This window comes from Telmatherina bonti (assembly GCF_933228915.1).
Source record: "Telmatherina bonti genome assembly, chromosome: 8".
NCBI lineage: Eukaryota > Metazoa > Chordata > Actinopteri > Atheriniformes > Telmatherinidae > Telmatherina > Telmatherina bonti.
Genome location: NC_136626.1, coordinates 13,440,458 through 13,584,636, shown reverse-complemented (window position 1 = coordinate 13,584,636; position 144,179 = coordinate 13,440,458). Strand labels below are relative to the sequence as shown.

The window sequence follows — 144,179 nt, the reverse complement described above, 5'->3', positions numbered from 1 at the left end:
TAATGTAGTTTTTTCTTTCCTCTCCTGCAGAGATGCAGCTGTGACAGAAACTCTGGTGAGTATTTGACATATTCACACTCAGACTGCTGCAGCTCAGGAACCACAGACTCAATTATCAGCCCCGTCCATGTCCTGAATCTCCAGATAGCCCTGCAGACACTGGGAATATGAAGGCTCCTGCTCTATGAAAACAGTGTGTTTCTGTGTGTTGGGGGGAAGCGAGGGATCATGAGTGTGTGATAATGACGTTACAGAGGGTGTGGGGTTTCCCAGGTTTATTCCTGTGCTTCTGAGAAGAGCTGATCCTTCTGGCACAGGGGACACGCACAGCTACACATGAGGCAGAGAGGATGTGTTTGTGTATGTAATTTTGTAAGTGACAGATGTGTGTTTGTGTGTGAAAGGGCTTTTGATGCTTCCAGAAAACCATCTAACACATTGACGAGGAAGCAAAGAGTAAACAGACGGTCACACAGACGCTCCTGTTTCTATTTTTATACAGCAACGGCTTTAAGTTTCTCATTTCAAAGCAGCTTTTATTTCCTTCACTTTCAGTGTCTAAATGATCAATCAGTCCAGAAACAAAAAATGACATAAGTTGCATCTGGACTGGCTGCAAAGCAATTAGCTGAGTCATAGTTCGTGCCATTATTGCTGCTTCTTTGTGTTTACAGATGCCTGGTTTGTGTTCATGAGATTTGCTTCCAGTCAGACTTGGAACAGATCTGAAACACTTCTCTCTCTCTTTTTTTTTTTTTTTACTGGTACTTAACATCCCAGTCAAAATAGTGTCTGCAGTCCTGGTAGTCTGCAAGGGTCAGTGTGAAGACAGGATTGTTGTTGTTGATTTGAACCACAAGTATACACTGTCAGTGTGTCTCAGTTACCTAAATATAGCTTGTGATAGTTTCAAAGGACAAAAACATCACTTTGTTGCTACCAGTAAATGCACAATCATGGAAAACTGCTTTGGTGGTTTATGTGGCGTCTCTGTAAAGACAAGTTTATTTGTACAGCACATTTTATGTACAGGACAGTTCAAAGTGTTTTACATACAATCTCAAAAGCATTACAGTGGTACAAAGAAGGCATAAAACGCAGCAATAAAGAGCAAAAATAAAGTTAGATATGTCTCCTCTGGACTTTATTTCACACTTGTGTTGTCATTTAGGAAGATTTCAGAATGAGACTCCTTCAACAACATGTGCTTGTTTAAAGTGGAATTGTTTGTATGGTACAGAGGCAGTTTTAGTCATTAATGCTTGTGTGAGTCAAGTTTATTCATAAAGCACATTTCATATGTGAGAGAATCACACTACAGCAAGGTGAAGAAGCATTAAAAATACAATAAAATGAAATAAAAGTAATTTCAGACCAAAAAAAATCTAAAATAGATAGGATAAAATGCAAGAAATGAGTGTAAGGAATTAAGTTGTATTTGAACTGCTTAGGAGCTGATCTGATTTCTAATGCCGTAGTAATTTGTGATTCAAATGTCCACATTTTGCATCAAAATGAATTTTCCTTCACGTTAAGCGAGTCTCCAATTATAGAAACACCTGTTTCCTACCAACTATCAGTAAAACTCTGAGGAAATATTTATTAATAATCCCTTTCACTGTCTGTGAACTCAGGCCCACATATAGTGTCAAGCGAGTTGGGAATTGTTGCTTTTTTCCAATCCCATACCCGACCAAAATACATGGAAATAAATGTAGTTTCTTCTCCACAGGCTCTCAGCACGTTCAGTTTTCAGGGGAAATTTGTTTTTCAGCAGATTTTCTGAAAAATCACATCAAGTTCTTTCATCCAAACCCTCTTCATGATGGATAGGAAAGGCTTTCCCACTGTTGTTTTTTTCCTCATGCTAACATTTAGAGAATTAAGATTCCTGGAATATTTAAATAACATTCAGAGTCAATCAGTGGCAGAAAACAGTACTTTTAATTTTATGGTCATTGTTTCTCAGTAACTAATTACTTTTTCTCAGAGGAAATGTGAGGAAATATTCTCTTCAGTAACACTTTAGATCCCTGTCAGCTTGATTTTTTTTCTGGTTTGTCTCATTTTGCATTATCTAATATTACAGAATAGGATGTAAGGAGCCGTGCATTTCACAGTTTTAATGTACAACATCGAGTCTAGAACACCACAACACACAACGTGTAATGTACTTGTTTAGTCAGCTTATACCATGGTCCCACACAGTAAAGATTTTATAACAAATATTTATTTATTTATACGTGTATTTATTTATTTTATGTTTTGTTTTTTACAGAACTTGCTAAATATGCTGAACTTTAGAAACTATTTTATGTTGGACTCAATGTACTTTTTATGCTAAACAACCGATGTCACGCTACAACACGTTTCTCCCTTCACCTGCCAAAAGCCTGCTGATGTGAATCCATTGGTTAACGCGTTGCTACGGTTACAACCACAATGGAGTGATATAACAGTGATTTAACTCGCCGAACTACGTGTGCATGTATGTTATAATAATGCACGCCAGTTGGCACTAGAATTATCACTGACCATGATATAATATAAAACAATAGTAGTGATAAATAATAACATATTATCTTTAGCTGAAATCATGGTTTTATTAAACTGTTTAGTCAGATGTTATTAAAACAATGTTTACAGTGAAACTGTCACAGAAGTTGGTCTCTGAGTCTCGGTCATGATGATCAGTGTGTGCTAAGATAATAGCAGATAAGAAAGCTAGCAGCGAGTGCTGAGTCATGCTGTATGACAGAACACCTGTGTGTGTCACTGCATTTGTCTGTGTGTGTGTGTGTGTGTGACGGACACAGCTGCTGTCTGAGTCCCTCTTGTTCTCTTCCCTTTCACACAGAACTCGCCGCTGGAAGTGGACGACGAGGGATTTGTCATCCGAGCTGACAGTACTCAGAATGATATCCTTTTCTCTGTTCTTCCAGCATGTTCAGTTTGGACACTAGAAAAGTATTGAGCTGCAGCAGTTGCTGATGGAGAGTTTCAGTTTGTCCCGACGTCTTAAAGATGTTGCCCTGTGGGATGTTTTCAGGATCAAGGCAGAGACCTGCCGTCAGTCCCAAACCTGAATGAAGAGCACGTCATTGTGCTTTAAAGATGGAGGGCAAAGATGCTTTTATAGAGCGGCTGTCCTCCAAGTCGTTCCACTCTTCAGGCTTTTGCTTTGGTTAGTCAGCCATCTCTAGTAACCGACATCCACACGGAGGTAAATAAACCATCTGAAGAATGAAAAGGAGCCTGGAGGTCAGAAATCTCTGATAGTATTTATTATAGTTGCCCTCAAATGCAGCACATCTTTTCTCCTTTAATCCTTCAAAACTTTAGATGTTCATAAAAGTGAGTCTGTTGTGTGACAGACTGTGTAAAATATTAAACTTCATGAGTGTGATGAATAGACTCCTCTAAAGAGGCCTAAAGCAGAGGAAGATGTGATGAATGGAGTGTCATTCAGACCATCCTGGCTGAGAGGTGTAATCACTTCATTTCCTGCAGTCTGGAGGTCAGTAATTGCAGAGCCATGCTGTAAAAAGCTGGTGCAAGTTGTTAAATAAATTTCCTTCATTAATTGGAGTCGAGGTAAAACCAGACTGAACTAAACTGCCTGCAGTTCACCGGCTAAGTTGATGCTTGAATATGCTGTCCCGACTGCAGCTCTGATTCATTTGTCAGCGTTGGCGCGCTCCCCTGAGAGATGCAGGACTCTTCCTGGCTTTGTTGTCCTCTCAATGAGCTTCCAGCCTTTTCAGGCAGAGCACATTCATCAAATACCCTCAAAATGCGCACAGCATAGACATACTGCTGAGTCAGTCCACAGAGAAAAAAAAAAGAAGCTGCAATGACTTTTCTTTTTGTAGGTGAACGTGCAGCCGGAAGTAACGGCTCCACAGCAGGAAACTGTGCTTGCTTCTTTCTGCACACAAAGTCTGCGCTTCTGCCTCGTTGCTGTTTCTCTGTTCACTCTGAGTTGTTGTTTACACAGGATTTTCTGTTGTGTTTTGTTTTCTTAAATATATATTTATGGAAAATCTCAAGTAAAATTCACCTGATTTTTTTTTATTTTTATGAACAAAAAGCATCTTTTTACTTTTTCCTTCGTCAAAAAGCATTTACCAAACATCACTTCTCAGCTCCATTTGCAGTTTGTCTTCCTTGACTCTCCTTCCTCGTACGTTGCTCTGAGAAGGAAAACAACTTTTACTCCAGCGATTCAGACTTTGATGACGAGGAGCCCAAAAAGTTCCACATCCAGATCCGACCGGTCGCCAGCAGCAATCGCAGCAGTTCGGTCGCCACAGAGAAGGAGCTGAAGGCCACGGTGGGGGCGCTCACTCTGCCGCCCAACAGAGCTCGGCAGCAGGTTGTTCCACGTTCTTTTGCATCTGCTGTTAGTGTTTACACATTATACAGAGCAGCTTTATAAAATGCCATAAAGGCATACAAGCCCTACTATTCTGATCCTTGTCATTATCAGAGTGGAGCTTATGCTTGTTTGGTTTGTCTTTTCTGTGATTATTTATCGTGCTGGACTGAAACAATATAGAATTAATCCTAGATTATGTCTCATTGTCTTGATTTTTAGGTATCAGCAAAGCGGCATCTTTCCAGTAAGTTCAGTTCAGCCTTTATTAACACACAACAAATGTCCTTTCCGTCACACACACAACACAAATTATACACAACGGATCTCTGACTTCACTCCTCTGAGTGGATGAGAAAATCTTCTCTTGTCGCTGAAGGAAACTCCAGTACTGCAGGACGTCTGTCAGAAGACAGTGAGGCTGCCTCTCACAGAGGTGAGTTAGTCATCTCTACCAGACCTGTGATAATAATTACTTCCTGTACAGTATCCGTAACTCCAGTTGGAAGGTGTGTTCTGCAGCATTTACTGGTATTTATCAGCTCTAGCTCTGATCAGTAAACACAATATCAATTGTGCATTCTTTTTTCTGATGGGACAGCCGGCGACATGAGGACTGTTTACTTTCACATCAGTGGCGGCAACAGCAACATTTTCATCCTCATTTCCTCATAGCTTTCATTTTTTTCCGCTACTTTTCATGGTTTACTGGTGCTGACTGGTCATTTCCAGATGCATAACTTCAGTCATTGGACTATCTGTATAAAAAGGAGCATCTTTTGTCTGGCTTGAAACAAAAAAAGCTGTTGGACGAAGATGTTGAAAAACTAACTAAATGAGCAAAAACTGTAAATCACACTTAATAGTATAACGATTAACTACAATGATCAAAGTTGTTTCTGACTTTCATCTGAAATAGCTTGTCGTGTAATAAAAACCATTTCTCAGTGATGCCTCCAGTCGTCTCAGTCCCCATGTTTTCCTCTACATGTCATATTTCCTCAGCGGCACCTTGCAGGAGCCGTCTGCTCGTGGGGTTGCTGTTTCATCACCAACATATATGTTGGTTGTCAGCAGCTTGGGCTGCTGGAGTGGGAAGTTACAACCTGCTGCCGTCTGGCAGCAGGGAGTCGTTTCCTCTTCAACCCAGACGCAGCAGGATTAATGTGCAGCTTCTGATTAAAGCGGCTAGTCTGCACTGAGAGGAGCGCTTGGCGGAGCTCAGTGAGATCTGACTGATTGCTGGTATTTATCACAGAGAAGGTATTGGCTGATGGGTTTTCCCTCATGTCATTTTACCTCACCCCGTCCTGCCTCCTTTCAGCTCTCTGATGAAGAACACCGTGCTGCTGATTAGTCCTGATTAGAGAATATCCTCTGCAGTGAGTCACTGCATCTCACTGGGAGTGTGTGTTGTCTCTTTGCAGATGGAGAGCAGGAGGGCCTACACAGGTCCACATCCAGCCCTGATCACAGCAGGTGAGATGAATATGCTCCTTCGCACTTTTTGAATCTGTCTCTGAGGCGGACAGAAGCCAACGTGGCGACGAGACTGTGTCATCAGACATCTTCAGCAGTTTTAAGTGCTGCAGTCTGCCAGCTGCTGCCATGCTTGATTTATTTAAAATGACCCTGTTATTTTGTCCCTTTGTGTGTCAAACAACCACCAGCTTTGTTATTTTGATTTGAGCTGATGTCAAGGAACAAGTTAGATTAGCAGCAGTGACACTTCAGCTATGTGGATGAAAATACCGTACGTGGAATCTAATCGGAGCAAAAGTCCATGAATCATTTCTTCCTAGTTATTGCATATTTGTCTAATATTCAAATACAAATTCAGGGCTTCACCAGCATTCTTCTGCACAATGTAGAAAAGTTTAGACTTATAAACATCACGTTTAGTCACTTCTGACCACCTGAATTAGAAATGCATAATGGTAGATCAGTCCCTGCAGAAACTCATGATCATAATGCATAATTTTTTTCCAGCTTTCCCGCACACAGTTTTAGTGCTTTCTTACTTTTACAGAGATGCTCCACAGGAATGAGAAGAAAAGCACAGTTTGCCGCGGTCTCTCCTTTCATATTCTGCACACTCAGTCTTCCTTTATTTGTGGCAGTCCCTCAGTTTCTTCATCTCTCAGTAACACCAGTTCTGGCTTTTCTTCCTTTTCTTCATTACTCTGCTTCTTTTGACTTTTTTGTTTCTTTGTCAGGTTGAGTTCGACTGCATCGGGTTCAGACAGTCTGTTTGGACCACCGCTGGAGTCGGCCTTCAAGTCCAAAAGTTTTGACAGCCGTGAACAGCTCAGAGAGCAGAACAAATTTGGTGCTTCTGAATGTAAGGAAGCTTTTTTTTTCTCTTCTCATCTTGTCATTAATATACGACATTAATATAATCAAAGCATACAAGGAATTAATGAGAGCTCAGTTACATTAGGTATCCCTGGAAGCCAACACAATGGTTCAACCAGGTGGCAACCTCCAGCGGCTACAAGTAAAGCCTATGCGGAAATACATAAAACTGCAGTTCCCCATTCATCCACTAGGGGCTCCAAAAACAGAGCAAATCCCCATAGACTCCCATGTTAAAAAGACCAACTTCACAGCAGAAATAAACATGTTTACAGCCTGCAACAAAAATCCATTTTCGGTTTAATAGGTTGTGTTTACCTTCATGACAAGTGTGGGGGGAGTGAAATTTTTACAACTCACCCGTTTAAAAGTATTTTAATAATAATTTAATAAATTCAGCATACCTTGGGGCGTGTCCTTTTGATTGACAGGTATCCGATCTCCCGCTTAAAGTAAGAAAAACGCAGAACAACCGCGGTTTTTAGCCGGTTAACAACGCGACTTACCTCCTTTAGCTGGTTAGCTCCTGTTATCTCTGGGTTAGCTCGGTTAGCGTTTAGCTACAGGCAGCTTGGAGTTTGCTCGATGTCAATCATCCACCAGGAACCCCTCTCTCAGCTCCACCTCTTTGCCCATATTTTTATTTTCCGGGCGAGACGACACGCATGCCTCTGCCAAGATGGCGATGGTTGGAGCCGCCCACCGAGCTTCAATTTAGCTCTTCAGAAACCTACGGGTGACGTCACGGAGGCTACGTCCATCTCTTTATATACAGTCTATGGTTATATCACGCAGAGACGCGGTTCCTCTTCTAAGTGGAATGTAGCCTTCATTAACACGCCTATAGAATCCATGAAAAATGTTATTTAATCACTTCCAACAGCTGCTTTTTGCAAGATTTCATTAAGAAAAACAACACAGTTACCCTCAGTTAAGGTTTGTGGTGAAAATGAAACATCAGTTCTACAGATAACTTATTAGGAACCCTTCAGTACTAATAAAAATATGGATCATGCATTTCTGGGGCTCAAAGAAGTGTCTGCTCCAAGCAGCCCTTCATCCACTAGAGGCTCCAAAACAAAGCAAATCCTCATAGAGTCTCGCGTTAAAAAGACCAACTTCACAGCAGAAATAAACATGTTTACAGTCTGGCACAAAAAAAGCATTTTGTGTTTAATAGGTTGTGTTTACGTTCATGACAACTGTGTGGACAGTTTTTTTATTTTGCAACTTTCTGTTTAGACGTAATTTAATCTCAAAATTCTGCATAATTGGGGGCGTGTCCTTTTGATTGATGGGTACCTGATGTCCTTAACTTTAGCCCGCCTACCTCTGTTAGCTGGTTAGCTTCGAGTTATCTCTGTTAGCTATTAGCTGTAGGCAAGTGGAGTTTGATAGATGTCAGCCATCTACCCCCGCACTCATAACCCCCCCTCTCTGCTCTACTTCTTTGCCCATTTTTGTATTTACCGCATGCGCGATGCTGCCATGATGGCAACGGGAGGAACCCCCCCCCCCCATGATCTCCACTTCAGCTTTTCAGAAACCTACTGGTGACGTCACAGAAGCTCTGTCCATGTTTTTTACACTCTGCTCACACTGACCTGAAAACAAATACTTTTGGCACAGAAATCCCCAACCCATTACATCTACAAACAGAACGCCAACTAGCAAGTCGTTTTTAAATGGCCAAATATGGTGCATGTCCCCCGTCCAAACCATGGATGCCCTAAAATCCTGTGGTTGTCACAGTTTGGAGACGTACAATAAACACAAATGCAAAGAAGCCCCAAAGAAAATCTGCAAAGTTTCTTTAAGCTGCACACTGCTCTCAACTACAGCCTGACAGGCAAGACCCAGGGCTTACAAAGCAATCCTGAGCGCTCAGTAATAACAAGTAAAACAGATGAGCTATCAATATTTTCATATTGATACCAGCAGCTGGACATAAACATGTTCTGAGGTATAAAATGTTAGATTTAGTAAAACTAGGGAGAGTGGAAGAGATTAATCTGTGTGTTGACTAATGGAGAAATCTGAAAGTAATGAGGAAGTTAGTGTTAAGTCTTGACTTGAAAAACTGAATGGGATGCTCAAACCATTCAAGCTGAGGTCACATTAATGGAGGAGCCTTCGACCCTTTTCATCCCAAAGCTCATCAGATTTCTACAAACCACTTTATTCACTCCGAGCTCTGTGGTGGAGTTATTGTCTCTGCAAAAGGATCCACAAATTGAGCTTTTACATGTTGAAAGAGACGACCTGTATGATGTCATCACAGCCAGAGGCCGACGGGGCTTAGACTTGTTGATGAGGTGGGCTCTGGTTGTAAGTGGGATTTAATGAGACTCACTTTTTTCAAAGGCAACAACCCTCTCTCTTTTCTGTTTCTTTCTCACCTGGACTTTCCTGTCAGAAATGCTTTTACTTGTTTTTCCTCTTTGCTCTGAAAACTTTGCAGCTGTTTTTGATTCTTCTCATGATGACAACATAATCTGATTTTGTTTGATGTGTGTGTGTGTGTTGTGTGTCAGATGCTGCCTTCTCATCTGACTCCTCATCACCTGAGAACGTTGAAGACTCCGGCCTGGACTCACCTTCCCATCAGCCCTTTGGACCCTCTCCTGAGCCAGTGGGTTGGGCAGCTTGGCCTCCCGTGTCGCAGAGTAAAGAACATACACAAACGCTAGTTCGACCGGCGGACCCTTTCCTCTCTGTTTTCCATGACCCTCCACCTGGACGCAGCCCTAACCCGCAGGGGGACCCCACCAACATGTGGTCAGTCGCCTCATCACGTCCATCTCGTGTCCCCTCAGACATGGACACGTCATCAGTGCGGTTCCCTGCTTTCTCTCAGTCCCTCCAGCCACGCGAGATGGAGTCGTCAGTGTGGAACTGCAAACACATCCCACCTGAAGACCCCTTCCTCGCTGCCTTTGAGAGGACCGTTACCCAGGAGACGCTAAATCTGTCTGACGCCTGGGCACGCCCGCCGCCTCGCCCATCGCAGGAAGGCAGGGGAAAGGAAAAACGTGGCGACCCATTTTCTGTCTCTCTCATCGACAACAAAACCCTTCCGCCCCCTTCCTCTTCTTCGTCATCGTCCTCCTCCAGTCGGAAAGAAAGAGAACGAGAAAGGAAGCGAGACCGCAGCCTCCCGCCTCCTGTCTCTTCCGATGACCCTTTTGCCATCACGATGATCGGCAGTCCGACACACCAGTCGTCCCTGGCGGCGGCGGCGGCGGCGGGGGGGATGCCATCACACAGCGGCAGCAGCTCCGCCAACAGCAGCAGGCTGGGTCTCGACGCCACTTCCAGCTCTTTGCCTTCATCTCAGCCAAAGAAGGAGATGGCGCACTGGAACTCTGTCCACAATCCTTTTAGTGAAGGTGTCAGCTCCAGAATACAGGAGGTAGGGGGGAAAGGTGATGGAGGAGGTGGAGGGGAGAGGAGAAAACATCGATCGTCAGAGAGCGAGCCACGCAGGAACGCTCCTCCCCTTACGAGGCACTCAGGACCTCAGGAGGATCTGTGTTTCTCAACAGACAAAGATCAGGACTGTCTGGATCTGAACTCTCAGATAAGCTGCAGCATCGGCTCCAACAAGGGTACGAAATGAATTCCTCTCCTGTCTGTTTCAGCACATTTCTTCTCTTTCATGGCGGTGTGGCCGTTAAGCACTGAAAAGCAAAACACAAGGAGAGCACTTCTGCTCTAACTCCAGTTGCTGGACATGCTTCTCATGTCCAGTCCAGTCAGACAGCTTCTGGTTGTTAAGAAGCCTCTTGATCAGTTCTGCCTTTTATAAAGTAGAGAAAAGGTGAAAGAAGGCAGCTTGTAATATCGATGCACGCTCTACTTTTTCCTCTGATTTAGACCAAACTCAGACAGAGGAAAGGTGGATGGTCAATTCCTCACCTGTGATACTTTTCCATGACATGATAGGAAACCACACCACACGGTACGACTCAGTATGTCACTCCCTGTGGGTCACTGTGGGTGGGATCAGATGGTTTTATAAGCAGCAAGTGAGAAACTGCAGCAGCAGCACAATTGAAATCCACAACTTCACTGTGTGTCTTCATGGTTGATTTACCAGATGTTACAAATGAGGATTATAGAGGAGTAAAGAGTCGATGTCGCTCTGACTAAGTCTGCGATTGGCTTTTAGTTCAGAGGTGTGTGAACATCTGCGCTGGTCATCAGAGGAGAAACAAATGGCAGTAGAAATCCAAACTCGCAATCAGTCAAAAAGCTGTTTTCATTTGTTACGCTAACGGATCCATGAGCTCAGATATCCATCATTTATTTACCACGGGACTTCCAAAGAACTTCCAAAGAACTTCATGAAGCATGAAATTATGTCAGGTTGTGTAGCTATGGAGACATATTTACAACTCTGACCAATCAACTCCCTGCAGTGTTCCAACATTCACCTTATAGTATCAACCTGGTGCGCCTGGAACCACAGCTGAGGTAGTCCCAAACAAACAAACAAAAAAAAAGATTGGATCAATTTCATGTTGTGCAAAACATAATGGGAAAGTATTGGTTTCATTTGATTAAAAAAAAAAACAAGCATACTGAGTTGAACTTTATGCAGTACAGTACCATGTAAGAGAAAAGCATCATTAGCAGAAGAAACAGGCAGAGCAGCACAGTTTACCAAAACCTGCCTTCACAAGTTCATTTTCCCTGCTCACTACTTTCAACTCATGTCCAGTTTCCCAATGATCTTCATCAGGTAAAACAAATCTTCTCTCTGATGTGATGAAGACTGCGTAGACAAGTGATAGAAACTGAGATTTATTCAGTTCTTCCTCACTAGAGAGGAAAAGCTCTAAAAAACATTCACACACCAACAAAATGTTTAATCTTTTAGTCAAATAGATGCAGATGAACACACCACGTTTGCCGCCAACATGGCGGTGTTCTCGTTTTCAGCTTGTCACCGATAAACACAACCTCCGTCAGGTTGAGTGACTGTGTTTCTGCCTCTGTAAGGGTCCAAACATAACTTCAGACAAGACACAGCTGAGGTGGTTGCAGCTGCTCCTCAGAGAGCGACTCGGGCCAAGAGGTCTTCAGGTCGACTCAGCGGCTGTGATAGAGTGAGTATCCGTCATTCAGTTCTTGCAGAGTGATCGAGTCGGGACGTTAACCTTGACTGGAATGGCATCATCATCATCTGTGTTTCAGTCCCGGTCACTGTGTTCATCCCCGATGCTGGAGCCCTGCCCTTCCCTCACCTCCTCTTCCTCCTCCAGCCCCAGTGAGTGGGCGCCTCAGGCTAGAGACGGCGAGTGGGCTGTGCCAAACCGAGCATCCAGTCCCGCCAGAGTGGGACAAGCCTCGCCGCTGCCTTTCCAGCATCAGGACCTCCAACAGAGACAGTGTAAGCCACATAAACATGGTTGGATGTGACGTACAGGACTATAACCTGCACTGGAAGTGGACAGTAATACCTGGAACCTGATTGGACGAAAAAATATATTCATACGGTTTCATTTAAAAAAATAAAAAGAGGTCACTGATCATAAGTCATAAAGTAAAGACACTGTTTATTTATATCTTTATTTAACTCATAAGGAAACTCAAAAATGAAATGAAGCGTTGCTCCACAGCGATGAGGCTCATGTTCACGTTCCCGGTGTTTACATCCATGTACACACCTTACAGAACGTTTTGTTTCTGTCATTACATCAAAGCAGTGCACCTGTCCAGAGGTCCCAGCCCCATTTCCCTCAGCACACAGGATGCCTGGCCAGTAGCAGCAGCCATTACTGAATATATCAACGCTTACTTCAAAGGTGGACAACACAACCGGTCAGTGTGCTGCTGCCTGTTTTCCTAAACATTATTTATAACAACAGTAAGTTAATCAGCTTGTTTGTTTTTGCTTATTTTCTGTTTAGCTGTCTCGTGAAGATCACAGGCGACCTGACGATGTCCTTCCCAGCAGGAATAACCCGGATTTTCACAGGCAATCCCAACGTTCCCGTGCTCAGCTTCAGGCTGGTCAACATCTCAAGGATCGATCACTTCCTGCCCAATCAAAAGCTGCTTTACAGGTTTCAACCCTCTGTTGTTGTGTTACGAGCATTTTCTGTTCCTGTAAGGAGTCGTGTTCATGGTGCTGTGTCCGCATCCCGCAGTGATCCGTCTCAGAGCAACCCGGACACCAGAGATTTCTGGTTCAACATGCAGGCTCTGCAGCTCCACCTGCAGAGAGAGGCGGAGCTCAACCCTCAGGCTTCGTACTACAACGTAGGCCTGCTCAAGTATCAGGTCAGAAATGGAGGTTTTCATCCTGTAAAGCAAATATTCCATCCTTTTTGCCAAAAAAAAGAGCTTCTCATTGTGGAGGTTCCTGTTTACTCAGGTATCATCTCAAGACCCAGGTCGGGCTCCACTTCTGCTGTCAGCTGAGTGTCAGCGGAGTGGGACAGTTACACGAGTCTCCCTGGATTATCACTGCTGTCCGGCCACCGCACCGTCCACCCAGCTAACCGCTGTCCAGGTGCTGCTGCCTCTGGACCACACCGCCACAGACCTGCAGTGCCAGCCCCCCGCCTCCTGGTGAGCAGCAGTGATGTAACGGTGGAAGGATGAGTAGTTTGGGGAGAGGGAGGTCAGCAGGAGGCCACATCGACATAAATACCTGGACTGGTGCCCGACTCGGTACAGTGATGGCGCTGCCATATTGGTCCTGGCAAGTTATCAATGTTTAATTTTAATGGTCCAGTGGACAATCATAAGAATAATATCTAGTGTTAGATGGGAAAATCTACCACTTCTCCTGACAAAATGCCAGGTTTTACCTTTTCAGCACCAGTCTTAGCTGTCACTGTTTAACCCCACACATTTCCTTGCTGCCGTCTGGAGAGCATGAACAGCCGAGCATCCGTTGTGCTTGCAGTGAAAGGAAATAATCATGACTAGGCCTGGCGGTAACAAATTTTGCCATGCGATTAATTGTCTCAGAAATTATTGCGATAAACGATAATATTATGCTAAGCGGTTATTGTTGTCATTTTAAGACCATTTTCAACTAAGATAACAATAAAGCCATCATAATGCGAGTGAACCCTTTTAAAGATCAACATGCTTTAATTTCTAAAGAACATTTAACTGGATGTTCAGACTAGTTTATGCTCATCCAGTCCCCAGTCTGCTGAAACAATCAGGATTTCTCCTTTGACAACGTGGTTATCTGGAACATATGGTCCCTAAACACCATGTAACACAGTTACAGTCTGTGGTCCAGCTCATATAAGGGGACATGTTTGGGAAAATTGAATGTCCTTCAGTGTGTCATTTTTCAAGTTGTGGATTTGCTGTTTGTAACATGTATGTTCATCCAGGCAGTTCATGCTGGCTGTGAAAGGTTTGCAACGTTTTTCAAAATGTTGCCTTTTTTTTTTTTATAGCAATATTAAAGGGCAGCATGGCTTTAGCAACCATGCTGTCTGAGTGCACACCATGTTGCACCGTCCTGTTTGTGGTTATCTGTCGGTTAAACACCCCAGTGATCGTGGACTGTCGGGAAGACGAAGATAGCCTGTTTATTAAGATCTTTCTTTTCCCAGCTGGGAAAACTGTCGATGATGGTTGTGTTTTAAGTGCAGATTGAATCTTGTTGTTTTGCCATTTTTAGTTAATATTGTCTCAAAACAAATGTGTCACCCGCTTACTCTCACAAAAGAATGAAGAAAAACAAATTAAAATGATTTCATCTTTGCATTTATTTTGGCGTTTTTCAACTTATTTCTAATCTTGCGATCAATTAACTTATTGTGACAGGCCTAATCATGACATGTTCGAGTTTCTTTAATTTTTCTTCCCTCTTCTGTTTTGGGAGGGTTCAAGGCCCCCCACTTCCACACCCCACTCCTATTGAAATGTCTCTTTCAGAGGCCTGAGATTAAGGCAGGCCCGACTAAGCGTTTGTTTCCTTGTGCAGGAATGCCGAGGAGCGACGGCTGCTGTGGAAGCTTCCCAACCTTTCCCCGACTAACCACAGCAAAGGTAAAGACTCTGCTACCGCTCTGCAAACTTCTGTCCCATCTTCTCTTCACACTGCTGCTGATCTGGAAGAAAACCACGATGACCATCCGACTAAACGTCTTAACTAATTATATTCATTAAAACTAATTCCGGCTTTCAGCTTGATCCCGAGTTCATTGCTTCTCACAGCTTTTGTCTCAGAACAGATGTAGAAATGAGGAACAAATCTGTGCAGTCTTGAACTGAAGTCAAACTGAAGCCTGAATATGTATCATTAGGTTTTTTTTTGGCAGAAACATTAGCATTTCAGCATGGCAGCTGCTCTCCTCAGCCTGGTGAAGAAAATCAGGATAAAAGAAGAGAAGACTGAATATTCACATCTCGTGTCAAACTGAGTGCAGTTAAATGGTTAATGACCAACGTGGAACTGAAATAAGAGCCTCTAATTTAAGTCTAAAATTGAACATCTTTCTTGTGGTTCCACTCAGCAGGTGTGTCCACCTGCATTCCTGTCATTTTCTGCAGTTATTACCTCCACGTGGAGCTACAGTCTCTCACATAGAGGAAACTATTTGGAGACATCAGTGATGGATGGAACGATAAAAGCAGAAAACATTTATAGTCAGAAGCCCCTCCTGGTTCATGAATCAAGACCTTTCTCCCCCTTTAAATACTTTTTTCCTCAACAAGGCCTTTTTCTTTGTGAAGTGCAGCTTTATTTTAATACTGTCTGACAGTTTTACATCTATTTATAAGCTTTACTAGACATTCTGTGAACAAAACCAGATTTGTTGGACCAGAAGCACTACATGGTAGAGGATCCTGTTGGTTAGCATTCATATCATACACTCACTGTCATATTCAGAAAATGCAGGACCATGTAAATGTTTGGCATTTAAAGACAGAAGCCTGTCACTGACTTTAAGCGTTTCAGTGTCCTTTATCCAGAATGTATAAGGTTTAATTACAACTACCATTTATTATCAGTGCTCGACAGACTTTCTAACAGTAAGAACTAAAGAAAACTGCATCTTTTTATGTGCAGGTTTTATTTTTTTTTGTAGTAAATTGTCTGAATAGTTGCACAGTTTGTGCAGCTTCTAAGTAAATGAAACTCTTAAATCTTTAAAGTGCACTTGTGCCAAAAGAGCTTTTTGGAGCATCTGAAGCTTTGTTTTTATTTTTTTCTCCCTTTTACAAGAAGCTTCCGGATCCTTTTTTCTTATCTCATCTGATGGATTTATTTCATTACAGTCCTTGAAGACATGTTGGCTTCATGAGGCTGCTGTTTTACATTAAACAAGGGAAGGTAATAGTGATTATGGATCTGCTTTCTATCTAAGCTTTATTTCCCCTCATTGTTTGTCAGCCCTTACTGTGCAGCTGGGATTACTATGACAATACATTTATTCAAAACATAACAGAATCAGAATAAAAGCAACTTTTTCATTATTTGGAACTAAAAAACCTGTTTGGATGTGATGAAACATCCTCAATAATGAAATAAGAACAATAAAATTCAGTTGCCTTTATTCAAGCCGCAGTGATCAAATCGACCTGAATGAGAAACTACATCAACACACTCCTTTACAGTTCGTGTCTTTTTTACAAGCAGATATTGGAATCTCAGTCACTGCTGCAGAGCTGGCAGCTGTGGAAGTCTTGTTCAGGATTTACTGATTCTGATGTGATATCATCACTTTTCTGGTCTTTTTACTGCAGCCTGACAGTTTTAAAGTAATGGGAAAATGCAGACGTGGGGTGTGTGTTGACCCATCTGTGTCTAACAAATTCGCACCATCTGATCTCACTAATTATTTAGTCTGATTTGTTTACTGCCTAAATGTTGAAAAATGAAATGAAGCACCAGGGAAACTAAACTGTAAATCTCTGCTGTGCACTTTGATGCCTGTTTTAATGATAAAGTTCTCATGTATCTGGTAGATGAAGTCTTATTCCTCTTGATTCTCCGTGTCAAATTGACGTCCTTAAATCCATATTACAGCTATCTGTTAACATTGGGGTGTGTATATGTGTGTGCCAGGCTCGGGGACTCTTTGTGCCAGCTGGCAGTGCCTGGAGGCCCCCCGTGGTCCTCCTCCCAGTCTAGCTGTTCAGTTTGTGGGCTCTGGGACCTCGCTGTCAGGCATGGATGTGGAGCTGGTGGGCAGCCGCTACCGCATGTCACTGGTCAAGAAGAGATTTGCAACAGGTGACACTTTGAATATGTTGAATTGTGTGTCCAATATTAGCTGTGAAGGAAACATTCAGAGCCAGATTTGTACTAAATTTAAGGTTATTTTTTCATTTTAGCATTATGACTGATTTTATATAAATGACTATATATTTATAAAGCATCAGAAAATAAATTGGTTTAAAACTTTCTAATCAAAACTAAAACCTTAATTGTTCATTTTGTTACATGTTTTTCTTTCTAACAGTTTTCTTAAAGGAGTTTAGACCAGAAGATGTTTACCATTCATGTGCATAGTTTAGTTTATATTGTAAAGCTGCAGCCAATTAGCTTAGCACAATGTAAAAGTGTAAGTTTGTCGCATCAAAATCCACCAGCGAGAACCTGAAAGAAGTCCTAATTACCTCATTAGAGGCATGTTTCTAAGCCGGATGCAGGGGAATCTAGCTACCATGGTGAGAGTTGCTAGGGAATGACGCGTAAACAAACCATCTGGCACATGACCTGCTTCTTATGTTGTCGAAGCCATTTTTTCCACTTGATTTCCTGTTTAAACAAAGTGTGGATTGTTTATGGAATCTTAAAGGTGCAGAAACAGATCCGACATATTCCACATTGGAAAGTAGAGCTGCTTAAAAGTTGCACATTAGCTTAGAGTTGTATTGTTCATCAACATGTCCTGTTTGTGTTTGACAGGGAAGTACATGGCAGGCTGCTCTCTGTGAACGCTGCAACAGACAGTCGTATGCTCAAAAAGGCTCAACCCTGCAGCTTGAGAGAACTTTGCACTTTTCCAGCAACTGAGTGAAGAGGTCCGCTTTGGTAAGATGAGGCTGCTCAGCCATGGAGGACAACGTGCACTTACTTCTGACTGTCCTGCTACTTTAGGACCAAGCCTTTTTTCTCTTCTCTTCTAACTTGTGTATTATTCGTTTGGATTTTCCTGCCTTCTTCGGGACAGAAAAAAAAAACCTCTTTCTACTGAATCTTCTCTGTTCACATTGTGTTCTGTGTGCCTTTGTATCAAGAAAATGCAAACTCAACTAGATGTCTGAACATTTCTTAAATTATAGAGGAAATGAAAAAAAAAGTGTATACTATAGACAAAGCATATTAAAGTCCGAATGTGAGTTGCCATGGAAACTAGGATTTTTAAATGATGTAAATACTGTATCTGTATAGTATCCCGAAGGATCAAAAAGTCATTTGTGAGCAATGATCCTCTACCAAAACTATAGAAAAAGAAAATGGTTGTAAATCTGAATTTGTTCCTAATGGAGGTTTTGTGATGTTGATTTGATTAAAAAAAAAAAAAAAAAAAAAAATCAATAATAAAAATAAATGTGCTCAAATATTTGGTCTACACCAGTTTATTACACGTTGTGACCAAGTACAAAATACAGCTGAACTATGCAGTTTATTACAGCCCGTAATCTGTCCTTAGGCCAGTTAAAGTGTAGTCAAGAACAGGTTTAAAAATACACAAAAATAAGGGTTCAGTATACTTGTAAGAACCTAGTTCAATAAAAAATAATCCTCCGCCAAAAACTCTAAAACAGCCTTACAAAACATTACAAAGTACACATAGAAATCATTTTTGTCGAAAGCATTTTAAGGCAAATTACTGTGACAGGCACAAGTTACAAAAAGCCTTAAATAAGTCAAAGTCGAGAACTCTCATTGCTACAACAAAATCTTTTCAGGGGGAAACAACGAGGGAAGGATCAAAACAACCAAACAAATCTCAACACAAGCCGAAGTTCATTAAATCAGATTAGTTCATATAAATAAGATTTTTTTTTTTTTTTCTTGTGACAATTTCATATTTTTCCTGGGGGCAACAGCTCCTCAGTTTGTCTTTACATTTAACAGCTGAGATTGGAAACGAATTACACATGCCAGTTTAATCAATTACAGATCAAAACATTTTTTCAGATGTAATATGACTAGACAAGTACAGCATCAGAAAAGAGATTACAAGGCATAGGCCACAGAGCACGCACTTTCTACATCATATAAAGATATATATATTTATATATAATCTATTATGGACAAGTTTCCCAAATAAAACACTGCATTTTCCCTCTAATTCAAACAGAATATTAGACTTCAACTGAGTAACAGCATGAGGTCAAAGTTTCTGAAGTCTGGGACTTGTGTGCTAGTTCAGAAGCCTTTCTGTGTAATGGTTTTGGTTTACCACTCCAAAGCTCTAACAGGTATTATGTTTAACATCCTGTCTCTACTTCAGAGTTGGAACAAATCTAGCGTAATCGGTTAAATAAACAGCCACATATATGCTTCCAGCTTTTGGAGCTGTCACAGGTTTGAGACCAACATGTAGAACTATTTACATGAAAAGGAAATGGGAGTGAGATAGAAAACAGAACAGTGGCTACATTTATCTTCCTTTAAATACTTCCCTCATGTAATCTGAGCCAAACTGAGCATAGCATAGAAATCTATTGAGGTAAACAAACTAACGTCTAAAACACCCAAGATCCCCGCCTTCCTGGCTGCAGCCACATGAGGTCCTACTGCCTTACACGGAGCCTGCATTTGACTTGAGCTGGTGGGATAGACTGAAGGGAACATCCTTTGAGTCAGTAGGTAGCTTGTTCTTAATCTCTACCTTTTTTATGTGTGTTAGGTACGAGCTGCACCAGAGCAAACAAGAAGAGCACACCGATACCTAGTCAAAGTTAAAGGTGCTTTGAATGTTTGAGGTTTGGAAACGATACATTCATACTGCGGTAGAGGCACAGCTGAGGAACAGACATCTGCGGTGGTGGTTTCAAAGTTAGAGATCTAAGGCACTCAAATGACTCTATGGCACAGCTAACTCAAATTTTTTAGAAAAAAAAAAAATCACAAATACCACCACTCAAAGTTATACATCCAAGAAGAAAGTACTGCACGACATTATTCACAGTTGCAAAAAAAAACAAAAAACAAAAAACAACCACCAGACATGTTACACCTTTGTAAGATTTAAAAAAAAAAAAAAACCCAACAAAACAAGTCCTTAAACACTAGTCAGGAGAGGAGCGATGCTGCTACGCTTTATTTACATTGCACACTGTCTGCAGAGGAAAGGGACCGTTGTGCTCCAAAAGGCTCCAAGAGCCACTCCTCACAGAGATGCTGTGGCTTTCAGGGAGGATTCACATTTCCTGCAGCGGGAGGTTAATTTCAATCCTCTCTCGCTTCACAGCTGGTTCGGAGGGTCCTCTGGTTCCATCAGCATCACTCCCCAAGTTGCTCATCTCATCAGAGAAAGGCGTATCTGGTGGCACAGAGGGAGACATTAGCCTTAAGACCATGAAGTCAAACAGTGCTGAGGTTGCCAGATAGAAGAAGCAACGGGAAATGTTTACACGCAGAAAGAAAGATGGTTTAAAAAGAAAAGCATGCAATTACATATTCTGTCAGTAAATCTCATAAAAAGACAGATTTTACATGGGATTTATAGATGTTTGGTGCTTTATGAATGAAGACTATTAAAAAAAAAAAAAAAATACAAATTACTAAATTATAATTAGCAATAGAAGACATTAATTTAATTGAGTTGGGGGGAAAAAAACAACTGGGTCCTGAACAACTTAGAGCACTTTTCTGTTGAACAGTGGGACAAAATGCCTGTCAACAGGTGCAGAAGTCTGACTGAGAGGAACATAAACACCTGACTGGAGTAGAAACATCTAACAGTTGTTCACTAAAAATATTAGTTTATGAATGATGTAAAATATTATTTTGTCATATTTGTTTGCTTTTTAAAAAAAAAAATTCTATTGTACCAGAATTAGAAAAATAATATAATTCTTTTTTTGTTGTTGTTACTTTTGTCAATTTCAGTTTCAGGATGACTGTTTGCTGGGTTGTCAACATCAGCTTTGATTATCGATCCCTGTTAAAGAGGAATGAAGTTTACAGTTTTTTTTGTTTTTTTAATCTTCTACAGTTAATGTAAATTTAATTTTATTTCAACTATAAAAAGAAAACCTTGTCTTCTACAATTAGATTTTTAAAAATTTTTTGTTTTTAAATATGCCAAATTTCATTGGGAAATATTTCTGACAGCCTGAATGGTGGGAATTTCCTCAGCAAGATGTTTGTAGATTTAATTCAAATGAGTGAAATCTTCTTGTGTAAATCTGTGACTATCATCCATATAAAGAAGAAACTGGGTTTTGATGCAAATAAAAAAGCATTTAATGAGCATGCTTGTAGAACCCAAAACCACATGATGACATTGTTTGTGGACTTGCAGCAGAAGGAACTTACCCTTGTCCATCAGAGATGGCATCATCGAGCTCAGGTCGCTGAACTGGAATTGAAGTGTTGAGAGCATTTGTCAGAAATGTAAATATTACATGAAGCGTAAGTTCTCTGACAAAGACCCTGTGTCTCCTCATCAGAACAAAGACCTCTCATTTACCTCTCCCATAACAGCAATCGGAGTTTCCCCAGTGGCCTGTGCCACACGATGTTCCACCAGGTAAAACATGTACTCGTCGTACAGCAGGCGGATCAAATGGAAAGAGCCGAAGCTAGCAGCACTGCGCAGAGTCAGATCTCTGATCACCATTGAACTGCAGGTGGGAAGAGAACAATATTACATGTTTTTTTTTTTTTTTTAAAAAGACATTTCTTTCATTTTTTTTTTCTTTTTGTAAGGAAATTTTGACTGCTCCCCTCTCGTACCTGTAGAAAGACCACTTAAGCAGGAACTGGCGAGCAGCTTTGGGGAAGCTGGGGCTGCCCTGGTGAGGTTTCAGAACCTGAGAGACCACATTATCCAGCCAGGTAGCCCACTGGTCTAGAGAGCTCTGCTGCTGCAGGGTGACCTTAAAGTCTTGCTCAAGACGCTGAACCACACTCTCGTCACACTGACACACCCATGACGCCTGCTCCTGTTAGACATGATCCACAGCAGGCGGTGTGAGGTGCAAGCTGGCATTTAAAAAGAAGGCTTTTTTTTGTTGTTTAAATAACCTAGAGCTTGATGCTACCTGGACGTTGGCAAAGTCCACCCTGTTGAGGTCAGAGAGCATCTGGTTGATCTGGGAGGTGTTCTGAAGGACGGCGCGTGCCGCCTGGGCCAGGTGGTTCAGACTGGTGTAACGCCTCAAAGTCTGAGCAAACGCACTGACCACTGCCACCTGCACCACACACACAGCAAAGTTACTCATCAGTCCTGCAAGACTAGCATATGCCCATATGGAATAACAAATATTACATCCAGATACGTCTTTCATTTAAGTCAAAATTAACTGTAAAATTATCTCTAAATGCAAATAAACTTACACAAATCAAGGCTTCAGAGCCTTGTGACATTTAACAATCTACATCAAGCATGAATTTTTACTGTGTAATAATCAGCATCAGACAGATTTTTCCTGTTACCTTAGTGCGAAGGATCTCCTGAGGAAAGTTGTTCATGGCGTTAGTCAGCCAGCCCTCCAGACTCTTGGCAAAGTTTCGGATGGCCTGAGTGAGAGTGCCTGAAGAAACAGAACAGCTTGGATTTTTTGTGCGGAGCAGAGTATACTCTATTACTGAACATGGCATGCTGCAGGACATTCCAATGCAAAACCTGAGTGTAAATTCATCTTGTGCGTCAGTGGAAGTTAAGTTTTATTATCAGCTTTATTTTAAATTAAATGTTATAATATTGGAGCAAACGATCAATGGGAAAAATAATGGCTAGGAAATTATGTAATTCTATAATTTTTCTAAAGTTGTAAAAACAAAAAGATATTTACTGGGAACGGGACGCAACACATCAGGGATGAGGATCTCCACTAGGGCTTGGTAGAGGATGTGATCACAGCTCCTCATCCATATTCTGACTGGTTCATATTTACACAGAGCCACCAGTTTCTCTCTGGGAATGGCACCTTCCAGATCATCATCACTACTCAGAGAAAACACACAAATCAAAGCTTGAAATGCTGACATTTGACATTTTTATTCCCCAACACTTAGATATATATAAAACACAGAAGCCTCTTCCTGTCTGAGTGATCTGACCTGTTAGGGATGGTGGTATTTCCATCACTAGATGGCGTTGTTGAATACCAAAATGTCTGCCAGAGTTTCTCAATATAGTGGAACTGGAGATTCATCACCACATCCAAAGTAGCCTGCAGGAGGGAAGCAAAGTAGAGAGGATGAGGGGGAGGGAGTGGAGGAGGAGGAGGGGGGAAAAGGGAGAGGACAAAACATACAGAACTGAACCATGGCAACCAGACACACAAAGTTTCTACAGGCAGGCGGGCAGGCAGCCTCTCGCTCAGCCTCGGTCCTCCTGGTTAGAGAAGGAGCCAGCTCAAACAGCACTCTGCACATTAATCATCAGGAGGATCCTACAGGCCACGTTCATGCTTCAGCTCAGTCTTTACTTTAAATCTTGAGTGCATTTATAAAGCAGACCAGTAAATTTGTGCATGTGTTTGGCTAATTTGAGTGACTGGAACTAACCCACCAGGCTTCCTCTTTCCTGCTTACATGCATGATTCTCTTTAACAGCAGAGTGCATCTAAATAAACACAAAGGAAAGCAGAGGAAAGCTACTGAAACATCAATCTGGCCCTTAACCTCAACACTTTTAAATAAAAGTAAATTAAGGGCGGTTCATCAGACCAACCGACCCAGTCTGAAGAAAAAGAAAATCCCGTCCATTTCTGTCTCAACCAGGAGAGTAAATCTGTGGCGTATGAAGCGTACAGTTACTGTGCCCAGACAATCTCTCCGCTCTCGATCTGGCAGGACAAGCATTTGCTGCTGGATCCTGTTACACAGCAGTGTAAGATTCAATCACATGATATGTTTTTGCTTCCTCACTTGTTGCCTGACAACCATGTTTACGGTTGCCCACAGCAACAGGTCAAACACAGAACTACAAAACAAAAGGGAGAATTCCCCCTTCCCTTTAAACAAGATCTGTTTGCATCCACATTTTTTTCTTTTTTTTTTTGGTCACAAAAGGGAAAAAAAAAAAAAAAAAGATTTAAAAAAAAAAAAAAAGTGTGTAAGAGAAAAAACACATGTTCACATGCAGAGTCACAGACATACAGATGAGCAGCCTCCGCCAAAGCTTCCAAAACTAAACTTGTATTCACATAACTTGTGTGGTTTACAACATGATTTATTACTCCCAATGTTGTATTAAACATCTAATCATTTGCACTTAAACATTAAGCCCTGAGTATCTGTTGTGGCATCAGGTGTTACCATGGCATTACTTAACATTCTCCACGGTTCATACAAACCTATTAACACCCCGTTCAAAAAGAAACTCTTGTTAAATTTAGCATTTGAATTTAACTCTTATTTTAACAATCATTTGCGGAAAGAAAATGAACAAAAACAGAAGTGAAATGCATCAACACTATACACGTTGTGGCAGTGTGAGCTGTAAGAGTGACAGAATTGCGCTGGCAGACAAAGACAGGAGTCCGTGTGCCTGTCCACAGACACGGCAACACAAAGGCCCGAGGGGAGGCCACCACAAAGACACCGAGATGTCCACCCAGCACGCTGAAAGGTTAATTGGCATGTCTTGAAAGCTACACAGAGATGAAAAGACGGCTGGAACAAAGAGAGTGTGGAGAAGCCGGACAAGGGGAGGGCAGGGATAATATGATGAAGCCAGCGCTCTGCTGCTTTCATCGCAGCTTCTCCCCTGCATGTAAAGCCTCAAACTCTGATGTTGGGCTTTATTTCTACCACTTTTTTTTTTTTTTTTTTTTTTTTTTAAAAACAGTTTCTTCTTCAGCCGACTCGGATTTGCTGTCCAGTCATAAGGCTGTGATTTTAACTGAGATGCTGTTGGGTAATACACTCTTTCCTCATGCACCACTGAGTTCTGTGAAGAAACACTTGTTGATTGTTGTTTCGATTGCAAATGGGTCTTAAAAGGCAAAACTAGCCTTACCACATTATAAAATGAGCACTTCTGCGGGATCAGAACCATTGACATATTTAGGGATGTTTTGATAGACTGATTAACTTTTTTTTCCCTCTTTCTCTGTAACCTAACTGTCAGTTTCACAGTTTTTGTCTGCAACGTGTTTCTGTACATATTCAATAAGTCTAGTTCAAATTGTATTTACTATACTTAATTCAGGTAAACTCATTATGGAAGTATTATTATCTCATCTTGTAAGTTTTCTTTCACATGAAGCGCATACAATATTTACTAATAACCAGCAGGATTTCTGCATCGGCCACCTGCAGCTATTTATTTACTGCCTCCTTAACCTTTAAATATGTCAGAAACTGCATAAATCCTGTGAGCCAGTGGCAATGTGAGGAGCTCTGGTACAGCTCTGAGCATTAACTACAAAACTCAACATGTAGCTGATACAACCTCAGTGTCAAAATAGTGGGAAGGCTGTATGAAATGTAAACAAAATTAGAATGCATCATCTGCACATTAACACATGTAAGTGTTACTGTAGCAACAGCTGGAGGAAGATGCTGCAACTAATTAAGTTAGCTGGCAACAGGTTAGTAACATGATTGGGTTTTTAAAAAAAAAAAAAAGGGGGGGGGGGGGGAGAAGACACCTAAGAGAGGCTGACTCTAAAAAGTTAAAATTGTCCGGAAGTTCAAAAGGCTGTAAAAACTGTATTCTCAAATTGTGATGCAATTAAAACAATGTTTTTCTGCATAACGGGATTACCCTAATTGCTTCATAATCTATAGTACAAAAATATTTTTAAAGGATTTGTAGAATTTGGAGACATCCCAGTGCTGCAAACAGGACCACTTCAAAAACAAACATTGTTTTATGAACATAGGTCACTGTGCCACCATACATGCAGCTAAAAGCTCCATCTCCACTGCGTTGGATTGGGGTGTGTTGATGCCTTTGGAACTAAAATCTGTATCTACCTTTCATTAAACTTGAAGGGTTAAAATGGATTTTAAAGCAACATTCCATCTAAATGTCTTTTTCAGGGAAGTTATATTAGGGAACTTATATGCATATTTCAGCAATACGACCATAACCTACAAACAGTCTCTATAGCAACATGGCTTCATAGTATCAAGGGGTCAAGCGGTACAGGTCCTTGACTGGTCTGCCTATTGTCCAGCTAGAGCTGTAAAAACAAAATAAAAATATCTGATGTATTATAAATAAGGATTAAACAACTCTGATCCGTGCATTAGACAGTTATAATGCACAATGCAGCGTCTAGAACACCACAACACGCAACAGAGTGAATTATAACCTTCTAATTTACAGATCAGAGTTGTTTAATCCGCTTATACCACGTTCCCACAAAGTAGACATTTTATAGCAAATGTTTTTTTTTTCCTTTTTACAAAACTTGCTAAATGTACAGTATATGAAATAAACTATTTCATGTTGGTCTCGGTGTACTTTTTATGCCAAACAACCGCTGTCAAGTTGAAGCACATTTCTCTCATTCACCTGTTAAGAAAGCTGATCTGAATCAGTTGATTAATGCGTTGCTACGGTGACGCCCTGTAACGGAGGGATATTACAGTATTTTAACTCTCTGAGCCACGCCTGCGTATATACTAAAATAATGCACGCTAGTTGTCATTAGAATTATCACTGACCATGGTATAACATGTAAAATACAACAAAGATGATAGGTATTAGTGGGCTGAAGAGGAGATGCTACGCCATGATAAACCGTCTTTTCCCAACTATTTTGAAACATACTGCAATTACATTTTTTTTTTTAAATGGCGTTTTTCATGAAATAATTAAATGTCTCACATGCAACATATGTGTTATTTGCTGTATTCTGAATAAAATATTGGTTTATGAAATTTTTGTCTGTTATATTTCAGACTGCCCCACCTTGTTCGGAGCTAGAGTTGTAAAAACAAGTTCTACTGAGATCACACTCACCTCACAGTGGTTTCTGTAGAGTGTTTGAAACTTCTTGATATCATTCACATTGATGCGTTCAGGCAGAGGCTGAGTGCCCAAGTCAGGAGAGGGAAATGGAGGCAAGGTGTGAGATGTATCTGTAGAATACAAAAAAAAAAAAAAGAGACAGCTGTAAACCCCACATCCTAGAAGAAGTTGGAAACAGTTGAAATAAATTATATGAAGTTCAGTGTGATGTTGGCATCATGACATCTGTCACATAAAGAACATCTAATTAAACCAGTCTGGTATTACTCACATATGTTTCAGAAAATAGGATTTAGGACAAGTACAAAAAAAAAAAAAAAGTAAATAAATAAATAAAAGCAACTTGGGTCTTTACCGATGTACTGTTGGTGGTGTTGGCTTTGAGCAGCCACCGACTGCTCTGGAGTGCTGTTGCAATGCTGAGAGCTTCCACACAGACTGTCAGACATGCTGTCCACCTTCTGCAGAGGCTTAAACCTGTGCAGACATGTGAGAGCAAGACATGCATGTTAGCTAGGTGTGTATGTTTCGAAGGATAACGAAAGCGAAACCCAAATGGAATCAAGGAACAGCAACAAATGTATGTTGTAACTTGAATAGCACTTTTTAACCTAACTTAGTTCTAAAAAACCACTTTAAAAGTTTTTCCTCTACAATCTCCCAGTAATCAGCATGGCAGGGGGGACATTCAAGGTTCAGGTTTGCTCAAGTACACTTCAGCGCATGAAGTGGGTTGAGGATCGAGCTATTGATCACATGGCTGAAAGACAGCCACTCTTCCACCTGAGCCACTTAAACGTTAGTGCTTCAGCAAAATTGATCTAAAGACCAAACTGTCAGTTTTACTTTAATACCTTATCATTTGCAGCTAGAATATAGTTCTTTTGCACCAAAATCTCATTTTATTTTCTGGTTTTGGTGTGTGTAAAGTTACGGTACTTTTGTGTATTTATGACCATGTCCATTTGTTTGAAATTAAATTATCCGTTACAAACTGAAGCAACTCATTTAAGTTGGTTATTGTCATTGTACTTTAGCTTCTCATGCAGTGTGTTTATTTGCCATGAAGTATTTTGACATCCGTGTTCCTACTTAAGCACCGGATCAGAATACTCCTTTCACTTCCTCTGATTATCATCAGTGAAGTGAGTTTTAAAAAGCAACAATTGTATACAACATTGTAATTGTATACAACAGTAATTCTACTGTTGTACACAGATTTTAACTCCTTATTTGCCCATATTGTTTATTAAAAAAGAAAGAAAAGTATAACATACACTGTAATACACTGCAGCTGTAATAAGAACAATGTCTCAGACATGAGCATAATTTAAAGAGTAACCTTTCTATTTTAGAAAGCAATTAAACAAATAGAGCGATGGGTGTACAGAAGCCTGCCAAACAGTCTAAAGACAAATCCAAGACAGAACACAAAAATTGAATAACATGATGACTGAATATGGCATTAATGGCACACAGGGAGGAAGAGCTGACCTCTGTTTCTGGTGGACAGGCTGCTGCCTCATGGCCATGTACTGGGTGTCCTCCTGCAGCCGATTGAGCGGCGAGTCTGGCTTTACCCGGATGCCATAGTAATGATACTTAGAGTTGCCTCTGGTGGATGTAGCAAGAGAAAAGCCAGAAACCAGTGAGGAGAAGCCTTGCTGTCAGTGTAATCACTGTCATTATCCTCTTCCACCCGCATGTCTCCGATGTCTATGAGCATCATCATACTCGTCACATCTATAATGGTTGCGTGATTACTGTTATCAGCATCTGCAACAACCTCTTCCTACCTGGTGCCAAGGCGGCGGGTCCTCAGGCCCATGAAGACCGAGCGGATGAGTTTGCCGAAGGATGCTGCGTTGACTGGATCCAGTTTCTGTTCCTGACAGTGCCGCAGGTAATGGTTATAGAGGGAACACCGGGGCAGGCTCACGCCTTCTGCCGTCTCATAGTTGTCCAACAGCCACTGGAGCTAAAAATACACAGAATAGGACACAGTCGCACAATCAGCGTCCCCCAGGGGACAAACTCAGATGTGATAGTCACCTGGCCAGCAATGGAGAGGATTACTCATTCTTATTAGCACATCAAAAGACAGATAACACACACACACACACACACACACACACACACACACACACACACACACACACACACACACACACACACACACACACACACACACACACACACACACACACCAACCAACACATCACACAACCTCTTATTTTTAAACACTACAGAGACCACAGCACTTCTACTGTGGCTATGTTTAGCTCTTTATTTCTTCACTAAAGGATTAGAAACTACTGACAGTGAAAACTCAAACATCATCAGTGCTCATTATTCCATCAGACAAATTTCCAAAACAATGCCGTAGAGGCCAGCATCAAAGTACAGCCAGTAGCAGCACAAAGAATTTACAAGGCTCCAGCTCTAATCTGCACATTAGGTTTAAATAAAGTACTCCAAACACGATTTAGAATGTCGAGTTTGTGATACTAAAACTGTGGTCAAAAGTTTAGAGGAAATTCTCAATCACAAGTTTCCTTTAACCAAGTATGAATCTGCACAGAAATATTGCATGAATCTTCTTAAAATTTCAGAATGTCTGTTTGTTTTTACGTTTCTGAAAGCGAAAATGACAGAAGTTTGTAAGGGGGGGGGAGAAAAAAAAAAGAATCAGCTTTGGATCATGCATGGTATCAAAACATACACACAAGATCTGAAGAAAAGTGATTGCAAACCAGTTTATATCCAGGACGAATATTGACTAAGACAATTATGCATGTCAGTGGGACAGTGCAAAGTAAGTAAGCTAGCAGAAGACAGCGTGTTCAATTGAGCAGAGCACAAGTAGAACACACTCAGCCACAGCTTTCTTTTTTTCCTCTTTCCTCCCATTTCCTCTCCATAGAAAGTTTTGCGTTGACTTACATGGCTGTTGAGCAGGCTGCTTTTGTGACTTGCAATTCCTTCAGACTTTTGGAGGTTTTCAATCGCCATTTCAAGCTAAAGAAAGAAGAAGCATGCAAAATAGAAAAAAATAGAGTGGACACAGAAGGGGGAGGAAGCAGGAGAGTGAGAAGGATAGGAAAGGGAAGGGGACAGAAATAAGCAGGGGTATAATAAGGGGAGGAAAAAAAGATAAAGGAAATAAGACTGTTAGCAGGCAGCCAGATCTCTGCATTTCCATTAAAATCAGTCAGTGTTGCAGCCAAATCCATTATTGGCCGACAAAAGCATGCAAATCAAAGGACTCATAGGGTTAAGCTGCTCACTGAAGGCTTGAGGTCAGACACGCTAATGTATGCAAATAGGAACCACAAACAGGGGCACAGGTCAACTCAAATTTAGGACAGAGGGTCAAGAATGCCACTCATACCAGTGTTTCAAAAACTAAAATATCAATATACTTTAAATAAAAAAATTTTAAAAGTAAGTACAAAAAAAAAGTTAAAATGTTACTGTGACAAAGTGAGCAAAAAAGTAGAAAATATTTTGTTTAATTCCTTCACTGGACAAAAAAATAATCAATGATAGACTGTAAACTGAATAAATGACAAAAGCAAGCGCATTTGGTGGAGCTGCAGAAGAAAATCAAGTCAAAAAAGAAAAGTTATGTGGCACTTCAGCCAAACTGGAGACAGACTAAAAGGAAAAAGAAGCAGGCAGCGTTCCAAGCCTTAAGAAAGCTCCCGGGGCTCTTGGCCAAATGGTAATGAGCCCCAGGGGTTGCTTTGTTTCGTAGGGCGCTCAAGTGCCTGTGAAAACCTCTGAAACAAGGCAGTGTTGAATTATTTAAGTCAATGTCCTGGTTCTGCAGGCTCATGGCCTTGCACCACACTGTCCTGTGTGTGTGTGTGTGTGTGTGTGTGTGTGTGTGTGTGTGTGTGTGTGTGTGTGTGTGTGTGTGTGTGTGTGTGTGTGTGTGTGTGTGTGTGTGTGTGTGTGTGTGTGTGTACAGAGCTGTGATGTCCCAACACAGGTTGCACATTCCTGGATAAAGAGGTTGTCAGTACGAATTTATATATAATATATATATAAATCACAAATTATATATGAAAGCTGTTATAAATACAGTGCATACTTTTTGTACAAGTTAGAAAAAAAATCCCCAGATTCTATTTGATTTTTTTTTATTTTATGCTTGGCCTCTAACTCTGTCCAATTTTTAAAAAAAAAACAAAAAACATGCTGTGGAGAACCACAAGAAGAGTCGGACCGGTGTTGCTCACCATGGCTGAGGAGGAGCGTGATGAGTGTGATATGTGGTTGCGGCTTCCCTCCATATTTCCGCCATGTATCAGGTAGGTGCTGCCACTGGAGATGATGTGACTGCTGCCCACATCCATGGCAATGCCAACCATGCTGTGAGGGGGAACGCCACCACTGGCAGAGGAGACCACTGTGGTGACATGAGTCCCACCAGCCTGAGAGTCAAAGTAAGTTCCTCCACTGCTCTGCCCATACAGCTGAGTCTCAGGGTTATAAGAGTAAGCTGCTCGGCTGGGGGAGAGATCATTGCAATTAGCATGCAAGTACATTTACACCACTGATTCGCTGTGAGAAAAAAAGAAACCAAAAAAAAAAAAAAAACAACTGCTAAAATGATGAAAAATGTGGTCTGGAAAGTCTCATCTGTCATTTTGTTTCACACACAACACTCTGATACATAATTCAATATGACTGCAGCTGGAATGAGGCCAAACACGTGTAGTTCTGAGCTGTGATTGAAACGCAAAATATGATTTGCTCCTTAAATATTAAAAACAGTGGAACCTAAGTACTTTGTGATCAGAAACTACGTCAAAATTGTAATGAGAAATATTTAGCTCCATAAAGTGATTGCATTACTTACATTGTTCCATTGGTATAAACAGCTTCTCCACTTTCTCCCACATACTGAACTTGAGATGGGTAAACATGCTGCACCTGCTGCACCTGCCGAATGGCAACAGTATAAATAAAGGAGGGTTACACACTGATAATTCATCCAAACATTTAGGTCTTTAAATGCAATACACATGTTTTGAATGTGTTTACATACAATATAAAAAAAAACACAAGAATGGTGGTAACTGCAATAGTAACATTCAACTTGTCATTTATCATTAACTGTGTTTATTTTAAACCATCTGAGGTCAGTTGTATACACCAGAGTTCTTCATGTTTCAAGATGAAAAACGGAGTTTTTATTGAAAAATTAAATATATAAAAGGAGATATTGAATAAAGCTGAACAGGAAAACAAATACGGTAATCATAAATCAAACTAAACTGCCATACATGACCAAAGTTGGGAAAATTCTATTCAAATGTATGCTAGCTTGGTTAAGATGTACACATAGTTTACCAAAAACAAGGCTGACATACTAAAACATAAAAATGATGAAAAACAGATAAATTACTCTTGGGTTTTGGTTCAAGCCCCCAGGAACACCCCTTAACTTTGCAGTACGATTGCATGAAACACTGGGACCCAGAGATGAATACAAGCATGAAAAAAGTCAAGAAAAGTATCCTTTTCATCACACACTGAAGAAAAAACAAGGCTAAATTTAATATACTAGACATAAAAAACAGCAAAAAGTGCCTATTCTGTCATCAGTTCTTTGTAATTCAGCAGCCAACAAACTACCGTGGCAAGAAAACGGCCTTAAACAGCACTACAAATTCTCTGCTGATCTAGAAGCAGGGAGAGATTTAATCAGGTCCAAATAAAACCACATCAAAGTTTACAGTGTTCAATTTTAAAAGAAACAGAGCCAAGTGCAGAGTCTAGCTGCCTAGTTCAAGGGAGAGCGATTAACAACAAAGCCTGAGAATGAATATGGAGTTCAAGTAGCAGCCTAAACGTCCTTTATGCATCTAATCCTCCCACTGTTATTTCATATTTTACTGTCATCAGTGTCAGTAACATCTATTTATGCATGTGCTATTCAGATCTGTATCGTTGCCTATTCAGATCTGCATGTTGCTTATAGCACCCCTAAGTTATTGAATGCCTGTTAGCTATACATTTAGGCAGGGAACCAGGCAACAGGCCACAGAAAGAATATTTTTACACTCTTAAGGGGCACAGTGGGTAAGAAAAACATTTTGCATCTGGATGTACAATTTTTAGTGGAATGAATGAGGAGCAATGTTCAGGATCTTTGTCAAGTCTTTCAAACAAACAAGGTTTGGTGACTGTCCCACTTGTTTAGTGTGTAATGAGTTCATGAAAAGCCAAACAGCCAACTCTGCAGACTGACTGTAATTTAATCTTGAGGGAAATTGTCAGCAGAGTGTGAGAAGTCGATGAAAATTTTAAAATGTCATAAAAAAAAGTCACAGTAAAGTGGGTAGTAGTGTGCCTGTTTCATAATCTTGTTTAAATCTCTAAATGACATACATGTCTGTGGTTGCAATATGAATTCAAGTCAAACGGTGTACAGATATTTTCAGAGCACTGTCCCAGTATGCGCAGTGCTGTGTACCTGCTGAGGGACCTGTTGGACCCTGGGTACTGAAATCTGCTGTACTTGTCCTCCCTTCTGAGCTGAGCCTGTGGCTTGAACCAGCACCCTCTGTGTGGACAAGACATAACTCAATTACATAGGTATGCTTGTACAATCACACACAAACACACCAGTCTCAGCGTATGGCAGTCAGCACAACATGAGTAAACACACAGACAAAAGCCTTTATTAAGCAAATGTTAGCCATTCTCTGCTAAACTCTCACTTATTTAGAAAATGTCGAAGCAAACGAGATTCTAAGACAGAAAAACATATTTATAACAGCAGATGTTTCAGCTGTGCCAAGTTCTGTGTTATTAAAAAGGGGGAGACGGGGTACTTGGGGAAAGACACCATGGTGATTACATGAAGTGCAGGTCCTGCTACCCAATGAAACAAGGGGACTCACTGCTGTTAACATTTGTTTCCATGTGGCATACACCCTAACCTCTCAGCTAGCATGGAGCCACTTATGATAAACTGAGACAAGAGACATCTGTTGGTAGTGTTGGAGGGTGCAACTTCAGTTTCTTATGAATTATATTCATTTTGAAAAATATTTTGATTATGATACTGAGTGACTTGTGAGTAAAACATCTTGCAAAAACATCAGTCTTCTAACTGGAAATGATGAACAATAACTAATGTGACAAAAAAGTCCTCCTGATTTGGTCTCCAAAATAACTTTTATTTTATAATCATCATCATCATCTGAAAAGCCATGATGTGAAGGTGTTAAGTCATTATAAACTTGGTCTTGTCATTGCAATAGCAGCAGGGTGTTTTGCTACCTGCTGGGAAGCTGGGACGGGCTGTACCACAGGAGCCTGGGCTGATGATGATGTCCGCAGCGCGGTCACGCTGGTCGTGGTGTCTGAACCTCCCTCAGAGTTCTGCATGCTAGGAGGCATAAAGAAAGGGAACATACAGAAGGGGTTATATACCATGTTGAAAAATTGCAACTTCTTCATAGATTTAAAAAAAAAAAAAAAAAAAAATGAAGTTTTAAAAGAAAAGAATGGGACCATTAAGTCAATGAGCATGGCTATCCATGCTAACTAAATACCCTTACAGCCAACCCCCCTTTCTTGTGGTACCACCAGGACAATCATGGCGCCTCAGGGGCTTTCTGTCGTTGCCAAGTCAAGCTGAGTCACCTTCAGCTCTCAGAACCCCAGCAGCTGCCCACCTTTGGCCTTAGACAATGGTAAAAACCAACACACGAACTATAGTACGCAGACAAAGCCTTGCTAAACACATCAGGCCCATGTGAAAAAGTTATAGTCGAAAAGCTTGAAGTTCTGCTTGTGGAGCAAAGCCCACTGCCACCACTCTGCTTTCCACTGGGTTACAATGTGCACAGCATAGCAAAGTGGAGCTAAAAATGGAGTGACACAAAGGCTCTTTTTTTAAAAGGGGACAGAGAGGGAACGAGTGGGAGCAAGGCAGGGACAAGAAAAGAGTGGAACTGCAAGGGAGAGTGGGCAGGAAAAAAAAACAAAAAAACAAACAACTTCCCCACTCACCAAAAAGAGGAGAAATGTGGGGAGAAAAAAAAAGATGAAAATGACAGTGGGGTTTCAGACCCTGCCAGGGTCTTGATGATATCCAGAGTTTGTTTCAAATAAGAGCCAGTCTCTGAGGGCTCCAATAATCCAGCTGATATGAGGAAATTCCTCAATGCTTTGTAAACGTTTGTCAGTTGCTATGGTGAGGAATCCATGACAACCAACTCAAACCCCCCCACCCCTTCACTCCAGTCCTCCATGTTCCCTCCTCAACATCCCCCTTCACCACCTCCTAATCTTTTATAAAGCTCCTGCACAGGAACTCTTGAGTGCAACCACAAAAAGAAGAGGGGGAGGAGGACTGAAATGAGGGAGACGGAGATACGGCACAGTTGGGGGTGGGTTGAATTGATGAACAGTCTGTAGTTAAAGACAGAAATCATGCAGCCGCGGGAAAAGTCAGAAGGCAAACAAAACAGTTGTGGTCATAAGGAGCATAACATTGAAGGGCCACAAGACTCAACCTGCTCCAGACATGCAGTGATTAGTCATAACAGTATGTGCAACAATGGTATTTTAATTTTCCGGAAGAGATCTTACAAACACCACTTGGCTGCTCAAGTTTCCCAGAGTTACAAAAAGGCAAGAAATCACCCAAGAGTGAGCTAAGTTACACATTTTATAGGCTCTTTAATACAAGATTTCTTGTGTTTAAGAGACACAAGGCACGTTTTTATCAATGACCACATTAACTGCACTAAAATTAAACAAATCTAAATATGAGCAAGAGATTTAAAAAAAAAAAAAAAACTACAAACAAACAAACATAACATAACTTCTTTGAACAACAAAGATTTTGGAAGTACTTATGAATGGATGTGCGTGGGACCAGCATCCCACACAAAATCTCTACCAATAAGTTCAAGTAAGTTTAGAAAAAGGTGTAGGACAAACGGAAGAAATGTTTTTGTTGGGGGTTTTTTATGACCTTAAAGTGGAACTATTATGAGCATTTCAGGCTAATTTATTTTTATTTCTGAGCCCAGAAGGGCTGGGATTGATCGAGTTATTTCCACAAATCGCTTTATTTACTTCAGACTGACCCTCTCCGTAGGCTGTCAGATCAGCCTGTGGGCAAAACGAGTGGATTGAGACTCTTCCGCATTAAGCCCCGCCTCTGCACTACATCGGGAGCGTGCACCGCAACTGCTTTCGCCGTCATTCTAACATCTCATAAACACAAGGATTAGGCTAATATGAACTCAATAAAAAAAACAAAATACAATGTCAACACATAGCATACAGCCCTACATGTTGGAACCTGAATCAGACCCTGAAAACAAAGAGGAAAACAGCAACCCACAGCAACGAATGCAGCAGGATGTCTCTCTTTGGTAAACTCACCAGCCAGCGTTGGAAATAACTTTATCCGACGTTTTCCACCCGCCTGATGTATTTGTACATGCCCTTGTTAACCAGTAGAAGGTAACCAATCACCGAACCTTATCCCCCGGGATGTCACAAGGATTTCCAAGTAGAAAAAAACTCTCTAAAACAAGCATTTTTCGTCGCCATGGAAACCAAATGGAGAGAGTTCTGGAACTCAAACTCAAACATGCTGTTTAGGTGATAAAAAACAGTGCCGTTCACATGTCTGATGAGGATTCAACACTGTAACATTGTAGAAAGCTCAGAAAAGTCCAAATACCATAATAGCACCCCTTTATACATTTCAGAATTTCTTCACACTGGGTATAGTAGAATTGTGAAATATATCATTTTATCGTGGATTTAGTCTCCTAACCTTTACAAACATACGAACAGCACCAGAGCTTGGTCCAAATTGCCTGCATTAAATTTAGTTTATTTCCAGGGAGGGTTAGACTCCACCAAGGCTCCTCTTTATCACCAGTTCTGTTCAGAACTATTATGCAAAGAATTTCTCAGGTTGCTGAAGGGGTCCGGTTTGATAGGTTTTGATCATGGCCTCATCGGGCCATGATCTTCAACTTTGGCTGGAGCGCTTTGCAAGCAAGTGTGAAGCAGAAGCCAAGACCATAGTCCTCAGCCGAAAAAGGGTGGAGTTTCCAAGCCTTGCTCCAAGTGGATAAGTTTAAGCATCTCGTGGTCTTGTTCACAAGGAAGGATGGAGCAGGAGAGACATTTAGTGAACATACTGAGTTGCTTCCATAAACTACAGGTTTTGTCACGATCTGGTCTGGAAAAGGTTCTACTGGGGCCAAATCATTAGACTTGCTGTAAACATTGCAGTTTTACTGGTTCTGTATTAAAGCTACCGTTGCTTTAGTAAAGTGAGCTTGCTTCTTTTTTTTTTTTTTTTAAAATAAAAATGGACCTGTAAGTATTAGATCTGAATACATTATCATATTTTCTGTACTAATCTCACTTGGCCTGTGCCAAGCTTAACTACAAGCTGTTGGAGAACTATTTAATTTAAATCAGGTGTGTTGCATCTAAAACCTGCAGGACAGTTTGTGATCCTGGTCTACTCTGCTCCATTTCAAACACCTTTTCTACATTCAGAAAAAAAGCCATAAACTGTAGAGATTAAATAAATATGTTTGGAGCATATTAAGTTATCAGAATGAATCTCCATGTTCATCTACAGGTTTACAAAATTCGGCAAAGAATAGAAACTGGCCATTGGAGAGGGACAGAGTATTTGTTTGTTTAAGCAACAGGTGTCAAACTCCGGTCCCTGAAGGCCGACACCCTGCAGGGTTTTGTTGTTTTCCTTTTCCAACACACCTGACTGAAATTATTTGGTCATTGGAAAGAAGTTGACAAGAAGCTGTAGAATCCATTGATCTGAATCAGGCGAGGAGCAGGAAAACAACAAAAAGCTGCAGGACAGAACAGTGGCCCTCCAGGCCAGAGTTTGACACCCTTGCTTTAAGCTAATGATCAGTGCTGTTACAAAAAGCTGGTAAAGTGTGAAAATCTTTCTTAAATTCTGTAATGCGGCATCTTAAGCAGACCAGATGGCGGGCCATTGCATGAGACATTACTCATCACTACTTAAAGTAACTTGAGACTTGACTCTTCTTGTAAACTTCTCTGGTTTTGGTACACTCTAATTGATAATCTAAAGCGATACTTGCATTTTCCTGCTGCACAAGTTGTAATCATAAACACATTAAAGTTAATAAAAAAAACTAATATTTTTTCCTTTTATTTATTTTATTTTATTTTTTTTTTAGAGTGTAGATGCAAGAAAAAAAACAACAATCACGTTCTCAGCAAGAGGAACAAACTGGTAAATAATTCAACCACTTTTTCTGTCATCCTTTTCTAATGTTTTAAACATGGAAGCTTTCTATTTTTTCTAAAGTTTCCTCTAGTTTGTGTTGCTTTGATGGAGGAAGAGTCCAAGTTAGTGAAGGGAGGTTGTTGTATTTAGCCAAGTGTTGAGATGTCTCATCAAATTAGTACTGGTGGAAGAAAATGTCTATACCACCTCCCAAAATGGTTGAATAAGTGACATTAGGAGTGACTGTGGAACATCTCCTCCTCTACCCAGCAGACATGTTGTCAAGGTCCTGCTACAAGCTTTTAGGGCATCTGACATCAAACACCAAACACTGGGGCTGATGACTTTAGTACCAGTCCATCAAAAAAAGAAAAAGTACTTTGATCAGGACTCTGATCTGATACATGAGAACTGGGACATTTCTGTTCTGTATCAGAAGTTAATTATAGCTCAAGTCTTCAAACAAACCACATTAAACATTAAATGTGAGGACATTTAAAATCACTGTGAAACATGACAGGCAATAAGTTGCCTGATCCATAACATATCAACTGTACATACACACCCCTGCATGCTGCAAAAATGAACATATTAAGATCAAACTTAATTGTAGGGAGTTTTAGGGAGCAGTTACTTGTGGGAGATGCCAAGTTTAGGACTGCTACTGGGTGTTACAAGAAAATCAGTGTCTCTTTAAGACGGAACAACAGACTTGGGTGTGCCATCCATACAAGCCACAGACAAAGACACAGCTCTGCTTACATGACTAATCGGAAGGCCGATGTTGAAACTGCTGATATGTGTAAATCTTTAGAGTCCAATGTATTCATAAGTCTTTCCTGAGCATACCTCTATGAACATTTTCATTTTATTTGTAGGCACAGAGCACAATTAACACTTACATGAAAAGCCTCTCATATTCCATCAAAATGTTTCTTCACACTCCTGCCTTGTCTGTCAGATAAGTACTAAAAGTCTATTTTCAGAACATTTAAAAAGCTGATGCAAGACTTAGGCATGGAATTTGGCTATGAAGTGTCAGCTGAGTTATAAATACACTTGGTAACAATCCCCTCATTTTTCTGTATAACTGTCATTTTCACCAGAGGAAGTCTGAGAGCTTCTTTATACCATTAATGAATGGGTGGCATAACACGATAGTGGGGGAATGAAAAAACAGACCACTGACCTGCATGTTCTCGCCCATTAAGGGATTTGGTTAAATAGGTATGGCAAAGTGTGCCAAATCATTGAGTTGGTGGAGGGAGAAAGAAAGTGAATGAGGGCTTAGAGGAGTCTTTCTGCTTGGTGTTCAGGGAAGGTTAAAAGCCACACAAATTCCCCACCAGCGGCTCAGAAAGGCACAAAGGTAGAACACAGCAGGAGGTACAGCACACTGTTGCAAAACTGTTAGTCAGGACAGTGTGGTGTCAAGAGCCAATCTTTTCTACTTCCAACTCAGAGACAACTTCATACAGAACTCTATTTTCATGTAGAGTCTATAAGCCTGGGTTTATTCTAACTCTTTCACATTATACCAGCTCATTTTTTCAGAACAAACCTTATTTTCAAAAGCAGAGGAACAACAAAAATACACTTTTTAAAAAGCCTGAAAGCCCCACAAACTGTCACCAACATTACAATCTATGATGTTAAGAAAATGTGAGCGTCTGTCATAGATATATCTAACTTAAACCAGGCTCAATCAATGAAAAACACATACAGATGTTCAATTAAAAGCAGGAGCCCACAGTCTTGGCTCGTGTTTGTACTGGCCCACATTGTTTGCAGAGTAACAACGGTTGCTAGTGGCAACACCGTCCACTCCCGTTTCCAGGAGCCTGTTGCTATGCAACCAACTGAATACTTCCCAAACCAAACAATGCCATCCCCCACCTGATCCTTCCATCTCACGCTAAGTAGAAACTTACAACAATAAATACTATGTAAGCCATTAATTTCAGACACCGGTGGGACCAGGGCACAGAGTTTTTTCTGAGTCAAAGTATAAAAAAAATACAGATTTTACACTGGCTGTGACAAGATGTACTAAGACAGAAAAAGTGCTCTGTTCTTGTGACCACTTTGTGGTAAAGAAAAAAAAAAAAAAGAAGAATGTTTAAGTCATCAAGAAGATAACAGACTTAAAAAGTCGCTTTGTACTTGTGCCACCTGAAAATAAAACTAGATCAAGTGGAGTTTTTCCAAAGTTCCCCAGGAAGATGAGACATTAAACAATCTGAGCCAAGCAATGCTTTTTCCAACTCAGTGGAAGATACATGGAGTAAAACTGAGGAGCTACTTGTTGCTTTTAAAGGAAGATCTATGGAAAGTACAATAACATTTTTTAGTTCACTTCCATCCATCTACCAGCGAAAAGCAACAGGTTAAAAATGTGCTCCCTTTAGTCTGTTACATTATTATTTTAATATATTCAGTGTCATTCATGGGTTTAAAAGAAAAACTAACAACCAAAATTAAGCTTTGAATTCATTTAAAAAACCATGCAGGCACACACGTTCACACAAAGAGCAAATTAAGATATGATACGAGATTTCCACAACAGAGGCTGTTCTTCAAGCCTGTCTCATTAATTCATGGCTAATCCAATCAAAGCAGCTCTTGGGGTCTGCAGATGGCAGAGTTGGGGGGGTGGGGGGGGTTGGCAAAGCAGAGAAAGGACGCACCGACCACTGTCTCTGATCCAAGAATACTCCTCCCCTCCCCACCTCTGGTCATCAGCACAACCTGTCCACTCTGTCACCATGTGCACTGCAGGCCTGACAGCCACAGAGAGAAAGATCAAACTGTTGCCATGGAGATTGTGTGTTCGCCTAAGCTTTACACTTCCTCCCCCAACGCCCTACTTCATCTAACCCTTTCCAGATCTCCACTGCCACCCCCCCACAGTCATCCACCCCAGTCCTTATCCTTATCATTTAGCATCAAGATGAAGACTGAAGGGTTTATGCTTCACTTTTAAAGAAAACAAAGAGAGAAAAGAGGCAAGATGGACCCAAGTCAGAATGTAATCAGGGCTTACTCGTGCGTGGGCATCAAAACAATTTATCTCATGTGTTTTCACAGAGTAACACAGATGGCACAAATATAACTTAAGTTTCAGCTAACAATCAGGATTTTGGGGAAATATCCATTTTACACATAGAATTCAGCACACAGTACAGATGTGCATGAAATCAAAATTCCTACATTTTTATTTGATGACAGAAAATCTTTTTGTCAAAAGCAGCACTGGAGGAAGAAAAAAAACCCACATCCTGTATCCTACATTTTCAATGTATAAAATAATAGAAACAAGAAGGTGCCAAACACTCAACATCTTGCTCTCTTGAAAAAGTGTGTTCAACCTGTGAATGTGAGAGTTTTATTTCCCAGCAAAACACATAATCGTGGCCTCAGATGCTGGCAGTGTACTGTCATGATTCTGAGCGATTAAACTGAGATAAGAGCTGCAGTGGAGGACGCTGTCTTTTTGGCAAGTATTCACTGCACAGAGCTATGACTCAATAAACATACAGTATGTTTTCACAGGGACTACTTGACAGGGGCAATGATTCATCAGATAATGCTTTAAATCTGAGACAGATCCAAGTGTTTGTTGTTCATGCTCTGAATACTAGACCAGACTGACAACTTGCCATCAGACACAGTTCTAGGTCTTTGCTTATTGAACTTGCTCCCAGGGCAGGCACTTTCTGCAGGTTATAGTTGATTTCAGAAAACCTGTCACAGGTAAATACTGGCTCGCTGCCATTCACAGCAAACCTTTTTTTCTTTTTCAAATAATGTTGCTGACAAGAGGCATATACGGTTGTGACTGAATTTCTTCAGTATTACATGTTGTCAGACAAGACCGCTGCCTACAGATCCATCATTTTTGTTAAACTAGTTTGCTTTCAACGTTACAGAAATATCCCGACCAAATCTGACTCATAGACAATATTAATCCACAGGCTGTGCCACTAAGCCAGTTCAACACACTCAAGAGTAAGCAGTGTTGTGCCACTAGTTTTCAACTCATGTGGTAAATCCAGTTATTCAGACTCTTCACATAAACTTCTGTGTAAAACTGATGTGTTTTTGTGAGGTGTTTAATCACGAATATGCATTTTAAGCTTTCTTTTTCTAACATGAATACTAAGTTATCCTGAACTAAACCTAATTAAACATGAGGAATTTAAAGGAAAATCTAGATCCAGCATAGGTCGAGTCATGTCAGCTGGAATGGGTTTAGTTAGACATTAGACATTTCACTTTTTATTTAGCAGAGCTTCTTCGTTTCTGATGGAGATAGTTGGAGGTTTCACTTAAGTCGTCTGTGAAATTGCTGATGTTTTGGGGTCTACAACCAGTGCTGAGAGTCATGACTCACCTTTAGAATAACTATTAGTTTCACTTGAAGTCAAGTGTGAATAGATGTCATCAATCTTCTTGGGGCAGCTGTAAAGATGTTACTGAAGGGGAGGAAAATGTTATGTCTCAGCCTTCCTCTTCAGTCAAATGAAAGTTTCTCTACTTTGACAGAAGTGCCCATGAGAAATGGTTACAAACAGGACCTCAGTTGAGTTACAACCATCAACAATAATCGAAGACTCTGAAAAATCAGTGATTTCACAGACAAATAAATCTCCTACTATTACAATATTCGTCTGGATGAAGAGTGTAACATCTTCAACTGGAAGCAGACCTCCACCAAAACATTGTAATTGTTTTTTATTAGAAGCTCTAATTGCAAAATCATCCAAATCCCCCTCATAATGAGGAATCCAAAAAATTCCTGGATCCAGACAGTGATCTGCATCAGCCTCAAAATCTGATCCCTTGTTTCTTATTTAATTTCTGAGATTTGCTGAAAATTTCATAAAAGTTCATCCATAACTTCTTAAATGATGTTTGTAGCAGACATACAGACAGAGAAACCAACCCCAATGTAAACATAACCTTCACCTCGGCGGAGCTAACTAACTAACTCCAGTCCAGTTGACATGACTCAACCTATGCTGTATGCCATTACTTTGATGAATTGGACCTTCAACATAATCCAGATCCATTTCAATTTTATATGACAAATTCACTACAGATAGAATCTCAACATGTGTCAAATATAAGAAAACTAGATGAGTTAAGTTAGTTGGACTGAGTTTTTTTCTTATTTATTTTTTTAAAATGGACCTGAAAATCTTTTATTATCATATGAGTTGCATTAAAAACCCAAACCACAAGCAGGGGTGTAAAAGACTGCACAGGAATCACTGACAGAAATTATGCTTGTGCCAGAGTCAAGGTATAGATTTAAAATCATTTCCCATGCAGCTATCAGTTATTATAATTTTGGCTTCCAGCCAATAATAAAATGTAAATGTAAAAAACTGTTGTGCTGCATTCTGTTTTTACTCTATTTTAGTCTCATACTAATCTAGCGCACAGACTTCCTTCATATTAGCACACCTTGAAACCTCTCAACTCAACCCACCCCTTGCGAGGCTACAACATACTTAGTTTTGCTTGAACCATGACTGAAAGGTCAAATAAATTATTCAGCTTTTTATAAACTCTGCTGACACACGATTTCTACCCTGAAAAGAACTACAATTCAGTGTCTGATGTTTGAAGAAATCCCTGAACAAATGTGATCTCAGTAAAAGACAAAATAATCATCATTGTTATTTTTAAAGAACCAAGGAGTCAGGTTCAATGCAATGATATGGTTTTATGAAACTGACAAATTATAATTTACACAGCATTTACATCCATTTTGCTGATTTATTAAGTATAGTATCTGAAACATTAACCATCAAATTGCATAAGATCCATCAAGTGCATGGTAATTTACATCGAGGTGACAATTATACCGTGTAGATCGTAACACAAATGATGAAAGCATGAACATGACTGCCAGACAGGCTACTTTTAAATGTCACCACTATTTAGTCTCATGAAATTGAAACAGCTTATTTCTGTAAGGATATAATGAACATATGATTCCCAGACAGAAAAATGTAACATTAACATTTGTTCTGTTTAGAATCTACTAAATGAGGATAGAGGGTTCTTCAAGAACAAGGCCGTCATAAAGAAGTTAGCCATTTGTCAGATAAATAACTCTGATTGTCAGTTCCATTGTTTCTGTCCACTTTTATGCCACTATTATACTGTTGTGAACTGGAATTATTCACCAAACTCACATATTTGCCCTCAAAAAGCCCATTAAGGGAAAGTAATACCAAAACATGAGTAAAAAAGCTTGTTTGCCTTTTAGGCTTCTAAACAGAAACTGCACAAGACAGACATTAAAACTAAACTTTTCCTTTTTTATTGGGACAAAAATCCCCTCATCAAAAAGACTAAACTTGGTCTCTGCTATTACTTTGTGGTAGTTTTACACTAACAGACAAACAACCTCGTCTACCGTAAAAACTCCACAAAAGAAGGGAAAAGTGAGGGACCCAAATGAGGGTCTCCTACTATCCCTTCCTGAAAGGTGGAGGGTGAGGGGGTGGGCAGTCATTGTGATGCAAATATCACTGCCTTGTCTGCCGTTTGTGGTAGGCAATTTAATTACAAGTTGCGTAGCTATGATACAAACAGGTGGAATGTTAAGAATGCTGCTGATGACACATACACGCAGAGAAGACACAGACTAAAAAACATTTCATTTCCCAACGAGCTTCGACTTGTTTCCTCCACACAAGGGCCGATCAGTGACAGCATTTTTGTCAGCATGTGACAAGAGTTGTCTCTTCATATCCTCACAGCAGAATCTGCTGTGATATTTCACATTTTTACAGATGAACAACTACATGCGAGATTCATAAGAACACTTAAAATGGTTTTTACTTTCAACAAATAACTCATCACACAAAAAAAGATCATTGTGAAGATCATGAATCTGAAACCCTTCATGTGTACAAGTGGCACTATTAATTTCCACTTAACAAGCCCCACAAGGCATTCTCCTCTCAGCCTCTCTGTTTTGGTCTGTGGTTCCCTGACAAGCCTTTGACTGGAGTTATGGGGTAATCCATTAAAACTCTGTTAAAATCATACATGTGTGCATAAGGCATGCAGTTCACTTAAAAACAGCAAGAGGTGAATGCAGTCCTAACTGTATATCATCAAATGTAAACTACAGTAGCAAAATGGATGACAGTAATCTTGTACATGTCTATATCTGTAGTTGACTATTGGATTGAGAACTTCTCCCCCGGGCAGTAGTGGGCCTCAACAAGATAGCTAAATACAGCATGAGCAAGCACACACACTAATATAACACACTCGCATATGCACTCAGAAAATTCACACACACACAGAGCATGTGACTAAAAGCTGTGTCAGGTCACCCGCTGCCCAAGAGACCACCGCAGCTGTCCTATTGTATAACTATACACAGACGGGTCCATTAAACACACAAAATGGCAAAAGGGTAACAGCTGAAACTGCAATGTAAAAACAATAATATTACAAATAACTTTGGAAGTGACAGAGGAAGGTAGATGGATTGTGTAAAGATCACAATGGATCCATGCAGAAGCCCAAGGATCCTTGCAACGCAAATAAAGTCGTGAATGGTCACCTACAGGTACAGGTGACTTACAACAGAAAATTGAGACACTAAAGTAGAATAAAATAAAATTATTTTGCCCACCCTTTAAAACTACGACCTTTATGAATGATCTGTCTTGTATTTAGTATATTGCTTTCTACATGCCACTATGAACCAAGGAAGTGCACTTCTGGCACAAAGAGGGAGATGAAAAAACCCTGACTGAAAACACTGACTATTAAAAAGGATAACAATTCACCATGTGGCCCACTCTAACCCCTTTCTTTCCATGACTCGGGTTTATTTGTATATCAAGTTGCCATGTAAACATAACAGTGTCATGCTCAAATTGTGAGGTGGGGCTAGAGAGGGTTACACAGTTTCGGCACAGGCATTTCTTTATCTTATTTTTTTCCTCAATTCTTATTTTACATGCTTTCAAGACATGTCTGACTAATTAAAGTTTATTTCTCTTACAACTACATCAACACAAGCTCTAAAAATCCCAGTCAAAAGAAGTTATATAATGAAGAGGAAGTAGATTTCATGAATAAATAATTTTTAACATATGAATTTTTACTGTATTATGCAGCCTATATTCTAATTATGATGAGTATATTTCAGCTCAGAAAAGAAACATATATTAGGTTTCATTAATAATAGATCTTAAAACATGTATCTCCAACCCTTTGCTAGATAAATAGTGTAAATACATACTTAAAAGCATATTATTCAATCTATTGAGCTTAAGAGGCAAGGGCATTAATTAGAGACACTTTCATGCTGCAAGGATTCTTCCTGATGCTTCAATAGCGAACAATACAAATGACCGAGCACCTGACAGATGTCTCTGAGAAGATACTTCATTAGAATTAATGCTTCTCAAGAGACAAAGAGAAGCAGAATCCCAAAAGAAGAAAACAAGCATGCAAAGTGTGAAGAAACAAAAACAAACAAAAATGTCCAAGATATTAAATAATTAATGAAAAATCAACTTAAAATCATAGGGGGTCTACTTTATCTGTTGTTGCTCTTCAAAGTTGGAGCACAGGTTGATCAGCAACATTATTGAGACCTATCACTTGAACAATTAGGTACTGTCACTGAAAACAACTTGCACATGGGTGCAGAACTGGTTTTTGTGCCTGTTTAATATATGGGACATTAGCTGAACTGTAAAGATGAGCAACTATTCATGTGTGAAGCAATGACAGCAATAATAGGAACCAGGTCGAAAGGAGTCGTTCTGCTTATATAAAACACACAAGAATTTATGTAGCTTTAGTTTTAAAACATACAGTTTCGTGACTAAAAAGCAGACAGAGCAATAGAAAAAGACCATCATACAGTAGCACCACCTAGCTGTAGCATATCCTGTTATTGCTTCTGAAATATTTTTTTTTTAAAAACTTTATAACTTTGTTAAGCACCAATTTGAGCCACTCTGATATGTTGTGCAACACAATCTGACAGATCTTTTCAACTGGGTGTTTTACATTAGAAACCAGTAGAAGAACCAGGTTATGTGTCGGTGTAGCGGTGAGTGTCGTAACCACGCTGGTAGATGTTCACGTATCAATCAGTTTCATTTCTTTAAATCTTATTTACGACTAAACTGTGAGTGGGGAGAAAACGCCCCAGAAAAGCAGAGAAACCTGCCTCCTGCCATTAAAGCAATCACAGTGATGAGTTCACGGTTGCATTCAGCGGACATCGGTACATAGAAACCCAGAACCGACGGTGCTAAGGCTTCACTTCCACCTGTTTTAAAACGGCTTTGAAACACAACGCAACAAGTTTATCCGCTTTTTCAACCAGTAAGACAGAAGAAATGTCGCTGACAACGCGACTTACTACCAAACTCCCGTGCAAACTTGCCACTTTGGCCGCTGCCAATTTAGTTAGCATTAGCTATACTCGAGAGAAAGCTTGTTTGACCATTCATCCAGCTGGGACCGAGCTGGAAGTGCGTTCACGTCTCGGTATACGCCACACGACGTAGCAACAAGTGGAAAGTGATGCTGGATCTGTGTGGAGTTGCAGTAACAACAGGGCTCTGTGTGAGCAAAGTGTAGCTACAGTGAATCAGATCACAGGCGGACATTAAAAGGCTGTCGCCTCTTGATATGAAAAGAAAAGAAGGTGTTCGCTACTTGGGGCGGATGCCACAAAAAACGACAAAGTTATGTTCTCCACAACCAAGCCGCGTTCGATTTTAAACATTTTTTCTCCACGTTACGATTAAATTTGCTTCTAATTTCTACAAACATATAGTCACCTTTGCCGTGAGAAAACTTCTCCCTCGCTCTGCTCTTTTTCCCCTCTCCCACTCGCTCGGTGACTTCCAGATGCTGCTGCTGCTGTTGCTGAGTGTTGCGCCCGTTGGTAAGTAACTGTCTCCACGGCTACAGTCACTATAGCGCGACGGGGTCTCGAGGCAACTGTTGCTACCCTCGAAAGGCTACGTCAGCGCCCTCACTATCATAGGGAGGGGCCAAATGAGACAACGTTCCTCCCATTTAAATAGAACTGTAACTGTAAATTGAACCACTAGGAGGCGGTGTTAAGCTGGGAAGTGTCCACAATTTACATAAATCCTATTGACTCATATTCAAGTCTGTGATACATAGATTGAAAATGACTATATTTGTGATCAGTCAGCTTTGCAGCCATCCACTGGGATAGTAGCATCAGAACCAGAGACTTGAAGAGAATCAACAAACTGATCAAGAAAGCTGGTTCTGTGCTTGGATTAACTCTGGAGCCGCTGGAGCTGATTGTCCAAAGAAGAATGCTGCACAAGCTGATGAAGTTGATAGAGGATTCTTCACACCCTCTCCACAACACAGTGAAGAACCAACAAAGTGTGTTCAGTGAGAGGCTTCTTCAGGTCCGCTGTAAGACTGAAAGATACAGAAGATCATTCCTGCCAGCAGCCATCAGCCTCCAGAACAAGACCTCCTCAAGTTAATTATTAACTACTACAATATTGAATTTCCCTTTGGGGATTAATAAGGTATTTTTCATTTAATTTAATTTTCATTTAATTTAATCTATAAGAACTTTCCTTGCAATAGATATGCCATATTTATGTCTTGGTCTTATTAAGGAAAAACATTTCAGGTAAACTCATTTATCAGTTAAAACTCCCCCAATTTATACTCTCTATTTTTAGTTATTTCTTTAGGATAATTTTTTTATGTGTAATACAAACTAGAGGAATTAAGAATCTGAGTATTTATTAAATGAAAATTAATTAAAACTATCGCAGATAGAAATTGCAGTTATTTAAATACCAAGTATTTTTGCTAAATAGCCGTGGCAGTGGATATCCAACACAATACTAATTAATTTAGAATAAATGTTTACATCATAGATACTCATGCATCATAATGTATTTATAAGAAAAGAAAATGATACAACTATTGTAGCTTATTGTTTTGTATATATTTTAAAATAAAAAAAATAAGACTATATATTATATAAAATATAAAATATTACTGTAAATCTCTGTAAATGTAATATATTGTATGTAAAAAAAATCCTGTAGAATTTAGTTTTTTGTTGTTGTTTTTTTTTTTTTTTAAATCATAAATGAAGTGGTTAAGACTTGTGTTTTCACCCACTGGATTATTTAATTCTTATACTTGTTCATTATTTTGTAGTATGTTTGTAGACTTAAACTTGAAACAACATAAACACAGGCATGATTTTTTTTTTTTAACAGTGCGTCCTGTTTTTATGCAGTTCTTCTTTTCAGCACAAGATGGCAGCATGATTCTGTACATACAACACCAGCTTTTCAGATTAATTAATCCTATTAGGTAATCTTGATAAATAGAAAATAAATACTTTGCTGAGGGTATTGTCGATTCAACACAAAACACAGATGAGTCTCAGTTGTCACATTAAACATTAACGTTTGCAAAAACTAGTAAAAAGAAAGAAAAGATTTGATATAAATCTTTTATTTCAGTTATAAAGGTCATTAAAAAGAGGATTGAAACACACACTGTTTAGTTTTTTTATTGTTTATATTTGAAACAGTTTTTAGAAATTTTTGCCATATATATATAAAAAAATTCTAGACACACGGCCATGTTTTATCCTTACAAATAGTTTTAATAATGATAACAAATATCAAAAGTAACTTTACTACGAAGGCGGATTTACACAGTTTGACCTTCCTGACTGATAAATACAACAAAAGCTCATTTTCAGTCTTTTGAACAGAAAAATCCTTTACACCCTCAGCTCCTCCATCAAGCAAATTAAAGCAAATTACATCAATGCAATGTCAAATCTAACCTCTGCAGGTTTTAAATATTTTATCTTTTACAAATATATGGTATATCTAAGAGTAGTTTACACAACAGGGTTAGGACCATATGTAACTGTTGATGTGTTTCTCTCGCTGACAAACACCCGAAGCTGTTCTGGATGGTATTAACAGTCCTTTATTTCCAGCACGTAGGTAGCATCTGGACCTGCATTTATGACATGCAAGGACATGAGAGGCAACAGTGATGATCTTCATCTAATGTGGACACAGTAGTTTCTGTCTCGTGGTGAATCCTCCGTTGCAGTGAGGATTACCCACAATCCTTTGCCATACTTAACAGCAACGCAGGCACGTCCACAGACCAAGAGGTGGCGCCATTGCCCCATTTAGCAGGATTTTATCCTAAATCATTTTAACTCTGTTACATACACCCCTCTAAAATCCTGCTCCACTGGGGTAATTGAACAAGAACAATAGAACACCAAAAGACAAAATCAAGGAATGCATGGCGTAACCCGGATTAAGTCAGTTAAGAAACCTTCCTATTGGAATAAGACTAGAAAGAGCGTGGCCAATGCTCTCACTAACTCAGACTCAGAAGATGCCCTATACACCTCCCATTCATAAATCATGGACCCGCAGGCAAAGCCAGAATACGACTCTTAACAGTCGTGATTAAAAAAAATTTCAACACAGTTAATGTTTTAAGCAGAAAATATTTTCCCCACAAAAGAAAACAGGGAGTCAGCCACTGACTCAGGATCCAGTTTTTGATCATTCATTTCGCATATGAGTCTGACTGGGGGTTTCACAGGTCTCCCAAACCTTGTACACACAGGAGGAGGCTGTACACAAACAACATCAGTCTGAGCAAGTGTGTCCAAGCTAGTGCTAATGGCAAGGCTGGGTAAAGTGACATCAATAGCTTTGTCTGTGGAGGAGGGGCACTGAGCATCCTGTGACACACGGCAGTCAAGGGAGAGTTCGGGGGAAGGCAAGACTGGAAGACCAGGGGTACTCGGGCGTCCATCCTCCTCAGAGTCATAATGCACCACACTTCCTGGAGGAGGGAAATCCAGTGCTGCACTAGGAGAGTATTCAACTAGGCCGGCTTCAGAGTCCTTGTCAACTACCTCATCCAGTCGTGCCAGCCAGTCACCTGTCTTTGTCTCGCTGTCTTGGACATCGACAGAAATGTCTGGTTCACACTGTCCATCTCCATCAAGTGATGAACAACTTGACTCCAAGTCGCAGACTCCTGCTGCAGGGAGAAAACTCACAGGGAGAAGGAGGTTTCTGTGAATGACTTTTTCCTTCAATGTCACTGGATCTTTGATGCGATACACATTGATTCCATGCTTAATAGACACGACTTCATAAACCGTGGAGTCCCACCTGTCTGCAACCTTCCTCTTCCCTTTTTCCCCACGATTTGCGACTAGAACTCTGCTACCAACAACAAGTGGTGACCCCTTTGCTTTGCGGTTGTAGTTCTGCGCCTGACGTGCCTGTTCTGTCCGGCTGTTCTCACAGGCAATGCGAGAAGCCTCGGACAAGTCACGTCTCAGCTGCGACACAAAGTCATTGTGATTAACAACAGCATTGCTGCTGAGAACATGCTGGAAGACTACATCGACGGGCAGGCGTGGTATTCTGCCAAACATGAGGAAAAATGGGGCAAACCCTGTTGTCTCATGCTCTGTGCAGTTGTAACAAAATGTTAGCAGTTGGAGCATCTGAGGCCATTTGGCTTTGGAGCTGGGAGGCAGCGCTCTTATCATGTTCCCAAGAGTCCTATTAAATCGTTCGGCAATCCCATTCCCCATTGGGTGGTACGGAGTAGTGTGGGATTTTTGGACACCAGCCAGTTCCAGTAGCTCTCTAATGAGTTGACTCTCAAAGTTGGCTCCCTGGTCAGAATGGATACGTTTGGGAAATCCATACACACAAAAGAAGTCATTCCATAGGCGCCGAGCAACCTGCTTTGCTGACTGATTTTTGCAGGGGAAGGCATGTGCCATCTTGGTAAAGTGGTCTGTGACTACTAAAACATCAACACACCTCTTATCAGTCTGCTCTGCCGTCCAAAAGTCAATACAGACCAACTCCATTGGCTCAGAGGTGCAGATGCTTTCAAGAGGAGCCCGACCATTAGGCTCGGGAGTCTTTCCAACCACACAGCGAAGGCAGTTTTTAACATGGTTAGTGATGTCCCGTTCCATTCCAGTCCAAAAGAATCTCTGCCTGGCGAGAGACAGTGTACGAGCCTGCCCCTGATGACCAGCTGCATCATGAAGACCACAAAGGACCTTAGTCTTCAAGGAATCAGGAACAACAAACTGATGAAGTTTCATGTTCATGTTTTTGTCCTTCTTTGTCCTATATAACACACCATCGCTGAGTGTGAGCTTAGGCCAGTGTCTGAGCAACTTCATCACTGCACGAGGCTCACTAGCGCTCTCGCGTCTAGTAGGTTTTCTGTGACGCCGAATGTAGACCAGAGCTCTGTTCAAAACAGCATCCTGTTCTTGGAGGTTAGCAAGCTCACTGACTGATAAAGGGTCAGGGTGGTCCTCACCAGAGAACTGAGGAATGACTGGATCTATGCCACTCACCCGACCAACACCCCCAGAACTGTGTGCCTCCAACACGGCTGAGATGTCTTGTGAAGATAGAAATGGCTGCTCAGGGGTTAGGGGAGCAACAGCCAACTCCTCAGCATCATCAGTCACTAACTGACAGTTTGTGGTGCACTTAAATGTGTCATGCACAGTTTTGTCAATGACACCATTCACTTGGTGCAGTAATGACACATAAGGTTCAGACATGAGACGGCTACTTATGCATGACCGTACGAATGGTTCTCTGCTCAATGCATCAGCAACAACATTCTTCGTGCCAGGGACGTATTTCAGATCAAAACTATATGCCGCAAGTCTCGAAACCCATCGTTGTTCACATGCATCCAACCTGGGTTTGGTTAGGATGTATGTCAGTGGATTGTTGTCCGTCCAGACTGTAAAATGGTGTCCTTTTAGCCAGTGGTTAAACTTGTCACAGACCGCCCATTTAAGAGCAAGAAACTCCAAACGGTGTGCAGGATAATTCAGCTGGGAAAGAGACAATGTTTTGCTGGCATACGCCACTGGTCTCGCAATTTTTCCATCTGGAGGTAACTGGGAGAGAACAGCACCAAGACCATCAAAGGAAGCATCAACTGCTAGGATAAAAGGTGAATTAAAATCTGGGTGGGCCAATGTGACGCTGTTCACAAGTTCATCCTTTAGAATCCTGAACGCTTCCATACACTCACTCGTCCAGTCAGTGGAGGACAATTTCACATGACCTCTCCTGATCTTTGATCTGTGGCCTTTCCCTCTCTTCCGCAGTGTAGCAGGCTCAGCCACAAGATCAAACAGTGGCTTAGCTTTAACAGAACATCGCTCAATAAAATGATGGTAATACAGGACCATGCCTAAGAAAGACCTGATTTTCTTGGCAGATGGTGTTACTCCATCAGACTCCATCAAGTCGGTCTCTTGCACATTCCGTATAGCCGCCACTTTACTAGGGTCTGTCTGCACGCCATCCTCACAAATGATGTGCCCCAAGAACTTCACAGATCGGCGCAGAAAGTGGCATTTCTTAGGTGAGAGTTTAAGATTATTTGCAGCCAGGCGTGAAAAAACCATCTGAAGTCTCTCAAGGGCTACGTCCTCAGAAGGGGCAAAGACCATCAGGTCATCCAAATAACACAGCAGGCTTGTGTAGTTTTCATCACCAAAGATGGATGTCATCATCCGCATGAAAGTTGCAGGACTGTTTGTCAGACCTTGAGGCATCCTGTTGTATTCGTGGAGACCAAATGGGGAGGAGAATGCTGTGTATTTCCGATCATCTTCATGGAGTCGAACATTATAAAACCCAGATGTAAGATCCATGGTGGAGAAGAACACATTCCCGCCAAGCGCAGCAAGGGCATCAGTTTGGTGAGGCAAGGGATGTGCGTCTTTCACTGTCCTAGCATTCAACCATCTGAAGTCATTGCAGATCCGAAGGTCACCATTCGGCTTAACGACAAGGACAAGGGGAGAGGAATACTCACTTTGAGACTTGCGAATGATTCCCAATTCCTCCATTTCATTCAGGGCAGTTCTGAGCTTGTCATAGTGACATGGCGGGACTCGCCGGAATGGCAGTCTGAAGGGCCTGTCATCTATCAAGCGGATTCTGTGCACAAAATCTTTAGCCTCACCACAGTCCATTTTATGTCTGGAAAATATGGATTCATACTGTTCAATCAGATGCAGCAATCTTTCTTTGCATTCCAGTGACACTTCGCAAGCTGTGAGGTCCAATTCCTCCAGACCCATGCTGGTCAGGATGCTCGACATCTCCTCCTCCGTTCTCACAGTAGATGAAGAGGTCTGGACGTGCTGCATATTGGATTTCACATGAACATATTCAGGTAAGTCCTGGACAGAAAGGCAGGGGGACACATCAGCGATCTTTGCATTCTTCCTGATGGTAAGTGGCTTACTATTGGGATTCACTATCTTAACTGGAACACAGCCATCTCCCCATAATGAAGTAACAACTCTCCCAACCAGAATCTGTCCAGGTCTTGCTCTTGACTGTGTGGGTTCCACCACAACTGTACTTCCCACCGCAGTCATAACAGGGGCAGGCAATTTAGCCCATACTAAATGTTCAGTCAAGGGTTGCAGCGTGACACATCTCTTGAGCTTAGCTGTGCCAATTTTGGTAGTTTCTGCATTAACTCCTCTCTTATCTGAAGCACACAGCAGGGACATTACTGGAGACAGGTCGTCACTGTTAACATGGTTAAGTTCAGGCTTACTGGACTCCCCACTAAAAGAAGCCTTTGTCTGTGAAATTAACCAGTTTATGACATTGCTGCCCAGAATCATCTCATCAGTTTGGCCAGGTACCACTAAGACAGGAACAATAACCTTAAAGCCGTAAACCAACACAGTTAAGTCATACATGGCAGAAGGTGTAACAAGGTGGCCACCACAACCAACAATCACAAAACCCTCAGCTGATTTCTTTTCAATAGTGGGATTGCATAAAGACACCTGTGCATCAGCTGTTTCACTTATGGTACATGCCATTGAACCACTGTCCACAAGAGCCCTGAGAATGTGTCCACCTTCAATGGTCACGTCAGTGTAGAACAAGCTGTCAGTCTTAGGCAACTTTTGGAGTCTTTGAACAATCAATGTCCTGTCAGGTGGCACAATGTCCTTGCAATTGTGAAAGACCGCCTCTAAATCAACAGTATCCGTCAGATCAAGGGTGGGAGGTTCACTAGAATGATCTGCGTTGTCCTCCCCTACACGCAGATCAGTCAGTTTCCCTGCTGACTATTGGTGGGTAAGCGGCTACCCCCCGGGCAGTTTTGTCTCCTGTGGCCAGGAGAGTAACACAGGAAGCAAAGTTTGTTCTCCTTGCAGTGTGTGAGGGCCGAATGTGAGTCAGCCCCACACAGGGAGCATGGCATCACGTCCAGGCCTGCAGTTTTTGGTGGCCGATACTTGGTGGACTGCTTTCTGTTGGCTTGAGCAGGTCCCGTGTTCTGAAGTAGAACCTTCTCTAGCATCCCTATCAGCTTCTCTAATGTGGAGGAGTCCTGACCTACCGTCTGCCCCAGTTCACACTTATCAGGGACTAAAGGAAAGGAAGAGCCAACACTGGCCTTGTTCATGCTGACTCGACTCATCTCTGATTTTGAACCTTTTTCATATTGGTACTCATCCAAAACTTCCTGAACTTCTCGAGCTGACCATTTGTCAGCTGTTTTGGACCTAAATGTGAGGGCTAGATCTCTACTGGGACAGTGACGTATAAACATGCGTGTGATTTCAACACTTGGCTTGTCAAAACACTTCCCCTGTTCTTCAAGACACTGAGCAGCAACATCAGCAGCCCTGTTCAGTCTGAGCCAGTATTCATATGGATCTTCACGTTCTTTTGGCAAGGTGGAGTAGAAATCAGCTAAGGGGACTGAGGAACAATGGCTAGCACTAAAATGTTTACGTAAAAGTCCAAAGATTGATTGTGGACTTTGTTTAACATTAAGTCCACCATTCCGTATTCCAAATTTTACAACATCCTTTGCTCTCCCCCTCAGGTGTATGAGAATTTCCTCAGACTGGTGTTCCAGTTCAACTCCACTTTTCTTGATATAATCTGTCATCAATTCCTCCCATTCATCAAGAGACAGCGTGTCAGAATGTTCCCCTCTAAACACAGGTGGCTCTTTGACTTGCCTATGAGTGACCAGGTGCAGCTGGGAGAGATCCACTGCGTAGCTGGGTGAAGAGTCTGGTTTTCCTTTAGTCACATTAGGACTTGGGAATACATTAGTGTCAGGACGAGATGCATTTAGGTGGGACATAATACTATCAGCTAGTTGTTGCCCTATCTGCTGCACAATATTGCTCATCTGGTCAGCCAGTCTTACATCATGTGATGCATCTGGAATTTCAGTGTTTGTGTCACATGGGAGATCTAAGTCACCCACAGGGTCATGAGTTGGCCCTCCGATCCCTGAATCCAGGGGAGCTTGCATAGCTTCCCCACTGAGAGCCCTCCCACTCCCCACCTGATGGCCACTGAGGGAGAATGGGACAGGTGTGCTGTGTAAACCTCTACCCCGACCAAGGTACAGAGGAGTCATGTTGGAATCATCAAACCGTCTAAAGCTCATAATTCCCACAGTTACAACAGGTCTCAGGTCTCAAAGGTGGTCACCTGGCAGTATTGTTGAAAGTCCAAGCAAAACCAATAAGATCAGACAGTCCATGAAGAGGACGCAGATCCAGAACAATGCGGCGGCGAGATGACACCGACCCGATCCAGCGCTGTCATCAACGGGTCACGGCACCAATGTAACTGTTGATGTGTTTCTCTCGCTGACAAACACCCGAAGCTGTTCTGGATGGTATTAACAGTCCTTTATTTCCAGCACGTAGGTAGCATCTGGACCTGCATTTATGACATGCAAGGACATGAGAGGCAACAGTGATGATCTTCATCTAATGTGGACACAGTAGTTTCTGTCTCGTGGTGAATCCTCCGTTGCAGTGAGGATTACCCACAATCCTTTGCCATACTTAACAGCAACGCAGGCACGTCCACAGACCAAGAGGTGGCGCCATTGCCCCATTTAGCAGGATTTTATCCTAAATCATTTTAACTCTGTTACACATAGACTGTACATAAAAAGACAGGTTAGGAGGAAATTTTTGCCCCAGAAAAAAGTGTTTTTCAATAGTTATGGCATCATATGTATGACCTTGGTATAAGGGAACTGGAGCCATGTCTCTCTATCAGGGATGGTCTGTTTTCTGACCGTATATTTTATTCATTTTAGGATAATAAGCCATTCAATTCTTAAAATTTCACCGTGCCACTGTATTATTAGTGTCTCTCCTTTAAAAAAAAAAAAAAAAGACAGACTGATATATAGCTATACGGTAAAGCACTGCTTGCAGATCTGTTGATAATTTGGTGCAGATGCACAAGATTTTTTATTTTTTTTTAAAATTATAATTAAACACAAAGAGAAACTGAAATTCAGTGTGGGAAGCAAACCACAACGTTATTCACCTTTCTGTTTAACAGAGCAACTTCTCGGATTATTGGTCATACTGGTAAATGTACATGCTGTAAACTGAGAGCTCTAACAGGTGTTTGGGAGTAGCAGTTCAGTCCAATTCAGTGACAGTCAGCAACACTCACTTTATCCGGTCGCAGTCTACGACAGGCTCGTTCACGGAGCAGTGGTAAGTAATGCTAAAGCCTTTGTCTCCCCATATTGTCTCATTGAGTTTATGTATTACACTGTACAGTATGTGGTAGATTGTTCATAGAAAGCACTGTTGAATAATATGATTAAACGACAGTCGGTATGCTAGGCTCTGTCTGTATGTTGAATTATACACGGACTGTATGTTCAATATTGAGGGAGTTTCTACTATCGCCATGGTTACCTCAACCGATACTCTCCACCAATTAAATCCCGCCCCTCAATAGCTAGCAGCTAGCTGTCTGCTAGCATGCAGGCTAGCTCAACTGTTTTCTCCTAGACCTATACTCACCTTAAAGTCAAGTTTTGAAATGAATAAACGCGGTTTTAAACCTTTTTGTGGCTAATCTAATGTTATTTTGATTTAATTGGCAAAACTAAGTAATGCAGATGTTGGTTTTTATCGTTAAACTACATTTCCCGTCACCCTTTGCGTTGTAGTTCAGCAGACGCCTTCTGGGAACTGAAGTTTTTGCATGTAAATTTTATGCTCTTAATTTAGACTGAAATCATACAACGTGCATTAAAAAGATTATATTAAACAATGGACCTAATAAGTAATAATTAGGAAATATATTTAAATAGCTGAATTCATGGATACAATCTAAACATTTGTGTTCGGATCACAGCTCTACAGTCAGAGCATCTCACATTGTGAAAAAAAAAAGTGTTTTTAATTAGACATCAGTAATACACACCGTGTATCCAGCAGTAAATAAGAATTTAAAGTTTGGAAAACTCACATCAACGTAAGTATCCAGTTTTAATAATACGAGTCATTTTTTCATCCCGAAATAGGAAAACTAAAAGCGGGATGTAACAGCATTTTGACTGCAGTAGTCATGTTGCATTGTAGTTGATTCTGACAATAGCAGTCAGAAAGTGCCGGTATTAATAAAGCTGTTGATGTTTGTTTACTTTTGCAGCAAGTTTATTTTTACCAAAAGGTTTTGTGTATTTATACTTCTTCTTGGTTCACCGTTTATATACAGAAGAGATAAAAACAAAGCAAGACAGTCTGCAGGCCAAGGGTGTACCAAGGGTGTCCTTTTGAAGCAACCATTACATAAAAAGCCCTTTATAGTACACGTGAAATTGTTCAATCAGAGTAGATAATCAGAATAGATCATCAAAGCTGTAGAAAATTATCGACTGATTGCAGTGTTCAAAAGCTAAAATAAAATTATCCAGAATCCCAAGGAAAGATGCAGATTTGGTGAATAAATCAAACCACTGCTATGCTTTCCAGTCTTCATTCGGTTTTTAATTCCTTGTCTGATTATCACCGAGTCTGTTTGTGACAATATAGTTCTTTACTTATTAAAAAACACACCTTCAAGTGAGCATAGCTTAACCTCTCTCTCCTCGATTCTCTATCCTTGGGATGCATTTTAGGATTTGAAGTCTTTTTTTAAAAAATATTTTGGAACCAACTATTTCTAGGACACAGGAAGAAGAACGGACCAAGGAGACAAAAAGACTGAAGTTCGACAAAAGAGATGGTTATCAGTTGTGTCACTAAATCACTGAATCACATTTGTTCTTTCTTTGGCATGGCCTGCCCAGTTTTAAAGCAGCAAGAGCAGTATATACACATATACAGGCTAAACTGCTGCCTGTTAGAGTTTGTATTCATTACAATCATTTTATGATCAGGAGTCTTTTCTTCCTAAGCGTTGACATGAACACTGAAATTACATTATTAAATTTATCATTCGGCAGTAACAATTGCATAAAAAACCTACACAAAAGATGGGAATATAAATCTGAGCTACAGTTTTATATAAACTAGAAAAAAACACAATTTTGATAGAACTGATGAAAGTCAGTGTGAAAGTCAGGATGGGAGAGAAGATGCTAATGACCAACAATAACCTCAGCGTCGGTTGCATCAGCGGTAAATACATCTTGCTGCATATCGGTGCACTGCACACAGGTGCTCTGAATCAGCCGGCTTATGGGTGTCACGTGATGCTGTGGTGTGGTGGTTGTGTGTTTTCATCTCGCATGGTGATTGGTTCAGAATTGTCTGTCTACAGAGCAGTGATGTCACTAAATGTGCAGTGATGTGAGCATCTGCTCATAGGAGGCTATATTTAAAAATGATGTATATATGTAGGGGATGATCACTTGTTTGTTTTTTGTGTGGTGTTTACAGAATATAAATAATTTTGTATGTTTTGCTAATCGTGAAGTGGAGAAGAAAGTGTGTGGTTTGATATGGAGTTTATAAGGGGGGGGGGGGGGTCATCAATAGCCGTACAGGAATACTGTATTTGAAAGCAGTTAAACATGTTTTTACTGGCAAATTTTTTCTCAGATCTTTAGCACTTTTTTCTTTCTGTTGAAGTATTCTGTTTTGGTGCCACACCAGGCCATGACCCACTAAAACTAGAAGTTCAGGACTGGCTTGTCAGGTTGTGTAAATATGCTAACAACAATGATTTTCGATCACAGCGCTAAAATTAGCTCTGCAAGAATGAAACACACCTCCACAAGTCATACCAGCTCATTGGTAGCTACAACGCTCAACTTTGCATTCGAAATGTGCCTTTTTTATTTAAGATGCAAGCTAAATAAAAATTTCAAATGAGTACAGCAGAGCAAAAAAGACAATATTTGGCACTGATTCTGGACTACAGCTGAACATTGTGGAGTAAAATAGATAGAAAGCATGTGTAGCAGCAGAATAAAAATATAAAGTATCCTTATTCTTTCTTTTTCTAAGTAAATCAGCCACTTTCACAATACAATCACTGATATATTTTCTTTGGTAACTGAAGATCATCCTCAGAGATATTTAACTGGTTGTTTGGCAATAGTTTTTTCAGGTAGTAAAAAAAAAAAAAATCTAAAAAATACAGACAAAAATATATAAATTAATGGGATTGCAGTCCAGTAAATGTTAAGTAAGAATGAGAGAGAAACATTATTGTTTGATATTGTAGGTCACAGGATGTGCTTGCATTGAGCAGGAGGAAGAATTCAGTGTAAAATCATGAAGCTAAGCCAGCACAGCTGCATTAGCTCGACCATTTTCATACATACATGCCCGCTAGTAACCTCCAGCCAGCGCATCTGCAACGTGTATGTGTGTGAGGGAGTATTTCTAGGGGGATGGGCGTGAGTTTCATAGCATCATCTGTCAAGAGAAAATGTGTGTGTGTGTGTGTGTGTGTGTGTGTGTGTGTGTGTGTGTGTGTGTGTTTCCTCACAGCAGCTTCCCCCACCTCCTTCATTTTGGGTTTGCATGACCTTATGTGGAAAATGGGTCTTGTGGTGTGAGCCGTTTCAGCCAATCAGGGTGTGTGTAAGAAGAGGAAGGCGGGGGTGACTGGAGGAAGCCGGCAGGCCTGTCTGGGTGGGGTCTTCAGGGGGAGGAACCAACAGAGCCGGCTGGTGTTTGAAAATGAATGATATGCAGCTCTGGTTGTAGACACAGTGGTCGGTTGGAGTATATGTGTGTGTGTGTGTTTCCCGGAAAACTGAAGCCACAGCTTTTATTGGAAGAAAACCCCAAAAAGAAGACGATTCCAGTGAAAACCAGTGAAAAACGAACTGCTTTCTAACAATGCAATGTGAGTATTTCAGCCTGCTTTGAATTTTTAATCCATTGTGAAAGGAAGTGTGAGGAAGTCCTTCTGTCTTGAATTCCAGACATAATTTTTGGTATGAAACTACTTGGTAATGACAGACAAGAGATAAAGACAGCATTTTTTTCTTCTATATTCCTTGTATTATTGTCACATTTAATATGAATTAAGAAGAATAATGTCTACAGGTTTTCAGCCGTTCTCTTATTTGCCTTGGTATTGATAGTCTTATACTATTTTCAGTGATATAATGAAACTAGTTTTATGTTCAGCTATGAAAGAATAGTATTAAATCTGTAAATGAAAGGATTTTGTACTCTGTATGTGCCTTGGCTGCCTCTGGATAACACAAACAGACCTCATCCTTTGCTAAATGGGTGTAACCCAACCAGATGACTTTAAATTTGACAATGCAGTTTTACTACTACCCTTTCAAGCATTACCTAATTTAATTAAATCTTTCCTAGCTTGAACATATTTGCAAATAGGAATGAAATGATGATACAGTGCAGATGCTGAGGATTACGCCCAGGTGTAAACTGCTTTGCGGCGGGCTGATCTCAGACGCAGCATTAGCCTGACAATTCAGATGATGCTCTCTGTTGATTTGATACAAATTCATCCTACTTTCTTTTGAGCTACAGCAGGAGTTTCCAGTCAGACAAATGATTTAGAGGCTCAAATTGGACAAAGAAATACAAAGCACAAGATTTAGAGACTAGACTGAAGGGAGGGGTGGGGTTTTTGCATGCTATCTGACAAGGGATTAGCCTAACTGAAGTTTACAGGCATGATGCTGGTGTATGCAGGGGGAGTCCTCCTTGGGTTTAGGTAGACGTATTTTAGTTTGAGGACAGAGTTGTGATAGAGCCAAATATGTCTTCTGAACAAGTAAAACTATTTGTTAATCGGCGATGAAACACAAGAGATTTACGCGTTCTTATCTTCCCAACTGTTGCTGCTTTTCCCTTTTTGGGTGGAACAGCTGTTGCTTTGCTCAGCTCTGCTCCACAGCCATAATCCTCTCATGACTGCATGAATGCAGTACTTCTGTGGTGGTGGAAGTTTGTGGAGTGATGGTACATCCACTAGATAATACATTACTAGCCGGTCTATGACTAGCAAAAATGGCAGCACTGCTTCCTGCGCTGTTCATGACTTGCTTCAGCATTTTAAATGCTAATTAACAAAGGCACAATGTGATATTTTATTAATTAAGGATTTCAGAAAACAAGTCATCAGTTAATTTAATACCTTGTTTGGTTCATCCATCTAACAAACATAAAGTAGTTAAAGTCATTACAGCTGAATCTGTAAAGGGAAAAAATATTTTGTTTGTGTATTTGGGTGTTTAGAGAATTATTTGAAGTGGGAAAGCCCTAAATGTCCCACTGTTGATATAAGGAAACTACTGCTATAGAAGAAACCGAAAGTGATAATTCAACATTGCAGGCAGGGGATTATATCTGAAGGGAACTTTGGGGGGTAATGCTACAGCTATTTTCAGCACCAGACAGGAACTACAGGGATATCTGTTCAGAGACATGTTTAAGACATTTTAACATGTCCCCCCCCCCCCCCCCCCCCCCCATTCTCTTCCAAAGACCATAACAAAGTTGGGGACCACAGAAATAGGAGGAGGGGGATTTTTCCCTTTTTTAACGTCTGCCCCAGATCTTCCTCCACATGCCTGACCCCCCACCCTCATCCATGCACGGCTGTATCCCTGCAGAATCTCTGACTGTATTTGTAAGAAGAGCTAAAATATGTGTCTGGACCCTCCTCAGGGCGAGCAGGTCCCCACTCGATAAAGGTGGGCTTTCTCTCGCAGGAGCACATTGAGGTGAAGGCCTCTGGGCTCAGAATGTAGCGAATGTATTTAAAGCACGGGCTTGGATGATATCATGTATGAAATATTCCATTTAACCTGTTTTTGTAATTACACACGAGAGGACGGGTTTGTTTGGAAAAGGTGCGTCAAACACAGAAGGCTGCAGGAAAATATTTTTGTTCCTGCTCTCTGACCTCTCTTAAACCTGCTTCTTTCCACTTACCGAAGCTTAATTGTTCGTGACAGATGAGGCATGATACTGTGCTTCCACAACAGGCAGACTGGTATGCGCTGTCAGTCCCCTTAAATAAACAGGCCGAACCTGTGATCTGGTCGCAGCGCAGCAATGACCGTGGCTTGAATGACAAACAGGGGTGTGAGTTTGGGTGGGTGAGTTGTGGTGGTTTAATGTTCAGGTCTTCATTTCTGTGATGAAGCAATACAAACAAAAGTACTGACCTGCAACATTTCTAAAACACCACTGCACCATCTTACATCACTTTTAGATCAAGTCTGAACAGATTAAAATCCACCTACCTCTGTCCACTTTTCTACATGCCATCTTTCAGCTTTGTGTTGTAGGATTTAGTTAATGATCAAGTTTTCTTCTATCAGTGTGGCTTTTGCCTCATTTAGAAATGTCTCTTGTTGACTGAACACTTGTTGACTGAACACTATCACAAAAGACGGATCATTGTTTGTGGACAAACAGTGTTATCTCTATGACTGCCATGCACCTTATGCTCCTCTGACTTTGCGATACAAATTTGATGAACAGAACAGCACACGCTATATTTAACAGCTCATAAAGTCAGTCATAAACACCCTTCTTCTAATTCCTCCTTTTTCATTTGTTTCTGCACCACATAGTGCATCCTTTCATTATTCATTCAGAGTTCTGTCACCACATTATGATCCCTATCTTCCTCAGTCTGTACGTTAATGTTGGAGCCAAATGCATTATTTTACATTTTTATAATTTAGTTAAAAGATTTTATGATGACCTCTTTATGATCTCTATCTTCAGCTTTTTGTCAGTACGTTGAATTTTAAGAACTAATTTTATTTGTAAGTCAGAAAGCATGAAGATGTGTGAACATGACCCTGACCACAACTACTGGGGTATGCTATGTGGCCCTTTGCCGGCAACACTGACATGTTAGTTTTTTATGGTAACAAGCAGCTGCTGTGACACCAAAATGTTATTTTGACTGTGTAGTAGTTAGTTGACATGGCTTTTTCTTTTCCTTCTGTCTGCGTCTGATAATATCAATGCATATGCAGATGAGACCAGAAATATTTCTTTTCCTGTCCTTAAATGCAAATGCTTACCAAGCAAATTTCCAAGACGAAGAAAAACATAAAAATTTTAAAAATTAAAGAATTATAAATAGTCCAGGTGAGACTTAAGTGCATTTTTTTCAACCCATCATATCAGGTGCTCTAATACTTGTGATAAGAGTGCCTCTGATCTTTTAACAAGCCGTGGCGCTCCTCTCTTCCAGTGACAGCGTGTGAGCCCACCTCCATGTCTGAGGCCGTGGTAATGGAGCCTTCTCAGACAAGCGGCGTCCTGGACTTATCCTGCGGTGCAGGAGACAGCGCTGCTTCCTTTGATGATGGCGCGGTGGACCCGGCAAAGTACGCAAACACACATGCATGCTGCGCTGAAAACTGGCTGCTTTTCTCTTATTAAAACAAAACACATTCAACTTTTTCCGACTTCTTGTTTAAAAATCTTTTTAAAAGAGAAAAAGGGAAGATGTTGGAAACGACTTTCCTGGTGTTAGATGTGGTTTATGTCATTTTGTTGGCTCAGCAACAACTAAGTTGTGTGTTTGGTCCATGACATCAGAAAAGCCAAAGAGATTATCGGAGTCCAGGTTTCAGCAGTGGTTTCCATCATTTTTATAAGTCACCTTGATATTATTTTCAAACTGCTGAAGTATCCTGCAGTCGAGGTGAGTCATTTTTATGTGCTATCATGATGATGAAGGCTGCTACTTTTCCCCTCATGACTCATCACAGGGTCACATTTCTCCCCCCAGTTTTCCTGTTAAATCCAGACTTATCACTTTGGGAATTTACTCTCTTGTGTGTTGACATGCTTTTCCCCTTCCTGTTCTTTAGTGAGTCTTCCGAGGAAGAGTCCACTGTGGAAAGGGAGGAGGAGGTTGCAGTCACCAGCAGCACGACGACTCCGGAGCTCCAGGCTGAACAGAACTCAAACACACAACAAGGTGAGGGCTGAAGGAAAGGCACAGCATGTTTGTTCTGTCTTGGTTCCTTCTGGTACGTCAGCATTAGTGAGGGTGGAGTTGCTGCTTTTGAACAATACTTAATGTGCAAATGTACTATTATGCTGTAATGTTGCTTGTAATCACCGTGCTCGTTCTTCTTGTTGAAGTCAGCGTTTGTGACTGAACTTTTTTCCAGAGGAAGCAGAATCCACATTCTTTGGCAGAACTTTGCTTCCTCTTTCTTTTAAACTCAGCTTAAACACTTTCCTTGGAAGAAAAAAATCTTGGTACATGTTGAACCTGTAACTATAAATTACACACACACACACACACATATCTATATATATATATATATATATATATATATATATATATATATATATATACCAGATACATATTTAGCATTGGAATATTTCCCCATTAGCCAGCCTGCTGATAACCAGCTGGGCCTTCAGTCATAAATCTACTGTATGACTCCTCTTTATGTCCACATCCTGCTGGCTGTAGGGCCTATAACCCATCTGTTTTTCTTACTGTAAAATCCCCTCCTGAGAAAAAGTAGTTCCTCGCAGTGGTTTTGTGCTGATTGCTTCGGTTGTGCACGTAACCTGCTCATAAGAAGTTTGCAAAATTGCTGAATAAGTCAAAAAGTAGGTTTAGAAAACAGAAGTATGTTGCTGAGACAAGTGCAAACATTACAAATAATATCTTGTTTTTAGGTGTAAACAACAAAAATTGCACCAAAAATGTTGCTAATTATTCATTACTGCAAATGTAAAACACCAAACCAGGATGATGGTCTGTCAGCGCTGATGGAGGCTGAGAGTTTTGACATTTTTGTTCAAATTTGTTTCTACTTTGCATTAAGAATGTGCACAGTACTGTTTCCTGATGTTCCACAAGTGATATAAGTATAAAATGACAACTAATAAAACAGATCAATCTCAGTAGAAAACATCAAACGAACATTCATTATAAATTGATGCCTAATATAACAAAATGGAACAATTATTTTATTGTAATCCATTTATATAAGTCTAAAATAAAAGTGTGATTTTATGTTTATAATTATAACACTCCAGCTTTTCATTTATTTACATTAAAAAAATACCACGACAAATTGGTTAAGAAGCTATCAGCTAAAACACAATACAAGTTCACTGTTGCACAAGAGCTACAAGAGTCATGTGAGAAACTTTTGGTCTTTAAAGCCCACACAGTTCATGCGACGATGAATGAATGATCTTTAAAGTAATAACCTGCTATCGCAGCTGTTTTGCCAACTTATAGTAGTTTCATTCCTTTCACTCTCGGCGCCTGAAGCTTGTTTATAACTTTGTGTCACATGATAACTGGTATGTAGCTCGGCAATGCTGCAAATACAAGATGCTTTCTTTTTCTTTTTTCTTTTTTTTAAGCTCAAACTGAGATTAAAGGAACAGGATATCGTAGCAGTCATCAAGTTCATCTTCTTGGAAAAAGCAAAGGAGAAAATATTTGTTCCTGAGGCTCTTTTTTTTTTTTAAATCATTATTATTAAAAAGTTTCTTAATTGTTTCTTTGAATATCACTTTTCAGTGAATTCCCAGCGTCCAGACTCCCTGTCGGTGCCAGCGGCAACAGAGTCATGTCTGTGGACATCACAGCGGGATGGAGAGGTGAAACTCAGGATTGGCGACTCCGGTGTGGCGGCTGAGACGCCTTTGACTGTGAACGAGATGTTCGCCTCAGCCGTGAAGCGCTTTGGTGACTACACAGCTCTGAGCTGGAAAGAAGGAGAGCAGCTAAAAACCCTAAAATACAAAGACTACTACCAGGCCTGCCGCACCGCTGCCAAGAGCTTCTTAAAGGTAGTTTTCTTTAGGTTTTTTTTTCTTTGGTATGAATGAAAGGATTCAACCTGTTTATTGTTTATCTTTCTCTGTTCACCCTGTTTTATTCCATTCTTTGACTTTTTAACAATGAGCTGCTTCCTGGTGTTTTTATAGCGATATAAACTGAAAGTGTTTGGGTTTCAGACAGAATACCATCCCTGAATATGACACGTTTAGCTGTAGGACCATGTTGCACCATTTCCTGACATTATAGAGACAAAAAAAACTCATAAAAGAAATAATAATTTTAGATTAAATATTAATGAAAACAGGTGATTTTACATCTAAATGTGTGTGAAATGTAAAACAAGGACATACAAGTAGATTCTGCATACAAGAAATTAAAGTAAAAAGTTTTAGTTCTCCTAGAATTTAATGCATTCATACATTTTAAGGTTAATTACCTCGTTGTGTTGTAGCTTGTAACTTTGATCATAGCCGATCTGCTGATGCTGTTGAGCTTTGTAAACACTGTGGCTCCCGACACCTTTTGCAACACAAACTGGTTTTACTGCACCATCTCATTGCATTAACAATTCATACTGGTTTGGAAAGTGTGCTGTGCTTTTGTAAATCATACTCGATATAAAATGGAGTGGTTGACATTATACCGGCGTAATAAAACAGCCTTTTTTTATAAAACAAGCAGGCTTTTAGCTCATTTAGCCATAAGACTGACGAAGACCAGTTGATCTGAGAGGAATGAAAACGGTTCCCAGTCTGAAAGCAGTTTAGGTGTATTTTCCCAGATGTGGGACAGTTGGATAGAAACAGATGGAAAACACAGCAGCTTGACTTGGAAGTCGAGCAGCGTTTTTAATCTGTTTGTCTGCTAAACCTAAACATCAGTTTTCAGTAGTGTAATAAAATTTCTGCTCAATGAAGGTAAGTTTGCTTATAGTTTATGGGCTTTTGTGCATTTGATTTTATTCCAAGTCGGTGAAGACAACACTCAGCTTGGCAGAAAAGAGCTGAAACGAAAGGCAGACAGATGCAGCTCAGGACAAGCTTCAGCTGTTTGTACAGGACACTGCCTGTTATTGTTTGCTGTGACACTCAGCAGAGTTAGTCAGCATGGAGACTCGTTCCGACTCGTGCACCGACTTACGCAGATCACGTATCTCTCTGTGCATATACACACAAGCTAACCCCACTCTGACACCACCACTTGTGCAGAATCATGTACAGGAACTCAACATTTTTTAAGCCATTCTATTGTAAAGCTCAACAAAGGACACTGAAGGCTCGCTGATTTTAAACAAAGTGTGTGTTTGCATTACGCCAGACTCAAACCACATTTGACTATAATGTCTACTTCCATAGTAACTGCTGCCATGGTAATGCAACCGTGATCTTTATGTAGATCTGCACAACACAGAAAAACTGGAAATATTAATGTCACAACTCAACTTCACTCTGTCCATCAGTTGCATAAACGGCATTAGAAAAAGTTAATGAATGAAGAAACAACTGCATCATATCAGAATATTCTTTACCAAACTATAAACTGTGTCCACCAGAGTCTGCCTGCACTGTTGTTATTGATTGTTAGTAAGATTATCACTGGTTAAACGTGTGCATTTCTCTGCAGCTTGGTTTGCAGCGCTACCACGGCGTGGGCATCCTGGGCTTTAATTCTGCTGAGTGGTTCATCGCTGACATTGGAGCTATTTTGGCAGGGTGAGTTACTTTTTTTTTTTTTTTTTAAAATACCTGACCGTCAGTGACGCAGTCAAATTTTTTTTTTTTTTTTTTTTTTTAAATACCTGACCGTCAGTGACGCAGTCACTTTTTTTTTTTTTTTAAATACCTGACCGTCAATTTTTTCTGAGTGTTTTGTTCTCCAGAAAAAGATGTCTGGGTTCATCACAGGTTTGCGTCAGTGTGCATGTGCACATCACTGAGTGACATACACCGAGACCTGAAATATCAGGATGCCAGAAAGAAAGTTTTGGTGTCATGCAGTTTTGCACGTAGTTTCTTAGCTTGTGGAAGTCTTTATAGATCAAATGAGTTATTGCAGCAGTGTGCTACACACACACACACACACACACACACACACCGGAGTGCTAGGAACTGACTGAGTGCATTAACTCAAGAATAACTTGACTTTGTAGAAGCTTTAAGTGGGACATTTCAAGTTACATCATGCTTCTCTCTCAGAAATGTTTTAGTTTTAACAGCATTATTGGTTCAAAGGAAAAATGTTGGGAAAAAATTTAAAATGACACATCTTTAAGTTATTTGGTTGATTAACAACAGATTTCCACCTTCAACCCCCAACATGACTTCATGAGAACAACTTTGAGCTCTGTGGGTGTAAAAAAACTGAATTGGATTATTTGTTTATCAGGGCTGACAATATGCTTTGTCCCGATTTGATTACAATTTTTTTTAATTTTTTTTTTTTCTTTGGGTGCCGATTCGATTTAAATTACAATTCTCACAAATCTTCTATATTGCTGATTTTTGGAGATTTAAAAAAAAAAAAAAAAAAAAAGTATAAAACTGGGGGTTTTTGGGGATTTTTTTTTTTTTGTTTTGTTTTGTTTTGTTTTTTTTTTTGCTCTTTCATTTTTCTTGATTTCAATTAGGAAAAAGCATCACAGTAGCCAGACCATCATTCTAACAAAAAGTCCATTTTAAAATTGTGAATGAAAAAAATCCCGATTTTTGATTCAATTTTCCCACCCCTATTGTTTATACGTTGAGACGCTCCAACCTGCTCTCCCTTAAACAACTACAACAGTGAGGTGATGTTTGCATTAGAAATAAGTCTGATGGCATCACTGACTTCTGACCTGTTGGGTACAGTGATAATATCAAAGTTTTGTTAATTGTCACTGTTATTGATTAATTGTCTTTAAATCTTAGTAATTTCACCCGGCTGGTCACACTGAAGATCAGCACAGCATGGTGTTCATGTGTGCAGAGACATACGGCCGACTTCATGGAGCTTTAGGACATGTACTGATGCTGGATGTGGGTCCAGCAGAGTCCCACAATTTGTGTTTGCTAAATGCTGATGCATCACAAAAGGAATGTAAACCTGTCAAACCACAAATTGTTTTCAGTAAACTCTGAACTAGGCTCATGTTTTTACACACACATACTCTAGCAGAGCGATTATCATGAAATGTGGATATTTGATGAGATGGTCTCTATGTTCACATTCTCGCCACAGATGAGGTGATGAAGATTAGTTTTACCTGAACAAATCAGTCCCAGCTCTATGTTGGCTCACAGTGGTTTTATGGAGTTCTTGAATCCTGTTTCCTACCTGCTGGAGAAAACTTAAACCAGTTTCACAAGACTGGCTGATTGCTTTCATGTTATCTGATACCTGTGTGTAGAATTTTTTTTTTATTATTATAAATGATTAATTTGAAGTTTTCACACACCTGTTTCATTCATTTATTTGCACAAATTCTTAGATCTGAATTTACTATTGCTAATTTTTACTGTAGTGCTCATTAATGTGTATAAACTGCTAGAATACTGCATAATTAGTTAAAACATGCAGGCATGTGTAGCTACTTCTGCTCATTCTTCTGTCTTTCCTGTGTAATTTGTGGTGGATGTTATTGTTAGGGTTCACCTTTACACACAGAGCTTATAACAAAAATCGTTGTGTATCTGATAATCTTAATGAATTTAATTACTTTGGTTATTGTTAATTTGCATAACTTGATCTATTTTTTTTATTCTGTCACAGTAGCACAGCAGGAGACTTTTATCTCTGTGTTGCACTAAATTAAAGGAAGAGCGACAGAGAAACTGTCTCTGGATGCTGAATAAACAAAGTCCACGTGCTCCATCTCTTGCAGAGGGTTTGCTGTGGGGATCTACACCACCAACTCTCCTGAGGCGTGCCAGTATGTAGCAGAAAACAGCAAAGCTAATGTCATTGTTGTGGAGAACCACAAACAGCTGCAGAAAATCCTTCAGGTGAGACGACAGGGATTCATCACATTTTAACTGAAAAACTGAAAAGTCACTAAATATCTGAATAAGATGCTTCTTTCAAAGAAGAGACGGCAAATTAAAAAAAAAAAAAAAAAAAAAATTGCATCAAACAAAAAGACTTTTTCCATTTTATTTCCACTTTTTCTTGTCTGTTTCGGGATACAAATAATTAAAAGAACAATCCTTTGATTGATACAGTATTAGTCAAGGAAAAACTTCCTTCAGTTTTATACTAATACTTGTTTTTTTTTTTTTTTTATTCTTTTCTGGTTCCAGATTGAAGACAAGCTGCCTCACTTGAAAGCTATTATCCAGTATAAAGATGCATTGAAAGAGAAGAGACCAAATCTGTACACGGTGAGCTCATGCTTCATCTACAGGAAGCAAAGCAAGGTTCACAAAGCGCAACAACCTTAATCTGAGTGGTTTTGTTCTCGTTCTGCAGTGGGCAGAGTTTATGGAGCTCGGACGTGACGAGCCCGACGCGCCTCTTGATGCAATCATCTCCAGCCAGAAGCCCAATCAATGCTGCACACTCATCTACACCTCAGGAACCACCGGGCAGCCCAAAGGAGTCATGCTGAGCCATGATAATGTAGGTTATGAGATCCCCGTGAGCAGTCACATGTCTGCAGCCTGACGCTGACAGCAGAAAGTGTTTTCTAACAGGAGGAGCAGATACATGCCGTGTCCCTGTGTTTTTAGGGAGATTTCTTCCTAGAAATCAGAAGGAAATCCAAAACAACTAAAACAACTGTTGTGTGTCAGTTCTCTTTTATACATGGACAAATAAGTTGTTATAGTAAGTAAATAGTCGACTCCCTGCATTTACTCAGGCGCTTTATATGAAAAAATAGACAAAACAAACACAAAAAAAAACCCCACTGGTTTTGGACCTCGTCCTGTTGTCAGGGACAGTTTCCTGTTTACATTTTTGTCTGTTAAATCCGCGAGACCAGTGAAAGCAAAGTACAAGTCTAAAACATGAAAATGAGTTTGTAAAACAGCGGCGTCCAGCTTTGGTCCTCGGGGGCCTTAATCCTGCAGGTTTTTGATGTATCCCTGCTCCAACACACCTGAGTCATTGTGCAGAATATCATAGGACAAACTTTGGACACCACAGGTGTAAAAGAAATTTACAGACATTTGAACACTTGGGATTTTATTCCATGTTTTTATCTGTTTTTTGGAGTTTTCAAATACTGCTTCAGGCACTTCAGGTCTTAATGCTGGTGACACATTTGTAATATTTGCCTTAAACATCCTTACATTTACTTATATTTTCCTATTGTAAGGAATATTTCAATCAGTTCTCCTTAACGTGGCATCAAACTGCGAAGTTTATTCTCAGGAAAATACTGTTAAAGGAGTTGATAAATCATCTGCTTTAATCTGTCTCTGCACAGATAACTTGGACGGCTCTCTCCACCGGCAAACATGTGCACCTCACGGACGCCACTCAGGCGCAGGAGTTGGTGGTTAGCTACCTACCGCTGAGCCACATCGCAGCGCAGATGGTCGACATCTGGGTCACCATGAGGGTCGGAGGAGCGACTCACTTCGCTCAACCAGACGCCTTAAAGGTGAGACTCAACAGCTGCAGGTATATGATCTGAAGATGACACAGACGCATCAGCTCAACATAAAGATGACGTGATATGTAAAAGCATCAGTGTGTGGAGTAGTTTATCAGATTCTTGTCAGAGCAAAGTTTCACTAAAGATCCTTTCTGGGAAGTTGGGAATAAAACAGCGGATTATGGGGAATCTGCTCCATACTGGTGCCTTTCACCAAATTATCAGCTCAGTTTGATGAAGTGGTTTTACTCCCGGTTTCTTTATAAGAGAATGAAAATGAAAAGCTATGCATCTAAAAAGTCAGGTTAAATACTAAGCACATTCATGGTTGGGATGCCAGTAAAGATAGATTTCTGTGTTTAGTAAAACAGGAGGAACAAGTCCAATGGATTGAAAAATCTGCCTCTAAAACGTAAGAGCTTGAAACCTTCCTGCATAATGTACATCGTCCACACCTTGGCACTTTATCTTTGCTGTTAAATATGTTTGGTACACTACGCTGCTGCTTCTCAGGGATTCATTCTCTTTAAAGACGTCTTTTTATTTAAAAACCAGCCAGACACGTTTATTAGTACAATCAAAGTGCATAATTTAGTTGAGCACAGCAGATTAAAAGAAGTCTTCAGGAGCAGATGAAACGGATATCCAGAGGGAAACATGTGACTGTTACACAATAAGAAAAAAGGCCTCTTTGTCTCTGTTTGCAGAACACTCCTTGCAGTGGTAAAAGAAGCCCAAAATGTAACTCCATGTGAGAGTTTCTGTTAAAAACTAATAAATGCACCATTTTAATGTGTTTTGTCAGGGTTCGCTGGTGAACACTTTGAAGGAAGTGCGTCCCACAGCCTTCATGGGCGTCCCACGTGTCTGGGAGAAGATGCAAGAGAAGATGAAGTCTGTCGGAGCAAAGTCTTCAACCGTACGCAGGAAAGTGGCCGCTTGGGCCAAAGATGTGGGTCTACAGACTAACCTGACCAAGATGAACCAGTATGTACATCTTATCTAATTACAGCTACATTTAAGCAGTTTAACCTTTTCATGCATCGTGGTCACTATAGTAAAAAAAAAATCTGTGTACAAGCTTTTTTTTTCTTTGCATGTTTATAAATGAGGATGGTATATTTGTAAATGATCCACTTCAGTGGATGTTAGTCATCCAATACATCCCCACTCACTGAAGAATAAAGATATAACTGGACCTAAAAGTATACACTGTCATTACACAAGTTTGCCTTTGTGATAAATAGGAAACCGATAGCTATATTTTATCAACTATTTACATAGTGAAATTATTATATCATTTTATACATATTATATAGAATACATTAAAATAATCAAATATACTAAATTTAAAATATCACTAATAAACAAAAAAAAGTATTGCATATGTATTTTTTAAAAAAAAAAAAGTTCACTTTGTCTTTATTCATGCATTTAGATTTAGTCTCTTTTCTGGCATTTTACTTTTTTATCCTCTGTACTTCTATCGTATGTGAAACCACGGCTGTTTTTGTGATTCAGTTGGAATTGATTGCATTATTTCTGAGTCTCCAGACATACATTTAAATGAAACAAATTGTACTTTGCAACTCAATATTCGACCATCTGCTTGATTTGTTGTCTGACTGGAGCATTTTTTAAATTTTGTTTCCCCTCAGAAATGCAGCAGCTGGCCGCGCTCCGTTCAGCTATCACCTGGCCAAGAAGCTCGTGTTCAAAAAGGTGCGCAAGGCCCTGGGATTGGACCGCTGCAACAAGTGCTACACCGGTGCTGCCCCCATCACCAAAGACACCCTGGAGTTTTTCCTCAGTCTTGACATTCCTCTGTATGAACTCTACGGCATGAGCGAAAGCACTGGACCTCACACCATCTCACGGCCCGAGGCCTTCAAACTTACCAGGTGCGTTTATCTTCTGCTGATGCATTAAATATCAAACACATTGTGCTCATTTATATAAATGTTTTTCATAATTGTTGCTATGCAGTTGCGGTAAAGAGATCCCAGGGTGCAAAACGAAGCTGCACAACCCAGACGAGGAGGGAAACGGCGAGATCTGCTTCTGGGGTCGCCACGTCTTCATGGGTTACCTCAACATGCCCGACAAGACCGAGGAGGCTCTGGATGCAGAGGGTTGGCTGCATTCAGGTGACCTGGGAAAACACGATGACAACGGGTTCCTCTTCATCACTGGAAGAATTAAAGGTATCCCTCACTTCTAATCAGGAGAAATTGTGGCTGAAATATCAGTTGTTGTTTTTTTTTACTTGTATATTTTAGAACTTTTAACGACCCAGTAAGGGATTAGTGTTTATTATCGATCATCTAAGGGATCTTCTTGTTCCACATGATTGTCTACAGAGCTCATCATCACTGCCGGAGGTGAGAACATCCCTCCCGTTCCCACTGAGGATGCTGTGAAAGAGGCCTTACCACTGGTTAGCAACGCCATGCTGATCGGAGACAAGAAGAAGTTTCTCTCCATGCTGCTTACCATTAAGGTAAAACTAAAACCCCTCAGTGGATACAGTAAGAGGTAAACTTTATTGTGTAGATAACATGGAAAGTAACTGGCTGCTGCAGAGTGGTGCGTATCAGAGAGGCTTTCAACATTGTAAACCTCCTGGGTTTATTGTCTAATCTCAGATCGTGTCTCGTCATGGCCAATTTCAAAATGAGCCGCAGTAGAAGAAGCGCTGACCTTTCACAATGTTAAACGCTGCCATCTGCTGGACATTTATGGAAACAGCACAGCCAAGTTTGCAAGCCTTTTTGTGGGACGTGAACTTTTATGTTTGGGAATAAAGTAAATAAAGCATCCTGGTTTTTCTCCCTGCAGTGCCAAGTAAACCCAGAAACCGGCGACCCCGAGGACGAGCTGACACCAGAATCTATGGAGCTCTGCAGGAAGCTGGGCAGCAACGCCACCCGCGTCTCTGAGATCGCAGGCGATCGAGACCGTGCGATCCACACTGCCATCCAGGAGGGAATCAACCGGGTCAACGAGAAGGCGACTTCCAACGCGCAGCGCATTCAGAAGTGGATCGTCCTGGACCGGGACTTCTCCGTTGGAGGGGGAGAGCTGGGTGAGTCAGACATGAACGTGAGAGGAGCTTAATGTCTGCAAACAAAAATGGATTTTTTTTTCTGTGAGACTTTAATCACATTATTCATGTTTGAGGTGCAAGTAGTGCATAATGTTTTTCTCTCGTATATTAAATTTCAGGGATTATTACAGGTGTGTAGCGATAGTTCCCACCACAATAAATTTTCTATTAAAAAAAAAAAAAAAAAAAAAAAGCTTCCTTGTAGCATGACTTGTCCTTCTAGGCCCTCTGCTGTATCTATTAGCAGTGTCAGTCAGCTGAGACGGAGTTCACTGAACCTTAAAACCTGTATTAATCAAGATTTAGCTCTGATAAAACCGTAGGACTTTTTTAATTAATGGTGCAAACACTTTAAAAAGCAACAGCTTTGACAATCAGACAAAAACAGAGGCACTAAAATAACAAATGCTGTGGGGCTTTTTTGTAAACCTGCATTTATTTATGTTGATTATGTATCTTGTGTGTTGTTTACATCTAATTCTGGCATGTTAGAATAATTTTTTGTGTTTGTGTTAAGTTCTTTCAAGCGTTTCTGTAGCCATTTTAGTCACCAGCTGTCTTCCTGTGCGAGTAGCTTTCCAGTAATGTTGAGCCCCCGCCTGAAGCCTGTGGGTGGCAGTCACACATCACATGCCGTTTTCCCCCGCATGAAAAAACTAACAGCAGTGGTTTGTTTTGTTTTATAACCTCCTTTTTTGGTCCGACAGGTCCAACAATGAAGCTGAAGCGTCCAGTGGTGCTGAAAATGTACAAGGAGCAGATTGACAACTTTTACAGGGAGCAGCCAACTCCAACAACCCAGGACCCACCCAACACACTGCCTCCCAAATAGACCATGCTGCACCTGCAAGCTGATCCAGAAACACTCCACCTCATTAGTCCAAAGTCTCACTGATATTTTGCTCCTGTATAAATATTTTGGGGATTTTTAAAAAAAAAAATTTTTGCCTTAAGTTGTGCTAATTCTGTCTTGGTTGACTTTTGTGATTGTTGTACAGATGAGAAGTGAGAGGAAGCCATTGTAAAATAGCTTTAAGCTTTGGAAAACAGGTTGAGAACAGCTATTTATTTGTATCTCGAGAGGAGCAGCAAGATGAAGTATCAGCAGCAAGTTACATGTAGGAAATGTTTTACTGTAATACTTGAGCTAAAAAGATGGAATTCAAAACAAGAAAAACATTCACAAGCAAACAGGATGTCTTTAAAACTGTAATCAGCATTTATATTTATTTTTGTTTTTGCCAAAGTTTTTGCCAAAAAAAAAGGTAAAAGTGAAGAGGCATCTCTGCAAACACTGCAGATGAACCGTTTCCTGCCGTTTACATGCTTTGTGTTTGTCTTGTTTTTTATTGTGCAAAAGGTTCATCAGCTAAACTTCAAACTGTTTTAAAATCCGACACATGAAGCCATATCTGTTGCTATTTGTATCTTTGTTGTCATACGGTGTGCTGACTTAACGCTGTAATTTTGTGGAATATTGTAAATATGATTTGCCTTTATTGCAGTTCATCTGGCTTTACCTCTCTCTCCAGACAGACTGCCAGCAGTTCCAGCATGTCATGCATTCATTTTTTGCACTCAACATGTAGACATGATGAAATGTAAATAAGCTCGATGACATAAGTTTACTTCAGAATCTATCTGCTGCATACAGCATATTTTTATCAGTCTGTTGCCAAAATGTATACAAAATATTTGTTCATGTGGACGATGCTCTTTTCTGTCTAGAACATAAACCGCTAAAAGAAGTCACTGCATAGCTGATTTGTATGCAGTTATTGTATATAAGCATATTCCAGGTATATGCAGTGTGCGGTTTAAGGGTAGTTGGATGGTTATGGTTCTCTTTAAGTAGCTGAAGTTAAAAGTAAATAAGTAAAATTTATTTACTCGGTTAAAGAAAGGAAATGACGGTGATCCAGAGTGTGTGTGGGTGAGTTTTATCCAGGTTTTGCAGCTCATTTTGAACAAAAGAACTTATATATTTTCTAATATATAAGTTTTGTATTTAGGATATAAAACAGAACAAGCTGTGATTCATCAGAAGCTACATTCTTACAATAAAAGAAAGAACCGTGGTGTTGAAATGTGAACCACCGAGTCCCCATACAGGCGCTGGATTTACCTGAACCTGAAGAGCCGTTGACAATATCAGGGTTTTAAAACAGGGGTGAGCAACTCCGGTTCTCAGTGGCCGCAGTCGTGCAAGTGTTAGTTTCCCGGTTGAAACTCAAGTAGCAGAGTTTTCCAATTACCTATTGATTTGAGTCAAGTGTGTTGCAGCAGGGAAATTCAAAACATTTGCAGGACTGCGACCCTCGAGGACGGAGTTGCACGCCCCTTTTTTAAGATGAAGAAATTCTGCAGACAAAAAGTGAAGCAGGCTTTTTTGTGACAACAGAAATGTGAAGATTTGTGTGATCCGTTCTGAAATAAAAGGTTATTGCAATCATGTCTGGAGATCATCTAGTATGCAGCCACTTCAAGTCAGTGATACCTGTTCATATATTCACAATTATAAGAAACTGTCTAAGAAAGGCAACGTGTGATCATTCGCACCCAAACCATCACTGTGAGGTGGCAAACATCTCCAAGCAGCATTAATGCAAAATGTCTAAACTTTGTTTTGGGACTTTTGTGACAACAGAAATTACTGGAAAGAACAACTTTTTTAAAAATTTAATCACCTTGCACCTCAAATACAGACTTACCATGACTCCGTTTACCTGGAAATGTTTTAGTTAATATGTGAGAAGATCCTGAGATTTCCTTGTAGTCAATAATCCCTTAAACTCCAAGGTTTAGACCCATTTACACACTGGATTTAATGGGAAAGTGTATCCAAACTTTGACTGGTGCCATATTCTAGGTATATCCATTAGTAAGGCCCTTAACTCCCAAGCTGGCCTCACACAGCCACGACCCCCAAGATAACATACAGTGAAACGATCTGGAAGCCTCCAGTTAGAGAAAGGCTTTAATAAATGTACAGAGGAGAAAATGCAGTTGAAATGAATGAAGTGAAAAGATACCACACAGTAGGAAATATCAGAAAGCATATTCTGTTTTGAGAAACCAGACTCAGATGATGCATTTTGAGGTCAAATTCACTGGACCAATGTGCCTACGTGTGCTGCGCTTGCTGAAAATCTTTGCATGTTTTTTTCAAACCCGTAAAATGCATGTGCTTTTTAAAAGTTCCCTAAGATGACTAAAAGTTTCTGCAGTGCTCATTTCGTTAAAACAGTTCACAAGTCTGATGGCGGATCCTCTTTAAAAGCACACACTTTTTTTTTTTTAATGCCATCTGCTCAGCGAGCCCAAACATCAAACATGGAGATATCCATCGCTCCTCCTGCAGTGACATGTCACCATTTTCTACTAATAAAGCCTCTTAGGTTTGACTTAAAATGCAGAGTGACCGACAAGTTCATTGATCAGTGTTTGCCAATAAACATCCCTCCTCATAACAGCATTGTGGCCAACCTGCAGCTTGTCCTTTTAACCCCAAAGATTGCACTGACCACCACATGAACTTCCCATGAACTCTTCACCGGGTCACGCAGCGGTCAATGATCGGACACACGGGGACAACAGTACTTAATGACTTTATTAATAATATGATTTCCAAATAAAAAATAACATTAAAATAACATGTTTAATCCTTGTTAACAACTTGCATCATATGGCCACATGGTGGCATCGCAATGCCAAGTTTTTCTTTTTAAAAATACCAAATTGTTCTTCTGCTATCCAGTTCATTTGTTCTACCCGTTGTTGCTTTGACCACATACATGGAACACATTTCAGACTCAACCCTCCCCTCCCTCCCCCGTCAGCCCCAGTTTAAAAAAAAAAAAAAAAAACCCTAAACCTTTAGAAATACAGACAACCCTGTCCCCTTGTCACAGACACATTATGACACCATTGACACAGGAAACACCCCGTCTGCACATGCCCCCTCCCACCCACCTCCACTCATTTGCAAGGAACCATTTGCTCTTTTGCTTTGTCTGCTAAAGATCCACACAGTAGATAATCTACCTTTGTAGTATCATACACATATATATAATATAGTCTCTGCTGAAATGTTCCACTGTCACAACAGAGTTAGAAAGTGAAGGGACTGCTGCTGTTTTTCTGTCTGTTTTCAATTATATTACAAATTCAGGTTCATAGGATCACCTTTAAAGACCTTTTTTGTTTTGTTTTTTTTGGTCCAATGCATGACTCTAAACACTACAGTACCCATAATCCTCAGCTCAGTTGAGGAAGAAATAGTCTATACATGTAAGAAAGGCAGAAACATAAAATAAAATTAAAAAAAAAAAGAAGCAAATGTTAAAATAATCAAGGCACCATACATGCTAAATTCAATCGAAACTGATCCAAACTGCAGTCACGAGTTTTCACAAAACTTATTTTTACAGCTTGGATGATTCTTGTAGCAATGCATCTTGGGAGTCGTTAAGTTACAGAATATATATTTGTTTTTTTTAGATTTGTTCATATTTTGCACAGGAAACACGGAAGCGGTCAGTCATTTCCCCGTTCCTGGCAAAAAAACAAATGACACTTTTACCTCCAGAACAGCTTCCCTCACTTTGCAACTCTGTATCCTATGGTGCGTTTCTTCATGCTCAAGTTATCCCTAAATCAAGTGACAATGACACTTTCTGTGTGGGTACAGACTCTCCTATGAATGCGTACAAAAAAAATCAGAGCGAGCCGTTCATGACACAAGGAAGAAGAAAATAAAAAGAAACAAAAAACTGGTGTCCTCCCTTCTGGTCCAGTTAGTTGTACTCAAAGCAGAGGGGGGACAACGTTTAGCTCATCCAGCAAAGATTTTCAAACACCAGCTTCTTCGTGTTCAGCTGTCATCGGAGTTCAGATGCACAAAAACATACAGAGAACATTCCCCACAACAACATCAGATTCAACGGGCATGTTTGTGTGTGAAGGATGACAACACATGCCAAAGTAAAGACAATTAAATAACAAAACCAAAAAGGTTGGCAAATAAAAAAAACAAAAGAAAAAACTCAATTCATATTGTATTGCATGTAAATATTGTATAAAATCCTTAAAAATACAGTTTAGGTAACTACTTAAGTACTGAAGTCATCACAGCCAAAAGTGCAGAGGTCCATAAATAAAACATTGACTGTGGATAGACAGAGGGGCTTCGCCCCCTCGCCGCCACCACCAAAAAGGGACTGAATGAGTGCCTGGTCAAAGGTCAGAGTTCATGAACTAGGACTTAAAAGTTCCCACATCGGTGCACAGAGAGGAGGACAGAAAGGAAAAGTTGTTCTTCATCAACTGACGAACACACTCGCATACGTCACTCACACAGCTGCAAAATCACTTCTCAGAAACGCGGCCTGAAGTTCTGTTGACAGAGGCACACCTTGAGGAAAAGAAGGTGGTGTTGGGGGGAGAGGGGAGAGGGGAGGGCAGCAGGAAGGTTTCTGCAGGACACGTAAGGCGGCGTGGATCCAGGTTTTCTTCTCTTCTTTTTAATCTGAGTATCGTTTCCATGCTCAGACATTTACAGTAAAGAGGGTGTGTACACGGGGCTGGACCCCGGGAAAACAGGGCCGAGTGTTAAAGCTATCAGAGCGTCAGAATAAAAATCTGTCAGCAGGAAGATGGGGAGGAAAGCAAGTGGATTACATACTGAAGGACTGCCCCACAGCGGGCTGGTGTGTGTCTGCTTCGTATGTGTGTGTGTGTGTGTCTGAAACCAAGAAGGGCCACAGGAATGAACACGAGGGGCCTGAATCATAAAGCAAGTTGTTTCTGGAGGTTTTGCAGCTGCAGAAAAAGCTAAACTGGTCTCACAAAACTGGCTCTTGGTTGTGTTAATCCACTGCCAGCAGAGGCCAAACGGATCAACGGTAGTGTCACTGATAATATGGTCAAACCGACGGTTACATTTGTTCAGTGTGACAACGAAACACAAGCGACTTACAAAGATAAAAACATTTTTTAAAAAAGGAGGGGATATTTAGTAAATATAAAAAGCACATAAAAATACTTTATAACATTCAAATAATGTAATAATCAAACCTTGAAGTACCTTACAGCAGAAGAGTCGGTGTCATATTGTACAGAGAATACAGAGAAGTGTGTGCTATGTTCATCGATGTGGAACGCTAAAGAGAAAGTTTGTGTACAGTGTGGTTCAGCAAAAGTTATTGCTCATTTCCATGGTTTTAAAAAAAACAAAACTTCTACAATCCTGGCAGATAACCAGTATTTGTTTGGACATCTTTAACTGCATGATGTAAGGCTGCATGATGTAGGGAAAACACAGGAAGTCATTGTTAAATATTACGGTAACAGGACTAGGGATACATCTAAATGGGACGCAGCCCTCATCAACACACCGGTGCTTGTCCTGTTTAAAGTCAAAAGTATTTGCGATAAGTATATGTTGCGCGTGCTGATATTGCCATAATGACACATTTCTAAGATATTCCTCAGTCATTAATTTTCATCAAGTTGTTGAAATTAGTGCAACGTACGCTGCCTGTACTCATGGCGAGTCTGCGAACCCTAATCGTGCCTTTCCATCGTTTTTGATTCAGGGATAAGTGCCTGACATTTATTAACTGTCTCATTCATCCTAATAAGAAAACCGCGCTGAAAACAACTCCACATAATGTTTTCAGTGTTTAGATGTTATTTGTTATGTATGATTGTCACTTTTCAGACCGAGTTGTTGTCCTCCTCAGAACTGCAGTAATGGATCGTCCATGTGAAGACATTTTTGCAGGACTGATCAAACCACCATTAAAAAGGTTTATGTTGATCATGTTGGTAACCGTGGGCAACATGCTTTCCACTATATGTTAGAAATTGGTGGCAATTGTAGCTTTTAGGCCATGTGGATGGCTCGGCAATACAGAGGTGTAGGTATAAGGGATGAAATAGAGAATTCCCTAGTAGACACAGTCTAATTGAACCTGCAGGTATGTTCTCAGCGCCATTTATTTGTCTTAAAGAGATTAAATCAGAATGGAATGATGATGGACAAAGAAAGCCCTCATAAAATGTTGGTGCATATCCCAATGTCCACTTTTAAAGCTAAAAGACAGACCTAAGCCTCAGGTTGGTAGCTTGTTGCCTTATTTGTGACAAGACACTGAAGTGCAAACATGTTAAAAAACAAAAAAACAAAAACTGTTTTGAATCATTGTCCACCACAGAGGACACACAAGTTTATTTACCAGTTGCTTGAGGTTGTGATATAAATCAATATCATCCAGTATCAAAGTATAATTTACGTTTTTTTTCTAACAAAAACATACAATATTTAAAAAGAAAGAGTAACAATGGATAACTGGTTTTGCAACTAAATGATATATTAAGCGTGTAAAGAAAAGAAAATCAATAATGTGCAATGTTGTTTGATGCTTATTAAACCCACTAAGCCACGCAGCTGATGCTCACTGATCTGCTGGTTGTGTTAATGTGATCCAGTTTTGTTAAACCTCCAAAGCGAGTTATCCATAAACAGTGTGACTTCTCAATTCAGGCCCCTGTGAAACACAACTCCAGCCTCTTGGGTGAAAGAAATGTTTTAAAAAGTCTTTTTCTTTGCTTCTTTTTCTGCTTGCATGTCCATTATTGTTGTTGCTGCGTAAGTGCTTGGCATCTACGTATCAAACTCTCCACCATCAGTTCAAACGATTGAAGCTGCTTCGAGAGGGAGCCAGGACCCTTTTTCAACAACACTCTCACAAAACACACAAAGCAAAAACACAGCTGGCACAGCTCTCACTAGAGCTAATTAAACTGAGAAACTACCACAGTCATCTGGTGCTTCCTCTTTAAAAACTAAACCTAATCTCAGAGGGTAAGAAAACAAAGCATGACCACCATCAATGACCAATCACCATCTAGCCGCCTCCATGAACAGAGATATTGATAAAAGGACAACCGCCTTAAAAGACACTGGAAGGGATGGAAGCCATTAAGACAATACTGGATATTCAGGCATCCCAATTAACACTTGTTTCCCCAAGGGGGGTATTGTAGGGGGGGTTGGTCTTGAATCTGTGTGGGCATGACTAACAGACCGCGCACCCCCCCCCCTCACACTGCAAGTTGCAGAAAAAGGCACTAGAGTGGGGCTGTTGCTAGCCATAGAAAAGTAAGAGTGATATACATTCATAGCTTAACCGCAGTCTGGGAATAAATACACAAAATGCACTTGTAGAAAAATAAAAAGTAAAAAAGCGTGGCCCCCTATTTTACTCTCATTTTTGGATTCTGGGAAACAAGTATGGCTACTTTTTCACGGCTTTTTAAACCCACCCTCCCCTACCCACCACCTAGAAGGCAACTCGGAGTGATCCTCCATCGCTCTGGTTGCGAGCAGTCGAGCCCTTTCATGCACGCCATTATAGGGTATAAGGGAGGATGAAGGGGGGGGGGGGGGGGTAGTAAGGGGCCTTTTTGAGGGAGGGAGGGGGAGTTGTTGGTAGGAGGTCAAGGCTCAGCTTTCAGTGTGAGGAAGCGGAGGGGAAACTCAACAGAACAAGTCTTCAGATGTTCAGACATCAGAAAAACCTCAGCAGAGTCTCACGCAGACACACAGCAGACATCTCAGTGTTTTCATGTACAGTGAAGTGGAAGAAGCAGAGAGAAGAATGTATGTGTGTGTGTGTGCATCTGGGTAACACTTCACTTCAACCCCCCTTTTTACACGTACAAGCACTTTAAACAAAACTTTTTACAATTTAATGTACTTCCTGACAACTTCTCCACTAAAGACCTTTTATTTTAAACACATTTTTAGCCATTATGTGTTTAAACACCGACCCAGATGTTTGTGGTCACTTGAGGAGCTCAGTTAAGGTTGCTTTAAGGGTTAATTATAAGTGATTACACAGTGTGTATCAGTGTGTGTCTTTCACATGTGATTCTGTTCAACTAAACTTTTCTTCTTTTTCTGACCAGCATGTCTGCTTCCAGCTATACTGAAGTGTGTTCTAATAGAGGTAATGCTAAATGGTGTGTGTGTGTGTGTGTGGGGGGGGGGGGGGGGGGGGGGGGGGGGCTAGCAGAGTCAAGTGCAAACTAAATGCAAATTTGTTGGCATGTATGTGTGTGTTTGAGGAAGGAACTGAACCAGCTGTTCATGCTCAAGTTTAACAAACAAAGAGAATTGAGTAACCACAAAGACAACATCTCTTTAACCTCAGCAGACACACACACACACACACACACACACACACACACACACACACACACACACACACACACACACACACACACACACACACACACACACACACACACACAAACTCAAGAATATGTTGGGAGAGAAATGAGCTCCAGCTGACAACAGGGGGGAGGGAACTGGAGTGTTCTGCCAAGTAAGGAGTGTGGATGTGGAGGGGGAAGAAGAGGAGGAGGAGGAGGGGAAGTATTAGGTTTGCAAAGGCGGGAGCAACACGAGTGCAGGAGGGTGAATGAAAGGGGTGTGGGGTGAATTCCACAGCTCTGCACAGACTCAAGACAAGAGATGTGTAGTGAATTTCCGGGCTAAAGACGAAGTACAGATACTGTGGTGTTTCCCTCCCTCGCCGCCTCCTGTTTTCTCCCCAGTGTCATGCGATGGCGGTGATGTGTGCTTGCGTTTATTCGTGTGGTAGTTGGTCGAGGCTTCAGTCGGGCTTGTGAAAAAGGCTGCGGCAGATTTGGCTCCTCGTCTCCTCCTTAAAGAGCAGACGTTAATGGCGAGGCTACCTCCGCCGCTGACATCCACGCACCGGCCGCCGCTTCCTGTCACGTGGCTGTAGCTTCCAGGTAGCTCTGTAGTTTGCGGACAGTGGACTCGTCCAGTGAAAAGAGGTCAAAGTCAAAGGTGGTGTTTGTCACGTTGAAGTGGCCCGTCTCCTCGATCAGGTTGACAATCTGACAGAGAGGTGGGTCAGTTAGTATGACATTAGATACCAACTGTTCGTACATCTTCCCATTCAACGTTATATTGATGTTCAACATGAAGGGACGAGCACACACCTGCTGCAGGACGTTTCGCTCCCTTAATGCCATCAGTCTGCGGTGGAGGTCCACCAGTTCTTCTGTGTAGGCCTGCAGGAGTGATGATGGAGATGTAGGAGATCAGTAAATAAAGTTTATAAAAGCACATGGAAATGCAAAAATCAGTGAATGAGATGTTTGCTGCTGTGATTTAGTTTCCTTACTAGGTTATTTTATGTTGAGGCATTTTTGTGAATCTATAAATAAGCGTGTGGGTTCAGCCTGAGATCACTTCTTGGCTGCAGATCCTTCAAATTACTGGACTACTATCCCATTTTTGGGGGGCTGTGGTTGCCCCACAAATGAGCAGTTTATAGGAGATTTTTCTTGAGTTCTCGTATTTGGTTGATTTTTAATTTGTTATTTTCTTATTTGTCTCAAGAGAGAATTAAATAAGTTGCTGTGTAGCTGCATATGGCCATGAACTGCCAATCCAAATCTTGTCTCTTTCCTCACATCTTGGTGATCCGTGACCCCTCAGCAGGTTTGGCACGTTCACATTTCCCCAAACGAAGCGGACTTTACAACCAATCAGAGTAAGATTCGAATAAAAAAGGCTGATGTGAGTGTGCCCTTAGGCTACGTTCACACCACAGGCTGAAGTGACTTAAATCCGATGTTTTTGCCCCTATGCGGCCTGTAACCGATCTTTTCTTAACAGTCTGAACGACACAGATCTGATATTTTCAAATGCGACCCAGGCTGCTTGGATATGTGGTCCTAAATCCGACATGTATCTGGTCTTTTGCCATGCGACTTCAGTTGAACGGTCAGTTCGCATTAATGTGACCGACGCGTCATTGCCACACAACAAACGTCATTATTCTGCGTTTGTTGTTTATGAACTCTTTATCGGTAAATGCGCTCACATCACTCTCCCACCAATCCTGACTGCGACTCTGTACCCAAACGTTTCTCTCTACAGTTGTTGCTGCCACAGCTCCACAAAAGGCCTTCACCGAAAACTTTTACTTTCCTCTTCTGTAAACGTCTCCTTAAAACGGACCCATTTACAATGTTGTTGCTACAGTTGGACAAAACTTTTAACTTTTATTTAACTTTTACGGTTGAACAAAACGTTTAAAATAGCAAATGCTCTGCTGCCATTCATATCTACTTCTGCGAACACAAAGACGTCACACGCACGCTCACTGCACATCGCCGTGTCTTCTACGCATGCGGGACGCTTCTGGTGCGCATGAGGTTCATACAGGAGATCACATACAAGTCGCATTTGATCGGAAATGTGAACGAACTTTCAAAAAATTCGGATTTCACAAAAACATCAGATATGAGCTGCAAGCCCTGTAGTGTGAACGTAGCCTAAGTCACTGCAATAGGAGGGGTGAAAAAGAGATGTGATAGGAAGTTCAGAGACTTAGACAGGCAGAAAGACCTTTTGAATCTTTCAGCGCAATCAAATCAGTGAAGTGTAACACTGCTTACACTGCATGTTGTAAAAATCAACAATAAATTGAAGCTTGCGGCCAAAATTTTAGTTTTACTGATAAAAATGTCCAATTAACACCCTGCCACCCTGGAAAGAATGATTAATCAAAATGTAACAATGAGTACAGTTCCATGTTTTTCAATTTGGAATTAAGATATTCTGCAACGAGTTTACATGAAAATAATAATTCTGAATGAACGTTTACATGAAACACATCCTCACTTAAGTCCTCTTTAGAGCAGCGGGTTGGGAAGAGTTCTGATTGGACAGAGGGTGCACGTGACGTATACCGGAAATAAACTAAGTTTATTTTTATGCTTCTCGTTTTTTCAGTCCTAACTTGTAAAAACTACATAATAAGTACCAGTTTTGCCGCTATGTTTATTATAAATGCGAAGTACCAGCTCAACACGAGCATACTACTTCACTTTTTGCAGCAACTGAGAAGGAGAAGAAAGATACACAACCAGAGACAGGAGGCAAAACAACGTGCGTCATCGGGACAGGACAAGGTAACGAGCATGCTCAGAACGACCGGAATTAACTTAGAGCAGAATTAAGGTTTACATGACAGAGGGATTAAATAGATACGAATTAAAATGTGAATAAACCAGACACTTACATCAGACTTAAGTGTTTACATGGTCATTTCTCATCAGTTTAAAGCGGAATTAACTTTTATTCGGAATTAAACAGGAATTAAAACTCCAATGTAAACGCACGGATTGACAATCATGTCCACAATGGGTGTGTGTAAACGCCCAAACTAAAAGATTTTACACAACAAGTTAGTGAATTACTAAACTGATGAGATGTGTCAAGATGGGTTCGCATGGCTTCAGGAAATGACTGACTGATTAATGGCTTCACAGAGCCCTGAACTACACACACACTGCATCTTGTTGGAAAAGTGAAAGAACAGATTTTGTTTGCACAGATCGATCAATTCACTCGTTATTCTTGCATCCTGGATGCTGAATCCTGAGCGTAGCCTGTGTGTTTAAGTTTAAGCATAAAAAGTTTGATTTACCCTTCCTACCTTGTCGTATCCCTTCTTCATCACCTTCTCTGAACGAAACGAGGAATCTGGACTCTTTCTGACCACCTGCAGCACAGAGAGACAAGAGCGAAGGAAGAAAGGAAACATTAATACAGAAGTGAGGATGTGAGACCAGAATGACTCTCTGGGACACTTCTGATATTTACTAAAGCTAAAAATGTCAGCAGAGCCTGGTGCACTGCTGCAACTCTGCAGCTCCTTTGAGTCTGCTGAATGGCTTTATGAGCAGGAGCCAACATACTGAACTTGTGTGCTTATGATTACTCTCACATGGCTCCTTAAACATGCAGATGTTAAATCCCAAGTTGATTTGACTCACAAAACAAAGAAAACTGTGGTGGTAATCATTCTGAAGTCAATCTGAAATTAATTGTATTTTCTTCTCCCCTCCACAAATAACTCCTTTAGTGTTTAATAGTACAAAAATACACAAAGTACACTTAAAACGAGACATTAAAGACCTACAAGTTTGGACGGGACAAGTTGAACAGCATCAACTCATACAGGAGTTTTTTAATTATTTAACCTGGTTAAACACCAGGTTAAATGGAAGCTAAATGTAAAGTGGGGAATGTTTGACTCACTTTGTTGTTGGAGGAGCTGTGTTTCTGTGGAGGTGGGGCAGGGTCTCGACTGGGGCGGTGTGAGCCATCGCTGCTGTCACTCTCGCTGTCCAAGCTGAGTCTGTTAGGGGTACAGGGCAAGGTCAGGGGTCAATCACACACTGACGGACAGACAACTCGTGGTCTTAATGCTTAGTGTGGTTTTTGTATCTGTGTGACGGGTTTACCGTTGTTACTTTTAGCTGCTTGACTTGTTAGTAAAGAGACTAAAATGAGAATAAAATCTAAAACAAAATTTTAAAAAATGTATATATTAAATTTCTTTTGTGTTAAATCCGGAAAAGTGATGAGTTGAGTGTGAAATCCGGGATCTTGATATAAACTGGGAGACACACCGAGAGTCGCGGTTGGCTGGGTTAGTTTTGATGGGCGTCTCTTCTTCTGAGCTGCTGTCGTCATCGTCAGACTCTTCTGATTGGATCTCTTCCACCATGGATCTCAGGGGGCCTGAGAACGAAGCAGCGAGTCACACAACCTATATTTGCTCAACTAAAGCTCCAGCCAGTTAATCACAAGCGAACTCGAAACAAGAGTGAACAGTGTTACCATGCAGAAACCGTTTTTACCTTGCCCTTGTTTCTGTACAGGCTCAAAGTCTGAATCTGAACTGGAGTCAGAACTGGAGCTGGAATTGGAAGGACTCGAAGGAGCTGACTGCTGTAAGAAAAGAAGAAAATGTCGAGTCAAAGAGAGGGGATATTAACAGGGTGGCTGATATCTTCTCATGGTGTCCTGTTAGCCGTTTTGCTGGTGAGAAAATAGCACAATCTAATAATACTAGAGAATGAAATACTAAACTGCAGCAGTCAGTTTAATATCTTAAAGAGGAAACAAAAAACAAATCAGCTGATTGAACAATAAAGAAAATAATTATAATTGTTCTATTTGACAGATGCCGTCTTGAACAACCTTTCATTACAGCGGTATCTATTTCACAGCTATCCAGAGTAAACCCTGGCCGGGGTTGCTGGGGTTTCTGCACTGCAGCCTTATGGCTGCGGTGTGGGCCCTGGACATTTCCTGTGACCATGTCTCCGGTGGGCTCCTGATGTGGATCGACCCGCCAGGTATTATTTCCTCAAAGCAGTGTTAAGCCATATGCAGAGACAGAAACCTGAAGGCGGTATTATTTTCAAGGGAAGGGTGGGGTTGTGTGCCTGGGCTGGGGGTGTGGTTGTGTATGTGTGTGTGAAATAGTTTGGAATACAACTGTATTCTGTAACATAACTGTATACGGTAGTTAGGTGAACGTTTCCCTCCTACCTCCGACTTGGACGACGCTTCATCCTCTGAATTTGACTCCTCTGACTCTTGAAGTTTCTTGTGCTCCTTCAGCTCCGGTGTTTCAGTTTTGCTTTTGGGCCAGCGCCCTTTTTCCTTGGGGGGCTTCTTCTCAGCGTAGGACTGGCTGGCTGCCGAGGAGGAGGAGACACGAGGAGATGTTCCTGTGAAGGCCCCGCTGGTCGGCCCCTTTGGACCCTCAGAGTTTCCCTTCTTCAGCTTCTTAGCGCTGGGTTTGGGAGACTCCACCGTGGAGGGTCGTTTCCCTGGGGCTTTGGACTCTGCCGGCCCTCCCCCGCCTCCTCCCCCCCCCTCCCCCTCCACTTCCTGCCCCTCCACCTTTGGGGGACATGCCCTCCATCTTTGACTCCTTCAGAGTGAGCTTAGGCTCCTTGAAGGCCGCTTTGGGGAGGACCTTAACTTCATCTTTCACTTTGATCTCTGCCGGCTTTTTCGAAGACGACGACGAGGAAGGGTCACGGCCACTCTTGCTGCTTCCATCTCGGTCATCTCCTTTTGACGTGGCTTTGCTCTCAGAGTCTTTTCGTGGCCGTTCACGGTGCTCCTTGGTCAGCTTGTGTGGTTTGGGCCCTTTGCTGCTGCCACCACTTCCTTCTTTGCTGGGTTCCTGAAGAGAAGCACCATCATCATCACTACTACAAGTCATGTTAACAACGTGCAGGCTGAGCTGCTCAGACGCCTCACAGTGTTTAAATACATCATCACCTCCTTGGTTTCTAAAAAGGGCCCTGCCGGTATCATCTGTCATGCAATTGCACCATTTACCGCGGATGTAAAACTTGTTGTTCCTGTGGAGAAAATAAGCACCTCAGCATTAGTCTAAGTGTAAACAGAAAATCTGCAGTCCAGCAGCTTTGTGAGGCTGAACTGGTGCATGACGACTATGAGCTGAATTGTAACCTGTTGAGGATGCAATCCAAACAGTAGGCTTTCATTATAAATGAATGAATTACACAATTGATCGCCTTGCTAGACTCAATGTTCAGCTATTACACCCAAAACTATCAGACAAGACCTTTTTCACAGCAGACATTTTAAATTACCACAATTTTTGAAGCACTGATAGAATAAAGCCCTTTTCACACACAAGCTGTGTAAGATTAATGTTCACAAATCTTTTAAAGCAATGCAGAACACTGTTACATTTATAGTGATGTAACAGCTTCGTTACGACAAGCGCTCAACAGCGGGCGCAGAGAGCTAAGATGTGTGTAATATTTACTGGTCATGTGACAGTGGATCAAGGTGAAGCCCCAAAGTTCCCATTAGTAAAGTGCTTTCTTATCAACCCTTCCTATTGCCATAAAGAAATGTTATGTCTCAAAAACTGAGGCCGTCTGCGTCGATACCGTCAGCTGAAACCATCACAGTTTCACCTCCAGTTAGCTTGTGACACTTGGTGTTATAAAGGAAACCAACTTCTGACTTGTACACTCAGATAATGAGCAAATCAGTTATCAGCTTAAGGAAAATCTTTTCTTTCAATCACCTGAGGACATTGTCTTCACTGTCCTATCTGTTCTGTCTCCTGTGATGGGATCAGAGCGTGGCAAATGTGCAGCAGCACAAGTGCTGCTAGCAATGCCAAATGCAAACAATCATTTTACGTTGCATCAGTTCACAAGAAGAAAAAGGTACACTAGACTCTGCACAGATAGGGAATGCAAGGGCCAAACAAGGTGTCAGGCGAACAAGCTATGTACTTCTGAGGCTGTGAGCTATATTCGATTAGACATCTACTCCCCAGACGTCGATAAGCACATTTAATGAGCAGCAGTAGTTTTTATTATCATCTGGCAGAAGAGAACATTTCCACACCAAAAACCTCAGTTTGTCAGATTTACTAATAAACAATACATAAATTCCTCAATTACATATCAGGAAAAGGCTCATAATGGTGGAATAATGGGAATTCTGTGATTTTGAAAAAGCATTTATCACCGACTTTTTCTATGTGAGCAGATGGACACAGCTGGAGGGAGCAGAGCTCTCATTCTGCATCTAACTGAACTGAACAAACGCCCACCTATACCACAATAAAACATGGAAATAAGAAACATGCATTTCCATGTTGTCATAAAAAGGGTGATAGGTTTTTATTTGTCATAAATTTAACGCTTCAATTTTGGTAAACTGTAATAAGCCTGTTAGAAAACACTAAAAACAACTAAAAGGCTGTTCATCGAGAGATGTGAACAACAGTGAGAAGAACTCAGGCCAGTTTTGTCTCATTTGAGTTTTTAAGGTCTTATCTGATCTATGCTGTTTGAAGTAAGGCCACATTGGAAAATATAAAGGAGGCGGTTTCCTGTTTCCTTCTGTAATGCCCCCTCTCTGGCAGATAAGCAGCGTGAGTAATTCTGCATGCAGATGCACGGACACAGCTGCTAATGATTACAAGCTCAAGTCAGCTTCTTCTTCAAGCCGATTTAATGATTTTCTAGATGCCATCTGTTCATGCTGTTTTCGTCTTGACAAAAGAAAAAGAAAATGCTTGGAGTGATCAATAAAGTAGCAACACATTACGGATAAATACCTTAACAGACAACCTGAGCTGCATACCACACACCAAAATGGTCTGAAAAGAGTAATTATTTTGGTCTGACCTTTGATACATGAGATGTCTTGGTCTTCTTGGGGTCTGAAAAGGCAGAGAGTGGGATGGTGGGGAGCATTGGGTAATCCGGACTGGGCCTTGACATGGTCTCTCCTTCAGGGACCACCAATATCTGCAAATAAAGAGACAAAAATCAGTGTTTCTATGTCAGCTGTAGACCACTTCTACATTGTTTATACAACTAAAAAAATGAAGGCATCAAGTTGGAGCATCTTGTTTTGGATAGAAAGAGGAAAACTGGTGTAAAAGTTAAACAGATGTCGATTTATACTAAAATCTAAAAAGTAAAAACTGTCCACATATGAAATTAAGGGCTCAATTCTGTACATTAAAATTATATTTTCGCACATTTCTAAACAAAAACACCCCGCAGGACTGTAATTGAGTAGACGTAAATAACAATCAGAGGTGATAGATTTTTCAGTAACAGTCACGATTAACAAAGATTGGTAACCCGACATCATTTATCAATAACATGAAGGTTGCATCTGCTTTAAGGCTAACACGTTAGCTGTTATGTTGGTTTGTTATAATTAGGCACTAAACTTTGTGGTTGTCTTAGGAAGTTTTGAGTGTTGTTATGAGTCACGGCAACAGTTTTATGTTATCTTCACCATAAAAAGTTTCAAACAAATCTGACGTTGGGTTTTGCCCTCAAGTTGTTGTATTAGATGAATAAACAATGTTTGCTGTTCAGCCATGTTTTTTTTGCTTGTTTATTTCACCTGTTTGGTATCAGCTTTGCTTGCAAAATGGGTGAAGTTTTTTTTTTCCTATTTGTAAATTTGTAAAGACAAATGACATATTTATGAGTCTAATCAGAAAACAGAAAATATGGTCATGTTCAATTTTTAGTATTATATAAGCATACCTCATTAATTGCTATTTTTATTTTATGTGTGCTCATTAAATGGTTTGGCAAGTTAAATTTAAAAAAAAAAAAAAAAAAGGCTCCAACATAATCCCGGTCTCAAAAGAAAGCTCAGACAAGTGAGATTGCTAGAAGTGTCAGAATAACGTTAAAAGTTATTGTGTTAGACTAAATTCACCAGGAACACAGTAGAAAATGTAAATGGTCATCTTTCCCTAACACAGTGGTTCCCAAACTGGGGGGCCCAGAGTTATCACGGGGGGGGCGCGGCAAGGCTAAATAAAACTTGGGAGTTTTTATACTGGATGAATTTGTACAAGTACTCATAGGAAATGATGATAAATCAACAAGAGAGACTAAGTTGTAAAAAAAAAAAAAAAAAAAGAGAACAAACTATGATGGAACAGCTCTATCCCTGCTTGACCAGTAATAATAATCAGTGGTGAGTAATAATGAGAATGCAGTCTTTTGCGTGTACCAAAATATTATCATCTAATATAAAGAAATATGAAGCCAAACAAGTTACAACACCACTAGGGTACATTTCATCCTGAACACAAAGAAAAGCCTGCAGGTTACTTTAGAAATAAACTATCATATATAGAAAAGTTGTTTGACTAAAGCAGCATCGTCTCATAGTAAACTTCACTCACCTAAAGTAGTTTGCAGAGATTCCTGGTTTAAAATGTTTTATACTTACGCAGGAGAATGGATAATAGTACTGACACGGTTTTAATTATAGATACCTACAATACAGCCACTAAAACTAAAGAAGCATTTCTTAGTATGTTTCTGTGGTACATGTGACAGGTGGGGGGGCTCGACATTATTGTCACTGATAAAAAGGGGGCCCTGCAGAAAAGGTTTGGGAACCACTGCCCTGACAGATAACCACTCTACTTTCAGTAAAAAACAGATAATAGCAGCCTAGTTAATCTAAGTCATATATGTGCAAAAGTAGAAGTTACAAAAGTTAACAATAGCAGTTTTACAAATGCTTTAATAGAGGTTATACCGAGTACATTTATCAGCAACAACCCATCGGTCAATGACAATGACAATGACAATTGACAAGCTTTTTCATTGATCAGAGTCAGCAGAATCAGAGATTGCTCCCAAATTTACCTTAGAACCAAAATGATGACCCAGAAATAAGTAAAATCCAAGATAGCATATCATAGGAAGCATGAATGCTTCACTATAAAATCCCCTTAATCTTCATATAAACAACCAGAACCTTTATGGTTCATTATAAACAACGGCAGAGTTGTAGGTCAACATATTTGCAAGTTTTTTAAGCTGAAGAAAAACTTTTGACCACTGAACAGCCAAAGTAAGACATGCTTTTTAAGCTTTATTACTCTAGCTTGTGTTTTCATCAAGACTTATGCGACAAGCATCTTTGCCGTTTACAGTTTAGCTGAGTTTGTCCCTTTGATTTTGGTACAGGTTGGTATTTGGTGCTTCCTTGCGTGAGCAAACATCTGCTTTACCAAACACGTCTCATGCTGCCCCTGTAATTAAAAGATAACCTGAAAGAAAGAGTTTAATAAAGAAATGTCTCGTGAAATGCCCCAGGGGAAAGAAACAGCGATTACACCAGATGTATGCAAGCCCATCAATGTAACTGATAAAAGAGGGAAACACACTATTTATCCACAGTTGCTTGGGGTGTAGACACTCCTGGACCCTCATCTGAGCTCTTTACCAACTCCAACCAGCACAGTAGCTGCAGGAGGACTCCAGCCCAGTCGGCTCACACTGATCCAAGTGTTAAGTTTAATAATAAAATTACTTAAAAGGCAAAGGTGTCTCTACTATTGTTCCATGGATCCATAGATATATTAACGGTTTCTAACCTGCAAATGGGAAAACCTTGTAAAAGAAACATGAAGCACTGCTTAAGTATTTTAGCTGATAAAAGCCACATGATTAGTTAAAACCCGATTTAATTTTCAAAGTTTAGTGCACTCACAAGAAGCTAACACTCCACCCAAATTTATATCAAGCTAAAATGTTTTAAAGTTTCCAAAAAAAAAAAAGTTCATATTTCTACAAACAGTGGGATGTTGTTCTCATTTATGTAGGAGACAAAAACAAAACTAAAAACCTGCCTGCTTTGATTTAGCTTTTCTGTGCAGCACAAGCAAGTTTGACAAGGACAAAATTTCTGACTGACTGAAGACACCGACGGGTCAACTTTAATGTTTCCTTCCGGGAGGTTCTTCATAAAGCTTTGCAAAGTGTGTACCTCCCACTACTGCCATTAACTCAGAGAATTTTAGAGGAGTAATAAGCAGGACTGAGATGTTCAGGAAAAGTTAATCGTGTTTTGAAAGTCTCATGTGTGTTCTTGTTACTATTTTTACATCTGAATCACAGCTTTTTCTGACCGAGCTAAACGGATAACTGAGAATGTCTGTGCCCTTGGGTCGAAGCATGTATGTCAGATTAGACGCATCTATGCAACAATATTTTGCTCTGAGGACACGAGTGTTTGTAAAAGACCTGAATGATAAGCACTGTTGACCAAACCGTCTCTACCTTAATAAGATCATGTCTCACAAAGAGGGAATTACACATATGGAAATGTAGTCAGTTTAGGGTGCATTCACATCAGGATAGTCCGCTAGACTCGGTCCGATTGGGGACTCGGCTCATTTCTGGGGGGGGGGGGTTATCCATTCAGACCGAGACTGTGTTCATGCTGCAATTTGGTCAAATGTGCTAAACCTTTACAATAACATATCCCCGTTCCCACCAAAAGTGGCGCTGCACTTGTATTTAGCAAAAGAGAGGACAAGACCCTCATGAAGAAGAAAACTCTGTTAATAGAGCACGAAACTATAGCTGTTTTGGGTTTTTTATTTTGTCTCATGCAAGTATACTGCAGAAATACAGTGCAACAATGACCGCAGTATGAACAACAGACAAAGCAGAGGATTCTTAACATGATCGCTATGTATTTACCCACAATGCAATGCTGCCTAAAATGCAGAAAGTGACTTTTTTGTAGTCTGCTTCCTGTATTTGGTCCGTTTGAAACGCGCCGAGACCTGCGTTTGTAGGCAGACCGAGTCAGCTTCTGTGGTCTGAATCAGAATTTGTTTGGTTGTTGGATTCATTTAATGTAATCCAGGTGTGCTGGAGCAGGGATACGTGGAGCACTTGAGGACCAACTTGGGACAACCCTGGTGCATACAAATATCAAACTCTGAAGACTTGTTAGGAACAGAGTCTTTCGGAAAAATGCTTGTTACAGTGAGCTTTGAAACGTCTTTGCATCAGCAAATTCTGCTGTAATTCAGTGAAAACAACACGGACTTGATTTAAAACCTTCAAAAAAGGGAAGAGTTGCAAGCACACTTCTTTCCTGCTTTAATAATGTTTGACAGCATCCACTGAGACCCCAACCCCACGGAGAGAGACATAAAAATACCACTTATGGATTTTAAAACCCTGCTACTCCAAATGAACCTCTGTGTCCAGGTTATGATGGAGTCAGGTATAGCAATCTGAGTGCACTGAGCTCAAAGCAAGACAAGAAACCAGATAGCCAAACTGGTCGAGAGCACTGCATTAAAGGCACATTCATCTCACACGTCAGATTTAAAGTGTGTTTATTTTAAAACCACTACGAAGGGAACTCTCCATCTCCAGTCATTAAAGAACTGCAACAAATTCTCAATTTCATGATTTGATTCCCCTCCTTCCTGAATAACCTCCACCTATAATCCTTTGCTGCATCTGCAGAAAAGCAGCCCTGGTTGCACCCTTGATACTAAAGGTGTGTGGTCTGTTCCAGATAATTAGCACCAATGATTCCCAAAATCTTTAAGCTAAGACCCTCAGGATAACATACAACCAAGTTGGCAGCAAGGTTTTGTGACACTGAGTGGTTAATCGTGTTATATATAGCGCTGGGCGATATGACAATATATATCATTTGGATGACAGAAAATATCTATCGTTTCATACAAGGCTCTATCGTTTACACCACGATAAGGTGTTTTACCGCAGTATTTTACGTCAACATGCGCATTACGACATGCAAGCTGCAATATAAAAACAAACATGGAGGAAGACGGTAGCAGACGTGTTTCAGAACAGCGTAATTTACTAAAAGATGTCCAGCCAACCCAAACTGATTAGATTGTCTATAAAAGAGGGTAAATTTATGTCGCATGGATGCGGTTTGGATATAAAAAAGACCGACGGGGAACCGACAACAGACTAGCTCACAGTCCCAACAACAGACTCCGACACAACTACCGGTACATCATTTTAGCACCTGCACAAGAATTAGGATAAAGAATACAGAATAAAGAAAAGAGTCGATGAGCAAACGGTGCAAAAGCAGAGTCAAGTGGTGGCGAAAGTGCTCATAACAAACTCCAGACGGAAACGCTGCAACAGGTATTTACCTGAGAAATGCCATACGGCAATAGTTTCTCAACATGGAAGGAGATTACTGCTGCTGTTGCCTAACACATCTGACACATAACTGATGACTGACACAAAATTACAAACAATTTCATATCGTTATGTAAATCGTTCTGGGGATATAAAATGAGCTATATCGTGATATGAGATTTTGGTCATATTGCCCAGCTCTAGGTATAAATATCAAATGGGTTACCTTGTGGCCATCTTCCAAATTTAAGGCTTGAAAACAGTCAATCTTCATTAATAAGGAAGATCAAGTGGTTTTTGTTGGATTGTGTTACCAGCTGTGGCAAAGCAACCATATGCGAAAATCCGCTTCTTTCGCTGAGATGGAGCCAAATAGGCGTTTTTTGGAATAACGTTCATGCTAACTTTGTTTCTAGACACTTGATATAAACATTATAATGTAAAGCTTGAAAACAATCAGAAGCCTTATAAATAAGGAGGATAAAGTGGTTTTTGGTGGTTTCGGTTCACCTCTGCAACAAGGCACCTACATGGCCAACATCATCTTCTATGAGTAATAACATGTTTTGTGTGTCAGTGTGTTAAAAAAATTACCATATTAATTCCACAGATTAATCTTGTATTAATAATATGATTAATATAATTCATTTTGACAGCCTAAGTAAAAGTCCCAAATTTATTTGATAAAAGTAGCCAATTTCCCAACCTCCTGAAACACACTACGAGGGCCTGGACCTCCAGTCTCAGTAATGCCCGTCTAGACCATGTATCATTCTTTTTCTGCTATTTTTCTTTTTATATTTAACGTGCAGCCCTTTGGTCAGCTATTATATTGTTTTGTTTTTAAAGTGCTTTAAAAATAGAATGGTACTATATAGAGCCATACAATATCTCATTTGAGTATCATCATTGCAATGTATGTATGCAACAATCATAGACACGCCCTGCAATGTAGGAGGCAAATGGACTTGATGTTCTCATCACTTTCAAGGATACCTGACACACACATTTGCTTCCAAAGGCAACAAACAAACCTTCATGGCACATTATAGAATCAATCATGTAATCAGCACAATAAAAGCTAGCAAATAAAAAATTACTAGAATAACTCAAATACAGACAAAACCCACAATCTTAACGTTAATAAAAAAGGGTAAGATCAGTGCAGGTTAATTTTCAACAACATGGCAGGAGTGCTGCATAATTTAAAGCACTATCGGTTGAAAATTAATATATTTTTTCATATTGCAATATATATCGCAGGGTCAGAAAAAAATCTCAATGTCAGTTTTTTTCCAATATCCTACAACCTAGTAGTGTATTAAAGGAAGAGATGTTATCAATACTAACACAAAACGGATGGATCGGTAAAAAGTGTGCTTCTCTTATAACCAGGTACAGTTGATGTTTGGTATCAAACATCACGCAACTGCAACATAAAACAAAACAAAGACAACTACTTCTTACTTGCATAAATAAAACACTCACTCTAATTTAAATATTAGAGCCTGAATAAACATATGGATGAACACACTCATTTAAAATGATTTACGCTGTCATTGGGCAACATACCTACTATTAGACAACCACGGTGTAGCCATACAACTATAGCAGTGACTGTTTGCTACAGCCCAGGCAGTGTCAACTTAAGGACAAAGGAACTTGCACACACCCATTAAGGACATTGTTTAAAGAGTAAAATTGGAGCACAGATAACAGGACGGTAAGCCCCTCTCATTTCAGAGCTCTGTTTAAGAAATTATTTTAAAACCCAGTATGTGATTGTTTGCTCACACTGTTATGTTTGTTTCAGACTCAAATCAGCTGTTTAGTCCTAAACCTGGTAATGAGCCACTGTGTCAGGCATTCTCACCCCTCCAGCTTTGATCAGCTTTCTCCTGAATTCTTTGGTGGGGTTGTTGAAGGTGAGCTTCTCACAGCGCAGGTGGTTAACAGGTGGGTTGCCCTCCAAGTTAAGGAACAGGTCGTAGTTGAAGCAAACTCTTTTTGGCTCCTCCTAAAGTAAAGGGAGAGGATAAAGGTTTGTTTAACAGGTGTCTAACAGTTATGTGAGAAACAAACCGACTTGTGTTTGTCTTTTAGCTTTGTTGCTCAGCACACATGCAGCTCTCGATACCTAAACATTTCCCAAAAGATAAAAGCAGAATGAATGAACCATCAACCTGGAGGTCAATAAAACTGGCAGACATAGCTGTGGTCGGCACGCTGATAAGAAGAAACTTCCTGAAAGAAGCTGCAGAGTTGTAGAGAGGACAGACAAGTAGAGCTGAAGAAAATCTAACAAGCCCCTCTGGAAAGATTTTTGCTAGTAATAGACTAATAGTTACTAACATTTACATTTTGTTTTTCCTAATCTTTCTGACCAATCCACTAAGTATGGATTTGTTAAGTGTAAACAAAAGAAAGGTAATGCCTTTTTGTGAAGCAGTTCTTGTGTTTAATATAATACCGAACTGCAGGAGATGATGCCTCTTTAAGCTTTTGGCCTTATGTTGTTATGAGAGTGCCATGATTATTTATTTTATTGTTTGTTTGAGGCCAATTACGCTTGATATAAAAGATACAGCGCATTTTGGGGCGGCTGTAGCTCAGGAGGAAGAGCAGTTGTCCTTCAACTGAAAATATCGATTCCAGGCTTCCCCTGACTAAAATGCCGAAGTGTCCTAGGGCAAGACACTGAACCCCAAGCTGCCCCCCGATGTGCCTATCAGGGTATGAGTGTGTTGAATGAATGTGTGTGTGAATGGGTGAATGTGACAAGTAGTGAAAAGGGCTTTGGGTGGAAAAAGTGTTATAGAAGTACAAGTCCATTTAACATTTTTATGTTAATCTCATAAAACCATTTTGGTCTATTTTTGGGGTCTTTGCAGATTCAAAACCATGGACAATAAAAAGATGATACCACCGAAGACAACAGTGACAGTGCTGAGCAGTACAGCTGACCATCGAACTTTATCAAAGTGTTCTCACCTTGTTCTTGAAGTAAACTTCAATAGGCATGAGGAAGCCTGCGTAGCCCGATTCTTCTACTTTGTATGGAGGCTCCTTGCATACTGCAGACAAGACATTCACCCATCACTTGCAATGCTGAAATTGCTTTAATTGTATTTTATTAACGATCAACAGAGTCCTGCATTAAAGTATTTCTTTCATTAACAGGATATTAGCAAGAAAATGCCATGATTACCTTTGGAAAAAAAAAAGTGATGAAAAATATTTTTCATTTTATGGGTCACTCTACTTTGGTGTGACTGATTGGCATTGAATAAATCAATTAGTGGAATCAGATTTAAAGAACTTCACATAAAATACTAGAGCTTTGATGTCTGGTGGGGCAGCAGCAATCCCAAGAAGTGTTTAACATTTCTGTGTTAACTTTAAAGAAAGAAAAAGAGCAGAAAAGCTCTGATTTATTCTTTTTTCTTATGCACGATTTGTTTTTCTTTTGGCAGTGTGGTTAATCAACTCTTGCATGTTGCAGAAATGTGTAATATTGCTCTCAAACTGTTATTGCTCACTCCTACCTCTCTTGGGTTTGGGGAAGCTCTCATGCAGGCGGAAGACGACCCTCTCTACAAAGTGCTGGATGTCGCCGGTCTCTGGCCCTCGCACAAACACCATCCAGTCGTGGGTGAAGCCTTCTGATGTCACTTTTTTTCTCAGCTGAGCTCTGTGGCCCAACTCCAGCTTCACCTGAACTGTGCACTAAAAAGAATAAGATGAAATCCATTAAAGGTCCCATATTAGACTTTTTTTTTTTTTTTTTTTTAACAATTTCATATGGTGTGTCAGAGGTCCAACAACATTGTTTTTTAAGTGTTTTACCCCAAATTCAGCCTTCGTTCTTCATTTTAGCCATTCTAATAGCGGCTGTAGAGAGTGCTGCTGAGAACGGACTGTTTCTTTGCCTGAACCATTAAATGTTTATGAGCGACGCCTGTCCGCACCATAGACTGCATAAAAGATGGACGGAGCCTCCATGTCACCCGAAGGTTTCTAAAGAGCTAAATTGAAGCTTGGTGGGCGGTTCCTACCATCACCATCCCAGAAAATACAAAAATGGGCAAAGAGGTGGAGTTGAGACTAGCTGTGAGCGTGTTGTGGATGATTGATGTCTAGCGATCTCCGACCTGCCTGTAGCTAAGAGCTAACCAAGCGAACCCAGAGCTAACAGGTTGCTAATCAGATAAGATAAAGCTAAGTCACGGTGTTTACCGACTAAAACCCGCGGTTGTTCCAACATTCCTCCTTGAAGCAGGAGATCGAGTACCTGCCAATCAAAAGGACACGCCCCTAAATGTGCTGAATTTCAATATGAAATTACTTCTAAATGAAAGAGTTAGCAAAAGAATCCACTCCCCCCACAGTTGTCATGAAGGTAAACCTGACCTATTAAACATAAAATGTTTACCAGGCTGTAAACATGTTTATTTCTGCTGTGAAGTTGGCTTTTTTAAACATGGGACTCTTTCGAGATTTGCTCTGTTTTGGAGCCCCTGGTGGATGAGGAGGGGAACTGCTGTTTCTGTCACTTCCACTTAGGCTTCACTTTTAACCACCAGAGGTTGCCGCTTGGTCCACACCTACTCCATGGACCTCTCGGGGAGAGAATGCAGTTTTTGCTAGCAGTGTTCATGATTTTAGAGGACAGGCTTGCTAACAGGGCGAAGAGTCAATGGCAGTATCCAATACCGGGGCGAGTGATTATTTCCCTTTATGAGGTCACAGAGGTGAAGAGCTTACCCGTTTGTGCACACATTTGCTAAAAAAAAGTATAGCAAGCAAGAGAAGTGAAAGAATTTTCTTATTTTCAGGCCTTATTCACAGGCTATAGAAATGCATATGATTGTTCTTTAGAAAGTCTTTAGAAAGAGAATTTTGCATATTATGGGACCTTGAGCTTCATTTCTACTGCTGCGACGTAACCCGAAGTTCCGCTTAAGTTGGATTTTTATCCTTATATGCCCCCTATTGCCCCCTGGATCACTAAATAACTATCTAAATACATATATTATACATCATATAAGTAGAGAAACAGGAAAGCAATTAAAATTCACACTGAGACGTCGTCTTAGCCTCCGCGTTACGTGTCATAAGAGCTTATGTGGACCCTCATAACTTTGTAACTTGCTCTATTGTTTTATTTACATAACCCAAGGACCGCCTGTACTTGATTTGGTTTTCATTTGGCAAACATACCACAAAACAGTCAATAATTCAATGAAGGAAAGAGGATACATTTATTCTTGTATAGTAACTAATATCAATGCTTGTTCTCCTTTGTGGCTAGTCACAGATGTCAAAAGAGGATTTAAAACTGAATAAGATTTATCAACTCTACTTGAAAAATCACAACCTCAAAACATGCTGGTCATCTTCTCTACAAATACATGACATAATGTTACAGGTTTCTTTTTATTTGGCGGAGTGAACCTACAGGGATGGACTTTTTTTTTAAAAACTATTTATAATTTGCATTTTATTTATAAAATCGAGTAAGAGATTTATTAGTTTCATATTCTTAAAAACTTGTGAATTTGTTTTCTATTTGCATTATAAACTGAACTTAGTTTGGACAAGGCAAAACATTTGACATTTGGCCTCAACAGCTTTTGACTTTGTAATCATTTCATCAATCATTTCATGACTGACTACAAAAGTTTGATTTCAACTGATCGATAATGAAAATGAATCAAATCCTGAGTTGCGGCCTTCCTCCTTGTCTCTGGCAGTGATGAATTATAGTAGCAAAAACACTGTGCAAACTGAGGTACCTTATGAAATAAACATAAGCAAAGCCAGTGGTTAGATTAATCCAAGAGGCCATTATTCATCGTTTCTCCATTCCACCTTGAACAAAAACCTCTGAATCTTTACTTCAAGACTAAGAACATTAAATTTGCGAGGAGAGGAACTGGACAGACACAAAGCTGGACTGGTGTTGAGAAGCTCCCGCTAAAACTAGAGGGATTAGCCGCCCGAGCTGAGTTTTCTCAAAAGGTTTGTCCAGAAGAGGACCACATTACTGGGCTACTTCTGTCTGCCAGGAACAATGACGGCACCAGGCCACGCCAAAGACACTGTGTGGGATGGTGACTGGGTCATGGAAGTGAAGAGGCTATGGAGTACAGACAAGGAACGTTGGGTGGGGGCTAGTTGGGAGTGGGGGGGGGGGCAAAAAGGCACTTAATGCCCGGGGAAAGACTGAAGAATGTGGGGATTTAGCTCCGACACTGAGTAGCTCGTGAGCTGGGACGGAGCGGGGGGATTAAAAGGGGGGGAGAGAGGACTGAGATGAGCTGGTCTGGCACTCTCCAGCTCTCTCTCACACACACGCACACGCGCACACACACACACACACACACACACACACACACACACACACACACACACACACACACACACACACACACACACACACACACACACACACACACACACACACACACACCTCCCCGTCTGGCTCTCTGCCTGGCCATTCTGTGACAGTAATGCCCTTAAACTCCAGACTCCACCACACCCACAGCAGCCAGGGAGTCGCTCTGATCATCAGCACCTCCTCCCACGAGGAGTCCACATCAGATAAGCAAAACATAAAAACCAGGATGGCAATGAGCCACTGAATAAGGCTGTGATTTTACACCAGACATAAAAATCCATAAACTCAAAACCTGGAGGTAGAAAAGCTATTAGATATTCAACGCTCTGTAATACAATTTCTCTTTTTTCCTAGCTAACATTTTAAAGACTAACCAATTAATTTTCTAAATGACACACAAATGAATTAATTAAGCAGAAAAAGATAATTAGCTGAATCCCTTTACGAGATATCTGACAACAATAAAAAAAAGAAAAATAAGCTCATAAATCAGAGCTGAAAATGAATGAGAAACTATTTCCATAAATGAATGACCTTTAGAGTAATTTTCAAGCAAAGCATCACAGATATTTTTTCCCAGCTTAGAAACTGTAAGAACGTCAGGCTTTTATCTTCAAGTAAGTTACAATAAACAGAGAATAAGCAGAGAAACATTTCTTAAAACATCAACTTGTGCTGGAGATTGTTAAAATAAGCTCTTTTTTTTTTTTACTATTACCAAACAATTAAACAACTTAACTATTAATATAAAACTATTAAGACAATTTTGTCATAAATGAAAACTGAAATTGATCATTTGATCATCAAAATTTCAGAAATAAAATAATAATCTTTGAATATTTTATTTGAAAAGCAAATATTAAACATTTCTGGAGGGAACTTATGATGGAACCAACAAAAAATGATTATTTTTCCTTTTCTCCTGATCTGGGTTCAGTTACTAAAAATTTAGAAATTTACTCAATGTTACCATATCATTAAAAATTAAATTGGCTTTTAAGAGTTCTTTACATCCAACATTTCATGGCCTTATTTCACACTTTTCCAAACCAGCTGTCCAAAACCAAAGGATAATAAATTAAAATATTAACAAGGAAAAGAAATACAATATGTATAGGAAGCATTTATGGGAACAAGTACTAAATCTTACTTGTCTTTATTCAATAGACAACAAAAAATAATGTGTGGAGAAATTTTTATTTATCAAACTTCTATCAAAGCCATGCCAAGGATCCAAACACATATAACACAAAGATGCTAATATTGTTATAATATGTGCATGACCAAGCTCTTTTCCCTCTCACACAATGCTCCAATTGAAGGGAAATACAAAATTTGGCAGACACGCTGGCTCCCATGAAAACAATGAACTCCCAGATGCCATGTAAATAACACCACTTAATCTCTTCCAGCTAATAAACAATTGAAATTAAGGCCAAAAAATATTCCTGCAAGGACGCAAGCAGTCGCCAATTTTGTGTTTAGGTGAAGATAAATTTTCAACTGTGGCCAGCGTTTTCAGGCAACAACAGGACACAAACAGAGGTAAACCAGATATTTGTTTTGGAAAATAGGTAATTGCTGAGTTACTAACAAGTTACAAATAGACTTTATACAGCGTCCAAACAAAGCAAGTGAATATTGAAAAAAAGGTGTGTGAATGAGAGAATGGGGATTATGAAAAGCTATGTGACCACTCATCCTTTCATCCCGACTCCTGTAATCATTCACTGAGATCTAACAAAAGAAAACATAAGAGCTCTTACTTGCACACAGACAGGGCTTTCACATAAGCTGGGCACCAGCAAGGTGCCGCTTCCCAATCATAATTTTGAACACATTCCCAAAACCGGAAAAAGTTAGTTCCCAACAGGCCCAAAAAACTATGGATCCACTTTTAGGAGTTACGATACCGATATCGGAAATTTGAATATCTGCATATACCTATATTTGCCGATACCAAAGTTGTTTATGTGACATTATTGTGACTATGGTTATTATTGCTGTTATAACTGTGTAAGATTTCATTAGGTTGTAATAAATTACCCATCCTTTCTGAAGTTACCTCACCAATACAGATATATTAACATTACAGATCTAACAATTTCAACAAGTTTTATTTTGATTTGGCACGTTTTACCAAAATACAACTATAAATGTGTGGTTTTGAAACAAAGATCTAGCTTTTAGTGTAACAAAAAAATGTCACATTTTAATATTCAAGGCATTTATTTCTTTTAAAACATGTCTGAAGTATGTCATCAAACACATCTGCGCTGGCGTGACTACTGTGGTATCGGTACACTTTTATTAATATCAAGTACGAGTACGCATGCTTGGTATTGAGCGATACCAATACTGGTATTTGTGCCAGTATCGGTATACTATATACCAATACATACCATGATGTCATTGTCATTGGTAAAGGCTGGATTCACCTGAACACCAGATCGCTACACCTTAATGATGGATGAAGAAAGAAGGAGAAAAAAACAAAAAGCAGAAGGCAGACCACTGCTGTCTGTCAGTGTTCACCAAAGTGCCACATTACACGATGTGTTAATAAAATTTGCAAAAAAGAAAAAAAAAAAAAAAAGAGAGAGAAAAACTCAGACAAAAAAATAGATAAATATTACCCAAAGTAATCAATCGGATTCAGAAAGTAAAGAAGGAATACCGCAACAGAAAAATACTTTGACAGAGGTAGAGGTGGACATACCAACTTTTCAGCTGCTGGACAACTACTGCAGCAGCTACAACCGAAAAAACCAACCGAGTGCCGCCATCTATGCCTGGCCTTACACAGATGAAAACAGAAGGATGATCATTGAAAATAAAGTTTAGAATGACTAATTTAGATCAAACACTCAATTTACCTGAATTTCACTGCATTTTTATGTTGGTTAGCACCCGATTTAAATTTCAGTAAAAGATTTATATAAGATAATGCTCCTAACTTCTAATGAAATACCTTCAATTGAATACGTTGTTTATTTTGGGAAAGTGTAGATTATAATGAAAAGTGATGACTTAACCATCACCTTTAAAGAAAAATCTCCAAGACTTTGATCTTCATGTCGTAAAGTTCTCCCTCTTTGGTCCCGGTTAAACTGGCGTGAACACAAACCAGTTTGCCGGAAAGCACAAAAGGTTCTGAGGACCAAGAACTGAACTGGATTCAGAGTGGGTACCAGAAGCAGAACCATCCGTGTAAATGCACCTAAAGTCATGACTCTTCTGTAGAGTCCATGTCCAGGCCAGCCGTACTTACTCATCAAGCTGGCATCCAACAATATTATGATCTGACAGACCAGCTCACACGTAAAATAGAACAATTCCAAAACTCTTTCATTACAAAGTTATTAGATTTCCTGAGTTTATTCTTATCAAGGACAGACACAATTGAAAATACTCTGAATCAAAGATGATCAACTGGATCTAGGGCTGTGCAATTAATCAGATTTTGATCGTGATCACAATTTTAGTGGCCATAATTAAATAAACCTGATTGTCAACGATATTTACATTCAGAACACGAGCTCTGCTTCATGCGTCTCTGATCACTAAGGTTCTTCACCAGTACTCTGCCAACCACAAGAGGGCGAACACGCGGTTAAGGCTTCATTAAGCTGCCTAAATACCTAGCGCACACCAGCAGCCAGTTAAGTATCATTGGATTGGTTGGACATTTAAGGTGGGCGTGGTTAACACGGAAAAGCATGAAGCAGTAAGACGCCACTTCTGCATTTTTCCTGTTGCAGGTAAAAAGGGTTGTTTTTATTAAACAGCTGATTGAGGTGGTAAAAAATATGAACATTTTTACGAAATGTAGCATTAAAATACACAACGTGCACAACTTGCCCTGGCGTGGACGAAGTTGCTCTTTAAATATGAAATAAGCAGCTTTATTGCACAAAAAGCAGACATCGCCGCCCGCATTGATCCCTCCCGGCTTCAGACGAAGCTTCTCGTGGAAGATGTAACGAGCTTTAGCATGACGAGAGCAAGTCATGTCGAGAATGGAAAATACAGCTGCATCAAAAACACTGAATAAGAAATATGCGATCCCTTTGTGTAATTATTTTTACAAAGAAGTTTTGCCTGAAAAATGTCAAGGGAAAAGAGAGGGAGCGCTATATGTATGTATATATATATATATATATATATATATATATACATACATACACACACACACACACACACACACACACACACACACACACACATATATATATACAAGTGGCGCATTAAAAATGCATGTTTTTACAGATACAATGAATGAATTACAATATTGATCAAAATAATCGTGATTATTGTTTTGGTCATTATAGTGCAGCCCTAATACGATGCCAAACTGCAGCCCTGCGATGCAACTTTAGCTAGAAAAAAAGACGTTGCCTTATTTGACCCAAGATTTCTGTTGTCCTTGTACAGCAATTGGTTTGGATTTGTCACATTTGTGCGATTAACAATATTATGTTACAGAATTAACTAATTTCATTCTGCTAGTTACTGGATAATGGATATTATGGGGTATGGCTTTGCAATTTCTTGATGTTAATGTCAACAGATTCTCACAGTAGTACAGAGATTAAGTACCTTGAGATAAAGCTGTTTTAATCAAATCATAGAGCAAGAAAGGACTGAATTGTTGAAAACAAAATGATTATTGTGATGAAAATAGAACCTTTTCTATTAGGTTCATCCTGCTGTTTTATATAAGTAAATGTTTAAAAAAAAAAAAAAAAAAAAAATATATATATATATATATATATATTTATATAATGACAATTAATTGAAAGTAATATTACATTGATTAAACTGTTGTTATAATTCTAAAATGTAACATGATATATTTTCTTATAATTATTAAATAAATCCAGCCAGATTACAAATAAAGCTCATATGCATCCCAACAGTCCACTTGGTATTTGACTTGTAGCAGAAGACTTCCTCTGCCTGCACTTTCACAGATGTTAGAACTTCAAAGGGCCAATACTGAATGAAACTAGCTCCAAGGAGGTGCCTGGGCCACTTTCCATGGGTGTGTGTGGCCTAACCATGTGAAATACAGCCTTGAATAACCTCAGGCATTTAGGAAGTCCAAAGCTGAGACTCTCTTACAGTGAGCTCATATGCAGTTCTGCTAAGTAAATTGTGTATCTTTGTATGATGACATAAATCTTAAGAATGCAAATGAATACATACAATGATATCAAAAAATAGTTTACAAACGAGCTCTTACTAAAATGTGTTTTATTCTGGGTCCTTGTACTTTATAAAGTCCAACCAGTCCAAGGGAGGTCATTAAAACTGGATCCACACTGATTTTGACAGCTTTTCCTTCATGCATTTTATAGTCTACAACCATGAATGGGGTTAACATTAACCATTAACCAACTGTGGGTAAATGATGCAAAGATACTTCCCAGTCTCTTTGAATATTCCTGGTTTTATTAGCCCTCTAAGTTCAGGTTTCAGGCCGCTGGCAGAGGAGACAACACCCCGCCTCACCAGCCCAACCTGGAGAGGACAAATCTTTTCCCCGGCGCCTTGTAGCGGCCGACACGGTCCTGATACACAGATTAGCTTAGCTTAGCTGCTCAAAACACTGATTCAGATTAATCTTCGGGTTGTTTAACAGTGTGAATGTGTATTTTTAAAGGCAGCAGAGCAGAATAAACCCCAGGTGTGGATCTCTTTGTGTGGCTACAGCTATGCAGCGGTGCTGAATGGTGTGGTAGGCTAGCGGTAAATACCGATGTATGAGTGCCCAGCTAGCATAGCTCCAGAGCCAAACAACTAGTTCAATAGCAGCAGGAGCTTTTTTTTTTTCTCCATGCTAGCAGAAAGGAGGATTTATTGCTGCCTTGCCAATGCTCTGCCATTCTCACCTTACAAAGTTCAGGTTCACCGAGAAGACACAAAACCCACCGTACCTGGTTCTCCATGTTTCTCTGGCCTCAGTGATTGTTTTATTTATTTACAGCGGCGTTTGCGGAGCGTCTCCCCTGCCTCTGCTCCTCATTGTGTGTCAATCCAGCCCAGAAGCGGAAGGCAGACGGCTCCCCTCCCCTTCCAGACGGCTGCTGGCAGGCAACCAAAACAGAAAGCTCTTTCGACCAATCAAAGAGCTGAAAATTCAAGTTTTTCTTGAAAGCAGCCAATCACAGTAGAGGAAGGGCGGGCATTAACGGAGCTGCAAATGCAATTGAAGCTTTTGCCGCTGGTTTTCTCGAGTGACAGTGAACAAGTCCCAATGGCCGCAGCTCAGTTTCAATTATAAAATGCACAAGATTTTAATAGATTTATCTGAGTTTGGATGCAGATTTTTTGCTTTTTGGATGATAAACACTATCCAATCAAAAGCAGACTTAAAGTAATTTCTTAAATGCACGACAAAACATATTTTCTTTTAGTTTGTTCAAATTTATTAACACCTTTTTTCAAAATGAGACTACATCGGTATGAGGCTTTCTGTATATTACGATTCAATACATAAACAAACCTTAAGGAACAATAGTTAACTCACTGGAAGGTTCTGATGTAACAAAATAAATTAATTACAAAAACATGCAATATGCAAATTATGTTATTTACTATTATTCAACAGCAGTGAATATTTGTCAGATAATGATCATTGTTACAAAAAAAACAAAACAAACAACAACCCCCCCCCCACACACACACACACACACATACACAAGAAAACAATGTATAAAAAAGATATTAAAAATATCTTTATTTGCACCAAGTACATCAGTGCTGCTCAATGTGATCATTGCTCACGTACAAATACATCAACTGTAGCTACATAAGCAGTAGTTTTAAAAAATGATCATAAATTTATTTGTAATGATCTGTTTATAAGGTTCATTGCTAACTAAACCTTTAAAAAACTTTCAAATGAATTCTTTCCAGACAATGTTGACACAACTAAAAGATGTATCGTCCAAGATGATTATTTTCTAAAAAGCTATTCCATTTCCCCTGATGCAAATAAGCTATAGGTTTGATGGGATAGAGATTTAAAAAACTTGATTGTATCTTGATAAGTGCCGCATTATTTCTAATTCCTGAATTTATTGCACTGATCTTGATCAAACTTACAATTTTCTCACTAAATTGAGAGCTGTTTTTTTTTTAAAATATGAACTGTCTATCTCCTGATGCCCACGTTTTGATGTGAGATTAGAAAATCACTTGTCTTACTTGCTTCATACATTTCTCATCATGATGGTTAAACTGATCCAATCTCTCTCAGTCAAACTCAGAGAAAAAGAGTCCTCTTTTGTCATTTATAAATGCCCAAGCTGTTATGAGACATTAAGCTGAATTAAGACAGAATTTTATAAGTTATAGAAGCTCCTCAAATACAGTACAACTCTTTATCTTGTCTTCATCAAATCTTTATTTAATAATATGACAATGATTCCAGTTTCATTCCAAAGAATAATAATCACAGAAAAGACTAAAGTGAAAAGTCTTCAATGAAATTTAAACACATATCTTGATAAGATGTACAAAACCAAGCCTAGTTTATTAATAATTATATGCAAAGGAGTGGTCACAAACATTTTTAATGAGCAACAATACACTTTATCCATCTCCAAACCCTCAACTCAAAGCACCATCAACACACCAACATGACAAGGAGACCTCCGCCCCCCATCAACTCACATTAATGTTTTAGCGTGATACTGCCGCTAGGTGGCAGAAAAACGCTAAAACACGGAGACGTGAGTCTGTGTGAGCTGTTCATCATCCACTAGAGGTCACTATTTAACACTTAAGTGCACTATGTATTTGTGTGTGAAGGATCTTTTGTTTCATCTATTATGTGCTTCAGGAAACATCATGTGAATGGCGGTACAATGTCCCTGAATATTCTCAAAACATCATCAGATCTAACAAAAAAAAAAAAAAAAAAAAGGTTTAAAACAGGGGGACTGGGGTAATTAGGGTCAGCTGGTCTAACAGACTCTGTAGTTAACACTGTTGGACACAGGCCAGGGGAATACCAGGTATGTTACTTAAACATCTTTTCTTTTAGATGATTCATCATTATGACATAAAGCATATTTTAAATGCGGTATATTTATCTCACTCTCAGTAAGGTAACTCAAACAGTTATGGATGGATCTTTTTCAATTTTCAGGAAATCTCAGAAATGAAATTGTGATGACATTTTGGGGTTGATGTGGACCACCCCCTGATTTTTTTTTAAAGGATTCTTTTGTATGGGGAGTTTACAATAATAACTCATAAAGAAATGTAATTGCTTAGCAGAGGTCTGCACTCTCTTGGTGCTTTTAGTTTATATTTGTTATCAACAAGTACATTTTCGGTTAAAGCTACATGTTTCATATAGGATTTAGAAGTATTAGTGTATAATATAAATACACCAAAGAGTACACTGAAAGGTGGAATCCTTTATTTATACACAGTAAAATAACATCATTTCACAGGTTTCATAGTAGTTAGATTTACATAAATCATGGAAAAAAGACGGAGTCTGCTGTCATTTCATGTTTTAATTTGAAAGTGAAATAAGTGTAAAGTGTTTCTCATGGGTGAAAAAGCAAAAAGTGAAAAAGTATGAATGACAATCTTTTCTATGAAAAAAGAAAAACAGCTGGAATTTATCAAAGTTTGAGTTTCACAAACTATGTGACTTCTGTTACCAGAAAACAGGAGATGCAGAGGAAGTGCAACATGTTTAGAAGGTTTATAAAACAATCATGGAGTTTCCACAATTCAAAATGAAATAATTTTAAGTCACCTTGTCAGCATCCCTGTCAATGGTTGACTGACAGAAAAATGTATAACTGGTCCGTGAGATCACAAAGGAATCCAGTTTTACTTCTTTGTAAGCAAACACCTCTCATGTTGACTAATATTCATTTTCACAAGCCCATTGTCAGCAGAACACTGGACTACTGTTACGTGCATGAAAAGAGAAGGTTTCTGCTCTCCAAAGCAGCACTGCTGCCTGTTTAAGGTTTGCTGACAATCACATAGATGAGCCAGAAGTTCTGCTGAAAAACTCTCTGAGACCAAACTAAAGGGTTTAAACTTAAAAAGAAAAGTGCTGCGTTTAAAAATAGGAAAACTCTTAACACCTGTCAAAATGTCAGAAAATGTCAGGACCTTTGTTAGTTATTAACAAAGACAATAACCCATAAGCAAATGATTTGATCTACCAATAAATGGGTAAGGATGAATAAAAGCTTTGATGTGACCATTTCTAAGTCCTTTATCCAACAGAAATGTTGTGGAAGGACCTGAAATAAGAAATTCATAATAGAAAATCTAACATCCTGGCATCAAAGGTAAAGTAGAGTAAGATGGTCGTCCCCCATGCAGCTGCAGTTATCACTGGTAAACTTTATCTTATAAATTAACCTATCATAATCTTCTTGTTCTGTACCAAGATATAGATCAATTTGGTATTGTTTAAGGTCACATTTATGCAGAAATATAGAAAATTCTAAAGGAGTCACAAAGTGTAAAACATATTAAATAAAAATTGCCCCCCATGAAGCATTCAAGTGCAGAATATAAAGATCATCACACACATAATATATATAATTAAATAGAATACAAAAAATGGGTATGAACTCTGATCTCACCATTTTTTCATATTTCTAGTTCATATATTATTTTTTTCTACATGTTGTGTTCAAGTATAAAATTTTAGGGGTTTCCCTCTATAGATCTTAAGTTCTATTGGCATAAAATACTTAAAGTAGTAGTAAAAATATATCTTTTTGTACCTTTACACGTGGAAGGCACATGGGACAGAAATCACTGGCTTCAGCTGCAAATGCAGCTTGAAGAGCTTTTTGATGTTTGGATTGCTTCACAGAGGCTACCCTCACAGTCATAGGATAAAAAAACTGCCTCTTTTCCTCCTTTACACAAATACTTTGGTATGTTTTGAGTAAAAAAAAAAACCAAAAAAACAAGTGCATTTCTGTGATAGTTTAAATTCTGAAGTTATTGTTTCATCCCTGCAAAAAAAAAAAGTCATGTTTCTTTCAGCCTTCCTAAATAAGACCCGTCGTTACAATTTTTGCAGTTCAGTCTGTAAAGATTCAAAGTTTAGGTTCAGCACCGTTTCCGTGTCTTCGTGGTGCCTTTCAGGACAATGTGTGGAAATCCAACTGCCCATTTATCACAGGGCCAGAATTGTAGTCCAGGTAGGGAGTATGGAATTTCGTAGCTGGCGTCCAGGTAGGCTACCAGCGTGCTTGCGTATGCTACAGCCATCACAATCAGAATGTGCCTGGAAGTCAAGCAAAACAGAGTTCAAAACACACAAACAAGACCAGTGGAAGACACAGGGAACCATGACTTACCAGATACCATGCAGGTAGCAGAAGTTTAGCCGCTGCCAAAGACTACAGCCAAAACGGTCACTAATCCAGCAAGAGATGGCGAGCACCCACAGAGCAACCGAGAGCTTGGCGAGACGCAGGACCTTCTGGTCAGTGCAGCTGACACAAAGAAAAGATTGGCAATGAAGTAGAAATCAAAGCTATGTGAAGAGCAGATAAAAGATCCCAGATGCAAAACGTCTTTCTTACCATCTCATCTCAACAGCCACGGTGTAAAGCAGGTGGAGGCCGAAGCAGTTTAAGGCGTAAGCGTTGGCTGTTGGTTTGACGAACGATGACACCGTGGTAATGACGGTAATTATTAAGACTAGCCTTGAAAAGGTGGACCTGTTGTTGGCAAAGCAAAAAAAAACAAAACAGTGTAAAGCAGGACAACTCACATGTTATTTATCAGAGGAAATAAATAAAGACATAAAAAACAAGTGTATTTTCAGAGGACAAATGATAGTTACAGATATAAAGCAACTAAATGATTCCAAATCATTTCCATGTTTACTGGAATTCTGTGACTTTCCAATGTAAAATATTAACACTTTAAAACAGAAGCTCTGGGGTCACCTGACCTGACGAGTCCATGGGCCTGCACCTGGTCAGACCGTTCCCTGAACCACACATGTTCAGGAGCACCAACACACTCGCTTCAAAAACTGGAAAATCACTATAGGATTGTTCTCAGGTGCTCATGAAATTTTAATTTCTTTCTTCCATCTTGTTATTAAATATTAACACAGTTTGGGTGGGGCTCTAATTTTAATTCCCCCCCCCCGTAACAATAAGGTGAAGGTCTCAGCTTCATATGGCGTCTTTAGGACAGTGATGCCTGTTGCAGAGCTTAGACGGGCTCCTTAGCTGGTACAGTTACCGCTTCACAATTGCTGGTTTTCAAGTTTTGCATCCAGTGAATCCAGACAGGAATTAAAGACTGAAATAACTGGTGTAACTGGAGGTACAGTGTATCTGTAGCTGGATTAACTGGTACAAAGTAGGCTTACCTGTCTTTTATAAAAGAAGGGAAGAGTTTGCGAGGGAACCAAATAGAATATCCCACAGCCAACACCCACAAGATGGACAGCTCATCCAGCATCTGACCAACAAAGCTAAGAGTCATGTGGAAGTACGCAGAGAAAAGACCTGCAGGAAAAAAGGAAATTATGTAATATTGTCATTCAAGGGCTCTCTGAGGTCTGAGTTGTTCATCTGTTGGTCCAAAAAAGCGAGAATTCAGGTTTCCCTGAATGAACTGTAAAAAAACAAAAATAATCAATTTCGAGAGGCTTTATCCAGTGAAGATTTGCTGCTTATGCCTTTGAATTGATCAATGAGGTGAGTAGCTGCTACTAAACCATACAGAAAAAAATCTGTTTACTTTTCCCACATCAGTTTCCCATAATCTTGGATAGATCATCATTCTTTAAAGCAAGACTTTATACACGTGTGACCTTATAAGCACACTTTCATTCATTATGCAAATTCCTACAGAGTCCTTCAGCAGATTCATTCATTCATTCATTCATTATCTAAACTGTTAAGTCTGATTGAGGGTTGTGGGGGAGCTGGAGCCTATCCCAGCAGTCAGTTGCCAGTCCATTGCAGACCCCCTTCTGCAGATATACTTTACAGATTATATTTTTATTTTTCATGATGTGTGCTGCTGTCTTCTCAGCCAGGAAACTCTTGCAAAAGATCTCAAGGGGCTTTAATTCAGCTTAAATAAAGGTTTAATAAATTAAAATAATAATAACATGGATAGAAACTGCACATCCCTTTTTTTTTTTTATTTTGCCAGACTGGAGCATCACGGGGCAGCTGCATTTTGCCTTAATGGCACCACATCACACAGTAAGAAATGGATACCAACACACTGGCCATTCTGAACACCGTGGTTGATTCAGCAAAGAAACCCAGTGAGACATTAGCAGAGGACATGAGTGAAAAAAGAATAAAGTGACTGAGCAAGAGCGGAGTTATCATTGGAGTGACTTTTACTGGTCGGAGAGACCTCAGAGAAGAGATAAGATACAAGACAGGTGCTGAATCAGTCTTCATTATGATGCGTCTTAGTGCAAGAATATGCCAAAGTTCAATGTTGGCAATTTAAATCAATGCTTTTGAATGTCTATATAGTGTATACTGTCAAAAATGTACAGCATATTTCAAACATTTACATTAAACAGATGATTTTTCTGCCTGGATTAATAATGAATAACCTAAAATAATAATAATAATAATAACTTTGTATGGCTCAGACCCTAATAATAATAATAATAGGAATCTAAAATTAATATTCTTAAGCTCCAAAGATGTATGTATGTGAATTTGTGATGTAGTAAGATACCAACAAGTTGAACAAAAATATTAACTTGCCTACAAAAATCATCATGATCCAGACCAAGTGGACCGACAAGCTCCTCTCTTTGGCGTAAGGGTGCAGGAGGTAGAGCATGGTGGGAGATACTATGAAGAAAAAAAAGCTGCTCACCTGCAGAACAAACATCAATCTTTCAATAAATCAATCAACCCCAAAAAAGAAAACTGTAAAGCATAGTTACAGAATATGGAAGGTACAGTGCGAGTTTTAATATCTCTGTAATAAAAAAGGTAATTCATGAAAATAAGTAGATAATAAATAAAAACTTACAGTGTTAAAGTACTCCACCACATGTTCAGAGTGTTTGTAATTGTCCTCACACCAGTCGAGTTCTGAGCTTTCATAGGCAAAGACCTCTGCCATCTTCTCACTGGAACAGACACCTGAGAGACAACAAGTAGGGAAACAATAACGTCAGGAAGTGCAAACCTGCAGGTTCATGCAGTCAAATTAAGATGTTTGCATTATTTACCCTCATGCAACATATTTGTTTGTTGGTGAAAATATGTCCACTCCCTCTGTGTGTTGTATTTTGTGACAACAGTCACACAGACTTCCAGGTCATTCCCTTTTTTAGATTGCCTTAAAGAACAAACTGTTGTACTCTAGTTTTACTTTATTATAAAGTTTAGAGACAGATTAAAAAAAAAAAAAAACACATTAAAAATCTAAACAATAATATCCACCCAGAATAAAATGAACCCAGATACTTTTTTAGACCCTGAAATCTGCATGGATAACTTCATAATTCAAGCACTTTGTGCTTCAAGTTTTGCAAGCCACAACCAATTTTTTTTCTACACTTTCGGTGAAAGAAAATCACATTATTTGGTCTATATGAGTGTGAAGAAACTGCTGATGAGTGTCAGTTTCATGTTACCAGGTTCTCCCTCCTGGGTTTTACTGTGGCATTGGGAGCATCCAGGTGGATCCAGTTAAAGCTGCTGCAGTTCCAGTTTGGCTATACTGTATACATAATAAAACAGTTTAGACTATTTTGGAGTTTATCTTTAATTTTATCAGTGTTTTATCAACAACCAGGATGCTAGTCCTTTCTTTTAAGTCGCATTTCCAGATGGAAGTCTTCTCTGACCGTCCTGGTCAGAGAAGACTTTTCCACGAACCACTTGTTTTATTTCTTATACATATTTGTTTCACTGTCACACACCAGCAATTGGATATCAACACGCTGGCTGTTTTGAATGTGCGCAGTGGTTGACTCGTCAAAGAAATACAAGATGATAAGATAAAAGCAGGAAAAAAGAAGGAAAATCAACATGATCAGACTGAATTTTATTGGCTGGAAAGAGCTCAGAGTAGAGGTTAGATGCAAGATGGAGGCTTTTGGTTAGCTGTCATTAGGAGATGCCTCACTGAGAATTCTGCCAAAGCTCTGTAGTGTGGCTTTATGAGGCTTCAAAATGTTTTTAAGAAATGTTTTTCAGATTTCACATCTTCTCCAAGACATTTTCTCTTACCCTGGGATCATTCTGGAAGAAGGCTACATGACACAATGGCTAAATGGAAAGCTGCTGTCATCTTACCGCCTAACTTTGTACTTCTTGTGTGTACTAGAAAGAGGCTAATTATTACCAGACACCAGCATGGGAATAAAACAATCGAGAAAGAAGGTTTTGCTATATGGTCTTTGCTTGAATGGAATAACAAACGCCGGGCTTTTCCTCATTTCCAAGCTGCCAGCAGTTCATATCATCCTTTGTCACACCATGATGGCACATTTTAATGTGTTTATAGTTAAAGCATCCAAAGACTGCCTGCTGGGTTTCTCCCCCTCTAACCTTCCAGATTCCTTATGAGGAGTCTGAGTTTGCTGTAAAACATTTGCCGGAGTTCTGCAAAAAGCCCTGAAGCGTTATCATCCTGAAGAGAAAATTTAGGAACCTGTCAGCAACATCACAAAGTCCTTCCTCATCAACATCTCCTAACATTGAACTCCTTTAGACATTCTGCGTCATTGCTTAAGGTGGGAGTTTTTTTTAATTTACGTTTTGCTCCATTTATGTATGACAAAGACAAAACTCAGATACAGTATATAAAATGTAAACATAAGCACTACATAGGTGTTTTAATAATTAAAAATGTGCTGTAATAGATGGCCATTAATAGTACAACCTGCTTTGAATTAGTTTATAACCTGTATTTATCGCTCCAGTGTTCCACAGTTCAATTGGCAGATTGTCTTTGGGCCATTGTGTTAAGCTTTACAGCTTTTTTTGTGTCCTTTGCCTGAACCCTGGCAACATTGTCATTCACCTGGAGTTTGTGAATTCTCCCTTTCTGTCTGCTTCTTGTCTGTCAAGTCCGCCTGCTGACTGATTACCTGTAACTGAACAATGCCTGGTTAAATAAACCCTGCCTCTTGAACCTTCTACTTTGAGTTTCGTCTAATCACTGTTCCCGAGTCTTTCCCCGGTCTTAACCCATCACACTTCTGAGGAACCTGGATCCCCACCTAGAGATTAAATAAACAGACTGACAATAATAATTACTGGTAGTTAAGGCTAGTACCAATCAAAGTCACCATTAGCTAAATATATCAATCTAGAATAATGTTAGTAAAGTGAAAAAGTACTTAAACAGGTACATGTATAAGCAACATATAAATAAAGTTCATAAAACTGAATTTACTTTTAGTGTCAAGTCAGAGTGTATTTATTGTAGCCTATTATAAAAAGGGTTTTTATTTTATTGACTAAGGCACCTTATGAATCAGTCACTGCAAACACAACCGGAGGAATATTCTAGTGATTCCTTGTTTTACGTCTCCTCTAAGTGGAAAAAATACATTAAAAAACTGTTACCATCTTGTTAAATAAATCGTCTTGTTAAATAAACCCTACATATTCATCACATTAGAAACGTGTGCCTCTTACCTCCCATGCTTCGGTCATCTGAGCCCTGCTCCTCTCCAGGTGGTGCGGCAGGTGGATTTCTGTGGGGGGAGGATCGAAACGCTCGCGGTGCTGTGGCACGAGAGCGTGACGTAACTGACAATCACGCTGTTCCACATCTCTGGAGCAACATGTCATAAAAGGGAAAATGTCTGGAACAGTCAAGTTTTCTCCCCACCTCTGCTAAATTCCTCACCGCACCCTCTGCACACAGCTCGGAACTGTTGCAGGATCACAAATAATATGTGCATCACGTCTGTCTGTATATGTACGTGCTTCATGTGTACATATTTATATAAGTATGTATGGATGTATATACACCTATGTACATGTAAATGTGATTGTACTTAACTATATGTATAAGAAATTTTGTTTATTTGTGGAAATGATCAAAAACAGTTCAAATGTGGGAAATGATCCATTTATAAAATGAACAACTTAAGACATATGGCGTGCTACCCTATGACAATGATTTTTTTTTTCTCTTTTCATTGAGCATCGTTAGGAAAATCAATAACCATTTATTGGTCCGTTATGTTTCTTTAAAAAAAAAAAAAAAATAAATAAAAAAAAAAAAAGGGGGGGGGGGGGGGGGGGGGATATTACAAGAAATGGTATTTTTTTCTGCTACTTTTCGAGCATGGTGCTCTGTTTGTTTCGTACTGTACAGTCTTGTCATTACCTTTTGTATGACCATGGGAGAAATATATATATATATATATATATATATATATATATATATATATATATATATATATATATATATATATACATATATATATATATATATATATATATATATACATATATATACATATATATATATATATATATATATATATATACATATATATATATATATATACACATATATATATATATACATATATATATATATATATATACATATATATATATATATATATATATATATATATATATATAGTTTATAACAAAACTGGCTGCATCTGGATTTGTGTCAGCCACGTCATTCAGACAGAAAATAAAAATAGTGGTAGTGTAGGAGCCTACAATGCAAAACGGTTAAGAGAAACAGGTATAATCGGTTAACTGCTGTTTAATCTTCTCTGGAAAGAGGCTCAACAGGTCCATCTGCTTCCTCCGCATGAGTTTATCCTGCAAACGCAACCTGAACCGGAATGATTGGTGTGATTGTTGTTTCCTTAAAAGCTGGATGCAGGCTAAAACACAGCCGCTCTGGTAGAGATAGAATCATTAGTATAACTTCCTTTCATTTACTGTGAGGAAAAAAAAAACCCTTTAAATAAAAAAGCTGATGTTCATGACAGAGAAAGAAGAAACCCACCAAATAAAAGCTGAAATGTTAAATTAATTCACCTCTTAAGGAAATAAAACCCACAAAACTAACAATAGGTTTATGTGCAGCTACTTAAAATACTGAGTGCTATGTGATGGCTTTTTTTTTGTTTAAAAACATTTACCTGAATCATACTGGGGGTCAACTTTCTATATAAAAGCTTGTTTTAAATGAACTCTAATAGAAAAGGTAAAGTCATAACAGCCTTCTCCAATACATTTTTACTTCTCTCATCTTATTTATACTCCACATCACATTCTCACTGACAGACGAAATCTTCCATTACTGTAGAAAAATGGACCACAGTTACAAAATTAACTAAACACAATAATCAACATCCTTATGAGCTTTTGTAGGAACAAAACAAAAACAAAACTAAGGGAGAAAAAAAAAGATAAAATTTGTAAAACATTTTATTTTCATTTAGGTGAAAATGTACCTGTATGCAAATACTATTAAAATTACTCAAAATGCATAAAAATCCTGGAAGCAAGTTGGATATGTTGAATCAAGTTCGCTTGCATACAAAAATTATTCAAATTTCTATTCTTACTCTACTAGAAGTAGTTGATTTAATCAAGAACACTGAGCAGTAACAGGAGCTGGTCTTGCGTAAAGCTGAAGGCAAGTAGAAACACTGAGACAAGGGTCAATGCAGTATTTTCAGCTGTTGCTTAAACAACAGTTTCGAGTCTCTCATTGAGGAACAACACAAAGGAAGGTGATGTGGGCCCTCAGATGAAGTCATAGATCATGTTGCTGGGTCATTCACAGCAGGGTCATTTGACACCACAACAGATATGACACCTGAACACCTTTGCCTTGCGTTTTAACAATCATGACCATGATGTTAAAACACAACAGGCTCTCTCACGCTGTCTTCGTAAAAGTTTCCTGCCAGGCAACTTAGATGGGGCTCAAACATCAGCAAGGATCTCCTGTAAACTGTCCTCTTTCCCTTAGGCAGCTTTTTTTTTTAAAACAACAGAATGTGTTGCATTCATCAGTACAGATGCATTCCTCATCAAAACAAAAACAAGTCCACGTGAAGCTCCCAATCAAATCTTTTCCACATGGTTACCAGGGAAGAGGCCTTCCCTTCCTCCAATCCTACCCGTCCACCAGCCCGATGGATCTGCACAGAGAAAGACAAAACAGAGGCATTAATCACTTCAAATGACTCCTCAACATTTTAACATTTCATTCTTCTGGCTACACACACCCTCTTTGACAAGATCAAATTCATCGTTGACATCGAAGCTGATCTCATCCGTATCCTGGCCGATGTACTGATATAACGCCCGGCAGCGGGGACCCTGAGGTTGCGACGGGGGTTTAGGAGCAGGAAGAGGTCGATGGCTGATGCTCCTTTTCCTCTGCTTCCTGTGACAAAAAAGAAAAATGATTAAGGAATGAAATGAGCTGCAAATTGTAAAGAGTTGAGTCGTTTTTTTCTTCGTTTTTTTATTTTGTTTACTTTGGTGGACAAACAATGATCAATAATATGGATATAACACCCCCCTTTATGATTAAAAATTATTCTTTACATTACTTTTTCTCCATTAAAATGTCCTGTAAATTGTAAATATACCTGTTTACTAATGCTGTATTTGATTAGAAGGGAGAGAGGGAAATAAAGGACAGAATAGAAAAGAGAGTAAAGAGGAAAAAAGAGACACGAATACGCCAGATACAAAGTAACAAAATGAGCCATTCGTTCTAAACAGGAAAAACCAGATATTCAGCTGCTACACTCAAAACCAAACAGAAAATCACCTGCAGGATTTTCAGGAAAAACAAGGATGACAATCTTTGAGAGCATAAAAAAGAACTTGCATCACAACAACAAAAAGATCAGAAACAAAGAAAAAGCACAACTATAACTGTAGTCGTTGGCAACTGAACCAACAGGGCAAGACGGTGACTGGATCCGCTTGCAGGTTGGTAAATGTCAGGGCAAAATGTGAACTGTGATTATGCAAATACAGCCAGGTTACTGCTAAGATCAGAGGCAGACCATGTCACTTCCAGGAAACAGAAGACAAGCTGCCGCCCCAGAGCCTGAGTCCCAGCCTGCCCTCTACGGAAACGACATGCATTCGCTCAGAGGGCAGCAGAGGAAGGCCCCAACCAGATCATCCCACAGCAACACAGCACAGGAAGCCAGGGATAGCCAGTCCCAGCAGGTGCTGGACCCCCAGCAGCAGACAGAGCTCAGGGTCCCATGAGCCCTCGAGCAATCCACCCCCAAGCACAACATCCAAGAGAACCAGACCCCCACAGAACGCCACTCAAAGTGGGTCCGCCCCCTCACGAGCTCCTCCAATCAGCTGCACATCTGGTCATATCCTGCCACAATCACCGTCTACTTTCTGTAATTCAGTACAAGATGACAACTTTAGATGTAGTTAAAAGGTAAAAAAAGTCTAGGATTTTTTATATATATGCAGTAATTTAAAGGTAAAGTGTTCAAATAGCACTTTAAATGTAGAAAGTTCTGTACAAATGTTAATGGATGAAAAAATGAGCACTTTGCAGAACGCAGACACGGTAAGTGCAATATGTTTTAAAATAATTCAGGAAAAAACACCCTCTGCATGGACAATTACAGCAAAAAGAAAACTACATGTGCAAAGGGAACTTCCCTTCAGTAGATAAGATTTTAATATTTATGATTATTTTATGTGGGGAGTGTCCAGGTGTGTGTTTCTGTACTTTGTTCTGAAGATTTACAGCTCTCAGTCTATGAACGTTTAACACCCAAAGTTCACTTAAGGACAGACTGTAGGTTTTTCTCCTCATGTTTACTGTAAGAAATATTCTATGTCTACAATCATTTAAGTCCCACCTTTGGCACCTTTGATGCAAATAAACCCCCAAACCTAACAGATCTACAAAACTTCACTATGTTATTGTATTCATGAGCTCCAACCAGTCCGTCGTTCCTCCTGCTGTCACAGCCACAGGCTGAGCTGATCTCTCTTACCCTGACATGCCTTGATCCGGAACATTAAGGAAGTCCATGTTTCCCTGGTGGTGCTGGTTATGAGCTGGGGCTCGGGGAGCTTTCATGGAGCCCAGTTTGGGTAGGGCCATGCTGGGTGGCCTGCCATGTTTCTGCGGGGAGGAATATGTGATATCTGACTGCTGACTGGGAGGGGCCCTGGAAAACTTGGCTGCTCCATTCTGGTACGCTGAACGGAGAAAAAAGGGAGGAAAAGTAAGAACAAACTGGAGACTTCCAACTGGGATCAGTCCAGGCTGACTTACCTCTGGTAGCCATGTGGTTTCTCCCGCCACCATGGGACTGTGGAGCAGACTTCCTGGTTGGCTCTGATGAAACAAATGAATGGTTACAGTATTTGGATCAAGAAACTCATCTGTGGTTATTAGAGATGTTTGATATTGACTTTTTTTTTTTTTTTTTTTTTTTTTTACTGATATCCGATACTCTGATTTGGTCAAACTCTTATTATCCAGTATCAACCGATACCAACGTTTTTGGAGTGAGATGTGCCAAACAGACAAAAATATCTGGAAAACTATACATGACATCTGTCATATTTAGTCATTTTGAGTTTGAAGAGACTTAGCTGAAGAGTTTGATACATAATATGTGCATGTTATGTAAATGTTATGTTGTTTAAAAAGTAAAAACCAATACCGATATTTTCCAATATTGCATTTTAATGTCGATATCAGATGATAATATTGGTTTGCGGATAATATCTGGCATCTCTAGTGGTGACTTTTCTATTTGCTTTTCAAGGATGCTTGTCTTTCTGTCTTTTTACTTAAGATTAAAATACTAACTTTAAAGATTCACCTTGGTTTTGTTTCTGGGATATTTGCTTCACTATTGTTTTTTTTTTTTTTTACTTACTGGAGGACTTAGGTAGACCATCTCCTATTGTAATGGTGAGGGTCTTCCCTCCAGGTTTGAGCTGGGCGAGGTCCCCAGCACCCCTCTGGAACACCACCAACCTGGAGCTGCCTCCACCCCAGCCCTCCTTCTTCACTTTAAACTCCAGTCTGAGAGAAAGGAAAGTGTGTTCGTAGCTTGTTTGACTATTCCTGTTGTCAGTAAAGGTTTGTGTTCCTCCCACCTGTCTGAAAAGGAGATTGTCAGTTTCCTCTTGGTCACATCCTCATAGCGTTTGGCGAGCAAACTGAGGAACTCTGTCTTAAAGTTGGACTCCAAGAGACTGTCGTACTGACCCTCATGCAGGATGAAGAAGTCATCCTGCCTCGTACTGAAAGAAAAAGTTAAATAAATACCAGCACGCACACCAGTAAGCGCATGGCATTCCACTCATAGCTGACTCAATTCTTGAGAAAAGAAACAAAGTTAAAATCTTTTGTTGACAGAAGTTTAACGTTAAAATGAAAGCCAGCAGGATCAGATTCTGTCCTTTATATGCTTTGATATTTTCAATCACTTAAACAAAGAACATCTGCCTCCGTCTAAATGTACGGCTGACTGATCGCTTCATCCTGAATCTATTTAGTATAACATGTGGAACAACAACAAGCAAATTATGATGTTTTGAGTATCACTTTAAATGGTAAGCTTCAAAGCTCATCAGCTGTAAATTCACAAATTCAACGTTTACTTAAAAAATGGCCATCACACACACACACACACACACACACACACACACACACACACACACACACACACACACACACACACACACACACACAAACACACACACACACACATAAAACACCTGAAAGCACAGAGTTGCTCTCAAGACTTGTTAACTCAGTTTGCTCTATCTATTTAAAACACTGCCTCTGCAGAAAAACAAATAGTTTTTATATTTGTACGCTCCCTCCCTTCTTTTTGTGCACACATACTCATGCTGACAGGACATTTATTACATCGGTTGCTTAATTATTACCTTCGCTGACACAGAGGTCTGGTATTCAGCATTCAGGTATTTAATTGGTCTGTCTGTCTGTTTTGCAACATAACTCAAAAAATTTATGGACAGATTTGAATAAATTTTTCAGGAAATCTTGGAAATGTAATAAAGAACAAGTGATTAGATCCTGAGAGTGATCCGTACCGCCGTCTGGATTCAGGAATCTTTTAAAGAGTTCTTTACTGTAGTGCAGTGTTTCTCGATCCTGTTCCTCAGGGACTACCGCCCTGCATGTCTTAGAGGTAACCCTACTTAACACACCTGACTCAAAGGCTCGTTGGCAGACTTACAACATACTTGATAAGCGGTTTATTCAATCTGAATCAGGTGTGTTGGAGTTGGAAGGAGCTAAAACATGCAGGGCAGTGGTTTCCGAGGACCAGGATTGAGAAACGCTGCTGTAGGGAGAAGAAGGGTTCATTCATGCCATTAGAGCTACTAACTCAAAAACCAGTGCCTATATGTGGGTGACTTTGGATAAAGGTGTCTGCTAAATGACTGCAGAATATAAGAATCACAGGCAAAGATAAAATGAAAGAAAATAAATAAATAAAACAACAACCAAACAACAGGACACTGGCCTGGTGAAGGTTGATGCTCTCTGGTGGCTTTGAGTTTATTTCTGCTGAGAAACAGCATCTCATTCTTGCCTGTTTATTCCTAAGCATACATTCCTAACATACCAAGCAAAATGAACTAAATGACAAAGTATCGTGCGTCTTGAACCCATGTCATACGATGCGATACAATATGATGCAATGCAACATCATACGACACATAAGTGTGTTCGTTACATTTTGTTGCTGCTGTTGCTGGTGAGATTAGACTTAAAGTTTTACCTTTATATTGTCCAGACCTTCAAAATGTCTTTGACTGAGCTTATATATCCAAAAAAAGGGAATAATTTATTCACTCATTCAGTTCTGATGAAGAATTTATCCAGTTCAGGGTCATGGGCAGTCTATCCCAGCTGAAGTTTAATATACTAATATACTATACTATATGCCTATCGGGGTGTGTGTGTGTGTGTGTGTGTGTGTGTGAATGGGTGACAATGACATGTAAAAATACAAGTAATTTTTTTTATCAGGTTAAAAGCCATAAAGTGTTTTTAGGTCATCAAAAAATCTGTTCAAGCCGTTTCCAGTAACAGCAGAAGCAGTAGAGCAGAAGTACAATGTTCTTCTGTCTGTAGACTGGATTGTGAATCATCAGTCAATTACACTTCCAGTTCTGATTATGACTTTTTTTTCAGTGTAGACAGCCGTGTATGTGTGTGTGTGTGTGTGTGTGTGTGTGTGTGTGTGTGTGTGTGTGCGTGTGTGGAGGCGGGGGGAGTTTGAAACCAAAGTTTAACCTTCAACCTGTTTCACCTATATGGAGTTAGCAGAAAACAAGCTTTACTATCTTTTCTTGTGACAAAAATGTTATCTGAAGATCATGCAATAATTTTCAAATGATCTCAGATAATCACGTTCAAAAAGTCTTTCAAGCGACAAACCTCTCACTGTGATGACTGTAAGTATTGAGTTTTTGCAATAACAGATAAAAATGTGCTTGTAAAATGAACAACTTTTTCAATTTGTACTCGAAAATGTGTTTATTATAAATGACAGAAAACCAGATCACATTAATCAGCTGCATTTCATGTTGTCATCACTCTCACAGAAGTAGGTTCAATGTGATCATAAACATAATTCCAGACTGAGAAATAATCTCAAATTTCTTTTATCCAAAGTTTGTCAATGTGTTCAATCAGCTTTCTCAGTTGCAGATCCTCGACTGTGGAACAGCCTCAAGCCTGAAGCTAAAGCAGTTTAAGTGCAGCTTAAAAGCCCATTACTTCTCCCTGGCATTTAAAACTTAGATAAACAGGATATATTGGCTACTTTTATTTTATTTTTGTATTTTATTTAAATGTCTACTGACTTCATTTTTTCTCTTACTTGGGTTTTATTGTTGTTTTTACCTGTTTTACTGTTTTTTACCTCGTTGTCCTCGTAGTATGTTATTTTAAACCAAAGATAGTTTTATTGATAGCATTAGTATACATACTTTTAATTTGATTTTAATTTTGTTCAGCACTTTGGTCAATGTGCTATATAAATAAAATATGAATTGAACTGAATTGATCAGGGAACTGATAAGTGGAAAAAATATTTTTATTGTCCATCTATTAATTTATTTATATTGGGGAAATTAATTTCAATCCCAACCCTACCTTTCATAACTTGGATATTAATCATGGCTTTAAAAATCTAGTTATTTGTGCATTTTACACAGTTCCTGAGAAGATCACTTTATTAGATGGTGTGACATTTAAAAGAAGAACCAAGCTGGTGAATGCTCGGCACTGCCCAATGTGGCCTCAGCTAAATTTACTCCTGCAGCTGCAGACGCTGTTCACACTTTGGTTAATGAAACTGCAGAGCGCTCACTCTGTATTTATCATCACTTTAACCACAAATGCTCCAATTTGTATGCTCTTGTAAATAAGAGATCTACCTGAGAGAGACGCCGTTGATGCTTCCAAACTCCAGCTTTCGTTTCAGCACCTCTTTGATTTGCCCTTTCTCTGGTCCTTTCTTCACCTTCTCCCGACCAATCAGATAGATGCCCTTAGGCGTCAAGATCAAGTCTCTTTTGATAGACTATGAGGGGAAAAAAAAAAGAAGTGAAAATTCAAAGAAAGGGGAAGAAGCCATGGTAATGGGTATTCATGTTTTAATCTCAGCTTTTGAAGGATTTTTCTGAAGAATTAGTCATCTTGACTGTCTGTAATCAATAACAGCCTTTCAAGTCAAAGCTTCTCACCTTGAACCTGCGGTCAAACTTGTTCACCGAATCGGCAAAGTCGACACGCTCCCTCTTGGCCAGGAACTGTCGCAGCTCAGGTCTCTGCTCCAGTCCGAGGTAGTCTCCAACAAAGTTCCTGTTGATGCTGTTCTTCCTCCGGTCTTTGGAGTTGTACAGGATGTCTGAGGCTGAGTGGCAAGATGAAGGACAAACACTTCAGCGCAGAACTCAGGAGTGTGAGGAATACAGAGGACTTTTTCTTTTTTTTTTACTGCTTACCTTCTTCTCTCATCTGTTCATACTTCTTCCTGGCAATGTATCTTCTCCAGGACTTCTGTATGATCCTGGCAAAGGTGTCAAACTTCCTCTCCCTCATCTCTTCCAGCAGAAACAGCTGAACAGAATATAGCAGGTGGTAAAAAAAAAAACTGTTTAAAGGTGGAGTATGTAAGATTTTCAATATTTTCAAAATTAATTAATTAATAAAATAACTACAATCATAATTAGATTTTTTGAACATGTAGGTTCCAGTGTGTTCATATTTGATGCGTTATTAAATTACAATTTTAATTAATGACAAATGACAAAAAGCACTTTTTTTTTTTACTGGTAAGCAAACATTTAAGGGTCTTTGTCATTTATTAAACTTGTAATTTAATAACACATCAAATATGGACAGACTGGAAACTACATGTTTAAAAAAACTATCTAATTATGATTGTAGTTATTTTTTAGTTTATTTATTTTTTAAATATTGTAAATCTTACATACTCCACCTTTAAACATCTAATATTTTAATGGTTTTTAATAGTTTTTTTTTTATCTGTTTGTTGTTTTTGAGTTCATTATGTGGTAGCAGATAATCCCCATAACAAAAGTAAACAGAGCAGAAAATTGCATTATAGTTTTATTACAATGTACCACTTATTTTAAAAAAGCTTTTTAAATGTCTTATATGCAACATAAGTTGGTTTGTGCGAAAGAAAATACCACCTATAGGGTGAAATATATGATGATAATACACATATTTGGATCTTTGTACCGATTCTGGGTTCTTAACGAAGATTTTGGTGTGTCCCATCTGGTATTGGTCATTATCCATGTTGACAGACCGGAGGAGATGAAGGACCCCCTGCTGCTCTGGTCCCCTCCAACACGGCCATGTTTCAGCTGTTAAAATGGCATACCTGTATTCAACAGCGAACACACGAAAGCACACCAAACCCCAGAAACAGATGAGTTCTTGACTTATTTTGTTCTTCCATGGCACATAAACATCATTCATAAAGCTGTCAAACTCACCTCAACAGAAACTTATTGAAGACCCTGCGGTATGCAAAGCCAGCTCTCCGTACACGTATGTTTTCCCGCAGCCCGAGGTATTCAACTTGATGCTTGACCCTAGAAGCAGATGGGAAACCTGCATTAATCAAGAGGGATTTACTGGTTTGTGTTTTACTGCTTGCATGTGTGGCAGCGAGCATACAGACCTGCTCTCCTCCCAGTCTTTTGGCCTTTTTGTCTCATTGGGTTTGATGCAGCGGATATAATGAGGCGTGCACTTCATCAGAGTGTTCACCAGCTCATTGGCTTGTCTCTGTTGGTAAAATCACTGTTCTGTTACAACACAAAGCAGCCATCTTTCTTCCAGTATAAGTCAGTAGGGTCAAACAGAGGAAAAAATACTTTTACCTTGATCTTTGAGCTGGCTGTGGTTGGCCGGCCTTTCTTGTCTGTGTTGAGGTTTTCAGGGAACAAACTACGAATGAAGTTACTAAAAACACATTTATTTTAGTGAGTTTTTATTTTTATTTTACAAACTTAAAATGCCATAAGTTAAGGCCTTTGTTCAGTGAAGGAGACTTACTATTCGCTGCTTTGCATGAGCTCAATGAGATCAGGAAAGAGGACGTCCCGATTTCTCTCACAGAAGCCGTTGATATCATACGATACCTGAAGTTGGATTTTATACGTGTCATGCAAGATTAATCAACAACTTTATGTAAGTGGCATCGCAAACATTTCTTCAAGGTTACAAATACATCATGAAAATATAATATTTCTGCTGTATCCTGGAGTTGGTTTCAGGTTCCTACCTTCCCGGCATAGTGATGCACCACAAAGCCGGAGTTCCAGCTGTTGAAGTGCTCGTGTGTTCCTACTGCAGCCTGCAGTTTCTGCAGCAGAGTGCCGTCTGCACCTTCTCCTTTGGCATGCATGGTGGCACACACATCATCCAGCACACTCATAATACCAGGAGGGCTCTGCGTTTAAAAGATGGATGTTTGAATACTTTAATGGAGAACATTACAACTTGTACTTCTTATTCAAAACTGTTTTGGTGTAATAGTAAATCCCACAAATAAAACTCTGACAAGGTTAGTCATGAGATAATGAGTGTAAAGAAGGAAGATCCCTTTGTAATGTAATCATTTATAAAGGGGAGCTGGTATGTGCTTACCAATTTATTTTCAATAAGATCGCACACAATCTTGTTGTTGAAGTACTCAATGGGTGTCCACTTAATGCCCTCCTGAACATACTCATCCTGAGAGAAAATACGAGGAGAATAGAAATAGGTTTCAAGGGAATGTACTCAGATCATATTCAGATTAAAGAGAAGACAAAAGATTAGAGATTCAAGAGATGCTCAGATACAATAAAAAAAAAACTCTGTATTTACCTGCTCAGCCTTCAAAGTGAGTTCAATAAAGATCTGCTGCAGTTTCTCATTGACAAAGTTTATACAAAACTGCTCAAATCCATTTTTCTGGAAGAAAATACAACACAGTGAATATTAGATGACCATCAGATAAACCCTGCTGTCCCGTATTATCTGTAAAATGATAATTTCATGTTTTATTATCAGCCCATAAATGTTTCGTATCTGTGAGCTACAAGAGCACTAACCTGAAATATTTCAAAGCCATAAATGTCAAGAACCCCGATGCTGAATTCCTCATATGGTTTTTGAATGGCTTTATTGATGGCCTGAAGCAGACATATAAAACAAATGTCTGCTGAACTGAACTAGAAGATTAATTCTATTTAGTCTGTTTTTGCTGAAAATGCATAATAAAAAAAATAAACAACCTCCACTAGGAAGTCAAAGAGGCGTGCATAAAGAGCTTTGGCCAGAGCGTCACGGGTGTAGGTGGCCTGCTCCTGATTCAGAGTCACATTGATGGACTCAGACTTCCCTCCCCACTTTGAATCCATCTTCCGGCTGGTCAGCTTGTCCTGCAGCCGGTTTGGGTCGATACCCAGCAGGTAGGCGGGGAAAGCGAGCACTGGTGCAGACAAAAGTGAAGCATAAATTAGCATGATCCTATTAGCTGGAGGTAAATAAAATAAGATTGTAATAAAGATTCTGATGTGTTTTGCTTCATGACTGCGGATACATACTGCATGGACATAAATCATAACTTTCCACTGTGAAAACACACACAGACAGGTGCAGGGTGGCGAATGTGATACCATGAATATAAACACATTGTTTGTTGAGCAGGGAATCCCTTGGCAGCCAACAAGAGAAGATGAACAAGCAGTTCTTATTAATTAGCTGAAAGCGAGCCTGGGGGTTGCTTTTGTGCTGCTGAGGTTTTAATTTGCCTCATAAACTCAAGGGTGAATGGAAATATATGTACACATGCATGGTGGAGTGAATCATTATGTGGTTGCATATATTGTGTGACACAAAAGGTGTGTCAGTGAGTTTGCGTGCTTCACTCACAGTCTGTGCTCTCCACCTGCCCGTAGTTGCCTGCCTCTATGAAACTAATGTTTCCCAGGTGAAGAATGCCTGCAATGATCTGCAGCACCTGAGTCTGGATGTCACCTGGGATCCCGATCACCTGCATGGCCTCCTGGAAACCACAGCATAAAAACAGAGACTGTGGAGAAAAAAACTGCACAGATAGAGAAGTGCTGACTGTGTGTGTGTGTGTGTGTGTGTGTGTGTGTGTGTGTGTGTGTGTGTGTGTGTGTGTGTGTGTGTGTGTGGCTTGTAGATCAAAGTGAGATCTGAGTGATAAGACAAGGAAATTGTGATATACGTAGAGTGCATTTATTGACCATAAATAAATGGTAAATTTATGCTCCTCTAATCACAGGAAGCCTGATTGTCATATTTTTCTCAACTTCTCCATCCTTTTCTCTCCTCCTCATCCTTTTTCTGCCTCTCTCTCATCCATTCATCTTCTCTCTTCCTCTCCAACCACCCTTCTAGGATCATCTCTCTACATGCTCTCCCTTGCCTCCTCCTGCTCCCTGTTTTTCAGATCAGGGGTATGTTGTCAGCTCTGATCATGGACCTTCTGAGGAAGAGCCTACAAGTGACTGTGAAAGCTTTGACGCTGAATAAAATACACTTGGACCAGCAAAAGCTATTTGCCATTCATTTCTTAAAATGTAATTAAGCTGTGAAAGAGTTCTGAGGTGTTGCTATGTTTAGGATTCAATCGATCAAAATTAGAGGAATAATATCAGATGACTTCTGAATAAGTTTGTGTTTCCATTAACCTCACTTCAATCTCTTGTTTTACATCCTCCAAGAACTCCATGAGAGGCTACATTAGTTGACAATTAAAGGTTATCAATTAGACTTGAACTTGTTGCCTATGAGACCCATTAGCATGTTATAATAGCCACATATTACTACTGTTGTATGGTTTCCATAGTAAATACCATAGTCTCCTGGAAGTCTTTGTTGTCATTGGTCCCATCCACCTTGTAGGTTCCTGACTGGTTGAGGTAGTAGTAGTACTCAGGGGTCATGATGCCCAGGCCCTCTTTCTGCTGAGTGTTGGTACCCTCTATCAGCTGAAAGGCAATCGTGCAGGTAAGGAAGAAGTCACATGGTTTGGATCTTTTCTGAATGTGGCATTTTTCTAATTTAAGATTGCACTTAATGTGTTTTGATGAACTTTGACATGGCTTTGTGTCTGTGCTTATCAAGCTCTGACCTGATAGTAAATGTGGAAGTTCCTCTCGCTCTCATTCTGGCTCACCACCCTCGACTTCTCCAGCAGGAAGTTTGAAATTTTGCCTCCGTCTGGTTCTCCTCCTCTGCTGAATTGAATCTCAAAGTACTTCCCCTGGAGGTTGCAAAAAGAAAAACAAAAAACAAAGCCAATAATCATGGTTTGGGTGTTTGATCAGATAAATCTGTGAAATCTGGTCAGCAGATCAGATGCAAAACAAAAGACAAATTTGAAAAAATCCCCCTTTTTGAGCACTCAAGCAGTGCAGCATCCACGTTTGCTTTGTCTGAATGAGCAAAAATACAGTGAGCGTGCATCAAACTGCAACAGTCCTTAAACAAGTCCTCAGATGCTTCAAAGTTAACAGGAAATTTCATAAAGTGATGCTTTGTAATGCACATGCGCACACTGATGTGGTTTAAGTGTGAAATTCTTGCTGATGAGAAACCAGTGGGGTGATAGGAACTTTTTTTTTTTTTTTTAACCATCAAATATGCATAACAGCTCCAACAACCTTTTACTGCTGCATTATATCAGTGTAACTAATCAGTAAATGAGTATTTTGAGCAGAGCTGAGTATTTCATATACACATAAAAACTCATTTAGGATCTTTATGGCTCGGCCTAATAGATTTAAATAGTCAACATACTATTAGCTGAATAAAACTATATAATAATCTAAATATTACTGTTTACAATGTTTAATATTGTGGTTTAATCAGTTCATGTTTGTGCATTTGTTACAAAACTGATGTTGACTGCAGGATCGCTGGTTTTGCAGCAGCTTGTTTTTACAGCAAAAGTCATTTCAAGCTATTTGGAGGGTTTTTGACTGTCTGTGCCAAATGTCAAATGAGCTGGAGAAAAAGGTAAAAGATGAGACAAGATGGGATTTACCCTTTTTTAAATGTCATCGTAATTAATCCTGTTACCATTTCTGAAGTTGTGCGTGCTTAGCAGTATGGAAAAAAATGTAAATCTACTCATTTAAAATGATGAACAAAAAAAACATGCTTCATCAAATGAAATCCACAATTAGTGTTTAAGTAAAACTGCTACTCACAAAACGACTAGAGTTGTTGTTGCGGACTGTCTTTGCATTACCAAACGCTTCCAACAGTGGATTTGACTGCAGGATGATGTCCTTTACATGCTGTAACAGACAATGACAGAGTTGGAAACACAGAATACCCCACACACTATGCTGCATGAAGATTACAGGCATTTTGAGTCATTTTGGATAGAAAAGGTGGCAGGTTGTCTTCTGCTGTCTCTACCTGCACTTTTGATCCACCTCCAGACACTTTGGAGATGTAACCCATGATGTATTTAGCAGCCACTGTCTTTCCGGCACCACTTTCACCACTAACATCACAGCATGTTACACATCAGACAAGACAAACACAAACACAATGCATTAATGTGACAAAAGGGGATTAAATTATCAAAACAGATATAGTGGGTTTAAAAAACAGACAGTCCTGATCACCTAATAATAACACACTGATTTTCTCCTTCGATCATCATGTTTCTGTACATGTTATCGGTTAAGGCGTAGATGTGTGGTGGATTCTCATACTGGGCCTGCAGGAAGAAACCGATCAGTTAATAATGATGAGGACTGTAGTTGCAGGAAGAGCCACTGCCACAAATGCCACATGTTTGCAGAAGCTGGTATGAAGAATTACTCACAGCTCCTTGGTAGAGCTCAATCTCCCTGTCGGTGAAATACGGCATCTGTTTGAATGGATTCACTGATATCAACACTGGGCCAATGTACGTCTGAGGTGATAAGTTCAGGAAAGTTTGTGAATATCGTCTCTGATTTATAGACTGAAGCCCGAGTTGTGTTGGAATTTGTAGTTTTAAGTATTTTAAGTAAGATGAAGCAGGTTTATGAAAAACTTGCAGGTATAGTTACAAGAAAAGAATCAGATATTTGGGAATTTGATTGCAATGATTATGTTCCTAAAGCAAAATTAAATGTGCCCCCACCCCACTCACTCATGAATCAGCGTGACAGTGGGAAAAGTGAGCCACTTATATCTGGATTTTATGTGAATGCTGCAGCTGCTATGTTCTGGTTCAGCCAGATAGAGAGAGGATTATCCTAATTGATGTTCAAAGACATTAAGTGACCCGGAAACAGCTAAATAAGGAGAAACTCAAGCAGTGAGTGGGTGTAAATTCACCAACACACAATTCCGGTGGGTCACATGTACACTTATATATGTTCTTTTTGTTCAGTACAAAGTTATGTGTTGTCTACTTTTTACTCAGATTTCCATCTGTTGTAACATAAACCAAAATCTCTCTTTTTTTTTTTTAATGATCGGTTTAATTTCTTTTGCTGCCTGAGGAGTACTGCCATCCACACTTCTTCTGGGACATCTCAAAGGAGCTTTTGTATCATTTCATCAATAATCATCAAGAACTAAATAAATCAGCCAAATTGCTGTTTATGATTATTTTTTAAAAATAATATTGCCAAAAAAGGGGGTCTGATAATGTCTTTTTGATCAAATTTCTCCCTTAAAGATATCCCAAATCCAACTGCATTTCCTGTTATTGAACATATTTAATTATTTTTTTCTAATATCTGCACTGGACAAAATGACTGTCACTTAAAGATTAACATATTGTGACACAGTTCACACAAAACTCCTTGTTAAAAATAATTTACAAGTAATTTAAACGTTTCACCCTACAAAACCACACCAACTTGCCAATTTGGTGGTCGTGGAAATACTGAAGCTGCATGACCTCAGAGTTTGATTTTATTTTAGATGTATTTTACTGTTTTGACTCTCGCAGAAGTTAAAGACAGAACATACTTCCTGATTTCTCTTAAAGAGGTCCTGAAAAATGACTGCAAGGTCTGATATCTTTTGATTGTCAACTGATGTTGATTAAATGATTACCTGTCGTCTAAATACTGAATTCCCTCTTCCACATGTCATTCAGCTCTGCGGAGGCCTGTCAACGAACCTTTCATTTGATTCAGTCAGAGATGGTTGCATCTAAAAGTTGCAGGATACTAGATCTCAGCCAGACTTCAGCACCCAGATCTAAATGATCCATTAATGACAGTATGAATCAGAGGTAAAGACCTTGTTATGATTTATATTAGAAGCACTTTTGTGTGAGGTGATGTCAGCTGTTCTTGCATGCAAATTAAATGTGATTTTTTTTTTCATTATTTTTTGCGTTCTAGAGATAATTAAAGCTGTGCTTTGAGAAGAAGGAAGTGAGCTGTTGAGTCATGCAGTTAATGCAAAGGGGAAGAGTGAATGTCTTGCTTTTATGCCCATATATGTTTATTTGTTTGATGCATATTCATGTGTTTCAGAAAGCAAATCTCCAAGTTTGTTGGGTGACATGAGCACAGAGTTTGTGTTGCAGATGCTAAACGTGTGTGATTCATGATGGGATATTAATACCCCACAACATACTCTTTTAAAAAAAAATCTATTTATGGTGGTCTTATAGCTCATCCTCCTTACCCACAAATTCCATAACTGTGCTAATTAAGAGCTAAACAAGATGTTTTCTTAGACACACCTGTAGCTTCAGCTGTCAGTAATCTTCCTATGGCCCATTTAAACGCGCCAAGATTGTGTTACTTACATTACAGACAGTAAAATATCTAACAGTTTGTAGGATACAAAGATGTAATCGTCCATGTATCTCTTCTTCAGATTATCCACGATAGCATCCTCGTTGATCTTGGACAGCAGGACCATGTCATCCACTCCGCTTTGCTTCACATTTTGACTCTGCCAGTGGTACTTTGCCTAAAACAGAGAGCAGAGAAAGAAATAGAAAACTCTACATGGGATTGAGAGTCCTTTGTGGTTTTCTTTGAGAACTTCCAAAACTCAGATCGGCTGAAGCTGACAGAACAACAGGATTGGTTGCTGTAGCAGCATCTACTGCACATGTGAACACGTGCAAATTTCCAAGACATTGTGGTGTTACGATGAAGGTGCAGAAGAATGTTTTCTGCAGCCGTTTGTCTTGTTGAGAGGACAACATGATACTAACCTGTTACTGTTAACTGGTAAGTAAGCTGTGGTGCTTTATGTCTTACTCTCATTTACTCTTTTCTGACTTGTCCATTTTGTACACGAGTATTGTTAGAAGTCCATATGTAGGAAGGTACAGATGATGGTACGAAGATGTATGTAATCATGAGTATATGTATATGTATGTGTGGGCATACATGGATGTGTGTATGTTCATGCATATAAGTATGTATATGTTTGTATAGGTATATATGTAGGTATGTGTATATTGGTGTATGTGTGTGTATATAGCCTGCAGTATGATTTGTAGAAGTATCAGTGACCTGTCTGAAGGAAATAAATGAAACTGACAGAAAAAAAGCATGAATTTCTTGGATGATATTGAGTGGGATGAAGATCATATGCTGTTATTTTGCACGACATCAACACATACGCCATCTTACTTCTGTTTATGACCATGTTATAGTTTTGCAACTGCATCTTCGTGACTATTTCACATGATGCAGAATGTAAGTATTGCAAAAAAAAAAAAAAAAAGACGCGCATGTTGCACGTGTACTTTAGAAGTTTCCTCACATGCTCACATGCAATGAGAAATTCCTGATTAGAAATCATGAAAATACAAATTTCTGATTATAAGTCGTGGAAACGCAGACATAGATATGTGACGATTCTGGATCCCAGCAGGAGGTGTGACTACAGTTTCTAAGTTTTTACTGTGAAACTTGCTGCTAATGTCTTCTAAATGTTCCCAAGTAGGACTGCATTGGCAAAGCTTCCCTGTGTTGAACTGATAGATGTATAATAGTGATTAAAGCTCTGTGTTTATATAAAAATGTTCAACTTAAACAATAAAGAAGCACAAATAAATATTGGAAGAGAGAATGAAGAAGAGAACGGGTAGAGAAAAAATAAAAGATATAAAAACACAAGAAAAGAAACAATAAGCGTACTAAAACTATTCTCAGATGGCATTAGTGTTACATAAATATCATTATGAAGTGGATTAATAACTAAGTTATGTTTTGACATTTGGCTTTTTTTCTTTTGAGAGCATAACATAATGTGGTTATCACTACAGGAAATTGAGACTGGTTGCCAAGCAACTGGTCACAGATGAGGTTAGCTCATTTTCTAACTTGGACTTTGTAGAGAAGTGTTTTTCAGTGCTCTTCCAACCCACTAAACAATTGATTCTACAGTAAACACTCATAGTTTGAATGGTGGGTGTTGAGGTGACTTTTTGTAATTACGAAGGTTTTCTCGTAACGCAGCTTCGCTGCAGCTGAAACCAGAGAAACCTTTGCTTTTGCTTCCAAAAGATGCTCATCTGTTTGATGTGTGAAGCCTGACAGGATTTGTCACTGGCAAAGTGGTTGAGCTGTGGTTTATTTCTTTAAGGTATATTGTGCCTCACAGTGACTCAACGTACACCTCACAAACTTTCTTAAAAAGTTTAAAAAAACAAAACGTGGATTAAATGCATTTTAGCATCAGTGTCTGCTGATGTAGCCACTTAACAGAACAAATGAGTCACAACAGTATCCTAAATTCAGCATTAATTTTTATTTTTACTCATGACATTGTCACCCATTTTTGTTTTGCCAAAGAAAGCGGTCAGAATAATAAATCATGCAGATTATGTTGCTCCAACCAACTCACTGTTCATTGACCTAAAAATGTTAAAATGTTGTGATTTAGTCGATCTTTGCACAGCTGTAGTTAAGCACAAGGTTCATAACAATGAGCTCCCGGACTATTCAACGAAGGTTTAAATCCAGTAAGACCTGCTGTAATTCAAGAGGAATTCATGTTGATAAAAAATATACAGTTAAAAAAGACACTGAAAGCAGAACGATCTCAGCCAGAGGCGTAGATGTGTGGAAATATAAAACACTCATCAGCTACACGATCTTAGATCATTACAATATACAACTTGTATTTTTATTTGCTTTGTCTTATTTCTTAAAACAGAATTAAGTCAATTGAGTGGAAACAACAAAAGTAATGTGTGTATGACTGTCGAGAATTTATTTTTTAAAGAATTACTTAGAAACTATCTTTGTTCTCCACAAAATAGCTGTAAGCTTGCTGCTTTAAGTTGTACCTTAATGGTAATAGGATTTGGTTTTCATAAGGGTTTCACTTCAGCCAAAACCCATTTCAGTTATTGTTTTATGTTTGTATTTATGTTGCCATATGTTTGTGTTTTATGTTATGATATTGCATGACTGACTGAAATAAACTCAACTCAGCTCAGCTCAACTCAACTCAACCCAACATTTGTTGCTGTTTTATTGTAATTTCTTCATTGTTTATGGAAAATATCAGAGAAATTTTTGCACATGGTGTGTTTCAATCCATAGATATTTTTATCTTAGTATTTCCAAAGAATAAAGATGAATCACACAACCTTTTAAAGAAACGAGAGTGAAGAGATGGAGGACAAAGCCAGGTATGGGCAGTATATGTGCACTCAGTTTTTGTTGTTAAATTTAAATATCCTCAAGGGGAGTTTTAGACAGAACTCACAAGTACAAATATAAATGTCTGAATACAAACACATAAACAGATATAGCTTAATTTATTTATTTATTTATATGAAGTAACACAGTTTTCATTTTATGGGGGCTTTATTTGAAATAAAGCTTTTTCACTGAGCTGAAAGATTCATTATTATGTTTTTATTTCATTACAACTATGTGAGTTATTGAAGTTGATGCAACTCAAAACACAATGGATGGATTTTAGTTTATCCATTTAGTTATGTCATTATTTGGTTTTGCTGAAACAGGAAGTTGAATTCGAACATGTCTGACTTCTAGATTGGTTTTATTGGTCCGACCCAGCTGGTAAAATGCCAGTTGTATGCTCGACTGCATCTGAATCATTGTGCACATCAGATCTTCTTTCATGATTTGTTCGAAAGCACAGCTTGACCTGATTGTTGAACCCGCCGGTGTCTTCAGTTACTAGGTTAGGTATACTGTCAGCAGAAACAACAATGTGAATGCGACTGGGTGTTGATCAGTTAACTAGTTCTCATCAGCAGCTGGAAAGTGATGTTTAAATCTCCTTTGAACCAATTTAGACGGGACAAACTCTTCTACTGGAGAGCTGAAAGAAACCCACACAGCTGAGATCAGATTTCACTGACAAACACTGAATTCTTGACCCACTGATCATTAACCAGAGAAAATTTGGTGGGGAGATAAAATGCAAAAATCCAATACCCTGACAACCACAACAAGCTAATCACCTTTTGCAGTGTTGTTTGGGCAGAAGTCTCAATAGCTGAGATCTAAAAATCTTGCTGCAACAAACCGGAACTTTCTGAAAAGTTTAGCAAAAAAAACATGAATCACCCTGCAAGACTTGTCACCCTCCTCGGCCCCTACTTGTTTCTAACTTTGTCCTTCCTCCTTCATTAGGGTGTCAGTCATTTTTAAAAGGACAAATATGCCACAAAAGTGAGCATTAGCCTGTGTAGACCTTTCACCACATCATTAAAACCTCTGGTATTTATTCATGTGCTCATTCTGAATCACTTCCCAGCTGGAAATAACCAGGTGACTGGTGGCAAAATGAAACTACAGCAATATTGGATGTATGAGGATCATATTCAGCATGAGGAGGAAGTGTTATGACCGAAACTAAAGGCCTCTCCTGAAGTCCGCTTCCTCCTCTAGCATCATCTCTGCCTCTTGTGAAACCCTCTAAACTTTGTACATGCTACTGGTTCTCTTCCTGCAGCTGCCTGAGGTTTTCTTTGTTAGACCCCTGAGAACATGAAACAATGTGAGATGCACACAAGCTTGATTTTTTTCCCCTATTAAAATATAACATTTTCTTTCTGCTTATTTCACACCTCATGTCTATATGTTCTTCTTTGTATTCTTTCATGATGTATTTTCTGACTGTTTGTCAAATATATTTCCTCAGTGTAACCTCAAATCAAAGTTTTATAGTAAACTATTAAATATACAGTAGAAGTCAAAAGTTTGGACACACTTTCTCATTCAATCCAATGGTTAGTTGTGCTTAACTTATGAGTGCTAGTGTTCAGCTGCTTTGAATCGGCTTCAGTGGGAGGTTTGTTCTTAAAAAGAGGAAACTCATTCTGCTGCTTCTGCTAAGAAACTGAATTTCCTTTCAGGGACATGCTATCAAATCCTCCATCATGTAAATCTAGACTTTTAAGAACCCAGCTGCCTCCTTTTAAAAGATAAACTTTTAGAAGCCTTTGAAACATTAAAAAAAAAAAAAAAAAAAAAAAAAAAAAGCTAAAACTAAATTTTACCTCCAAAGCATCAACCTTTGAGACATTTCAAGCAGAATGAAAGGGAGCTACTTTACCATTGTTCCTGTGAGCCTCCCCTCTTCAGATGCACACTAATCACAGTGTGTCTTTGCGTCTGTGCTGGTAAAATCCACAATTTGTCTTCTTCACACTGCAGCCATCACACAGGGGGACTGTCAAAACCAACAGCAGTCAGTAACCTACAAGACATCAAGCTCAACGTTCAAACTTTACTTCCTCATACTCCCACAGACAGTGTGTGAAACAAGAACTCAGCTCGGGCTGTGATGCACATACTCACCACGCAAAGCTGAACAACTTCTGTATTTTCCCCGTGCTCAGAGGCATCAGGTAGAGCACAGGATTAAGTAATGACCAATGACAGTGTTTGTTAAATGCAGGTATCTAAGTTTTTACACCACAATCAGTCACTCCAATTCTTGTGCCACACAGCAGACAAGTTTTGATGGCAACAGCAGCCACAAGGGCATAATTATCTCCAGCACCTTACCAAATGATGGGTGTTTCAGTTGTGAGGTGCTGGCTCCACCCAGGCTGTGGTTGCTTCACCTCTGTTTGCGCCGTAAGAAAAACAGTGTCTTTTAACGCCCAGTGGGTTCAGGAAACAGTGCGTAAGGGTGTGTGTGTGTGTGTGTGTGTGTATGTGTATGTGGAAGTGTAAAACAGTTGAGTGTTTGATTTGTTTTGTGCGATGATATTTTGAAGCTGAATGTTTCAATCTCCTTCTCACAGGCGGTAAATCTGTGTAGATCTGGTCTCATCTGTTTTTTATGCTGTTTTTGTCATTTTGGATTTCCTTGCGTCTCTTCCACACCACTTTCTGTCCATTTCTTTGTGGACTGAATTCTTTTATTTGGTTTATTTTTCTATTGAGCTTTATTGTATCTGTAATTGTTAGATAGATTTTCCAGCAGGACATGTTAAAAGTATCATACAGAGATTCCTGCCCTGGTCTGGTACTGTACCCACTGCATGATTTATTTGTAATGAAAGTGTGATTTTCTTTGTTTTTTTACTCAAAGCACCAGTAATAGCCAGATTCCAGGATGGGTTTGTCCCAGTTTTCCTTACATTCTGCTGTTAGAGCACCTTCCAGTCTGCTTCCTTTCCATAACTGGAAACTCAGTCATGCACTTTGTCAAAAAAAAATCCATGGCTGCTATTAAGGTTAACTGATCTGCTGTGGAGAAACTGTAATGTGATTGGTGACGCAGCCGTGGAGGGACTAATCTTCCACAGCAGGAGTTGGAGGACTCAGATGAACATCTGGAGAGCGGGTGCAGGATCAACAACCTCTATGTTGAGGTGCAGAAAACAAAGGAAA

General features: G+C 39.7%; 6 protein-coding genes across 9 annotated transcripts in view; 2 read left to right on the top strand and 4 right to left on the bottom strand.

Annotated features, from left to right (window-relative positions):
- Positions 1-18,250, top strand: part of fcho1 (FCH and mu domain containing endocytic adaptor 1) — a 56,898-nt gene extending 38,648 nt beyond the window's left edge. For 2 of the 3 annotated variants that reach the window (XM_079244822.1, XM_079244823.1), the window contains 17 exons: positions 31-55; positions 2,858-2,918; positions 4,188-4,375; positions 4,598-4,622; positions 4,755-4,811; positions 5,803-5,854; positions 6,592-6,716; positions 9,265-10,338; positions 11,735-11,841; positions 11,930-12,125; positions 12,439-12,556; positions 12,646-12,801; positions 12,886-13,018; positions 13,113-13,309; positions 14,694-14,758; positions 16,782-16,949; positions 17,628-18,250. In XM_079244822.1, the coding sequence (XP_079100948.1) occupies positions 31-55; positions 2,858-2,918; positions 4,188-4,375; positions 4,598-4,622; positions 4,755-4,811; positions 5,803-5,854; positions 6,592-6,716; positions 9,265-10,338; positions 11,735-11,841; positions 11,930-12,125; positions 12,439-12,556; positions 12,646-12,801; positions 12,886-13,018; positions 13,113-13,309; positions 14,694-14,758; positions 16,782-16,949; positions 17,628-17,656 (2,776 nt within the window). In that variant the 3' untranslated portion in view covers positions 17,657-18,250. The remainder of the gene's footprint in view (positions 1-30; positions 56-2,857; positions 2,919-4,187; positions 4,376-4,597; positions 4,623-4,754; positions 4,812-5,802; positions 5,855-6,591; positions 6,717-9,264; positions 10,339-11,734; positions 11,842-11,929; positions 12,126-12,438; positions 12,557-12,645; positions 12,802-12,885; positions 13,019-13,112; positions 13,310-14,693; positions 14,759-16,781; positions 16,950-17,627) is intronic. The other variant, XM_079244824.1, reaches the window with a different exon arrangement.
- A 112-nt stretch (positions 18,251-18,362) lies between these two features.
- rfx2 (regulatory factor X, 2 (influences HLA class II expression)) lies at positions 18,363-48,084 on the bottom strand. Of its 2 annotated transcripts, XM_079245036.1 has the most exons (18): positions 47,965-48,084; positions 34,135-34,243; positions 33,323-33,412; positions 31,703-31,785; positions 31,080-31,350; positions 29,779-29,853; positions 28,632-28,813; positions 28,330-28,449; positions 27,191-27,312; positions 26,827-26,945; positions 22,965-23,077; positions 22,697-22,848; positions 22,338-22,435; positions 21,944-22,093; positions 21,636-21,844; positions 21,370-21,523; positions 21,216-21,258; positions 18,363-20,217 (listed from the first exon to the last, which is right to left on the bottom strand). In XM_079245036.1, the coding sequence occupies exons 2-18, from the start codon at positions 34,240-34,242 to the stop codon at positions 20,096-20,098; spliced, it is 2,211 nt and encodes a 736-aa protein (XP_079101162.1). In that variant the 5' UTR covers position 34,243; positions 47,965-48,084; the 3' UTR covers positions 18,363-20,095. The 2 variants fall into 2 exon arrangements, with proteins under 2 accessions (XP_079101162.1, XP_079101163.1); XM_079245037.1 differs by lacking the exon at positions 29,779-29,853.
- Positions 48,085-61,250: 13,166 nt separating this feature from the next.
- acsbg2 (acyl-CoA synthetase bubblegum family member 2) lies at positions 61,251-78,411 on the top strand. Its single transcript, XM_079245035.1, has 15 exons — positions 61,251-61,380; positions 64,732-64,867; positions 65,357-65,466; positions 67,045-67,316; positions 68,932-69,020; positions 71,168-71,288; positions 71,583-71,663; positions 71,752-71,901; positions 72,713-72,889; positions 73,689-73,870; positions 74,542-74,784; positions 74,870-75,087; positions 75,244-75,383; positions 75,722-75,968; positions 76,697-78,411. The coding sequence occupies exons 1-15, from the start codon at positions 61,374-61,376 to the stop codon at positions 76,819-76,821; spliced, it is 2,298 nt and encodes a 765-aa protein (XP_079101161.1). The 5' UTR covers positions 61,251-61,373; the 3' UTR covers positions 76,822-78,411.
- A 6,938-nt stretch (positions 78,412-85,349) lies between these two features.
- On the bottom strand, positions 85,350-110,818 carry mllt1a (MLLT1 super elongation complex subunit a). Its single transcript, XM_079245494.1, is given in 13 exon segments — positions 85,350-85,922; positions 86,028-86,099; positions 88,538-88,603; positions 89,143-89,242; positions 89,517-89,628; positions 89,748-89,838; positions 90,445-90,774; positions 90,776-91,090; positions 93,090-93,212; positions 100,258-100,401; positions 101,376-101,458; positions 101,930-102,110; positions 110,724-110,818. Coding segments are annotated over 13 exon segments (1,758 nt in total). The 5' UTR covers positions 110,736-110,818; the 3' UTR covers positions 85,350-85,793.
- A 4,076-nt stretch (positions 110,819-114,894) lies between these two features.
- Positions 114,895-117,930, bottom strand: acer1 (alkaline ceramidase 1; the record flags this gene model as incomplete). Its single annotated transcript, XM_079244552.1, has 6 exons — positions 117,823-117,930; positions 117,549-117,663; positions 116,177-116,315; positions 115,374-115,511; positions 115,146-115,283; positions 114,895-115,072 (listed from the first exon to the last, which is right to left on the bottom strand). Exons 1-6 carry the CDS (start codon positions 117,913-117,915, stop codon positions 114,895-114,897), a joined length of 801 nt encoding a protein of 266 aa, XP_079100678.1. The 5' UTR covers positions 117,916-117,930.
- Positions 117,931-122,842: 4,912 nt separating this feature from the next.
- Positions 122,843-142,984, bottom strand: myo1f (myosin IF). The gene is made up of 28 exons (XM_079245291.1): positions 142,891-142,984; positions 138,175-138,303; positions 136,202-136,291; positions 135,999-136,093; positions 135,787-135,874; positions 135,573-135,662; positions 134,492-134,623; positions 134,214-134,348; positions 133,261-133,393; positions 132,621-132,817; positions 132,438-132,518; positions 132,211-132,297; positions 131,989-132,075; positions 131,624-131,791; positions 131,395-131,480; positions 131,220-131,301; positions 131,018-131,124; positions 130,830-130,928; positions 130,570-130,714; positions 129,807-129,921; positions 129,546-129,715; positions 129,237-129,382; positions 125,910-126,056; positions 125,687-125,835; positions 125,074-125,136; positions 124,790-124,997; positions 123,026-123,186; positions 122,843-122,938 (listed from the first exon to the last, which is right to left on the bottom strand). Exons 1-28 carry the CDS (start codon positions 142,891-142,893, stop codon positions 122,862-122,864), a joined length of 3,270 nt encoding a protein of 1,089 aa, XP_079101417.1. The 5' UTR covers positions 142,894-142,984; the 3' UTR covers positions 122,843-122,861.
- Between the last annotated feature and the right edge of the window lie 1,195 nt (positions 142,985-144,179).

Excerpts from the sequence above, each read along its gene's own strand:
- acsbg2 (XM_079245035.1), top strand. Across the intron at positions 71,664-71,751 it reads AGAGACCAAATCTGTACACG|TGGGCAGAGTTTATGGAGCT; the intron begins GTGAGCTCATGC and ends CTCGTTCTGCAG. Across the intron at positions 75,969-76,696 it reads CGTTGGAGGGGGAGAGCTGG|GTCCAACAATGAAGCTGAAG; the intron begins GTGAGTCAGACA and ends TTGGTCCGACAG.
- myo1f (XM_079245291.1), bottom strand. Across the intron at positions 132,818-133,260 it reads GCAGGTGGAGAGCACAGACT|TGCTCGCTTTCCCCGCCTAC; the intron begins GTGAGTGAAGCA and ends TGTCTGCACCAG. Across the intron at positions 122,939-123,025 it reads ATTTGATCTTGTCAAAGAGG|ATCCATCGGGCTGGTGGACG; the intron begins GTGTGTGTAGCC and ends TTCTCTGTGCAG.
- rfx2 (XM_079245036.1), bottom strand. The coding sequence starts at position 34,242 with ATGCAGAACTCTGAGGGAGGTTCAGACACCACGACCAGCGTGACCGCG. Across the intron at positions 29,854-31,079 it reads CACGCTCCTCCTCAGCCATG|CTTGAAATGGCGATTGAAAA; the intron begins GTGAGCAACACC and ends TTCTTTCTTTAG. Across the intron at positions 22,094-22,337 it reads AGGAGATCCTTCGCACTAAG|GTGGCAGTGGTCAGTGCGTT; the intron begins GTAACAGGAAAA and ends TGTGTGGTGCAG.